This window comes from Dendrobates tinctorius, unplaced genomic scaffold (assembly GCF_039654945.1).
Source record: "Dendrobates tinctorius isolate UK_male_01 unplaced genomic scaffold, ASM3965494v1 ptg000044l, whole genome shotgun sequence".
NCBI classification, from domain to species: Eukaryota; Metazoa; Chordata; class Amphibia; order Anura; family Dendrobatidae; genus Dendrobates; species Dendrobates tinctorius.
The window spans coordinates 3550571-3694749 of NW_027361712.1; positions in this window are offsets into that span (position 1 = coordinate 3550571).

Here is a 144179-nt window from a genome sequence, read left to right on the forward strand (position 1 = left end):
AATTTTACCACTATCATAAAGTAGAATATGCCAGGAGAATCACTGGGATCTGTTGAAGCGTTCTACATTTATGACTCAAAGTGCCAGTGGTCAGAATTGTAAAAATTGGCCTGGTCAGGAAGATAAAAACAGGCTTTGGGGTGAAGGGGTTAAGGAAAAAAAATAATACACCTCCTATGTCATAACATATCTGAAAACTGTAACAAAAATAGGAACCTATACTGTGCAAAAACAACAAAAGTTGAAAAATTCAAAAACTGGATAAAAATCCTCAAATCATTTCAGTGTAAATATATAAATGATAGAAATTGACTGGAACAAGGAACAGAAAGTCAGAACTATTTTAATGAGTTCAATCTGTTTTACTGATTTACACCAGTCTGTATTTTGTAATCCTACACATAAATTAAGTAAGCGAAAATGATACAAACAGCTTTAGGTTCATGAACAGTGCTTACGGCCAGATGGCATTATGGCTTGCATACAAATCTTGCTATATTCATTAAACACTTCATGTGGTTTGTTTGTTTGTTTTCTGTTTTTTTGATCTTTAACTTTCTAAAATGTGATATGTAAATTTTGATTGTGAGTATGAAACAGTGTAAAAGTTTACACTGGCATCTGCTGGTCCATGAATTTTGATAAGCTTTAAAATGTGAATTGTTGTTAAGGAAAGGCGACATTTCCTCATTAGTTTCTTATATACAATATTCTAAAAAGTAAACACAGATTTCTTTTTTATGCTTATGACTTTATTATCTAATCAAAAGTCTGATTTATTTTTATACCTTAGCTGATTTTTTATTCTTTAAGCTATTAAAGTTTTACTATACATTATTACTCAGGACAGAATAAATGCAGAATATAACTCTTTTTGTGCTTATATATTTTTATTTTTAAATTATGATCATTGTTACAAAAGTTTAAAAGAACAATTAATGTTTTTCAAATTTTCGACAAAAACTGTGAATGAGCGTAAACTGAGCATTTTATACACTAGATAGATAGATCTAAGAAATTCCAGCACACTTAGACTTTGGATAATAAAAAGAGAAAGGAAGCTGTATGCTATTAAAATACATAATTTTATTGAAGTAAAACTTATTAAAAACAATTAAGAGACAAAATTGTAGTGGCAGCATGTGCAAAGTATGCCACTCACTGGTGGTAATTAGTGGTGGGTGAGCACTCGGGTGCTCGTTGCTCGGGTCGAACAAATTGGAGTACTTGGGTACTCGGACAGAACAACGAGCCCAATGTAAGTCTATTGGAGACCCGAGCATTTTTACTACGATCCCCTCCAGGGGGTCCTTTAAAGGTCTAAAAACATCTGAAAATGATGGAAACACTGATCAAATGACACGGGAACATCATGGGGATCAGCCCTGGAAGCATTCCTGACTCCTAGTTCACAGATTTAAACAATTTTTTCAGCGTTTCATGCCATTTTTACCGGTGCACCAAAAAACACACCAAAACGAAGCCATAACTGATTTTGCTGAGAAATATGTTAAGGTACATCCTTTCCAGGTTAATGACTTGTATATAAGGCAAAATAATTAACCCAAGACCAAAATGTTCCTCCCTCACTTGGTCTATGCTCAGACCCAGCATTTTTGAAGTGTTTTTTAACTTTAGCATTGCTTTCAACCAATACAAATGCATTCACTGGGAAATGTCATTTTAACATTTAAAAACCATAGCTGGCCATGTGTTGTGTGACACATAAGCAGACACATCATGTTTCATTTAAGGAGGACTCTTAAAGTCACAGAGCCTATTTTACAGGGGCATCAGGCAGCATTAATCTGCTTAAAGGGCCATTATTAAACAGTGGGTCCCCTAAACTGTTATTGCCTATGCAGTGAGAGGCTGGGCTGCCAATAATTATGACACACCACAAGGCCTGCCCTGCTGCCAAGTTATCTGCATCCCAATGTGCCTTTGAAACCACATACTGGATGGGCACAGGAAAATCCACTTCACATTATTCATTTTATTCTGTTTTCTTATGCATAGACTGCAAAGCCTGCCCTGCTACCAAGTCATATGCACCCCAATAACCCCAATCCCCCTTGGAAGAAAGATGTAGGAGGGCCTCTTAACCAAAAATGTCCCATTAAAAAGGAGCAGGTCTCCTACACTTGGAATGCTCATACACTAAATGTGTTGGCTGTCAAACATTTTCCCCTGTGGGGTACACTGCAACCATTTTCACACAAGTAGTTTCCGGCAAGCAAAAACACCCACCCTTGTTCTGAAGTCGACCCTGGCTGTAGCAGCATGGAACATGTTAAAGCAGGTGATCTACTGGCACAGGTTAATGAGACATGGAGGAAAGCCTGATTAAAAACTATGCCCAATGTAATGGAGCGGGATTCCTAGACCTTGAATGCCCATATACAAAGTGTATGGGCTGCTAAACATTCGCCCCTGGGGTTAGATATCAACATAGTGTTTCCTTTTTGTAGGTGCCCAATTTAAACTATGCCCAATTTAACCCCTTTCTGACATGTGACATACTATCCCGTCCACAGTACCTGGGCCCGTATGACTGGGGACGGAATAGTACATCACTGCGATCAGCGGTGCTCACGGGGGAGCGTTGCTGATCGCGGCCGGGTGTCAGCTGATTATCACAGCTGACACCCGGCACTATGTGCCAGGGGTTATCAAGGACCGCCCCTGGCACAATAACCCCTGCACACTGCGATCAAACATGGGCACAGGGATGAATCATGCAAGGAGGGGGCTCCTTGGTTGCTTCGCTGAGACCCTAGGAACAGCGCAATGTGATCCTCCCTGCAGGCCCCTGGATCCAATATGGCCACGGGGGCCTTCGGGGTCCTGCAGGGAGGCAGCTTTGTCAGTGCCTGCTGAGAGCAGGCACTGAGAAAGCCTCTGCTGTGCCTGTCAGATCGCTGATCTGACACACTGCTGTGCAAAGTGTCAGATCAGCGATCTGACACTTTATATTAGTGTCCCAGTGTGGGACAATATAATAAAGTAAAAGTATAAAGTAAAAAAAAAAAAGTGTAAAAATAATTATCAAAAAATTCCTAAAAAATAATAATAAAAAAATTCCCTAATAAATTCTTTATTTTTGTAAATTAAAGAAAACAATAAAAGTATACATATTTAGTATTCCGCGTCCTTAACTACCCACCCTATAAAACTGTCCCACTAGTTAACCTTTGGTGAACCCCTTAAAAAAAACCCCAATGCTTTATCATCATACCGCAGAATAAAAAGTACAATAACGCGCGATCAAAAATACGAATATAAAAAGCCATGGTACCGCTGAAAACGTCATCTTGTCCCGCAAAAAACGAGCCACAATACAGTGTCATCAGCGAAAAAATAAAAAAGTTATAGCTCGCAGAATAAAGCAATGCAAATTTTTTTTTTTATAGAAAATTATTTTTATTGTATAAAAGCGCCAAAACATAAAAAAAGATATAAATGAAATATCGCTGTAATCGTACTGACCCAAAGAATTAAACGGCTTTATCAATTTTACCACACACAGAACAGTGTAAATGCCCATGAAATGCTGGTTTTTGTTCAGCAAAAAAGCAATCAAAAAATGTCACGTGCCCGAAAATGGTACCAATCAAAACATTAACTCTTCCCACAAAAAAAAAGACCTCACATGACTCTGTGGGTCAAAATACGGAAAAATTATAGCTCTCAAAATGTGGTGATTAGTGTTGAGCATTCCGATACTGCAAGTATCGGGTATCGGCCGATATTAGCTGTATCGGAATTCCGATACTGACTTCCGATACTTTTTTCATATCGGATACCGGAATTGGAAGTTCCCATAGTGCTATGAGCCTGCTCGCTTTGATTCAGCCAATGGGAATCCTCAGAAGTGTGGGCACATCCTGTTAGGCATGTAGGCATGTTAACTAATGGCATGGCTGTGATTGGCTGCTGAAATGATGTCATGATGCACTATAAAAGCCACCGCCGCCGCAATTTCTTGTCACTCTGCTGTGAATTCAGTTAGGGACAGGCTGCTGTTGAAGACTGTGAGGGACAGTTAGAAATAGCGATTCTACCAAGCATATTGTGCTTTACCCAGGCTACATAAACCACCACTGTAGCTTTCTTTGCCCTAGCAGCAGTGTTCACAGCTGTCTGCAAGGGCTGTGTGAGTGCAGCTCACGCTGTGGAGTGGGTCCTGCAGCCACGTCTGGTTGTAGGCCACCCAGCGTGCATCACTGCTGCCTCATACATATTTTTATTTTTGAGCTGCTTATTTTCCATCAACTCTATCTAGTGTGCTTCCATCCACATCCATATACGTTGGTTGCAAACACTAGTAGTAGACAGCGGAGCCTATCTGCAGCCTTTCAGTGCTAGTGTCCACTTTGCTGCACTGTTCACGGCTGTCTGAGAGGTCTCTGACTGTGTGTGAGTGCAGCTCACGCTGAGGAGTGTGCCCTGCAGCTACGTCTGGTTGTAGGCCGCTCAGCGTGCGTCACTGCCTCACACATATTTTTCTTTGATTGCAGCTCATTTTTTCTTCTCCTATTACTGTGCATCCATCTGTATCCATCTACATTGGTTGGTTGCAAACACTATATAGGAGTAGATAGAGGAGCCTTTTTTCTGGCTTGTGCCCTTCAGCTGCAGCCAGATTAGTATTACCCAATTTTTTTGGAGCCTCATCTTTTGCATTGTAGGTTACCTGCCTGCATTGTAATAGCTCCAAAAAGTTGGTGATACTATCACTTTCAAATCTTTGTTCACATCCTTTTAGTTTTTTTTCACAAAAAAAAAAAAAAGTTCACCAAACACTACATTTGAAAGTTGTGTAGGCCACATTAGCTCCTATTAAAGTGTAGTCCACACACACACTTCATAAAATTAGTGTTTCTTATACCTGTAACCAGCTGTTCAGGAATAAGCACACTAAGGCCCCCCTTTGTATTTTTCTGCCTATCTTTCTCAGTCTAGCAAGATGAAGAAGGCAGGGAGTAAGGCACATGGGCATGGGCGTGGAGTTTCAGCAGGGAGAGGACGCGGGGATTCTGCAGGGAGAGGACGTGGGAATTCTGCAGGGAGTGGATGTGGGGATTCTGTGCCTGCTGCGGGCACCAGTGAGTCAGCATCCCCCAGTTTTAGCAGGCAACAGTCCTTTATGCGCAGCTTTGTAGGACCTCGCCGTACCCCACTGCTGCGGGAGGAACAAATTGAAGCCGTTGTCAGATGGATGGCAGCTAACGCATCGACTTCAATTACTTCCACAGCCTCTCAGGGCCAGAGCACCGAAGAGCAACCATCTGTCTCTTTACCACCTGCCAAAGTGCCCAGGCAGTCAGAGAGCCCTGGACAGGAGCCATCACAGTCTCTACTTCTGTTCTCTGAATCTGTTGGCTTGGAAAGAGGGGGCCAGCCAAGCAGCATTCCAGAATATGAAGAAGAGGGAGTATGCAGTGATGCACAACGTCTTTGTCCCTCTGAATCTGAAGAGGCGGGTGAGCCAGTGGCTATGGCCAGCACACCTCAGTTCGCATCAGATGATGACGAGACTCAGGTGCCACTTTCTGGTGCGTACGGTGCTGGCGAGACAACCCAGGAGAAGCAGGTGTTTGAAGAGGGGAGTGTAGATGATGAGGTCCTTGACCCATCATGGCGTGAGGAACAGGAAGGTGGTGGGAGCAGTTCTGAGGAAGAGATTCCCCGAACGGCCACAACAGGAGGGAGAGGGAGGGGGCAGACTTGGTTGCCTGTAGCCTCCGCTTCGGCACCCGGTAGGAGCATTCCTCTTTCAAAAGGCAAAACGGGCGCTCCCAAGACTTGCAGTGCGTGGTCCTTTTTTGACACAGTTGCAGATGACATTTGCTTTGTCAAATGCAAGCTGTGTCATCAGAAAGTCAAAAGAGGGAAAAAGGTCAGCAACCTCAATACCACAAATATGTGGAAACATGTGAGGACCAAGCACGAGGTGGAGTTACACAGACACACTGAAGACGTAGGCCAATGTACAGCACCACCTACCACCTCTTCAGCTCATGTTGGGGCCTCTTCCTCCAGCTCACACACAGCTGGTTCGGCTTCCTCACAGGATCGCCAAGGAAGAACCTCTGGCACTGTTGTCCGGAGACCCTGTCACATTCCACCCACAGCACCACGTTCCCATCCATCACAGCCATCGGTAGCACAGGCATGGGATAAAAGGCGGCCATACTCGGCAAACCATCCCCGAGCACAGGCTCTGAATGCTGGCATTGCCAAACTACTGGCACTTGAAATGCTCTCATTCAGGCTGGTGGAGACTGACACCTTCCGGGACTTCATGGCATTGGCAGTCCCACAATATACCGTGCCCAGCCGCTTTTATTTTAGCAGGCGAGGCGTCCCTGCCCTGCAGAAACATGTGGAGGGCAAAATAAAACATGCGCTACTAAATGCCGTCAGTAGCAAGGTCCACCTGACCACCGATGCATGGACCAGTAACCATGGACAGGGACAATACCTTTCCCTCACTGCCCATTGGGTCAATGTTATGGAGCCGGGTACAGATCTGGAGAGTGGCGCTGTACATGTTCTGCCAACCCCACGGATTGCAGGACTCCAGTCTGTACACATAGACTCCTCCTCCTACTCAAGTTCCTCAGAAACAGCGGAGCAGGAGCCTGTTATGACCGATATGAGCACAGTCATGGCCAAACGTCATCAGGCCGTACTCAAATTAATTTCTTTGGAGAATCGAAGCCACACAGCGCAGGAGCTCTGGAATGCCATCAAGCAGGAGAGCGACGTGTGGCTTGTGCCAGCGAATCTCCAGCCGGGCTTGGTAGTGTGTGACAATGGCCGAAATCTGGTGGCAGCTCTTGGCCTAGGCAACCTCACTCACATCCCATGTCTGGCACATGTGCTGAACTTGGTCGTGCAGAGCTTTCTGAGGGACTATCCGGATCTTGATGCACTGCTGCACAAGGTCCGCATAGAGTGCGCTCACTTGCGGCATTCCAGCACGGCAAGATTGCGCATTGCTGCTCTGCAGCGCCGATTACGCCTTCTGGAACATCGCATCATATGTGACCTACCCACCAGGTGGAATTCAACGTTACATATGTTGGAGCGGTTGTGTGAGCAGCAGGCAGCAGTCATGGAGTACCAGCTGCATCAGGCGCAAACAAGTCGCACTGTGCGCCGGTCAAACTTCAGCACCACTGAGTGGGCCTCTATGAAGGACATCTGCCTTGTTTTGCGTGCCTTCGATGATTCCATGCGGATGGCGAGTGCAGATGATGCACTAGTCAGCATGACTGTCCCCCTTATCTGCCTGCTTCAAAAAACACTGCAAGCACTAAGGGATGAGGTTTTGGAAGAGGTGGAGGATGAGGAGTCACAAATGCCATCTGCTTCTGGACAGTCTGCGCTACATGGTTCCTCACAAAGGCCTAGGCAGGGGACACTTTGTGAGGAGGATGAGGAGGAGTCGATGGAGGAGGAAGACATCTCTCCAGAGGAGGGAGGTACACAAAGCTCTAGTCAGTATGTACAGTGAGGGTGGGGTGATGCAGAGCAGGCAGAGATCACGCCTCAAGCAGGGGACAGCAGTTCTTTGGCAGTTGGGAGTCTGCAGCACATGGTTGATTTCATGCTGCAGTGCCTGAGAAACGACCGCCGCATCACCCACATTCTCTACACGACTGATTATTGGGTGTACACCCTCCTATATCCTCGCTACCGAGACAACTTACAAAGCCTCATACCAACGTTGGACTGGGAGCGTAAACTGCGGGAGTACCAAGACACACTGGTGCAGTCCATCATGTTTTCCATTACACCCGACAGCAGTGGCGCTAATGCTTTACAAAGCAGCTCTGTGCGTAGAGGCAGTGGAGGACACTCGGCACAAAGAGTGAGCAGAGGCAGCGCCTCAGCACAAGGCAAGACCACTATGGCCCAAATGTGGCAGTTTTGTGTGTCCGCCACAATTGTCTACACCGTCACAGACGGCTCCAGTCAGCAGGAGGCAACAGTTCCATCAGATGGTGACAGACTACATGTCTTGCCCTGTCAGTGTACTCCCAGATGGCTCTTCCCCCTTCAAGTTTTGGGTCTCTAAGCTGGATACATGGCCAGAGCTTAGCCAGTATGCATTGGAGGTGCTGGCTTGCCCTGCTGCCAGTGTATTATCGGAACGCGTCTTTAGTGCCGCAGGTGGTGTACTAACAGACCGTCGCACACGACTATCTTCCGATAATGTCGACCGGCTTACTTTTCTGAAAATGAACAAGGCCTGGATCTCACCAGAATTTGCCAGTCCTCTTCCCGACTAAATAATTGGTTGGCAACTGTATCCAGGTCTGCTGTTGTGTTCATGTTTCTACCACCTGAACTATAATCCCTGTGCTTCAACACAGCCAGTTGTCGCTCAGATGTGTCGTCTGCACAGAGAAAAACCCTAGCTCCAGTGTTAGTGGGGTTCAGTAATGCCAGCTGCTCCCTTGCTGTGTGGATGGCAAAGTCTCCTGCTCCATCCACATTCAAACCACTACTGATTTTTAACCGTGCTCCACTTAGGCCTCTGGCCCCACTGTCTCTAGTCTTTCCCCTGGCCTCCAACCATGCCAGTTACATCTCTGAAGTGGCGTCAGGACAATCCACACTTGTTCTTGTGTTACTGGGGCTCAGTCCCGTCAGTTGATTCCCTGATGTGTGTCCGGCAAGGTCTCCTGCTCTGTCCACATTCCCATTACTAGTATTGGGAATGAGGCAGAGCAGGCGACCTTGCTGGACACACATCAGGGGATCAACTGATGGGACTGAGCCCCAGTAACACAGGAACAAGTGTGGATTGTGCTGACGCCACTTCAGAGATGTAACTGGCGGGGTTGGAGGCCAGGGGTAATACTAGAGACAGTGGAGCCAGAGGCCTAAGTGGAGTACGGTTACAATCAGTAGTAGTCTACAACCTCTATAAAACCAGCTGCATGTTGGCCTCTGCCTGCGGCATGCTTCATCCTGTGCTCCAACAATGCCAGTTGGTGTTCAGAAGTGCCGTCTTCACAGAGAAAAACACACTAGCTCCTGTGTTAGTGGGGTTCAGTAATGCCAGCTGTTCCCCTGCTGTGTAGACGGCAAAGTATCCTGCTCCGTCCAGATGACAAAAACATCATGCCTCAGCCTGCTCCATGCCTCATCCTGTGCTCCAACAACGCCTGTTGGTGTTCAGAAGTGCCGTCGTCAGAGAGAAAAACACACTCGCTCCTGTGCTAGTGGGGTTCAGTAATGCCAGCTGTTCCCCTGCTGTGTAGACGGCAAAGTCTCCTGCTCCATCCAGATGCCAAAAACATCAGGCCTCAGCCTGCTCCATGCCTCATCCTGTGCTCCAACAACGCCTGTTGGTGTTCAGAAGTGCAGTCTTCACAGAGACAAACACACTCGCTTCTGTGTTAGTGGGGTTCAGTAATGCCAGCTGTTCCCCTACTGTGTAGACGGCAAAGTCTCCTGCTCCATCCAGATGCCAAAAACATTAGGCCTCAGCCTGCTCCATGCCTCATCCTGTGCTCCAACAACGCCTGTTGGTGTTCAGAAGTGCCGTCTTCACAGAGAAAAACACACTAGCTCCTGTGTTAGTGGGGTTCAGTAATGGCAGCTGTTCCCCTGCTGTGTGGATGGCAAAGTCTCCTGCTCCATCCACATTCAAACGACTACTGATTTTTAACCGTGCTCCACTTAGGCCTCTGGCTCCACTGTCTCTAGTCTTTCCCCTGGCCTCCAACCATGCCAGTTACATCTCTGAAGTGGCATCAGGACAATCCACACTTGTTCCTGTGTTACTGGGGCTCAGTCCCGTCAGTTGATTCCCTGATGTGTGTCCGGCAAGGTCTCCTGCTCTGTCCACATTCCCATTACTAGTATTGGGAATGAGGCAGAGCAGGCGACCTTGCCTGACACACATCAGGGGATCAACTGATTGGACTGAGCCCCAGTAACACAGGAACAAGTGTGGATTGTGCAGACGCCACTTCAGAGATGTAACTGGCGGGGTTGGAGGCCAGGGGTAATACTAGAGACAGTGGAGCTAGAGGCCTAAGTGGAGCACGGTTACAATCAGTAGTAGTCTACAACCTCTATAAAACCAGCTGCATGTTGGCCTCCGCCTGCGGCATGCTTCATCCTGTGCTCCAACAATGCCAGTTGGTGTTCAGAAGTGCCGTCTTCACAGAGAAAAACACACTAGCTCCTGTGTTAGTGGGGTTCAGTAATGCCAGCTGTTCCCCTGCTGTGTAGACGGCAAAGTATCCTGCTCCATCCAGATGACAAAAACATCATGCCTCAGCCTGCTCCATGCCTCATCCTGTGCTCCAACAACGCCTGTTGGTGTTCAGAAGTGCCGTCTTCACAGAGAAAAACACACTAGCTCCTGTGTTAGTGGGGTTCAGTAATGGCAGCTGTTCCCCTGCTGTGTGGATGGCAAAGTCTCCTACTCCATCCACATTCAAACCACTACTGATATTTAACCGTGCTCCACTTAGGCCTCTGGCTCACTGTCTCTAGTCTTTCCCCTGGCCTCCAACCCCGCCAGTTACATCTCTGAAGTGGCGTCAGGACAATCCACACTTGTTCCTGTGTTACTGGGGCTCAGTCCCATCAGTTGATCCCCAGATGTGTGTCCGGCAAGGTCTCCTGCTCTATCCACATTCCCATTACTAGTAGTGTGAATGAGGACTGAGCTGCAGACCATGCCAGACACACATCAGGGGATCAACTGACGTGACTGAGCCACAGTTACACAGGAACAAGTGTGGATTGTGCAGACGCCACTTCAGAGCTGTAACTGGCGGGGTTGGAGGCCAGGGGAAATACTAGAGACAGTGGAGCAAGAGGCCTAAGTGGAGCACGGTTACAATTAGTAGTAGTCTACAACCTCTATAACACCAGCTGCACGTTGGCCTCCGCCTGCGGCATGCTTCATCCTGTGCTCCAACAACGCCAGTTGGTGTTCAGAAGTGCCGTCTTCACAGAGAAAAACACACTCCTGTGTTAGTGGGGTTCAGTAATGCCAGCTGTTCCCCTGCTGTGTAGACGGCAAAGTCTCCTGCTCCATCCAGATGCCAAAAACATCAGGCCTCAGCCTGCTCCATGCCTCATCCTGTGCTCCAACAACGCCTGTTGGTGTTCAGAAGTGCCGTCTTCACAGAGAAAAACACACTCGCTCCTGTGTTAGTGGGGTTCAGTAATGCCAGCTGTTCCCCTGCTGTGTAGACCGCAATGTCTCCTGCTGCCTCCACATGCCAAAAACATCAGGCCTCAGCCTGCTCCATGCCTCATCCTGTGCTCCAACAACGCCTGTTGGTGTTCAGAAGTGCCGTCTTCACAGAGAAAAACACACTAGCTCCTGTGTTAGTGGGGTTCAGTAATGCCAGCTGTTCCCCTGCTGTGTAGATGGCAAAGTCTCCTGCTCCATCCAGATGCCAAAAACATCAGGCCTCAGCCTGCTCCATGCCTCATCCTGTGCTCCAACAATGCCTGTTGGTGTTCAGAAGTGCTGTCTTCACAGAGAAAAACACACTCGCTCCTGTGTTAGTGGGGTTCAGTAATGCCAGTTGTTCCCCTGCTGTGTAGATGGCAATGTCTCATGATCCATCCACATGCAAACTACTACAGATTTGTAACTGTACTACACTTAGGCCTCTGGATCCACGGTCTCTAGTTTTTCCCCTGGCCTCCAACCCCGCCAGTTCCTGCTCTGAAGTGGCGTCTGCACAACCCACACTTGTTCCTGCGTTACTGTGGCTCAGTCACGTTGATTCCCAGATGTGTGTATGACAAGGTCTCCTGCTCTGTCCACATTCCCATTACTAGAAGTGTGAATGAGGACTGAGCTGGAGACCATGCCAGACACACATCAGGGGATCAACTGACGTAACTGAGCCACAGTTACACAGGAACAAGTGTGGATTGTGCAGACGCCACTTCAGAGCTGTAACTGGCGGGGTTGGAGGCCAGGGGAAATACTAGAGACAGTGGAGCCGGAGGCCATAGTGGAGCAGGGTTACAATCAGTAGTAGTCTACAACCTCTAGAAAACCAGCTGCACGTTGGCCTCCGCCTGCTGCATGCTTCATCCTGGGCTACAACACAGCCAGTTGCAGCTTGGAAGTGCCGTCCGCACAGATTGAAACACTCGCTCCTGTGTCTGTGGGGTTCAGTAACGCCTGCTGTTCCCCTGCTGTGTGGATGGCAAAGTCTCCTGCTGCCTCCAAAATCACACTACATCGTATTTTTTCCTCGCTCCAAGTAGGCCTCAGCCTGTTTGGAGAATTGATCCTGGGCTACAACACAGCCAGTTGTAGCTTGGAAGTGCCATCCGCACAGATTGAAACACTCGCTCCTGTGTCTGTGGGGTTCAGTAACGCCTACTGTTCCCCTGCTGTCTGGATGGCAAAGTCTCCTGCTGCCTCCAAAATCACACTACACCGTATTTTCTTCTCGCTCCAAGTAGGCCTCAGCCTGCTCGGAGCATTGATCCTGGGCTACAACACAGTCAGTTGTAGCTTGGAAGTGCCGTCCGCACAGATTGAAACACTCGCTCCTGTGTCTTTGGGGTTCAGTAACGCCTGCTGTTCCCCTACTGTGTGGATGGCAAAGTCTCCTGCTGCCTCCAAAATCACACTACATCATATTTTCTCCTCGCTCCAAGTAGGCTTCAGCCTGCTCGAAGCATTGATTCTGGGCTACAACACAGCCAGTTGTAGCTTGGAAGTGCCGTCCACACAGATTGAAACACTCGCTCCTGTGTCTGTGGGGTTCAGTAACGCCTGCTGTTCCCCTGCTGTGTGGATGGCAAAGTCTCCTGCTGCCTCCAAAATCACTACATCGCATTTTCTCCTCACTCCAAGTAGGCCTCAGCCTGCTCGGAGCATTGATCCTGGGCTACAACACAGCCAGTTGTAGCTTGGAAGTGCCGTTCGCACAGATTGAAACACTCGCTCCTGTGTCTGTGGGGTTCAGTAATGCCTGCTGTTCCCCTGCTGTGTGGATGGCAAAGTCTCCTACTGCCTACACAGTCACACTACTACTGATTTTTAACCGTGCTCCACTTGGCCTCTGGCTCTACTGTCTCTAGTATTTCCCCTGGCCTCCAACCCCGCCACTCGCTGCTCTGAAGTGGCGTGTGCACAATCCACACTTGTACCTGTGTGACAGGAGCTCAGTCATGTCAGTTGATCCACTGATGTGTGTCTGGCAATGTCTCCCGCTCTGTCCCCATTCCCATTACTAGTAGTGGGAATGTGGACAGAGCAGGAGACCTTGCCGGATCAACTGACGTGACTGAGCCCCAGTCACACAGGAACAAGTGTGGATTGTGCACACGCCACTTCAAAGCAGCGACTTTCAGGGTTGGAGGCCAGGGCAAATACTAGAGACAGTAGAGCCAGAGGCCTAAGTGGAGCAAGGTTACAATCAGCAGTTGTGTACAAGCAATATAAAACTCGCACCAAGCAGGCCTCAGCCTGCTGCATGATTGACCCCTGGGCTCCAACATCACCAGTTGCAGCTCAGAAGTGTCTTTGGCATGGGTACTCCCTCCTTCCCATCCTGGTTCCAGCTCGCCTGCTGTTTCTGGGTAGTGTCAACGTCACTTTGCCACCAATACGTTGTCCTGTCGTGTTGCGGTCGGGTTAGCCGAGTCTATGGTGCCTGCAGTTTTGGTGCTTCCTATGTGGGCTGCAGGTTCTGGTGATAAAGGCTGGTTCCGTAGTGCCAATAGGACAAGCACCCCCTGTTGGACTGTGGGTTTCGGTAACTGCGTCCTGCTCACGGCCTTTCAACTTTTTGATTATGGATACCTTCTGCTACCCATCCGGGTTCCAGCACCGTCAGCTGGTTCTCGGCAGAGCCTTTGACCTAGGTGCCTCCTTCTTGGTATCCGAGTTCCAGCAACGTCTGCTGGTCCTTGGTAGTGCTTTGGAACACAGGTACCTCCTGCCTAGTAACCGTGTTCCAGCACCGTCAGCTGGTCCACGGTTGTGCCATTGGCTCTTGTTCCTTCTGCTGCCCCTCCGGGTTCCAGCACCGTCAGCTGGTCCTCGCTAGTTTCATTTGCTCTTGCAGCTTCTGCTACCCATCCGGGTTCCTGCACCGTCAGCTGGTTCTCGGCAGTGCCTTTGGCCTAGGTGCCTCCTTCTTGGTATCCGAGTTCCAGCAACGTCTGCTGGTCCTTGGTAGTGCTTTGGAGCACAGGTACCTCCTGCTTAATAACCGTGTTCCAGCACCGTCAGCTGGTCCACGGTTGTGCCATTGGCTCTTTTTCCTTCTGCTGCCACTCTGGGTTCCAGCAACGTCAGCTGGTTCTCGGTAGTTCCATTGAGTATTGTAGCTTCTGCTACCCATCCGGGTTCCAGCACCGTCAGCTGGTTCTCAGCAGAGCCTTTGGCCTAGGTGCCTCTTTCTCGGTATCCGAGTTCCAGCAACGTCTGCTGGTCCTTGGTAGTGCTTTGGAGCACAGGTACCTCCTGCCTAGTAACCGTGTTCCAGCACCGTCAGCTGGTCCACGGTTGTCCCATTGGCTCTTGTCCCTTCTGCTGCCCCTCCGGGTTCCAGCACCGTCAGCTGGTCCTCGCTAGCTTCATTTGCTCTTGCAGCTTCTGCTACCCATCCGGGTTCCTGCACCGTCAGCTGGTTCTTGGCAGTGCCTTTGGCCTAGGTGCCTCCTTCTTGGTATCCAAGTTCCAGCAGCGTCTGCTGGTCCTTGGTAGTGCTTTGGAGCACAGGTACCTCCTGCTTAGTAACCGTGTTCCAGCACCGTCAGCAAGTCCATGGTTGTGCCATTGGCTCTTGTTCATTCTGCTGCCCCTCCGGGTTCCAGTACCATCAGCTAGTTCTCGGCAGTTCCTCAGCCTTCTTGTACCTTCTGCTACTTTTCCAAGTTCAAGCTTGTGGAAATGGTTTTTGGTTCTCACTCTGGATCTCCCTGACAATGACCCTGAAGACGACGACCCTGAAGACCACACAGAAGAATACCTAAAAGATGACCCTAAAGAAGATGACCAAGAGGACAAAGAACAGGAAGACAACCACCAAGATGCAGAACAGCAAGAGACAGAAGACCAAGAAGCATAAAAACCAAAAGCAGAAGAACATTAAGCATAAGACTAAAAATCTGAGCAAATTATATTATCTTATTTATAAGCAGAAGAAGACTAAGCAGTGTATGGGGGTGAGTCCGTTCCTCCTAGTAACATGATAAAGCCTGTGTATATATAGGACGATAGGAACCAAACATGTGATTGAATGACAGACTTTATCATGTTACTAGTCAGAGGTCAGTTCACACCAGGCAGTCAGTATAGGGACCCATTCAATCTGAGATCACCTTGTCGTTGGTGAATGGGCTCACATCTTTTGGCCAAATTTTGTGCTAAGTATCTCATATGTTTTTCTAGATTACAAAAGCCATTATGCTATTCATATTTCACTTATTTCATATTTGATATGCCTTACAAAAGCCATTATGAAATGTATTACTAAAGCCATTTTGCTATTCGTATTTCACATATTTCATATTTGGTGTGCTACCATTTTCTAATTTAATATGTAAGTTGCCTTTTGGTATGCACCTATTCAGACTAGTTCTAGATGTGCCGTCAGTTTTTTCTATTACTTGATCTCAATTCCAGTCAATTCTGCGTTGAAAAAGTCAAACGGTGCTCCATCCCTTCCAGACTCTGCCATACGCCCAAACAGTGGTTTACCCCCACATATGGGGTATCAGCCTACTCAGGACATATTGCACAACATATTTTGTGGTCCAATTTCTCCTATTACCCATGGGAAAAAAAATTGGGGGCAAAAATATCGTTTTTGTGGAAAAAAATATGATCTTTTTATTTTTGAGGCTCTACGATAAAACCTTCTGTGAAGCACTTGGGGGTTCAAAGTTCTCACCACATATCTAGATAAGTTCCTTGGGGGGTCTAGTTTCCAAAATGGGGTCACTTGTGGGGGGTTTCCAAAGATTAGGCACATCAGGGGCTTTTCAAACGTGAGATTACACCCGCAGACCATTCCATCAAAGGTTGCATTCCAAAATGTCACTACTTCCCTTCCGAGTCCCGACGTGTGCCCATACAGTAGTTTTCTCCAACATATGGGGTATCAGGGTATCAACGTACTCAGGACAAATTGGACAACCACTTTTGGGATCCAATTTCTCCTGTTACTCTTGGAAAAATAAAATATTGGGGACTAAAAGATTATGTTTGTGGAAAAAATATGATTTTTTTATTATCACGGCAGGACGTTATAAACTTCTGTGAAGCACGTGGGGGTTCAAAAGTCTTACCACACATCTAGATAAGTTCCTTAGGGGGTATAGTTTCCAAAATGGGGTCACGTGTGGGGGGTTTCCACTGTTCAGGCACATCAGGGACTCTCCAAACGCAACATGGCACTAGATCTCAATTCCAGCCAATTTTGCGTCAAATGCGCTCCTTCCCTTCTGAGCTCTGCCATGTGCCCAAACAGTGTTTTACCCCCACATATGGGGTATCAGCGAACTCAGGCTAAATTGCACATTAACTTTTGGGGTCCTGTTTTCCTTGGGAAAATAAAAATTGGGGGGTGAACAGATCATTATTTTGGAGGAAAATATGATTTTGTAATTTTACGGCTGTACAGTATAAATTTCTGTGAAGCCCTTGGAGGTTCAAGTTCTCACCACACATCCAGATAAGTTCTTTGGGGGGTCTAGTTTCCAAAATGGTGTCATTTATGGGGGGGTATCCACTGTTTAGGCACATCAGGGGCTCTCCATATGCGATATGGCATCAAGCCAATTCTGCGTTGAAAAAGTCAAGCGGCGCTCATTCCTTTCCGAGCTCTGCCATGCGCCCAAACAGTGATTTTACCCTCACATATGGGGTATCAGTGTACTCAGGACAAATTGCCCAATAACTTTTGGGGTCTTGTTTCCCTTGGTAAAATAAAAATTGAGGGTGAAAAGATCATTTTTGTGGAAAAAATGATTTTAAAATTGTACGGCTGTACGTTATAAACTTCTGTGAAGCCCTTGGGGGTTCAAAATTCTCAACACATGTGTAGATAAGTAGTTTGGGGGGGGTCTAGTTTCCAAAATGGTGTCACTTGTGGGGGTTTTCCACTGTTTAGGCACATCGGGGCTCTCCAAATGTGACATTGCATCCGATCTCAATTCCAGCCAATTTTGCATTGAAAAAGTCAAACGGCGCTCCTTCCCTTCTGAGCTCTGCCACGTTCCGAAACAGTGGTTCCCTCCACATATCAGGTATCAGCAAACTCAGGACAAATTGCACAATAACTTTTGCAGTCCAATTTCTCCTGTTACCCTTGGTAAAATAAAAAGAATTGGACCTGAAGTAATTTTTTTGTGAAAAAAAGCTAAATGTTCATTTTTTTTAAACATTCAAAAAATTCCTGTGAAGCACCTGAAAGGTTAATAAACTTCTTGAATGTCGTTTTAAGTACTGTCAGGGGTGCAGTTTTTAGAATGGTGTCACTTTTGGGTATTTTCTTTCATATAGACCCCTCAAAGTGACTTCAAATGTGATGTGGTCCCTAAAAAAAATGGTGTTGTAAAAGTGAGAAATCGCTGGTCAAATTTTAACCCTTATAATTTCCTAACAAAAAAAAATTTGGCTCCAAAATTTTGCTGATGTAAAGTAAACATGTGGGAAATGTTAATTATTATGTTTTTTGTGTGCCATATCTCTGTGATTTAAGGGCATAAAAATTCAAAGCTGGAAAATTGCAAAATTTTCATAATTTTCGCTAAATTTCCATTTTTTTCACAAATAAACACAAGTTATATGAATTAAATTTTACCACTGTCATGAAGAACAATATGTCACAAGAAAATATTGTCAGAATCACCGAGATCGATGGAAGTGTTCCAGAGTTATTACCTCATAAAGGGACAGTGGTCAGAATTGTAAAAATTGGCCCGGTCATTAACGTTCAAACCACCCTTTGGGGTAAAGGGGTTAAGGGAGGCAATCTCCTAGACTTGGAATGCCCATACACTAAGTGTGTTGGCTGTCAAATATTTTCTCCTGCAGGGTACACCTCAACCATTTTCACAACAAATAGTTTCCGCCCAGCAAAAACACCCACCCTTGTTCTGAAGTCAGCCCTGGCTTTAACAGCATGGAACAAGTTAACCCTAGTGATCTAGTGGCGGCAGATGATGAGACGTGGAGGAAAGCCTGATTAAAAACTATGCCCAAAGTAATGGAGCAGGACTCCTAGACTTGGAATACACAAAATGTATGGGCTGCTAAACATTTGCCCCTGGGGGTAGATATCAACATAGTGTTTCCTTTTTTTTTAAGTGTGGGGCATCATAAACACCGTGCAAAACTGTAATGTGGTTTCATACACAGTTGCTGCTGTGAAGGTGCAGGTTTTTAGTAAAAATATGGTGGATGAATGGTTGGATGAAGTGATCTGCAAAAGGGGCATGGTGATGACAGAAATGTGAAAGTACATGATGATTAACAGCAGTGGCTATGGGAGGTATGAGATCTATGATACAGCCAACAATGATTTGTCGTTTAGCCACCATAAATTACCGTAATCGGTTTCAAGCCTGTCATAAGATCGGTGTACCAGATGCGTGTCTAAGACTCAGACTAAAAAATGCCCATCCAAAATATGTTGCCAAAAGACGCACGTATCTGTATAAAGGGTAAAGTGCAACATGTCCTTTTGATGCTGAATTAGAGAAAGCAGATCAGTGTTGGATGAAAACGAAACAAACTGATGTATGCTCGTGAAAAACTAAGTTTAAAAAGGAGTGCACCATCAGTAACTATAAACACACCCGAGCAACAAGATTCTTCCTCTTCACCCATAAATAGTAACAAAAATATACAAATGTCACAGTCTAAAATTAATTGTCTGAGCATAACCAACACTGTTAAAGGAATGCCACAAAACATAAATAGCCATGACCCTTTGAAAAACATGATTTCCTCTTTACAACATATGGACGATGATGGTATTGATGATGACTTAGAAATTTTATATACCCACACCAAGAAGATGAACATCACAGCTGCAAAAAATGTTTCAAAAAGGCAGTGAATGTCTTGAAAATCATTTTCTCTAGGTCAAAGTTTACCTCTTACTAAAGTGGTACCGAATGAGGCATACACAGCTCTATGGTGTACTCAGCATGAGATGCTTGACAGATGATGTATTCTGATTTGTCTATGTCCACTTTTCGAAAGCAAGCAGAAAAGAAGGCGTAGTGAAGATATTGCAAATTGTGCCAATACATCAGCTGGCCCAGGCCAAAGGTGTCGATGGAGAAAAGTAGGGGTCCTAGAACAGAGCCTTGGGTAACAATGAAAGACTGGTGTCGAGGTGAGGTGGTGGCGTGGTAGAGGGAGACAATGAATGTCCCCCTATCAGTCTTCTTGTTTTTTAAAGACTCTGCCGATATCCCCAAAAAGGACATTTGCTCCACTGGCATGGCCGCATCTACAGGGTTAGTAAAACTACCATGTCTTACCATCACCAGCATGATCAGGCACATGGTAGCAAAGCAACAGACTTTGTTGGTTGAACACCAGGCTCCATGAACAGAGTCTGCGGGTGATACCACTGCTTTTTCTGCTGTTGTGCATGCAAGACAATCCTCTGTCCACGGTACATGTGAAGATGCCTCCTGGCCTGCACCCGTTGTTGACCACAGTCAAATTGCACCATAGTCAGGCATGTCCATGTCCTTGTCCCAGCGTAGCCTTCAGTTGTCCATACCCTAGTCATTGGACCGTAAGCGGAAAGACGCAGCCAACAGCCCACAGGCCACAGTACTAAATTCACAAATTTGTGTTCTGCTTACGCTGGAAATGTTGCATTCTAGGCACTTGGGAAATGGACGCTTTCCACAAACTGATGGCGGTGACTATAACAAGGTACTCGGTCCCCACCCGGCACTATTTCTCCCGGTCTGCAGTCACGATATTAGACAAGCAAGCATGAGTCCCACAACATTACCCGTGCCATCAACAATGCAGGTACAGGGAAAGTGCACCTAACCACGGACACATGGACAAGTGATTGTGAGCAGGGACAGTATATCTTGCTGACAGCACACTGTGTTTGCGTAGAAAAAGTCATGACCTAGTCGGACATTGTGAGACCATGTCACAGATGTATGGAGGAGACAGGTTGTGGAAGGCTTTGTATGTCATATTTACGGTTTTGAACTGTAGCCTATGGTGTTATGAATGAGTCACCGTAGGAGGCAAAAACAGAAATGCTAGCTAAGTCCAGAAAACCAGAGAAGTTGGCAGCTATCGGATTGCAGACCCCTGAACCTATCAACACAACTAGCAGTAGCCGTGGGGGGTTCCTACGATGCCCTAGACCCCTTGATCACAGCCGGAGGACTATATAGCCTAAAGACAGAAAGGGAAATCTAAACTGCCCCAGAGCAGACCCCAAAGCAAAAGGCAGCCCCCAACATATAATGACGGTGAAGCAAGAAGAAAGAACACTAACACAGACAGAAAGATAGACTGAGCAAAGACGGGGCCCAAGCTATATAGATAGGAAAGGACAGGAAGGCTGCTGTCTGCAATCCTTGAAAAACCCTATGAAAATAAGAGCCAACAAACTGACAGTGAAAAAGGCCCTGAAGACGCTAGGCTTCAAAAAAGGCTATGTCAGTACTCAGGAATATTCTGAAGACAGAGCAACCGGCAAAAGGAGATTCAGCTCACCCCAGCAGGGAATTGCAGAATCCAGAAAAGCAAGGCAAACAAAAACAAAACACAAATGCTAACAGGCAAAGCAGAAAACTTAGCTTTAGAGGAGCAGGAATCAGACTGGTCTCCTAGATGTCCACAGAGAAATCACCCGCAGGGCAGAATGGTGTCGGCAGCCTTATATCCAGTCCGTGACTCCACTCAGCCAGTCATCATCATTAGGCTCAGGTGCCTGATAATCAGGCTCATTACCTTCCTTTACCAGAATAGGGAGTTCACCAGACCTCAGTGACGAAGGGGAAAATGAACTCACAACACTATGGGCAATAGGAAGAAAGTGAAGGGCATGGCAGAGAGGATAGGCTGTGGAATAATGGAGGGACAGTTGGATTTCTCTGGCAGCAGAGTTTTGGATAGTTTTAAGTAGTGCAACAGTGCTAGATAGGAGGGTACAGAGTATAAGGTTGCAATAATCGAGGCAGGAGATCATGAGGGCATGCACAAACGTTTTTTAACTTTCTTGTAATGTATGGACCCAGGGAATGTTTTTGAGTTGTAATGGACAGGAGGAGACAAGGGCTTTGATATGTAGTTTGAAAGAGAGGGCAGAGTCGAGGATCACCCCGAGGCCACGAACATGTGGCAATATTTGTCCCGGTGTGCCATCCCGGCATTACACAGGCACATGTCCCACAACATTACCTGTGCCCTCCATAATGCTGGTACTTGGAAAGTCCACTAACCACAAACACGTGGACAAGTGCTTGTGGTCATGGACCATTCATCTCACCGAGGGTACACAGGGATAATATAGTGGAATCAGGGACACACTCAGACCTTGGTATGGTGGCCGTCCTCACAAAACACAGAGTATTGGATGCCCTACATCAATCTGGGTTGCCCCCACAATGTACAGCTCCTGCTCCTCCCCCTCCTTCGCCTTCTCTTCAGCCTCCAGCTCCAAAAGGTAGCACATCAGTCACAAGCTGGAAGCACTGAAGCACTGCCTAATCAAAGCGGGAACAGGCTGTGCTGAAGCTAATATGCTTCTGTGAAAAATGCCACAATGCTGAAGAGTTGTGGACAGCTCTAAAACAGCAGGAATATTGGTGGATGAGACCGCTGAACCCACAGCCAAGCATGTTTGTGTGTGACAATGGGTGAAACCAGGTGGCACTCTTTGGCGAGGTGAGCTCACACTCATGCCATGACTGGCTCATGCACTTAACCAAATTGGTCAACATTTTTTGAAAAGCGACATGGAGCTGGCAGATCTGCTGGTAAAAATAAATCTAAATACTCATTTTAGAAAGTCAGTTACAGCTTCATCCACCCTTGCCATGATTCAGCAGCGCTTGCTGATTCTGGCTCACCGACTGGTGTGTGATGCCCCCAGGCCTTGGAACTCTACACTGCAGATGTAGGAAAGGATTTCTGAGCAGAAGAGAGCAGTTGATGACTAATCTTCCGGCACCAACAAGGTTGTTGGTATTCAGTTCTGTCTTCACACATAACATCTGAGGTGTGGACATGGATGTCTGACATGTGTGCCATCCTCCAAAACTTTGAGGAATCCACCAAGAGGGTGAGCATCAAGGACACCATAATTATCGTCTCCATCCTGCTTATCTGTGTTCTAATTTGAATATTGAGAGTTATTATACAGCGAAAACATATTTACAGTTTAACAGTTTCAAACACAACAGTCCTAAAAAACAATGATCACAATAATCCAATAATTAAACCCAAATAAAACAACCCTGCTTGTGGCAGCTTACGATCTACACTAAGTAACAATGAGAACAATAATTTAACCCAAACAAAACAATCCTGCTCATGACAACTTACAATCTAAAATGAGGTGGGGGAGATAAAAATTACAGTGGTGTATTTACAAGAAGGTATTTACAATGATGTTTGTACTATGATCTTACTGAGGTTCATTGTAAGTGTTGTAGGCCTGAGGACAAGGAGGAGGAGAACAGCATGGTCAGTCATCCCCTTGGTGATGACACAGAAGTCTTGCCTGTTATCAGTCTGGGATGCATTGGGTTGACTGTTGTGAGTTCATTTTCCCCTTCATTACTGAGGCCCGAGGAACTCCCTCTTCTGGTAAAGAAAGGTAGTGAGCCTGATTATCAAACACCTGAGGCTGATGATGATGACTGGCTGAGTGGAGTTACTGACTGGATATAAGGCTGCCGACGCCCTTCTGCCCTGCGGGTGATTTCTCTGTGGGATCCTTGGAGACCAGTCTGAATTCCTGCTCCTCTAAAGCTAAGTTTGCTGCTCGGCCTTTTGCTTTGGTGCTTTGACTTTGTTTTGCTTTGTTTTTCTGGATTTCTGCCATTCCCTGCTGGGGTGTGCTGAATTCATTTAGCTCTGTCTTCTGAAAATACCTGAGTGCTGATTTAGTTTTTGAAGCCTAGCTGCTTCAGGGCCTTTTTCATATCAGCTTGTTGGCTTATGTCTTTGATAGGGTTTTGGCAGATTGCAGACAGCAGCCTTCCTGTCCTTTCCTATCTAGGTAGTTTTGGGCCCCGTCTTTGCTCAAGTCTATCTTTCTGTCTGTGTTAGTATTTTCATCTTGCTTCACCGTCATTATATGTTGGGGGCTGCCTATTGCTTTGGGGTCTGCTCTGGGGCAGTTTAGATTTCCCCTTTCTTTCTTTAGGCCTATGTAATTCTCTGGCTGTGATCAAGGGGTCTAGGGCATCATAGGAACCCCCCACGGCTACTGCTAGTTGTGTTGATAGGTTCAGGGGTCTGCAATCTGATAGTTGCCAACTTCTCTGGTTTTCTGGACTTGGCTTGTATTTCTGCTTTTGCCTCCTACGGTGACTCATTCATAACAGAATCACCCGCCATACCGCAGATCCTAGGGTACTCTATAGCAGGAAAGAATTGTAAAGGAGATAAAAAAAAAAAAAAAAAGTGTTTATATTTTTTCCTCTATATCTCTGAGGCCGTAGGGGGAATTTTTTTTTCTCTCAATGGAGATAAAGCAATTGTCTGATCGTGTGGAGCAGCTCGCTGCGGAAGTGCGGGGAATTTCTGCCTACCTTGCTCATTCACATGCTGCTGAACCAAAGATTCCTACACCTGATGTATTTTTTGGGGATCGGTCTAAATTTTTGAATTTCAAAAATAATTGTAAATTATTTTTTGCCTTGAAGCCTAACTCGTCAGGGAGCTCCGCGCAGCAGGATAAATTGTCATCTCTTTGCTGCATGGCGATCCCCAGGATTGGGCGTTTTCTTTGAAACCAGATGATCCTATTCTGACTAATGTGAACGCATTCTTTCAAGCTTTGGGGTTGTTGTATGACGAACCTAATGCCATTGATCAGGCTGAAAAGACCCTGCTGGCATTAAGCCAGGGTCGTGATTCTGCAGAATTGTACCGTCAAAAATTCCGAAATTGGGCAGTACTTACTACCTGGAATGATAATGCCTTGGCTGCTCTCTTTCGGAAGGGGTTGTCAGAAGCCGTAAAAGATACTATGGTGGGATTTCCTGTTCCCTCTGGTCTTGACGATTCTATGTCATTAGCCATTCAGGTTGATTGGCGTTTGCGCGAATGCAAAGCTGCACGAGAGGTGTTGCCACCTGTTGAACAAATGTCTGAACCTATGCAATGTGATAGAGTTTTTTCCAGAGAGCAGCGTCAGGAGTTCAGAAGGCGTAATAAGTTGTGTTTTTTCTGTGGAGATGCCTCGCATATTATTTCTGTCTGTCCTAAACGAGAGAAACGCTTTGCACACACGTTTTCTGTTGGGGGTGTTCAACCTGTTTCTTCTGGCTATTACTCTGATCTGCTCCCTGTCCACATTTTCCGCCAAGGCTTTTGTGGATTCGGGAGCAGCCCTAAACCTAATGGACTTGGATTTTGCTAAACGTTGTGGATTTCCGATGACACCTCTGCAGACGCCTATTCCTTTGAGGGGGATTGATGCTACTCCTTTGGCTAAAAATAAACCCCAGTTTTGGACCCAGGTGGTAATGCGGGTCGCCCCAGACCATCAAGAAAATTGCAGATTTTTGGTGATGCATAATCTGCATGATACTATTTTTCTGGGGTTTCCCTGGTTACAGATTCATAATCCAGTTTTGGATTGGAAATCTGTGTCTGTGGTGAGTTGGGGTTGTCGGTGTGCCTTTAGTGAGGCTCCGGTGTTTTCCACCTCTCCTCAGTCGCATGATGTTCCTGATTATTTGGCGGACTTTTATGATGTATTTAGTGAGAATGAGTCTGCGTCTCTGCCTCCTCATAGGAGTTATGACTGTGCAATTGAACTGAGCCCGGGGTGTAAATTTCCCAAGGGTCGGCTCTTCAATTTATCTGTACCCGAGCACGAGGCTATGCGATCCTATATTAAGGAGGCGTTGGAGAAGGGTCATATTAGACCATCCTCGTCACCCTTAGGTGCCGGGTTTTTTTTTGTAACCAAAAAGGATGGATCATTAAGACCCTGTATTGATTATCGTGCCCTCAACAAAATTACTGTTAAATATCAGTATCCGTTACCCCTGATTTCTGATCTATTCTCCAGAGTTAAAGTTGCTTGCTGGTTTACCAAGCTTGACCTCAGGGGGGCGTATAATCTTATTCGAATTAAGCATGGGGATGAATGGAAGACGGCGTTTAATACTCCGGAGGGACATTTTGAGTACCTGGTGATGCCTTTTGGGCCCACTAATGCCCCTTCTGTCTTCCAGTGCTTCATGAACGATATTTTCCGAGATTTTGTCGATAAATTTTTGATTATCTATCTGGATGATATTTTGATCTTCTCCAAGGATTGGGATTCTCATGTGGAACATATTTGGACTGTGTTCCGGATCTTGAGGGAGAATTCCCTGTATGTCAAAGGATCTAAATGCCTTTTTGGAGTACAGAGGATTTCTTTTTTGGGATTTATTTTGTCCCCGTCAACTATTGAAATGGACCCGGCCAAGGTACAGGCCATTCACGATTGGGTTCAGGCCACTTCTTTGAAGGCCCTCCAGAAGTTTTTGGGTTTTGCTAATTTTTATCGGAAATTTATAGCAAAATTTTCTAGTATTGCCAAGCCATTAACTGATTTAACTAAGAAGGGTGCTGATTAGAGTTGAGCGACTTTTGCTTTTTTAGGGTCGCGTTTCGTTTCGTGAAACCCGACTTTTCCAAAAGTCGGGTCGAGCAAGATCGTCCGATTATAGGGAAAAGTCGGGGTCGTCCCGAAACACGAAACCCAATGTAAGTCAATGGGGAATAAAAGTCGGCAGTGAGAGGAGGACAGGAAACACACCTACAGTGCCCATTTGAATGCCAAAAGCATCAATTCTTCTTACTTAAGCTTGTCAACCTTAATTAACTTCATAATACAAGTTACGCACTGAAAAATGGGGGTTATTTGGCTAAATTTGTGGGGGGGGGAGGGCTGGCTGCAGGTTTTCATGTGCCCTGGGCGAAAGAGCGCCCCTTTAACACATACCACAACTCATCATGCTCCGATACGGCAGAGAAATAGCGGTATAGTACAATGAAAAATACCTCACTTTTTACATCTCATGACGAGGCCCATCTATTTCTCCATACAAAATCATTGGTCCCATATAATGTTTGAAACAGTATATGATGAGCTCCACATAATGCTACAGTATATGTTGGTCCCCATGGATGAAGCTCCACCGTCTTATGGGCCCAAATAATGCTCCAAACATAATGGGCCCCATTTCTACTGCTCTAGTGTATAATGGGCCCTGTAAATGCTGCTCCAGTGTCTGATGTCCACCTTTGGAATGTTCCAGTGTATGGTGGGCCCCATCTATCATTCTCCAGAGTATAGTGCTCCCCAAAAATTGCTGTCCCAACATAGAAAACAATCAAATAAGTCTCCTCACTAGGGAATCCCTGTACTTGTCTGGACAGGTGCTGTAGCTTGCTTAACAGCTCGCCAGCCGTTCTCACGCCCAGTATGGATTGCACGTGATTGCACAAAGGTTAGAAAGGGTACCGTATCCCTGGATAACATGTATGGATAGCGTACACATTCAAAATATATGTCTATACAGCATGAGGCCGGCTCAGACGGTGTTAGGCCCAGTATGGATTGCACGTCATTGCACAAAGGTTAGAAGGGGTACCGTATCCCCGGATAACATGTATGGATAGCGTACACATTCAAAATATATGTCTATACAGCATGAGGCAGGCTCAGATGGTGTTAGGCCCAGTATGGATTGCACGTCATTGCACAAAGGTTAGAAGGGGTACCGTATCCCCGGATAACATGTATGGATAGTGTACACATTCAAAATATATGTCTATACAGCATGAGGCAGGCTCAGACGGTGTTAGGCCCAGTATGGATTGCACGTCATTGCACAAAGGTTAGAAGGGGTACCGTATCCCCGGATAACATGTATGGATAGCGTACACATTCAAAATATATGTCTATACAGCATGAGGCAGGCTCAGACGGTGTTAGGCCCAGTATGGATTGCACGTCATTGCACAAAGGTTAGAAAGGGTACCGTATCCCTGGATAACATGTATGGATAGCGTACACATTCAAAATATATGTCTATACAGCATGAGGCAGGCTCAGACGGTGTTAGGCCCAGTATGGATTGCACGTCATTGCACAAAGGTTAGAAGGGGTACCGTATCCCCGGATAACATGTATGGATAGCGTACACATTCAAAATATATGTCTATACAGCATGAGGCAGGCTCAGACGGTGTTAGGCCCAGTATGGATTGCACGACATTGCACAAAGGTTAGAAAGGGTACCGTATCCCCGGATAACATGTATGGATAGCGTACACATTCAAAATATATGTCTATACAGCATGAGGCAGGCTCAGACGGTGTTAGGCCCAGTATGGATTGCACGTCATTGCACAAAGGTTAGAAGGGGTACCGTATCCCCGGATAACATGTATGGATAGCGTACACATTCAAAATATATGTCTATACAGCATGAGGCAGGCTCAGATGGTGTTAGGCCCAGTATGGATTGCACGTCATTGCACAAAGGTTAGAAGGGGTACCGTATCCCCGGATAACATGTATGGATAGTGTACACATTCAAAATATATGTCTATACAGCATGAGGCAGGCTCAGACGGTGTTAGGCCCAGTATGGATTGCACGTCATTGCACAAAGGTTAGAAGGGGTACCGTATCCCCGGATAACATGTATGGATAGCGTACACATTCAAAATATATGTCTATACAGCATGAGGCAGGCTCAGACGGTGTTAGGCCCAGTATGGATTGCACGTCATTGCACAAAGGTTAGAAAGGGTACCGTATCCCTGGATAACATGTATGGATAGCGTACACTTTCAAAATATATGTCTATACAGCATGAGGCAGGCTCAGACAGTGTTAGGCCCAGTATGGATTGCACGTCATTGCACAAAGGTTAGAAAGGGTACCGTATCCCTGGATAACATGTATGGATAGCGTACACATTCAAAATATATGTCTATACAGCATGAGGCAGGCTCAGACGGTGTTAGGCCCAGTATGGATTGCACGTCATTGCACAAAGGTTAGAAGGGGTACCGTATCCCCGGATAACATGTATGGATAGCGTACACATTCAAAATATATGTCTATACAGCATGAGACAGGCTCAGACGATGTTAGGCCCAGTATGGATTGCACGTCATTGCACAAAGGTTAGAAGGGGTACCGTATCCCCGGATAACAGGTATGGATAGCGTACACATTCAAAATATATGTCTATACAGCATGAGGCAGGCTCAGACGGTGTTAGGCCCAGTATGGATTGCACGTCATTGCACAAAGGTTAGAAGGGGTACCGTATCCCCGGATAACATGTATGGATAGCGTACACATTCAAAATATATGTCTATACAGCATGAGGCAGGCTCAGACGGTGTTAGGCCCAGTATGGATTGCACGTCATTGCACAAAGGTTAGAAGGGGTACCGTATCCCCGGATAACATGTATGGATAGTGTACACATTCAAAATATATGTCTATACAGCATGAGGCAGGCTCAGACGGTGTTAGGCCCAGTATGGATTGCACGTCATTGCACAAAGGTTAGAAGGGGTACCGTATCCCCGGATAACATGTATGGATAGCGTACACATTCAAAATATATGTCTATACAGCATGAGGCAGGCTCAGACGGTGTTAGGCCCAGTATGGATTGCACGTCATTGCACAAAGGTTAGAAAGGGTACCGTATCCCTGGATAACATGTATGGATAGCGTACACATTCAAAATATATGTCTATACAGCATGAGGCAGGCTCAGACGGTGTTAGGCCCAGTATGGATTGCACATCATTGCACAAAGGTTAGAAAGGGTACCTTATCCCTGGATAACATGTATGGATAGCGTACACATTCAAAATATATGTCTATACAGCATGAGGCAGGCTCAGACGGTGTTAGGCCCAGTATGGATTGCACGTCATTGCACAAAGGTTAGAAGGGGTACCGTATCCCCGGATAACATGTATGGATAGCGTACACATTCAAAATATATGTCTATACAGCATGAGGCAGGCTCAGACAGTGTTAGGCCCAGTATGGATTGCACGTCATTGCACAAAGGTTAGAAAGGGTACCGTATCCCCGGATAACATGTATGGATAGCGTACACATTCAAAATATATGTCTATACAGCATGAGGCAGGCTCAGACGGTGTTAGGCCCAGTATGGATTGCACATCATTGCACAAAGGTTAGAAGGGGTACCGTATCCCCGGATAACATGTATGGATAGCGTACACATTCAAAATATATGTCTCAGGAGGCAGGCTCAGACGGTGTCAGGCACAGTATGGATTTGACGGCCCAGATTACACAGCGGAGGAGCAGGGAGAGGTAAAGATTGCAAATGCTGGGGCCCTGGCCAAGCAAGGGGGGCCCACTCGTGGGCGTCGGTACTGGCACTGGGCCCCTCATAGTACAGCGGTGTGTCTGACGGCGGGTGTGCACCACCGCCGTCAGAGACACTTGATTGCACTATGAGGGACCCTGTGCCAGTGCCCGCGCCCAAGAGTCGGCCTACCCACCTGTCCAGGGCAACGGCACTCGCACGGTGTCATGTGCTAGGTGGTGACCCCGGCCATGGGGGGGGAGGCAGCACAGTTAGGGAGTTTTAGAAAGTGGCATATGTTGATGTTGGACATTCAACTGATGCAAAAGGCGAAATAGGTGAAGTACCAGGAAGAGGTGGACCAAAGCAAGCCATTTTTCTGTCACCCTATGTGTCATCAGGGGAAGGTGGAACAAAATCCTTGGAAACCCATGCGTGGTTCATTTTAATGAAGGTTAGATCATCCACATTTTGGGTTGACAGACGGGTCCTTTTTTCTGTCAGGATTGATCCAGCTGCACTGAAGACTCTTTCCGATAGCACACTTGCAGCTGGGCAAGCGAGCTCCTGTAAGGCATATTGGGCCAATTCAGGCCAGGTGTCCAGTTTAGCGGCCCAATAGTCAAAGGGGAATGACCTGTGTGGGAGAACATCGATATGGGAGGAAAAGTAGTTTGTAACCATAGTTGACAACTGCTGTCTCCTGTCACTTTCCATCGATGCAGTATTACCAGTTGTGTGAGCGGTATTTGAAAAATCAGTCCACAACATTGTCATGAAACCCCTGTCTCCAACGCCACTTCTGCTGTGTGCACCACGAACACCTCTGCTAAGCTGCCCCCGGCCCGTACGGCTCGTGTGAGAACCATCACCGCTGCTGTGTGCTGGGAATGCCTCAAGCAACCAATTTACCAGAGTTGCTTGTTTATTAGCCAATATTAGGTCAAGGTTCTCCTGTGGCATGATGTTTTGTAATTTGCCTTTATAGCGTGGATCCAGGATGCTGGCCAACCAGTAGTCGTCATCGTTCATCATTTTGGCAATGCGGGGGTCCCTTTTTAGGATCCGCAAGGCATAATCTGACATGTGGGCCAATGTTCCCGGTGTCAATGATACACTGCGAGTGCTGGGTGGAGGCGCACTTTCTGGCAAATCCACATCCCTCCAGTCACGCACAAACCCTGTACCAGACCTTGCCACGCCAACATTTTCACTTGCCCCACGAGATGCATCCTCCTCCCCTAAGTAATCATCCCCATCATCCTCCTCCTCCTCCTCCTCCTCTTCTTCCTCCACCTCGTCCAGGAGAGGTCCCTGAGCAGACAATGGCTGAATGTCATCAAGGATTCCCTCCTCCTCTTCCTCCTCATCAACATTGGCTGCAGACGCCTGCTCCTTAAGGTGCGTCTAAGTTTGCATGAGCAGACGCATAAGTGGGATGCTCATGCTTAGGATGGCGTCGTCTGCGTTTACCAGCCGTGTGCATTCCTCAAAAGACTGAAGGACTTTACAAAGGTCTTTCAGCTTCGACCACTGCACGCCTGTCAACTCCATGTCTGCTCTCAAAGTGCCTGGCCGTGTATCCTCCCACAAATGCATTATGGCCTGCCTCTGCTCGCACAGCCGCTCCACCATGTGCAGGGTGGAGTTCCACCTTGTTGCAATGTCGATAATGAGGCGGTGGTTGGGAAGGTGGAGCAATCGCTGCAGCTTCTGCATACGAACGGAGTGTACAGGCGACCGGCGGATGTGCGCGCACAGTCTTCGCACCTTCTGGAGCAGGGCTGTTAACTCCGGATAATTTTTGAGGAAGCACTGCACCACCAGGTTCAAGGTGTGAGCCAAGCAAGGTATGTGGCTGAGTTTTGAAAGGGCTATGGCTGCCACAAAATTACGGCCGTTATCACTAACTACCTTGCCTGCCTCAAGATGTACACTGCCCAGCCATGACTCAGTTTGTCGCTTCAAGTACTCGGCCAGCACCACGGCGGTGTGTCTGTCGCCCAAACACATCATCTGCAACACAGCCTGCTGACGCTTTCCACTAGCTGCTCGATAGGGGGACACATCGTGTGCAACAGTGGCAGCTGCAGATGGAGAGCTCGTACGACTGCGCTCTGTGGACGAGCTGTCGCTTCTGGAGGAGGAGGAGGAGGAGGGTCGAACGCCTACAGCCAACTGTTTCCTATACCGTGGGCTAGGCAGCACTGTCCCACCACCGCTGTCCCCTGTGGACCCTGCATCCACCACATTAACCCAGTGCGCAGTGATGGACACGTAACGGCCCTGGCCATGCCGACTGGACCATGCATCAGTTGTGAGGTGCACCTTTCCGCTCACTGACTGCTTGAGTGCATGGACAATGCGGTCTTTCACATGATGGTGGAGGGCTGGGATGGCTTTGCGAGAGAAGTGGCTACTGGGTAGGTCATAGCGTGGTACTGCATAGGCCATGAGTTCGCGGAAAGCTGTGCTTTCCACCAACCGAAAGGGCATCATCTCAAACGAGATTAGTTTGGCAATGTGGGCGTTCAAACCCAGTGTACGCGGATGAGAGACTGAGTACTTTCTTGACCTACTCATAGTGTCTGGGAGGGTGAGCTGGACTTGAGAGCTGCATATGGTGGAAGTACCGGTGGACAGGGCGGACTGAGAGAGGGTTGATGATGGTGATGGAGTTGGTGTTCTTTCTGATGGCCTAGAATCAGTCTTTCGTTGATATAACAGTGGGATTCCCTGACTGCTGTGGCCTTGCAACGACACCTCAACATTTGCTGCTGTGCTAACCGGTGGGCTTACAGTGGGGGAAACAATGTAGCGTTGCTGACTACCTTCGTTGTGATCAGTTGCACATGTGGCACTTGAAGTTTGGTGTTGTGTCCACGCTTGCAAGTGCATGCTGGTTAAATGTCTAAGCATGCAACTGGTATTCAAATTTTTCAGATTTTTCCCTCAGCTAAAGGTCTTTGCGCACTTCTTACAGATAACCTTGGCCTGATCATGAGGATTTTGTTCAAAAAACTGCCACACTGCACTCTTCCTACTTTGGCAGACATTTTGCGGCCTAGCACGCTGTGATCTTTTGACCCTCTGGACAAGCTGTCCAGCAACTCTTTTGATGTTTGGAACCTGTCTTTGGAGTGCTCCGGGCCTGCCAGATAACAGCTGTTGCGATGTCGATGTCTGCTGTGGATGCTCCTCATCTGAGCTATTGGAAGCAGCACCCTCTTCCCCCAATGGATGCCAATCTGGGTCAACAACTGGGTCATCCATCACCTCCTCTTCTATGTCATGTGCACCTTTCTCTGTGTCACCGTGTATGGTGGTATAGTGTGCGGGAAGGGGCACCTGAGTCTCATCAGTGTCAAAATCTGGCTCTGTACACTGCGAGGACAATGTAGTGCTCTGAGTGAATGTACCAGCAGAATCATCCATCAGCGGCTGTGCATCAGTGCACTCCATGTCAGATTCATGTTGGCCTGGGTAATTCACCATTTGACTTGATAATCCAGGCATGGTATGTGAAAACAGCTCCATGGAGTAATCAGTAGTATGGCCTGCGTCATCCTTCAATCTTGGTTGGGGTGAAGGACACAAGGAAAGGTGTGGTTCATGAACATGAGCCTCCAATGACGACTCAGTGCTTTTACTTTTTACAACTGAAGAAGAGGAGGCGATAGAGCTGGAGGCTGAGTCAGCAATGTAAGACAAAACTTTTTCCTGATGCTCTGCCTTTAAAAGCAGTTTGCCAACTCCTAGAAAACTAAGCGTTCGAGGCCTTATGTAGCCAGACGATGACGCAGGGTCAGCACCTCCTGCATTCGGTCCTATTTTGCTCTTGCCACTACCATCAGATCCACCACCAACACCATCATTACCAGCTGCCAACCCCCACCCAATTCCACGGCCTCTTCCACCAGCCTTCCTCATTTTTGGTAGAAATGTAGACAAAATCCAACAAACTATATAGTAATGTAAAACAAGGTACAAGGTGTCTATAGGACAGGGGAGTTTTAGAATTTCTGCACACACTTGTGGACAGTGGACACTTGTGGATTGTGTGCGGCCCACTGATATCTGAGCGCTATGTGACACACTCGATGGCACAGCTGCCTGTGACCAAAGTGACGAGAGGATAATGGAGATTTTGAATCTCTGCGTACACTTGTGGACAGTGGACACTTGTGGATTGTGTGCGGCCCACTGATATCTGAGCGCTATGTGACACGCTCGATGGCACAGCTGCCTGTGACCAAAGTGACGAGAGGATAATGGAGATTTTGAATCTCTGCGTACACTTGTGGACAGTGGACACTTGTGGATTGTGTGCGGCCCACTGATATCTGAGTGCTATGTGACACGCTCGATGGCACAGCTGCCTGTGACCAAAGTGACGAGAGGATAATGGAGATTTTGAATCTCTGCGTACACTTGTGGACAGTGGACACTTGTGGATTGTGTGCGGCCCACTGATATCTGAGCGCTATGTGACACGCTCGATGGCACAGCTGCCTGTGACCAAAGTGATGAGAGGATAATGGAGATTTTGAATCTCTGCGTACACTTTTGGACACTGGACACTTGTGGATTGTGTGCGGCCCACTGATATCTGAGCGCTATGTGACACGCTCGATGGCACAGCTGCCTGTGACCAAAGTGACGAGAGGATAATGGAGATTTTGAATCTCTGCGTACACTTTTGGACAGTGGACACTTGTGGATTGTGTGCGGCCCACTGATATCTGAGCGCTATGTGACACGCTCGATGGCACAGCTGCCTGTGACCAAAGTGACGAGAGGATAATGGAGATTTTGAATCTCTGCGTACACTTGTGGACAGTGGACACTTGTGGATTGTGTGCGGCCCACTGATATCTGAGCGCTATGTGACACGCTCGATGGCACAGCTGCCTGTGACCAAAGTGACGAGAGGATAATGGAGATTTTGAATCTCTGCGTACACTTTTGGACACTGGACACTTGTGGATTGTGTGCGGCCCACTGATATCTGAGCGCTATGTGACACGCTCGATGGCACAGTTGCCTGTGACCAAAGTGACGAGAGGATAATGGAGATTTTGAATCTCTGCGTACACTTTTGGACAGTGGACACTTGTGGATTGTGTGCGGCCCACTGATATCTGAGCACTATGTGACACGCTCGATGGCACAGCTGCCTGTGACCAAAGTGATGAGAGGATAATGGAGATTTTGAATCTCTGCGTACACTTGTGGACAGTGGACACTTGTGGATTGTGTGCGGCCCACTGATATCTGAGCGCTATGTGACACGCTCGATGGCACAGCTGCCTGTGACCAAAGTGACGAGAGGATAATGGAGATTTTGAATCTCTGCGTACACTTTTGGACACTGGACACTTGTGGATTGTGTGCGGCCCACTGATATCTGAGCGCTATGTGACACGCTCGATGGCACAGCTGCCTGTGACCAAAGTGACAAGAGGATAAGGGAGATTGGATTGCTTTTAAAAAAGCAGTTTGCGGAGCAGTGGGTAAACAGCAATGCCAGCGTGTCAGGAAGCCTTAAAAGGCAGCCCAACAACCAACACCACTGATACACCACAATATAGCCTCCCCTTGCACTGCACACACAGTGACTTGTGTGTTGTGCAGGCCAAATCGCTAGCAGCAGAAGCAGTTTTTTTGTCTTCTTCCCTGCCTAACGCTCTCCCTACAGAATCAGCAGCAACCTCTCCCTATACTAAGATCGGCAGAAGTAAGATGGCGGTCGGCGTGCACGCCCTTTTATACCCCCTGTGACGCCCACCAAAGCAAGCCAATCACTTGCATGCCCTTCTGAAAGATGGTGGTGACCCGTGCCTATGTCATCACGTTGCCCACAGTGTCCGTGGATCCTGATTGGCTGAAAAAGAGCGCAAAACAAACTTTTGAAACACGACTTTGGCGCGTAAGTCGCCGACCTCGTGGCCGACCTCATCCTAGGGTCGGGTTTCGTTTCATGAAACCCGACTTTGCCAAAAGTCGGCGACTTTTGAATTTTTTCGACCCGTTTCGCTCAACTCTAGTGCTGATGTGTTAAATTGGTCTCCGGAGGCTGTTTCTTCCTTTCAGGAGCTGAAGCGAAGATTCACCTCCGCCCCTGTTTTGCGGCAACCTGATGTCTCACTTCCATTCCAGGTAGAGGTGGATGCTTCTGAGATTGGTGCAGGAGCTGTTTTGTCCCAAAAGGATCCTGTAACATCTAAAATGAATCCCTGTGCTTTCTTTTCCCGAAAGTTCTCTCCATCTGAACGTAACTATGATGTGGGGAATCGGGAACTGTTGGCCATGAAATGGGCATTTGAGGAGTGGAGACATTGGTTGGAGGGAGCTAAGCATCAAGTCGTGGTCCTCACTGACCACAAGAATTTGATTTACCTAGAGTCGGCTAAGCGCTTGAACCCTAGACAGGCTAGGTGGGCCTTGTTTTTTACACGTTTTGATTTTGTGGTTTCTTTTCTTCCTGGAACAAAGAATGTCAAGGCAGACGCCCTCTCTAGGAGCTTCTTTGCTGATTCTCCTGTGGTGACCAAGCCTGCTACCATCTTAGGCGAAGGGGTAGTTCTTTCTGCCATCTCGCCCGATTTGAGACGTGCTCTGGAAGAGTTCCAGGAGGACAAACCTGAGCATTGTCCCAGTGGAAAGTTGTATGTTCCTGACCAGTGGAAGAAGAGAGTGATGTCTGAAGTTCATTGCTCTGCTTTGGCTGGTCATCTAGGTATTTTTGGTACTAGAGATCTGGTGAGTCGGTTTTTTTGGTGGCCCTCCTTGTCTCGTGATGTCAGGAATTTTGTGCAGTCCTGTGGGACTTGCTCCCGGTCTAAATCGTGTTCTCGCTCTAGTGGGTTGTTGATGCCTTTGCCTGTCCCCAAGAGGCCATGGACCCATATTTCAATGGATTTCATCTCTGATATGCCTGTCTCTCAGAGGATGACTGTTATTTGGGTGATTTGTGATAGGTTCTCTAAGATGGTTCATCTTGTACCACTCCCTAAGTTGCCGTCTTCCTCTGAGTTGGTGCCCCTGTTTTTACAACAGGTGGTTCGTTTGCACGGGATTCCTGAGAACATTGTATCTGACAGAGGAGTCCAGTTTGTGTCTAGATTTTGGAGAACTTTCTGTTCCAGGCTGGGAATTCAGTTGTCCTTCTCCTCTGCTTTTCACCCTCAGACCAATGGGCAGACGGAGAGAACAAACCAGACCTTGGAGTCATATTTGAGATGTTTTATTTCTGCTGATCAGGATAATTGGGTTTCATTTTTGCCCTTGGCCGAATTTGCTTTAAATAATAGAGCTATTTCTGCCACTTTGATGTCACCTTTTTTTTGTAACTTTGGGTTTCATCCTCGATTTTCTTCAGGGCAGGTGGAGCCCTCTGCCTGCCCAGGTGTTGACACTGTGGTGGAGAGAATGCACCAGATCTGGGACCAAGTGGTGGATAAGTTATCTCTCTCCCAGGAAAAGGCCCAGCAGTTTTCCAACCGACATAGGACCATTGGTCCCCAGTTTAAGGTTGGTGATAAGGTGTGGTTATCATCAAAAAATATTGCTATGAAGGTGCCTTCTCCTAAGTTTAAGCCTAGATTTATTGGACCTTACAAGATTGTGGAGATTATTAATCCGGTCTCTTTTCGTTTGGCTCTTCCTGTCACATTTAAAATCCATAATGTGTTCCATAAATCTTTGTTGAAGAGGTTTGTTGAACCTGTTGTTCCGGGGGTGGCACCTCCAGACCCTGTATTGGTTGAAGGTAACATGGAATATGAGGTAGAGAAAGTACTGGATTCCCGTCTGGCTAGACGGAGACTCCAGTATTTGGTTAAGTGGAAGGGTTATGGTCAGGAGGATAATTCCTGGGTCTCTGCCTCTGATATTCATGCCAAAAGATTGGTGCGTGCCTTTCATCGGGCTCACCCTGATCGCCCTGGTGGCGTAGTTGAGGGTTCGGTGACCCCTCCTCAAGGGGGAGGTACTGTTGTGAGTTCATTTTCCCCTTCATTACTGAGGCCCGAGGAACTCCCTCTTCTGGTAAAGAAAGGTAGTGAGCCTGATTATCAAACACCTGAGGCTGATGATGATGACTGGCTGAGTGGAGTTACTGACTGGATATAAGGCTGCCGATGCCCTTCTGCCCTGCGGGTGATTTCTCTGTGGGATCCTTGGAGACCAGTCTGAATTCCTGCTCCTCTAAAGCTAAGTTTGCTGCTCGGCCTTTTGCTTTGGTGCTTTGACTTTGTTTTGCTTTGTTTTTCTGGATTTCTGCCATTCCCTGCTGGGGTGTGCTGAATTCATTTAGCTCTGTCTTCTGAAAATACCTGAGTGCTGATTTAGTTTTTGAAGCCTAGCTGCTTCAGGGCCTTTTTCATATCAGCTTGTTGGCTTATGTCTTTGATAGGGTTTTGGCAGATTGCAGACAGCAGCCTTCCTGTCCTTTCCTATCTAGGTAGTTTTGGGCCCCGTCTTTGCTCAAGTCTATCTTTCTGTCTGTGTTAGTATTTTCATCTTGCTTCACCGTCATTATATGTTGGGGGCTGCCTATTGCTTTGGGGTCTGCTCTGGGGCAGTTTAGATTTCCCCTTTCTTTCTTTAGGCCTATGTAATTTTCCGGCTGTGATCGAGGGGTCTAGGGCATCGTAGGAACCCCCACGGCTACTGCTAGTTGTGTTGATAGGTTTAGGGGTCTGCAATCTGATAGTTGCCAACTTCTCTGGTTTTCTGGACTTGGCTTGTATTTCTGCTTTTGCCTCCTACGGTGACTCATTCATAACAGTTGACTTTATGTTACGCTGCCTTTCTGGTGACCCTCGCGCTCTGAAAATTTTGGATGACAGACAGGCAATACTGATTTGTGACACTTCTAGGCCCACGGTAATCGGAGAATTTATATCTCTTAGTCCTGAGGCAGACAGGGGTACTAAAATGTTGCAGCACCAGAGGGCCCTTATAGCTGAATTATTAATCAAATTACTATCTCAAACACTGGTGGCAGAGGACACAGTTTGTTGGCCAACCAAGGAGTACAGATGAGAGAGACACAACTCCAATACACAAGAGGCAGTGAAACAATGGCAAAGTTCTTGTAGAGTTTTAACAGACCCTCTCATCACCCTGACACAGAGGCGCAGGGTACTGTCACAAGGAATGCAATGTTTTGGAAAATGCTGAGGGAGTACCTTGCTGACTGTGCCAACATCCTCTGTCATTCCTCTGTGCCTTATAAATATTGGTTATTCAAGCTGAACATGTAGCATGAACTGGCTCTCTCTACTGCGCATGGACCCCCGTGACTTGCTATCGTGCTGCCCACTGTCGGTAAGATGTATAATATGTTTAGCTATATGATTTTCAGATGTGATGTGGGACAGGATTTAGCCTCAGTGACCATTTATCTGATCGAGGCTAGTGGTTAGCAGACTAGGGTATGAGATTCACCTGACAGCTGTGGAGTTTAACCATTGTGGTGGGATATATATTAGCGTCTGCTCATGTGACATTGATAATTGTCTTAGACCTGACCAACACAGTGGTGGTCAACAGAGATTGATATCACAGCCATAGAGTTTACACATTGTGGTTTGAAAATTATAAAAATTGGTCTATGTGTTATGTAATATCCTGTCATATATCATATTATCACAGCTATATATTTGATTCTATTATGGAGTTCTGACTATGGAAATGCTGTCTGTATGATATGTAATATCCTGTATTTCATTTTTGGAAGTCCCGGTGGGTTACACAGCGCCTTTTCCACTATTTGCGCAGGATGGTTCGGTTGCACATTGCTGAGCACTTTTTGTTGTTGATTCCTGTTTTTACTGCCTAATAAAGATTTATATATTATTATACTGGATCTGTGGTCGCATTTTGTGGTTTTTCCACCACCCTTATGTTTAGAATTATGTAACATGATTGGTGTGATTAATTATTTATACCTATTAGCTTCACAATATATTCATCTTTTTCTTCAAGGCTTTTGAATGTAATGTCTTGTAAGAGTTAAAGAAAATTGTTGAATTTTGTTTTACCTCAAATATGAAACTAAGTTGAACAGAGCAGGTCAGATATGACCTTGGTCAGATGGGACATCATTTGAAGTGTGACATCTTTTAAAGTGTTACATCAGAAATATACCAGATTGATAAGCCATGGTATATTCTCCTTCATGCTGCCATGTCCTGATCCATTTGCTTTCATCCACAGGTACGTCTGAACCCGCTTAATCCAGAATACACACTGCACCCCTGAACCCTCATGCATTTCTCTCCCTCTGTTTTTTAACTGGTATGTCTGAACCCACTTAATCCAGAATACCCACTGCACCCTTGAACCCCCATGCATTCCTCACCCTCTGTTTTTTAACTGGTACATCTGAACCTGCTTAATCCAGAATACCCAATGCACCCCTGAACCCCCATGCATTCCTCACCCTCTGTTTTTAACTGGTATGTCTGTACTCTGCTTTTCCCCCTGACTTTAATTCCATGTATCATACTTCAAATTTACTGTATGCACATTGATATGCCCATGCTCCTCATACCTAGTATTAACCTTCCATCTTATTCTGCCTCTTTCTCCAGCTTTGATGCTAGTCAAATGTCCTATTAACTGCAATCTGTTAATTGCTCCCTGCTGTGAACTGTCCTCCAGCCCCCTTCCCCTCCTCCCTCTCTCACTCACCTGGCTTCATTTCATGGACATTTGAATGGTATAAGTTGAACAGGGCAGGTCAGATATGACCTTGGCCAGATATGACATCATTTGCAGTGTGACATCTTTTAAAGTGTTACATCTGAAATATACCAGAAATAGTCCAGAAATTGGTCAGAAGGTAAGAATAACCACTGCTTTCTAATTTTAATTGCCTTTCTTTTCTTACCCTGCTCTTTAACCATGCTCACATTTGCCATCACCGGTTTTGCTCCACTAAACTTCACTCTCCTTCACTATCCCCAAACTCCTGCACCCTTGAACCAAATAACTATCTTCCCCTCTCACTTACCCCCACCTTGCTTCATCTGCAGACACACTCCTTAACCTCAGACTTCTCCTACTAAAATACAATACAAGACGATCACTCTCCCTCACCCACCTGCTTTCCCTTTCTCTGCTTCTTCTCACTGCTGGTGACATATCCCCCAATCCTGCCCCACCGCCTCATACATCCCACTATTCCTCACCCCTATCTTTCTCACACTAAGAGAAACTGCTGCAATCCATCACACTTAAAACCTGTGCCACTGACCCCCACCCTCCCGCACCCTCTCTCTGGAGCACTTTGGAATGCTCGCTCCATCTGCAACAAGCTCCATGTGATCCACAACCTCTTTACCTCCCGCAACCATTCCTTCCTGGCCCTCACTGACACCTGGCTGACACCCCCTGACATGGCCTCCCCGGCCCCACTGAGTTATGGCGGCCTCCACTTTACCCACACTCCTCGCCCTGGCAACAGACATGGTAGAGGAGTGGGTTTCCTCCTTTCTAAAAACTGTCCCTTCAACCATATCCAACCCCCACCCTCCCTTATCCTCCCTTCTTTCGAGGTTCACTCTGTCCGTATCTACTTTCCCTCTAATCTCCAAATGGCTGTCATATACCGGCCACCGGGCTCAGCCACTGCCTTCATCAACCAATTCTCCTCCACTTTCTCTCTGCTGACATCCCCACCATCATCATGGAGGACTTCAACATCCCCATTAACACCCACCAGCCAGCAGCCTCCAAACTCCTGTCACTTACCTCATCCTTTGGACTTACTCAGTGGTCCTCTACAGCCACTCACACAGATGGACATACATTAGACCTCATCTTCACCCGACTCTGTTCCCTACCCTATCTCACAACCTCTCCCTTCTCCCTATCTGACCACCATCTACTCATCTTTTCATCCTTGTCCTTCTCACCTGCCCCCCATGTCCAGCCACTAGCACATCCTCGTAGAAACCTCGCACACCTAGACATTCACAGACTCTCAGACTCTCTTCTACCTCTGTCCTCCATATCTTCACTCCACAACACGGACAGTGCCACCGCTTACTACAACTCCACCCTCACATCAGCCATAGACTCAGTTGCCCTCTCATGCATGGCAAAGTGCGACAAATCAATAGGCAACCCTGGCACAACAACCTCATCAAAAAAACTTCGACAAGCATCCAGTGTCACGGAGCGGCGTTGGAAGAAAACACTCCTGCCAGACGACTTCACTGCTTTCAAACAGTATATCTGCCGTTCGCATTACAGTCACATCTATACAGAGTCAGCGTGTGTGTGTGACACTCCGTAAATACATATACGGAGATTGTTAGTTACACAAAAAACGTATACAGCTGTACATTTCTGATACAGTTCCGTATATCTGCTTGTTGGATTATGGTCAAATACATACTGTGAGAGCGTCTGTGACTAACAAAATATATACGTAGATTTAATTTTTTTAATACATCTTACACAGGTGGAAGCTCCTCATACAGTACCATCTCTCTGCTGGTATTTTTGGTACATTTTCCCAAACATGAGGAAGTATGGTGGAAGAGGCCACGGACGTGGCCATGGGGGCGCAGCTGGTACTGATGGTGGTGGTGCATCGGCTGGTTCTGGCAAAAGCACAATAGCAGTTAAGGCAGAAGGTGTTGAACCTGCATCATCATCTGGCCCAAGAAGGCCTGTAAGGTTCCCTTTTCTTGGAGTAGGAAAACCGCTTTTAAAGCCGGAGCATCAGGAACAGATTTTGGGGTACATTGCCGAAACAGCCACCAGCTCTATTGCCTCCTCTTCTGAACGTTCCAAACCAGCAAGCACGGAGTCGTCAGTGCAGGGTTCTGGTCAGGAAAAACACCTTTCCTTGTGTCCTTCACCCCCACCAAAAGTTAAGGATGCGGCAGCCCACACTTCAGATTACTCTATGGAGCTCTTTTCACATACCATGCCTGGGTTATCCAGTCAAATCCTGAATTCCCCAGTCCAAGATGAATCTGACATGGATTGCACTGATGCACAGCCACTGCTAGATGATTCTGCTGGTACATTGACCCAGAGCACTACATTCCCCTCGCAGTCTATTGAGCCAGAATCTGACCCTGATGAAAATCAGGTGCCCCTTCCCGCATACTATACCACCTTACACGGTGACACAGAGGAAGGTGCAGATGTCTTTGAAGAGGAGGTGATGGATGACCCAGTTCTTGACCCGGATTGGCATCCATTGGGGGAGGAGGGTGGCGCTGGCAATAGTTCAGATAAGAAGAAGGATCCGCAGCAGGCATTGACATCACAGCAGCGGTTATCTGGCAGGCCCGTAGCTGTCCAAAAACGTGGACCAAAAATTAAAAGAGTTCCAGGACAGCTTGGCCAGACGGTCAACTTAGCACAGCGTGCAAGGCCAGAAAATGTATACCATAGTAGGAAGAGTGCAGTGTGGCACTTCTTTGTCCAAAATCCTACTGATGAGGGAAAGGTTACCTGTAAGAAGTGCGGAAGGACCTTTAGCCAAGGTAAACAACTCAGAAATTTGAATACGAGTTGCATGCTTAGACATTTAATCAACAAATCAACATGCACTTGCAAGCGTGGATGGACTACAAAACCTCAGGTAGCACATGTGCACCTGCTCCAACTAAAGGTAGCCAGCAATGCTCCATCGCTTCCCCCACTGTAAGACCATTGCCACCATTAAGCACACCACCAGCACTAAATGTGGAGGTGTCGTCGCAAGGCCAAAGCACTCAGGGAATCACAATGGTTTTGCAAACCAACACTGAATCTAGGCCATCACCACCAATACCATCACCAACCCCCTCTCACTCCATCCGGTCCACCGCTACTTCCCCCATATGCAGCTATCCAGTCCAGCTCACCCTACCAGACACTCTGAGTAGGACAAGAAAGTAGTCAGCCTCTCATCCACGTACACTGTGTTTGAACACCTACATTGCCAAACTAATCTCATTAGAGATGATGCCCTACCATTTGGTTGAAAGCAAAGCTTTCCGCGAGCTCATGGCCTACGCTGTCCCATGCTATGACCTACCCAGTTGGCACTTCTTTTCTCGAAAAGCCATCCCTGCCCTCCACCGGCATGTGAAAGACCGCATTGTCCATGCACTAAAACAATCAGTGAGTGGAAAGATGCACCTCACAACAGATGCATGGACCAGTAGGCATGACCAGGACCATTACATGTCCATCACTGCGCACTGGGTTATTGTGGTGGATGCAGACTCCACAGGGGACAGCGGCGGTGGAACAGTGCTGCCTAGCCCACGGTATAGGAAACAGTTGGCTGTAGGCTTTCGATCCTCTTCCTCCATCAGCGAAAGCTCATCCACAGACCGCAGTCGAACGAGCACTCCATCCGCAGCGGGCAGTGTTGCACACGAGGTGTCCCACTATCGAACAGCTAGTGGTAAGCGTCAGCAGGCTGTGTTAAAGATGATGTCTTTGGGTGACAACAGACACACCACGGCGGTAGTGGCCGACTACTTGCAGCGACAAACTGAGTCATGGCTGGGCAGTCTACATCTTGAGGCAGGCAAGGTAGTCAGTGATAACGGCCGTAATTTTGTGGCAGCCATAGCCCGTGAAAAACTCACACACATACCTTGCCTGGCTCAGACTTTGAACCTGGTGGTGCAGTGCTTCCTTAATGATTATCCGGCGTTAACATCCCTGCTACATAAGGTGCGAAGACTGTGCTCGCACATCCATCGCTCAAACGTCCACTCCACTCGTATGCAGAAGCTGCAGTGATTGCTCCACCTCCCCAAGCACCACCTAATCATAGACGTTGCAACAAGGTGGAACTCCACCCTGCACATGGTTGAGAGGCTGTGCAAACAGAGGCAGGCTGTAATGCATTTGTGGGAGGATACACGGGCAGGCAGCTTGAGGGAAGACATGGAATTGTCGGGTGTGCAGTGGTCAAAGCTGAAAGACCTCTGTAAAGTCCTTCAGTGTTTTGTGGAATGCACATGGCTGGTAAGCGCAGACGACGCCATCATAAGCATGAGCATCCCACTTATGCGTCTGCTCATGCAAACTTTGATGCACATTAAGGATCAGGCGTCTGCAGCAGAGGAGGAGGAGGAGGAAAGCCTTGATGACAGTCAGCCATTGTCTGGTCAGGGAACTGTCCTGGACGAGGTGGAGGAAGAAGAGGAAGAGGAGGAGGAGGAGGGGGATGATTATTTTGGGCAGGAGGATGCTTCTCAGGGGGCAAGAGAAAATGTTGGCATTCCAAGGGCAGGTACAGTGTTTGTGCGTGACTGCAGGGATGTGGATTTGCCAGAAAGTGCTCCTCCACCCAGCAGAGGCAGTGCAGCATTGACACCTGGAACATTGTCCACATGTGCAATTATGCCTTGCGGATCCTAAAAAGGGACCCCCTCATTGCCAAAATGATGAGGGATGACAACTACTGGCTGGCCAGCATCCTCAATCCACGCTACAAAGGCAAATTACACATCATGCCACAGGAGAACCTTGGTTTACAAACAAGCAACTCTGGTAAACCGTTCGTTTGAGGCTTACCCAGCACACAGCAGCGGTGCTGATTCTCCCACAAGCCGTAGTGGACACAATAGAAGAGGTGTTTGTGGTGCACACAGCCGAAGTGGTGTTGGAGACAGGGGTTTAATGACCATGTTGTGGAATGATTTCTCAAGTACCGCTCACACGACTGCTAATACTGCATCGATTAAAAATGACAGGAGACAGCAGTTGTCAACTATGGTTACAAACTACTTTTCCTCCCATATCGATGTTCTCCCTCACAGGTCATTCCCCTTTGACTATTGGGCCTCTAAACTGGAAACCTGGGCTGAATTGGCACAATATGCCTTACAGGAGCTCACTTGCCCTGCTGCTAGTGTGTTATCTGAAAGAGTCTTCAGTGCTGTAGGATCAATCCTGACCAAAAAAAGGACCCTTAAGGAACCTTCCTTAAAATGAACCATGCATGGGTTTCAAAGGATTTTGTTCCACCTTCCCCTGATGACAAATAAGTTGCCAGAAAACTGCCTCGCTTTTGTCCTCCTCTTCCTCAGACTTGCCCAATTCCGCCCTTTGCAGCAGGAATTTGCAACACATCACCATATGCCATTTTTTAAACCTCCCTAAGTGGGCTGCCCACCCCCCAATGGCTGGGGTCAACACCTGGCGCATCCGGGCGAGTGCCGTTGATCTGAACAGGTGGGTGGGACCACTGATGGCCTACGGCACTGGCACAGGGCCCCTCATAGTACAATACAGTGTCTCTGATGGTGGGGGGACCACTCGCCATCAGACACACCAGCATACTATGAGGGGCCCTGTGCCAGTACCGTTGACCACGAGTGTGCCCCCCCTGCTTGGTCATGGCCACAGCACTTGCAAGTTGCAATACTTACCTCTCCCTGCTCCACCGCTGTGTAGTCTGGGCACTTAAATCCTTCACAGGGACGGCCACTAGAAATTTGGTGTATTGATCGATGATGGTTAAGATGTAGCTATGGCCTGTCCTGCTGGCCTCTACCTTCAGATGATCAATGGCTACCATTTGTAATGGACATCAACTTACAAGCGGATGCAGTGGTGCTTTATGATCACCTTTCCCAGACGTGTGACATTCCTGCCACCATTTTTCAATGCCTCCTCTCATGCCAATCCAATAGAATTGCCTACGGCCTGTGGCTTCTGTCTTTTGCACTCCAAAATGACAAGACGACCAGACACATCATGATAAGCAGTGAGGACCATGTCTACATCTCTCCCTGTGGTCACAATTTTATGGAGATGAGTAACGGTGATGTGATCCACGCTACTGCGATAAAGCAATCCTTTCTTCACAAAGAGCCGTTTTCGCTGTCTCCACAGACACAGTAATTGAGGGTCTGCATCACCTCTGCAACATCTACCGGGAGGTTTTCCCTCGATGAGTACTCCAAAATTTCTGATAACACTCGACTTTCCGTCTGTACTTGTATCCATGTAGTTTCCAGTAGCGGAGAGTCTGGACTGGCTTACTGAGATAGAAATATATACGAAGATTTAAAAGTACCACAACACTGTAGACTGTTGTACGCTTCAACTACCTTTCCCTTTTTCTACTCTTTAAATTACGGTGTAATACATAGTGAGCCTGTGAGCGTCTGTGTCTGACTACGGAAGTATATACGGAAATTTACAATTACCCCTAGACTGGATACACCTGGTATGTGCTGATACAGTACCTTTGTTCAAAATTTTGTATTACGGTATCATCCATAGTGAGGGAGCGTGTGTGGTTTACGCCTTCTATATATACGGTGAATCGGAGATACCAATTTTTAACCTATACTCGATACAGCTTGTATCTTGTTATATAGTACCTTTGTTCGACATTTAGTATTACGGTCAAATCCATACTGAGTAAGCGACTGAGAGTGACTATGGGACTATGTATACAGAGATTCCAATTGTACCCTATAATATATATACTTGCTATCTTGTTATCCATTACCTTTTTTACAACATTTAGTATTATGGTCAAACCCAGACTGAGTGAGCGTCTGAGGGTGACTCCGGAAATACAGTATATACCGATATTTCAAATTTGGCCAACACTGTATACAGCTGTACGCTTCTGATACAGTAACCTTTTTAGCTATTTAGATTCTGGTGTAAACCATAATGAGCCTGTGAACGTCTGTCTGTTACTCCGGCAATATATTGGGAGCTTTAAAATTACCCCAACACTGTATACAGCTGTACGCTTGTGTTACATTACCCATTTGCAGCTTTATTCTTGTGTAATCCATACTGGGCCTGAGAGCGTTTGTGTCTGCCTCCTGAAATGTATACGGAGATTCAGAATGTTTACACTATAGTATATATACCTTGTATCTGGTGATACTGTACCCTTTTTCAATTTTTTATTTTATTGGGCAATCCATACTGAGCCTGTGAGCATCTGTGTATGACTCATAAAATATATATATGGAGATTTACTGTTATCCCTAGACTGTATAGAGCTTTACGCTTCTGATACAGTACCATATATCTGCTGGTATTTTGGGTCCATTTTCCAAAACTTGAGGAAGTATCATGGAAGAAGACGCGGGCGTGGGCGTGGGGAGCCACCTGGTACTGATGGTGGTGCATCTACAGGTAGTGCCAAAAACACAATAGCAGCTAAGGCAGGAGGTGTTGAGCCTGCGTCATGGTGTAGCTCTGGATGGCCTGTAAGGCTCCTTTTTCTGGGAGTAGGTAGATTGCTTTTAAAGCCAGAGCATCAGGAACTGTTTTTGGGTTACATTGCAGAAACAGCCTCCAGCTCTATCGCCTCCTCTTCTGAAGTTTAAAAAATGCAAGCACTGAGTCGTAAGTGCAGGCTTCTGGACAGGAGCAACCCCTTTCCTTGTGTCCTTCACCCACACCAAAAGTGAAGGATGCGGCAGCACACGCTTCAGAATTGGAAATAGGGCCCATTATATATGGAGCATTGTTAGGGCCCATCATACACTGGAGCATCATCAATGAGGCCCATCATATACTGGAGCATTATAAATGGGGCGGATCAGACACTGGAGCAGCATCTATGGGGCACATGATACACTGGAGCATTAGAAATGGGGCCAATTATATATGGAGCATTATTAGGGCCCATCATACACTGGAGCATCATCCATGAGGCCCATCATATACTGGAGCATTATGTGGAGCTCATCAATACTGCATGGAACATTGTGACCAATTATTCTGTATGGAGAAATATATGGGGCTCATTATTCTGTATGGCGCACAATGTGGTGGCCATAATACTGTATGGAGTAATATATTGTCTTTTTTTAGCTATTTTACAATTTAAAATAGATCAGTCATGTCATGTAAGCAGTCAAGTATTTGTCATTGCACTATACCTATATTTCTGTGCCGAAACCCGACTCAACCCTAAAAAAGTCAAAGTCGCTCATCTCTAGTCTCCACACTTATTCGTTCCTCACACAACCGCCTCCAAGATTTCTCCCGAATATCCCCTATCCTCTGGAATTCCATGCCTTAGCACATCCGATTATCCACCACCCTTGGATCCTTCAAACGGAACCTGAAAACTCATCTTTTCAGGAAAGCTTACAGCCTGCAATAACCATTCCGCCGCCTCACCACCGCCCGAGCCCCCACCTCAAAACCACCAGAGCTGCTGCACCTACGACCTCCTTTCTCTTCCCCACTATCCCATAGAATGAAAGTTCGCAATGGAATTAATGGTGCTATATAAATAAATAATAATAATAACTACTTGTCAATTGTCATCTTTACTATTCTCCATTCCATGTGCGGCTAACCACCTAATTGATGTTATTGAGTTTCTTTAGCAAGTAAACAACAGCTACACCAATACCACGTGCTTTTCCTATTAATTAGAGTTGAGCGACTTTTGGTTAATTAGGGTCGAGTTTCGTTTCGTGAAACCCGACTTTTCCAAAAGTCGGGTCGAGCAAGATCGTCCGATTATAGGGAAAAGTCGGGGTCGTCCCGAAACATGAAACCCAATGTAAGTCAATGGGGAATAAAAGTCGGTAGTGAGAGGAGGACAGGAAACACACCTACAGTGCCCATTTGAATGCCAAAAGCATCAATTCTTCTTACTTAAGCTCGTCAACCTTAATTAACTTCATAATACAAGTTACGCACTGAAAAATGGGGGTTATTTGGCTAAAGTTGTGGGGGGTAGGGCTGGCTCCAGGTTTTCATGTGCCCTGGGCAAAAGAGCGCCCCTTTAACACATACCACAACTCATCATGCTCCGATACGGCAGAGAAATAGCGGTATAGTACAATGAAAAATACTTCACTTTTTACATCTCATGACAAGGCCCATCTATTTCTCCATACAGAATCATTGGTCCCATATAATGTTTGAAACAGTATATGATGAGCTCCACATAATGCTACAGTATATGTTGGTCCCCATGGATGAAGCTCCACTGTCTTATGGGCCCAAATAATGCTCCAAACATAATGGGCCCCATTTCTAATACTCTAGTGTATAATGGGCCCTGTAAATGCTGCTCCAGTGTCTGATGTCCACCTTTGGAATGTTCCAGTGTATGGTGGGCCCCATCTATCATTCTCCAGAGTATAGTGCTCCCCAAAAATTGCTGTCCCAACATTGAAAACAATCAAATAAGTCTCCTCGCTAGGGAATCCCTGTACTAGTCTGGACTCCTCGTCGTCCCCATCTTCCATCTCACTGCACAGTATTTCAACCTTGCAAGTGCTGTGATCCTGAGCAAGCAGGGGGGGCCCACTCGTTGGCGACGGCACTGGCACAGGGCCCCTGATAGTACGGTGGTGTGTCTGATGGCGGGTGGGCCGAACCTGCACTTTCATCTGCAGCTTCCTCTTTGTCACCGTGTAAGATGGAACTGTATATGGGAAGGGTAACCTGAGTTTCATCAGGGTCAGATTCAGGCCGTGTAGCGTGCGAAGGGAATGTAGTGGTCTGGGTCAATGTACCAGCAGATTCATCGAGCAGTGGCTGGGCATCAGTGCACTTGTGTCGCCCCCAGGAGTACGGTCGCCACAGTGGCATTACCTTCCTCCTAGGGAGTGTGATGTCATGCTTGGGAGCAACGAAGGATCTCTCTAGCAGGTTAACTGATTGGGCGGCGTTATTCCCACGAGTCATGACCCTCCAAACAGCGTTCATGAAGGCAAAGTGTTTGTTTTACGTGGGCAGTATGGTTGCAAAGCTGAACCTTAAAGGAATGTCCAGAAGGGCACCACCAGGAGTGGAGCCTACGGTTTAATTCGACTCCACTTGGGAAACCTCAACCATGCCAGCTACAGAAAAGATGCACACATTGCAAGCTTAATTCCGTTAACGAACGAGACTCTGTCATGCCCCGCGGTCCGAGTCCGGCTTACTAGAGGGACACGTGAGGCTCTGACACATGAGATTGGCCAATAACTGGTGTGTCATGCCCTTACATGTCCGTGGCTGCATGTGCGCTACACTGAAAAGGCCAGCGTTTGTCGCTTACAGGTGCAGATAACTCGCTGAACAACGTTAGTGATGGGGATCTGTGATTACAATTATTACCCGCGAACGATGATTTCCCAGTAAGTGCAGGTCAACCGCAGTTCCGGAATTAGGCCCAATCGTCATTCCTGAAAAAATTAAAAACTTACGTGTGCAAACCACAGGTGCTGTAGCTTGCTTAACAGCTCGCCAGCCGTTCTCGCACCCAGTATGGATTACACGTGATTGCACAAAGGTGAGAAAGGGTACCGTATCCCCAGATAACATGTATGGATAGCGTACACATTCAAAATATATGTCTATACATCAGGAGGCAGGCTCAGACGGTGTTAGGCCCAGTATGGATTGCACGTGATTGCACAAAGGTTAGAAAGGGTACCGTATCCCCAGATAACATGTATGGATAGCGTACACATTCAAAATATATGTCTATACATCAGGAGGCAGGCTCAGATGGTGTCAGGCACAGTATGGATTTGACGGCCCAGATTACACAGCGGAGGAGCAGGGAGAGGTAAAGATTGCAAATGTTGGGGCCCTGCCCAAGCAAGGGGGGCCCACTCGTGGGCGTCGGTACTGGCACTGGGCCCCTCATAGTACAGCGGTGTGTCTGACGGCGGGTGTGCACCACCACCGTCAGAGACACTTGATTGCACTATGAGGGACCCTGTGCCAGTGCCCGCGCCCAAGAGTCGGCCTACCCACCTGTCCAGGGCAACGGCACTCGCACGGTGTCGTGCGCTAGGTGGTGACCCCGGCCATGGGGGGGGGGAGGCAGCACAGTTAGGGAGTTTTAGAAAGTGGCATATGTTGATGTTGGACATTCAGCTGATGCAAAAGGCGAAATAGGTGAAGTCCCAGGAAGAGGTGGACCAAAGCAAGCCATTTTTCTGTCACCCTATGTGTCATCAGGGGAAGGTGGGACAAAATCCTTGGAAACCCATGCATGAAACATGGAAACAGATGGGTCCTTTTTTCTGTCAGGATTGATCCAGCTGCACTGAAGACTCTTTCCGATAGCACACTTGCAGCTGGGCAAGCGAGCTCCTGTAAGGCATATTGGGCCAATTCAGGCCAGGTGTCCAGTTTAGCGGCCCAATAGTCAAAGGGGAATGACCTGTGTGGGAGAACATCGATATGGGAGGAAAAGTAGTTTGTAACCATAGTTGACAACTGCTGTCTCCTGTCACTTTCCATCGATGCAGTATTACCATTTGTGTGAGCGGTATTTGAAAAATCAGTCCACAACATTGTCATGAAACCCCTGTCTCCAACGCCACTTCTGCTGTGTGCACCACGAACACCTCTGCCAAGCTGCCCCCGGCCCGTACGGCTCGTGTGAGAACCATCACCGCTGCTGTGTGCTGGGAATGCCTCAAGCAACCGATTTACCAGAGTTGCTTGTTTATTAGCCAATATTAGGTCAAGGTTCTCCTGTGGCATGATGTTTTGTAATTTGCCTTTATAGCGTGGATCCAGGATGCTGGCCAACCAGTAGTCGTCATCGTTCATCATTTTGGCAATGCGGGGGTCCCTTTTTAGGATCCACAAGGTATAATCTGACATGTGGGCCAATGTTCCCGGTGTCAATGATGCACTGCGAGTGCTGGTTGGAGGAGCACTTTCTGGCAAATCCACATCCCTCCAGTCACGCACAAACCCTGTACTAGACCTTGCCATGCCAACATTTTCACTTGCCCCACGAGATGCATCCTCCTCCCCTAAGTAATCATCCCCATCATCATCCTCCTCCTCCTCTTCTTCCTCCACCTCGTCCAGGAGAGGTCCCTGAGCAGACAATGGCTGAATGTCATCAAGGATTCCCTCCTCCTCTTCCTCCTCATCAACATTGGCTGCAGACGCCTGCTCCTTAAGGTGCGTCAAAGTTTGCATGAGCAGACGCATAAGTGGGATGCTCATGCTTAGGATGGCGTCATCTGCACTTACCAGCCGTGTGCATTCCTCAAAACACTGAAGGACTTTACAGAGGTCTTTCAGCTTCGACCACTGCACACCTGTCAACTCCATGTCTGCTCTCAAAGTGCCTGGCCGTGTATCCTCCCACAAATGCATTATGGCCTGCCTCTGCTCGCACAGCCGCTCCACCATGTGCAGGGTGGAGTTCCACCTTGTTGCAATGTCGATAATGAGGCGGTGGTTGGGAAGGTGGAGCAATCGCTGCAGCTTCTGCATACGAACGGAGTGTACAGGCGACCGGCGGATGTGCGCGCACAGTCTTCGCACCTTCTGGAGCAGGGCTGTTAACTCCGGATAATTTTTGGGGAAGCACTGCACCACCAGGTTCAAGGTGTGAGCCAAGCAAGGTATGTGGCTGAGTTTTGAAAGGGCTATGGCTGCCACAAAATTACGGCCGTAATCACTAACTACCTTGCCTGCCTCAAGATGTACACTGCCCAGCCATGACTCAGTTTGTCGCTTCAAGTACTCGGCCAGCACCTCGGCGGTGTGTCTGTTGCCCAAACACATCATCTGCAACACAGCCTGCTGACGCTTTCCACTAGCTGCTCGATAGGGGGACACATCGTGTGCAACAGTGGCAGCTGCAGATGGAGTGCTCGTACGACTGCGCTCTGTGGACGAGCTTTCGCTTCTGGAGGAGGAGGAGGAGGAGGGTCGAACGCCTACAGCCAACTGTTTCCTATACCGTGGGCTAGGCAGCACTGTCCCACCACCGCTGTCCCCTGTGGACCCTGCACCACCACATTAACCCAGTGCGCAGTGATGGACACGTAACGGCCCTGGCCATGCCGACTGGACCATGCATCAGTTGTGAGGTGCACCTTTCCGCTCACTGACTGCTTGAGTGCATGGACAATGCGGTCTTTCACATGATGGTGGAGGGCTGGGATGGCTTTGCGAGAGAATAAGTGGCGACTGGGTAGGTCATAGCGTGGTACTGCATAGGCCATGAGTTCGCGGAAAGCTGCGCTTTCCACCAACCGAAAGGGCATCATCTCAAACGAGATTAGTTTGGCAATGTGGGCGTTCAAACCCAGTGTACGCGGATGAGAGACTGAGTACTTTCTTGACCTACTCATAGTGTCTGGGAGGGTGAGCTGGACTTGAGAGCTGCATATGGTGGAAGTAGCGGTGGACAGGGCGGACAGAGAGAGGGTTGATGATGGTGATGGAGTTGTTGTTCTTTCCGATGGCCTAGAATCAGTCTTTCGTTGATATAACAGTGGGATTCCCTGACTGCTGTGGCATTGCAACGACATCTCAACATTTGCTGCTGTGCTAACCGGTGGGCTTACAGTGGGGGAAACAATGTAGCGTTGCTGACTACCTTCGTTGTGATCAGTTGCACATGTGGCACTTGAGGTTTGGTGTTGTGTTCACGCTTGCAAGTGCATGCTGGTTAAATGTCTAAGCATGCAACTGGTATTCAAATTTTTCAGATTTTTCCCTCGGCTAAAGGTCTTTGCGCACTTCTTACAGATAACCTTGGCCTGATCATGAGGATTTTGTTAAAAAAAGTGCCACACTGCACTCTTCCTACTTTGGCAGACATTTTGCGGCCTAGCACGCTGTGATCTTTTGACCCTCTGGACAAGCTGTCCAGCAACTCTTTTGATGTTTGGAACCTGTCTTTGGAGTGCTCCGGGCCTGCCAGATAACAGCTGTTGCGATGTCGATGTCTGCTGTGGATGCTCCTCATCTGAGCTATTGGAAGCAGCACCCTCTTCACCCAATGGATGCCAATCTGGGTCAACAACTGGGTCATCCATCACCTCCTCTTCTATGTCATGTGCACCTTCCTCTGTGTCACCGTGTATGGTGGTATAGTGTGCGGGAAGGGGCACCTGAGTCTCATCAGGGTCAGAATCTGGCTCTGTACACTGCAAGGACAATGTAGTGCTCTGAGTGAATGTACCAGCAGAATCATCCATCAGCGGCTGTGGATCAGTGCACTCCATGTCAGATTCATCTTGGCCTGGGTAATTCACCATTTCACTTGATAATCCAGGCATGGTATGTGAAAACAGCTCCATGGAGTAATCAGTAGTATGGCCTGCGTCATCCTTCAATCTTGGTTGGGGTGAAGGACACAAGGAAAGGTGTGGTTCATGAACATGAGCCTCCAATGACGACTCAGTGCTTTTACTTTTTACAACTGAAGAAGAGGAGGCGATAGAGCTGGAGGCTGAGTCAGCAATGTAAGACAAAACTTTTTCCTGATGCTCTGGCTTTAAAAGCGGTTTGCCAACTCCTAGAAAACTAAGCGTTCAAGGCCTTATGTAGCCAGACGATGACGCAGGCTCAACACCTCCAGCATTCGGTCCTATTTTGCTCTTGCCACTACCATCAGATCCACCACCATCACCATCATTACCAGCTGCCAACCCCCACCCAATTCCACGGCCTCTTCCACCAGCCTTCCTCATTTTTGGTAGAAATGTAGACAAAATCCAACAAACTATATAGTAATGTAAAACAAGGTACAAGGTGTCTATAGGACAGGGGAGATTTTGAATTTCTGCAGACACTTGTGGACACTGGACACTTTTGGATTGTGTGAGGCCCACTGAGTATCTGAGCGCTCTGTCACAGGCTCGATGGCAGAGCTGTGACCAAAGTGACTAGAGGATAAGGGAGATTTTTAATTTCTGCACACACTTGTGGACACTGGACACTTATGGATTGTGTGAGGCCCACTGAGTATCTGAGCGCTCTGTCACAGGCTCGATGGCAGAGCTGTGACCAAAGTGACTAGAGGATAAGGGAGATTTTGAATTTTTGCACACACTTGTGGACACTGGACACTTATGGATTGTGTGAGGCCCACTGAGTATCTGAGCGCTCTGTCACAGGCTCGATGGCAGAGCTGTGACCAAAGTGACTAGAGGATAAGGGAGATTTTTAATTTCTGCACACACTTGTGGACACTGGACACTTATGGATTGTGTGAGGCCCACTGAGTATCTGAGCGCTCTGTCACAGGCTCGATGGCAGAGCTGTGACCAAAGTGACTAGAGGATAAGGGAGATTTTTAATTTCTGCACACACTTGTGGACACTGGACACTTATGGATTGTGTGAGGCCCACTGAGTATCTGAGCGCTCTGTCACAGGCTCGATGGCAGAGCTGTGACCAAAGTGACTAGAGGATAAGGGAGATTTTTAATTTCTGCAGACACTTGTGGACACTGGACACTTATGGATTGTGTGAGGCCCACTGAGTATCTGAGCGCTATGTCACAGGCTCGATGGCAGAGCTGTGACCAAAGTGACTAGAGGATAAGGGAGATTTTTAATTTCTGCACACACTTGTGGACACTGGACACTTATGGATTGTGTGAGGCCCACTGAGTATCTGAGCGCTATGTCACAGGCAGAATTTGGCTAGTGTATCACAAACTACAAGGTGTATGTAGAATTGGGCAGAATTGGAATCTCCCTAGAGTGCAGGTCTGTAAGAACGGAACATGTCCTCGACTTATTCTCACAGAGTGACTCACTGATAGCTTCACTGTGGCTGTGATAACAGCCGTTACACGGTACTGTGTGAGGAGCGTACACCGCTGTATGGTGTGAAAAAATGCACGCTCAGTACCTCAGCAGGACGAAAAAAAAAAAATTGTGATTGCTTTTAAAAAAGCAGTTTGCGGAGCAGTGGGTAAACAGCAATGCAGGAATGTCAGGAAGCCTTAGAAGGCAGCCCAACAACCAACACCACTGATACACCACTATATAGCCTCCCCTTGCACTGCACAGTGACTGGTGTGTTGTACAGGCAAAATCGCTAGCAGCAGAAGCAGTTTTTGGTGTCTTCTTCCCTGCCTAACGCTCTCCCTACAAAATCCGCAGCAGCAGCAGCTCTCCCTATTCTGAGATCAGCATGAGTGACATGGCGGTCGTCGTGCACGCCCTTTTATACCCCCTGTGACGCCCCCCAAAGCAAGCCAATCACTTGCATGCCCTTCTGAAAGATGGTGGTGACCCGTGCCTATGTCATCACGTTTCCCACAGTGTCCGTGGATCCTGATTGGCTGAAAAAGAGCGCAAAACAAACTTTGGCGCGTAAGTCGCCGACCTCGTGGCCGACCTCATCCTAGGGTCGGGTTTCGTTTCATGAAACCCGACTTTGCCAAAAGTTGGCGACTTTTGAATTTTTTCGACCCGTTTCGCTCAACTCTACTATAAGTAGAGGTGAGATTAGGGACCTACATAACATCTGGGGACTGTAGTCAACATGACACTGTGCCAACATCCACTGGGGTATAGCTACCAATTTGACATTATTCAGCTGGGCACATACTGAGTTGTCATAAAAAAAATCCTTCAATAACATGTTGTCACGATCCATTTTTGGATCTGTGTCAGAGACTAGACTCTCTTATATAAACCTTTTTCCTTTCTGGCCCTCGGGGGTTAATATGTGTTTTTGCCCCCGGTGGCCGCTGGTGTTACTACAAGTTTAGTGAGTCTGCTGCTGGATTTTTCCCCCCTCGGTGGCCGCTGGTGTTACTACATGTTTAGTCAGTCAGCAGGTGTGACCACTTCCCCCTTCCTATAAAGGGTCATCAGGTGCTGCAACTCACTGTTGGTGATAGTATTCATTTGGAGACCAACCAAGCTGAACTCAGGAGCAGGCTGTGTTGCAGTGGAGCTCCAGCTATCCCCTTGTTCTGGTACCTTACTCTGCTGCTCAAAGCATTAGCAGCAGAGAGAAGCTAAGTCTTGTTTTTTAGTTTATTTTACACTTAGGTGTCTGTTGTTTCTTTCCTAGTGTGTTATTTGGTGCAGCACACGTGTTCCCTGTCTCACCTCCTGGGGAGGGGGTTGGGGGTTTAGCTCAGGGCTAAACAGAAGATAGGGACAGGTCGGGGACTTGGGCCTCACTACCATCATGTGTACCCCCAAGTTAAGGAGAGTCAGGGCCCCCCTTAGCCTGAGGGCCAGTTCAGGGGCCCAGGTTCCATGTCTCCTGTTTTCCCCCTACTGCCCCATGACACATGTTTGATGTATTGTCTCTAGGAAACACCCATATAGTTTGATTATTAGTATTATTATTTAGCTATTTATATAGCACCATTAATTTCATGGTGCGGTACATGACAAGGGGTTACATACAAAGGAATAAATATCATTTAAACCAAAAAATTACAATGACAGACTGTTACAGAGGGAGAGGACCTTGCCCTCGAGGACTTTCATTCTGTGGGAGAATGGGAAAGAGACAGAAGGTGATGGGTGCGGCAAATCAAGAGGTAGAGAGGCGGGTGCGCCCGGATACCACGGGCAACGTGGACCCTGAGATGGAAGCAGCGGCTGGAGTCGAGAGCATGGTGGAGGCGGCGAGCGTGGGACCAGCGGGAGCGGTAAGCGTGACACCCGCATTGACCTGTGCTTTCAGGAGCGCTCCCGAGAGGCCGCTAGAGAGAGGAGATTTCCTCGTTTCCTCCCGGCTACCCGTTGTCCGCCCCGCACCCGACCTGTGACAGCGTCTGCAGTCACTGCACCGGAACCTATGCAAGTGGATGGACTCAAGCCGGTGGAGCAGCGCCGGAGAGAGAGGGTCGCACAGGGCCTCTGCTTCTATTGTGGGAATGCATCCCACTTCCTGCGTTCCTGTCCAGTACGGCCAGGAAATTCCTCCGCCTAGGACAGGTATGAGAGGCCTCCCTAGGTACCTGTGACTCCTCTCTACCCTTGACTCTTTCCGTCCTTTTGCACCTAGGTTCTAAACGTTTTTCTGAGTGGGCCTATGTAGATTCTGGGGCGGCCGGAAACTCTCTTCAGCTCGAGTCGGTTAGGAGACTTCGGATCCCTGTCAGATCCCTGGAGACCCCTCGGCAGATTGTGTCAGTCGACGGCCAACCCCTGCGGGAATCTGTTACTCTGGTCACCGAAGAGGTGGAACTTCAGATTGGATCCTTACACCGGGAGAAGATAGTCTTCTATGTGCTGCATTCATTATCCCATACCATTCTTTTGGGCCTTCCTTGGCTAAGAACACACGAGCCTACCCTAGACTGGCGCTCCGATGACGTTCTGCGTTGGGGCCAGTCTTGCCAAAGTAAGTGTTTGCTCACCGTCCTGCCTAAGAATTCCTCGCGTTCAACGTTGGCATTTACCTTCCGCTTATTGGGCCTTTTTGGACGTCTTTGACAAGAAGGAGGCAGAGAGCCTACCTTCGCATCGCCCATATGATTGCCCCATCGACCTTGTCCCCGGCTCCACTCTGCCCCGAGGTCGGATCTCTCCGCTGTCACCCTCCGAGACCCAGGCCATGACCGAATATGTTCAAGAGAATCTGGCCAGAGGCTTTATTCGCAAGTCATCCTCACCCGCAGGGGCCGGGTTCTTTTTCGTCAAGAAGAAGGATGGGTCCCTTCGCCCCTGCATTGACTACAGAGGTCTCAACGATATCACCATTAAAAACAAATATCCCCTTCCTCTCATCCCAGAGCTATTTGACCGTCTACGGGGAGCATGGATCTTCACAAAATTAGATCTTCGGGGGGCCTATAATCTGATCCGTATCTGCTCTGGTGATGAATGGAAGACCGCTTTCAACACCCGTGACGGCCACTATGAGTACCTGGTTATGCCCTTCAGCTTGTTCAATGCCCCCGCAGTATTCCAGGAGTTTGTCAATTACATATTCCGAGATCTACTCTACTCCTGCGTAGTGGTATACTTGGATGACATCCTGGTGTTTTCCCCGGATCTGCCTACGCACAGAAAAGACATCCGCCAAGTCTTACTACGTCTGAGAAAGCATCGTCTTTATGCCAAGCTTGAAAAATGCACCTTCGAACAGTCATCCCTGCCGTTCTTGGGTTACATCATTTCCGATTCTGACTTGCACATGGACCCGGGAAAAGTGTCTGCCGTACTCAACTGGCCACATCCCCAGGGAATTAAGGCGATCCAGCGGTTCCTGGGATTCGCCAATTATTACCGACAGTTGATTCCACACTTTTCCTCTTTGACCGCTCCTATCTCCGCTTTGATCCTAAAGGGAGCCAACCCTCACATCTGGTCTCCTGAAGCCGAGAACGCCTTCCAAACCCTGAGGCAAGCCTTTGCTACAGCTCCCGTACTCCACCGTCCTGAAGCTAACTAGCCATTCACCCTTGAGGTAGACGCCTCCGCCACCGGAGCCGGTGCAGTCCTCTCTCAGAGATCCTCCTCTGGACGGCTGTTCGCCTGCGGCTTCTTCTCTAAAACATTCTCCCCCTCGGAGAGAAACTATGCCATCGGTGACAGAGAGCTGCTCGCCATCAGATTAGCCTTGGAGGAGTGGCGGTATCTTCTGGAAGGAGCTGTACATCCGCTCCAGATCTACACCAACCACAAGAACCTAGCATATATCAAGTCAGCACAAAGGCTTAACCCCCGGCAGGCCAGGTGGTCGCTGTTCTTTACCTGGTTCGATTTCGAGCTTCATTTCCGTCCTGGCGATAAGAACCTCAAAGCGGATGCCTTATCCCGGTCCTTTCTGGTCACCGATAATGAGGAGAAAGCATCGCACAAAGTGGAGCCTAGAAAGGTCATCGTGGTCGTTGCTGTTAATCTGACTTCCATACCTCTCGGTAAGACTTTTGTTCGAGTCAATGACAGGAAGCGAGTTCTACACTGGGGCCATGCCTCTAAGCTGGCAGGCCATGTTGGTCTCAAGAAAATTCTTTCCCTCATCTCTCATTTTTATTGGTGGCCTTTTCTCCCTCAAGATGTCCGAAGCTTTATCGCCTCCTGCCCATCTTGTGCCAAGAACATAGTCCCTCGGCACCAACCCTCTGGTCTCTTGCACCCACTTCCGGTTCCCTCGGCCCCGTGGAAGCATATTGCGATGGACTTTATTACTGATCTGCCTCGGTCTTCGGGTCACACAGTCATTTTTGTGGTCGTGGATCGCTTCTCCAAGATGGCCCATTTCATCTGTCTGCCCGGATTACCTTCTGCCCCCGAGCTGGTGAGAATTTTTATCTCTCATGTTTTTCGGATTCACGGCTTCCCCAAGCACATTGTCTCGGACAGTTCACCTCGCGGTTCTGGAGAGCCCTATGCAAGCTGATGGAAGTAATGTTGGACTTTTCCTTCACCTATCATCCTCAAACTAACGGTCAAGCGGAACGTACAAATCAAATTCTTGTAACGTATCTCCGACATTTTTCCAACGCCCACCAGAACGATTGGTCCAGCTTGCTCCCTTGGGCCGAATTCGACTATAACAACCATACCAGCGAATCCTCCTCCAAGTCACCCTTCTTTATTGTCTACGGGCAACATCCTGGTGTACCTCTGCCGGTACCCCCGGTCTCGGGTGTGCCAGCGGCCGATCTTCTGACCGAGGAGTTCTCCAGGGTTTGGCAGGAGACCAAAACCGCACTTGAACGAGCACGTGACAGGTTCAAGAGACATACCGATAAGAGATGCCTGGACTCCCCGTTGTATCACCCTTGGGATAAAGTATGGCTATCCTCAAAATTTGTCCATCTCAAGGTCCCCTCGTATAAACTGGGCCCCCGGTACATCGGACCTTTTGAGGTCTTAGCTCGGATCAATGATGTTACCTACAAGTTAAAACTCCCCGCCTCGCTATGGATTCCTAATTCCTTCCACGTTTCCCTCTTGAAACCGGTCGTATTTAACCAGTTCCAACCTTCTACTGGCCGCTCACCTTCACCCGTTTCCGCACAGGATGTCTTTGAAGTTAAGGACATTCTTGCTATGAAAAGATCTAGAGGTAAAACCCTCTTCTTAATTGATTGGAAAGGTTTTGGCCCAGAGGAGAGATCTTGGGAACCCCGTGAGAAAATTCAGGCCCCTCAAATGCTAGCAAAGTTCCTTTCCGGTCTCAAGAAGAGGCAGCGTAAGAAGGGGGGTACTGTCACGCTTAATGCCGCCACGCATCCCGCTCCCGCTGCCTCCTCCGTTGTCGCAGTCATGGCTCCTGCAGCCTCTGCCTCCACTCGTGTGCCCGTGACCCCCTGGCGCGCTCGCCGCTCCCGGCGCGCATCCGCCTGCTCCCCTGCTTCCTGTCCCGCGGTCAGCCTCGGTGCTCCATTGGGTGCACATGCGCACCTCGCACCATAGACTGCACCACAGGCTGGACCGCTCTATCTCACGTGACCCTGGAGGACCCTGACCCGGAAGTCCTGCTACACTCCCTATATAAGGTAGCTTTGCCCCTGATCGCTGCCTGACTATCAATTGTGTCCCACGACTGATTTTGGGTCCACATTCTCCTGCGTATTCCCTGCCTAGCGCCCTGCTTTGTGCCTATAGCCTGTCTTGTCTCTCCTGGTGACCTCCTTTGTCTTTCCTTCCAGAGTCTGCCGTTTCCAGTCCGTTCCTGCCTGCTCCTGTGTCTCCTGCCCTCTCCTCCTTCCTGTCCTGTAGCAGTCTCTCTTGTGATTGCCAGTCTCCCCTGTCCGTCTTCCAGCCCGGTGTTCGTCTGACTCCTCTTCCAGCTGTCCCCAGGTATCAGCTTCCACGGCGATAGTCTCCTCCAGGCCTGCCCCTAATGCTCCCTGTATAGGGGGTGGTACACCTGGCCACCTCGCCCGGGGGCAGGTTTGTCGTCGTGGTCCTGTGGGTTCACCCTTGGAGTCTACCTAGCCTCACAGACAGCACCCGGCAACAATAGGAGATTTCAACTATTGGTTCATTTTGATCACTGTGATAAACCCTATCACAGTAATCATAATAAAAAAATAGTAAATCAAACTCCCTTTTATCATCCCCTAAGTTCGTAAAAATAATAAAATAAAAAAAATGTGTTTACAGCTAGGGTAAGGGTTTTGGTTGGGGTTATAGTTGGGGTTATAGCTAGGGTTAGGGTTGGGCTAGGGTTAAAGTTTTGTTTGGGGTTCTATCTGGGGTTACATCTAGGGATAGACTTGGGCTAGGGTTAGGGTTGGGGCTAGGGTTAGGGATATATTTGGAGTTATAGCTAGGGTTAGGGTTGGGCTAGGGTTAGGGTTATGGTTGGGGTTATAGCTAGGGTTAGGGTTGGGCTAGGGTCAGGGTTAGGGTTGTGTTGGAGTTAAGGTTGTGGTGTTGGAGTTAGGGTTGTGGTTTGGGTTATGGTTAGGGTTGGGATTAGGGGTGAGTTGGGGTTAAGGTTAGGACTGTGTTAGGGTTGGAGTTGGAATTGGGGGTTTTCACTGTTTAGGCACATCAGGGATCTCCAAATGTGACATGGCGCCGGTCATTGATTACAGTCAGATTTTGTTAGGGACAGCGGAACGCACTAAATATAAAATAATAGAAAGTGCGTTCGCTGCCCGGGGTCCACCGTGCAGGAGGTGTTAATCTGCTGCTAGGTAATGGCAGACCTGCTATATGGCGGTATATCGCACACGGGTTGAACGTCACCCGGTGTGCACTGGGCGTACTCTGTTAGTTTCACAGAGGCGCCTAAGGCATTACCATAAATGCTGAGCCTGTTGGACTCACAGGTTTCAGAGAAGTGCACGCACGATATAAGGTCACAGGAGCTGGGCCCTAGGCAGAGGGTCAGAGTCCATCTAGATCTACCGTGCGTGCGGCGTCGCAACTGCGGACGCCAAGAGAAACTGCAGACAGCAGCGCAGCGAGAGACACAGCTGCTATTCGACAATGCCCAAGAGGGGGCGCACTGTCGGACGCTAGCACTGTGGAGGATGCTTATTGTGGCTATAGCTTGCCACTGACTGGCGCTGACTCTAAACATAAGTCCCTATACACACTCATAATATCAGAGGGAGGGGATCTTAATGAGTCATTTGCACGTTCATGCATCCATCATCATTCCCACAGTAGCAACTAGAGACAATACTAGCGCATGGCAAAGCTTCCAGATCCCTGAGATGGACCAATCAGATCTGGAAAAGGACCTGGACATATGACTCCCGATCTCCAATAGGATATCGTCTTGTGAGCATGCTCAGTGGAGTGACAGAAGGACTTAGCCTCTGGAGCAATTTGCTGCTGAGCAGCCTGAATTGCTATTGCTGACCCAAAGATGGCAGCAACAGGCAGACCCACAGAACAGGTCTGGGCAGAGCGTCTGGGACACTGGGACTGCTGAGCAAACTCCTCTGTGGTCAATAGATAATGGGAGACCGCAGAATGTGAGGCTCTGGATTCCTGTTCAGCTACTGCAGGAACCTGACACCTAACAGTTTTGGGTTCAAACAGTCAAATGGTGCTCCCTCTCTTCTGAGCCCTGCCATGCGCCCAAACAGTGGCTTTCCCACACATACGCTGTATTGTTGTACTCAGGAGGAATTGCACAACAAATTTTGTGGTCCATTATTCACCTGATACCCTTGTGAAAATAAAAAAGTTTGGTTTCAAAGTAAATTCTTTGTGAAGAAAGTTAAATGTTCATTTTTTCCTTTCACATTGCTTTAGTTCTCGTGAAGCACCTGAAGGGTTAATAAACTTCTTGAATGTGGTTTTGCACACCTTGATGGGTGCAATTTTTAGAATGGTGGCACTTTTGGGTATTTTATTTTATATGGACCTCCCTAAACTCACTTCAAATATGAGGTGGTCCCTAAAAAAATGGTTTTGTAAATTTTGTTGGAAAAATGAGAAATCGCTTGTCAACTTTTAACCCTTATAACGTCCTAACAAAAAAAATATGTTTCCAAAATTGGGCTGATGTAAAGTAGACATGTGGGAAATGTTATTTAACTATTTGTTTATATGATTCTCTTATTTAATTGCAAAATTTTAAAAATTTTTGTCAAATTTTCATTTTTTTCATAAATAAACTCAAGTCATATCAAAGAAATTTTACGAAAAACATGAAGTACAATATGTCACGAAAAAACAGTCTCAGAATCACTGGGATCCATTGAAGCGTTGCAGAGCTATAACCTCATAAAGTGACAGTGGTCAGAATTGTAAAAATTGGCATGGGCATTAAGTACCAAATTGGCTCTGTCACTAAGGCGTTAAATATTGCCTTTGCAGGGCTTTTAGATTGGTGAAATGCACCTTTGCAATCCTTTGGACAAAATAGAGAGTCCTCATGAGTGCCATACAATTGAGAGGCAAATGTTAATTTCATGCATGGGGACTTGCCCTGGTAGGCAAAGGCAGGGACGCATTTCAATCCAAGCTCACTGTTTTACTCATAGTGAAATCAGAAAACAAACACAGTCTTACTTCAGACAAATCAAAAGTCCAGCTTGTTTCCATAGCAAAGGTTCAAGTATAATAGAAAAAATTGGAGTCCGGCTCAACAGGACTGAATTTTCCTTTTCTTTTTCAAAACAAATTATAACGCATACAGAAGAAAAATGTACATGGTCGACATGACCCAGTCAACGTGTTTCGACTGCACTAAGCAGGCTTACTCAAAAGAAGTTTACACCGGTGATGTGCTGCTGAGAACAAAGATTTTTGTTCCGGCATAAACAATCCAATCACTCGATTAATATACAGCATTTTGCTTGTTTAGTATAATACACCCCATAGTCCCCCATATATTATAATGTGCACCACAGTCCTCCATATTGAAAAATGCACACTCCATAGTCCTCCATATAATATGTGCCCCATAGTACTCCATATAGTATAATACACTCCCCATAGTCCTCCATATAGTATAATACACTCCCCATAGTCCTCCATATAGTATAAAACACTCCCCATAGCCATCCATATAGTATAATACACTCCCTATAGTCCTTCATATAGCATAATATACTCCTCATAGTCCTCCATATATTTAAATACACTCAGTCCTTCATATATTAAAATACACTGCTCAGTCCTCCACATAGTATAATACACTCCCCATAGTGCTTCATATAGTATAATGCACCGCCATAGTCATCTATGTGGTACAATTCAATTCCCATAGTATAATGCACCCCATAGTTCTTCATATAGTATAATGTATTCTCTATAGTCGTCGACACAGTATAATGCATCCACCCCAGAGTATAATGCAGCCACCCCACAGAATATAATGTAGCCCTGCCATACAATATAATGTAACCCCCATAGAACATAACGCAGCCCCTTCATAGAATATATGGTAGCCCCTTCATAGAGAATAATGCAGCCCCATATAGAATATAATGCAGCCCCTCCATAGAATATAATGCAGCCCCCTTATATAGTATAATGCAGCCTCCATAGAATATAGTCTAACCCCCTCATAGAGTATAATGATGCCCCCATACAATATAATGTAGCCCCCATAGAATACAATGTAGCCCCCTCAGAGTACGATGTGATCACCCCTCATAGAATATAATAAATATAATACATCCCCCCATAGAATATAATGTAGCCCCCATAGAATATAATGTAGCCACCCCCCAGTCCCCATAGAATATAATGTAGCTCCCCCCAGTCCCCATAGAATATAATTAAATAGAGAAAAGCACAGTAAAACAAATGTATAAAAATACTCTGCTGTAAAAAAGTAACAGTAAATAGCAAGTGTTAGTAAAAAGATAACAAAACAGGGTATTTGGTTGATACGTTTTTTGCAAAAAATGTATACTAAGCCGCTCTACCAAATGTCAAGGTAACCCCGTCAGAGCAGTCCTAACCGATGTTTTTAAAAACCTGATCATGTGTATAGTACCTATATGAACAGGATTCAGACAGGTAATGTCCAATGTGTAGAAGATGGCTTTTATGTGCATGGCCCACAAGGGAGGGGTGGAATCCTCTCTAATCTTGCAGAGACAAGAAACCAATTGAATAACAAACACATAGGCCATGCACACAGTGAAATACATTGGTTAGGGAAGGCTCTGATGGGGTTACCTTGACGTTTGGTAGAGTGGATTAGCATACATTTTGTTGCAAAAAATGAATCAACCAAACACCCTATTTTGTTATTTTTTTACTAGCACTTGCTATTTACTGTTACTTTTTTAACAAAAAGTAGAATAACATGCAAGCAAAAAGACAGATATAAATAAGCATCCTAATAATAACAATAATAATAATAATAAGCATGGTACCGCTGAAAACGTCATCTTGTCCCGCAAAAAACAAGCCCATAATGCTCCAACTAGAGTTGAGCTAAACGGGTCGGTCAAATTCATAAGTCGCCGACTTTCGCTGAAGTCAGGTTTCACGCAACGAAACCCGACCATAGCGTGAGGTCGGCCATGAGGTCGGCGACCAGAGCACCAAAGTCACGTTTCAAATGATGCTTCTAGCGCGCTTTTTCAGCCAATGATGGAGGACGCACACTGTGGGCAACACAATGACATGGGCAGCGGTCACCATCATCTTTGAGATGGGCATGCAAGTGATTGGCTTGCTTTGTGTGGCGTCACAGGGGGTATAAAAGGGCGTGCACGCCGACTGCCATCTTACTTCTGCCGATCTTAGCATAGGGAGAGCTGCTGATTCTGTAGGGAGAGCGTTAGGCAGGGAAGAAGAACAAAAAAACTGCTTCTGCTGTTAGCGATTTCCACTGTACAACACAACACTTTGTGTGCAGTGACAGGGGAGGCTCTATTTTTGTGCATCAGCTCTGTTGGTTATTAGGCTGCCTTATAAGGCTCCCTGATAGCTGCATTGCTGTTTGCACACTGCTGTGCAAACTGCTTTTTTAAAAGCAAAAATACTTTTCTTCCTCTTTTCTGCACAGTTACCAAACGTTCATTTTTCCACACTTTTGTGTGCAGCAGTCCTGCTTATTAGGCTGCCTGCTGCCATATTTGGACTGAGAGCATCATTGTCAGCCTCCTAAAATCTCTAGGGAGATTTAAATTCTCCCCAATACTATATACACCTTGTACCTTGTCATACACCAGCCTATTTCAGCCTGTTAAATTGAGGTGCAATCTATAGTGGGCCTGAGATCATTGTTCAGCCTCCTAAAATCTCTAGGGAGATTAAAAATTCTCCTCAATACTATATACACCTTGTACGTTGTCATACACCAGCCAATTTCAGCCTGTTAAATTGAAGTGTAATCTATAGTGGGCCTGAGATAATAGTTCAGCCTCCTAAAATCTCTAGGGAGATTCAAATTCTCCACAATACTATATACACCTTGTACTTTGTCATACACCATCCAATTTCAGCCTGTTAAATTGAGGTGTAATCTATAGTGGGCCTTAGATAATAGTTCAGCCTCCTAAAATCTCTAGGAAGATTCAAATTCTCCACAATACTATATACACCTTGTACCTTGTTTTACAGTACCATATAGCTGGTGGTATTTTGGGTACATTTTCCCAAAAATGAGGAAGTATGGTGGAAGAGGCCGTGAACGTGGGCGGGGGTTGCCAGCTGGTACTGATGGTGGTGGTGGTGGTGTTGCATCTGCTGGTAGTGGCAAAAGCACAATAGCACCTAAGGCAGGAGGTGTTGAGCCTGCATCATCGTCTGGCTCCACAAGGCCTCGAAGGCTCCCTTTTCTGGGAGTAGGTAAACCGCTTTTTAAAGCCGGAGCTTCAGTAACAAGTATTGGCTTAGATTGCTGACACAGCCTCCAGCTCTATCGCCTCCTCTTCTGAAGTTTCAAAAAATAAAATCACTGAGTCATCAGTGGAGGCTCCTTGTCAGTAACAATACCTTTCCTTGTGTCCTTCACCCCTACCAAAAGTGAAGGATGCGGCAGGCCACACTACAGATTACTCCATGGAGCTCTTTCACATACCATGCCTGAGTTATCAAGCCAAATCGTGTATTCACCAGTCCAAGATGAATCTGACATGGAGTGCACTGATGCACAGCCACTACTAGATTTTTCTGCTGGTACATTCACTCAGAGCACTACATTGTCCTCGCAGTGTACTAAGCCAGAATTTGACCCTGATGAAACTCAGGTGCCCCTTCCCGCATACTATACCACCTTACACGATGACTCAGAGGAAGGTGCATATGACATTGAAGAGGATGTAATGGAGGACCCAGTTGTTGACCAAGATTGGCATCCATTGGGGGAAGAGGGTGCCGCTGCCAATAGCTCAGAAGAGGAGGAGGAGGATCCGCAGCAGGCATCGACATCGCAACAGCTGTTATTTGGCAGGCCCATAGCAGTCCAAAAATGGGTTACAAAAGCCAAAAGAGTTGCAGGACAGCTTGGCCAGATGGTCAAATTAGCACAGCGCGCAAGGCCTCAAAATGTCTTCCATAGTAGGAAGAGTGCAGTGTGGCACTTTTTTGAACAAAATCCTAATGATCAGGCAAAGGTTATCTGTAAGAAGTGCGCAAAGACCTTTAGCTGAGGGAAAAATCTGAGAAATTTGAATACCAGTTGCATGCTTAGACATTTAACCACCATGCACTTGCAAGCGTGGACGGACAACCAAACCTCACGTACCACATGTGCACCTGCTCTGAATGAAGGTAGTCGGCAACGCTACATCGCTTACCCACTGTAAGCCCACCGGTTAGCACACCACCAGCAGCAAATGTTGAGGTGTCGTCGCAAGGCCAAAGCAGTCATGGAATCACAATGTTATTGCTACAAAAGACAGAATCTAGGCCATCAGCAAGACCACCAACACCATCACCATCACCAAGTCCAGCTCACCCTACCAGAGACTCTGAGTAGGACAAGAAAGTACTCATCCTCTCATCCGCGTACACTGTGTTTGAACGCCCACATTGCCAAACTAATCTCGCTAGAGATGATGCCCTAACGGTTGGTTGAAAGCTAAGCTTTCCGCGAGCTCATGGCCTACGCAGTACCACGCTATGACCTACCCAGTCGGCACTTCTTTTCTCGAAAAGCCATCCCAGCCCTCCACCTGCATGTGAAAGACTGCATTGTCCATGTACTCAAGCAATCAGTGAGTGGAAAGGTGCACCTCACAACTGATGCATGGTCCAGTAGGCACGGCCAGGGCCGTTACGTGTCCATCACTGCGCACTGGGTTAATGTGGGGGATGCAGGGTCCACAGGGGACAGTGGCGGTGGGACAGTGCTGCCTAGCCCACAGTATAGGAAACAGTTGGCTGTAGGCGTTCGACCCTCCTCCTCCTCCTCCAGAAGTGAAAGCTCGTCCACAGAGTGCAGTCGCACGAACACTCCATCTGCAGCTGCCAGTGTTGCACATGAGGTGTCCCACTATCCAACAGCTAGTGGTAAGCATCAGCAGGCTGTGTTGAAGATGATGTGTTTGGGCAACAACAGACACACCGGGGAGGTACTGGCCGACTACTTGCAGTGACAAACTGAGTCATGGCTGGGCAGTCTACATCTTGAGGCAGGCAAGGTAGTTAGTGATAACGGGCGGAATTTTGTGGCAATTTTGTTTCAAAACTCAGACACATACCTTGCCTGGTTCACACCTTGAACCTGGTGGTGCAGTGCTTCCTCAATAATTATCCGTAGTTAACAGCCCTGCTCCATAAGGAGCGAAGACTGTGCTCGCACATCCGCCGGTCGCCTGCACACTCCAGTCATATGCAGAAGCTGCAGCGGTTGCTCCACCTTCCCAAGCACTGCCTAATTATCAAACGTTGCAACAAGGTGGAACTCCACCCTGCACATGGTTGAGAGGCTGTGCGAACAGAGGCAGGCTGTAATGCATTTGTGGGAGGATACACGGGCAGGCAGTTTGAGGGCAGACATGGAGTTTTCTGATGTGCAGTGGTCGAAGCTGAAAGACCTCTGTAAAGTCCTTCAGTGTTTTGAGGAATGCACACGGCTGGTAAGCACTGATGATGCCATCATAAGCATGAGCATCCCACTTATGCGTCTGCTCATGCAAACTTTGATGCACATTAAGTAGCAGGCATCTGCAGCCGAGGAGGAAGAGGAAGAGGAGGAGGGAAGCCTTGATGACAGTCAGCCATTGTCTGCTCAGGGAACTCTCCTGGACGAGGTGGAGGAAGAAGAGGAAGAGGAGGAGGATGATGGGGATGATTATTTAGGGCAGGAGGATGCTTCTCAGGGGGCAAGAGAAAATGTTGGCGTGGCAAGGTCAGGTACGGTATTTGTGCGTGACTGGAGGGATGTGGATTTGCCAGAAAGTGCTCCTCCACCCTGCACTCGCAGTGCATCTTTGACACCTGCAACATTGGCCCACATGTGTGATTATGCCTTGAAGATCCTAAAAAGGACCTACTGGTTGGCCAGCATCCTGGATCCACGCTATAAAGGCAAATTCCAAAACATCATGCCACAGGAGAACCTAGAGCTAATATTGGCTAACAAACAAGCAACTCTGGTTAACTGTTTGTTTGAGGCATTCCCAGCACACAGCAGCGGTGATGGTTCTCATACCAGCCATAGGGGGCAACATGCAAGAGGTGTTCGTGGTGCACACATCCGAAGTGGCGTTGGAGACAGGGGTTTCATGACCATGTTTTGGACGGATTTTTCAAGTACCGCTCACACAACTGGTAATACTGCATCGATTGAAAGCGACAGGAGACAGCAGTTGTCAACTATGATTACAAACTACTTCTCCTCCCATATCGATGTTCTCCCTCACAGGTCATTCCCTTTGACTATTGGGCCTGTAAACTGGACACCTGGCCTGAATTGGCACAATATGCCTTACAGGAGCTCGCTTGCCCTGCTGCTAGCGTGCTATCCGAAAGAGTCTTCAGTGCTGCTGGATCAATCCTGACAGAAAAAAGGCCCCGTCTGTCGACCCAAAATGTTGATGATCTAACCTTCATTAAAATGAACCATGCATGGGTTTCAAAGGATTTTGTCCCACCTTACCCTGCTGAGACATTTTTTGCCAGAAAAATGGCTCGCTTTTGTCTTCCTCTTCCTCGGACTTCTCCAATTCCTCCATTTGCAGCTGCTGAATGTCCAACATCAACATATGCCATTTTTTCAACCTCCCTAACTGGGCTGCCTCCCCCCCAGGGCTTGGGTCACCACCTGTCGCACGCACCCGTGAGAGTGCCGTTGCCCTGGACAGGGGGTGGGCCCACTCTTGGGCGACGGCACTGGCACAGGGTCCTTCATAGTACAATCAAGTGTTTCTGATGGTGGGGGTGCACACCCGCCGTCAGACACACCGGCGTACTATGAGGGGCCCTGTGCCAGTACCGCCGCCCATGAGTGGGCCCCCCCTGCTTGCTCAGGGCCGCAGCACTTGCAATACTTACCTCTCCCTGCTCCACCTCTGTGTAGTCTGGGCTGTTAAATCCTTCACTGGGACTGCCACTACAAATTTGGTGAACTGATAGATGATGGTTAAGACATAGCTATGCCCTGTCCTGCTGGGCTCTATCTTCAGATGATCAATGGCTTCCATTTGTTATGGACGTCGACTCACAATGAGATGCAGTGGTGGTTTATCATCAGCTTGCACAGTTTTCCTACTCACAGACCTGTGACATTCCTGCCCACATTTTTAAATGTGTCATCTCATGCCAATCCAATAGAATTGCCTACGGCCTGTGGCTTCTGTCTTTTGCACTCCAAAGTTACCTGACAGATCATGATAGGCAGTGAGGACCATGTCTACATCTCTCCCTGTGATCACAATTTGATGGAGATGAGAAACGGTGATGGGATCCACGGTACTGCGATACAGCAACCCTTTCTTCACAAAGAACTATTTTCGCTGTCTCCACAGACAAAGTAATTGAGGGTCAGCATCGCCTCTGAGAATTCTCCTGGGAGTTCTTCCCGTGATTAGTAATTCCAAAATTTCTGCAATCACTCGACTTTCCGTCTGCACTTGTATCCATCTCATTTCCTCTTGCGGAGAGTCTTGAATGTCTTACTGAGACTGAAATATATATGAAGATTTAAAAATACCCAAACAGTGTATACTGGTTTACGCTTCAGATACTTTACCCTTTTTCTACTTTTTAGATTCTTGTCTAATCCATACTGAGGCTGTGAGTGTCTTTGTCGGACTCCGGAAATATACACAGAGATTTTTAATGTTTAAACTATGCTATATATACCTGTTATCCAGTGATATTGTACCCTTTCTCAACTTTCTACAATCTTGTAGAATCCATACTGGGCCTGAGACCGTCTGAGTCTGCCTCCTGATATATACACATAGATTTTTAATGTGTAAACTATGCTATATATACCTGGTATCCGGTGATACTGTACCCTTTCTCAACTTTCTACAATCTTGTCGAATCCCTACTGGGCCTGAGACCGTCTGAGTATGCCTCCTGATTAGAGATGAGCGGTGTTCGAGTCGAACTGTTCGCCAAGTTCAAATTCGAGCTGTTTTGGGAGGTGTTCGAGCCGTTCGCCGTACTCGAACACTTTGCTTAAAATTCAGCTGTTCGAGGTTCCGTATGAGAACGGTTCATTCACCAAAAGCATAACTTTATTTTCACATTAATAATGGTTTTCAATGTTAATAGACAGTTTCATGGCATAGTAGCGGTGTGTGGTAGCCAGCGGTGTAGTACACCTGTCAAGGAGCTACACCGTGTGTGTTTCTAATAATGTTTTACCGCATCTTGTCCAGAAAATCCTTTTGGGACTTGTAGCACTGTCTGCTACTCAGCAGAGGAGCCCACCCGTGAACCAGCTATGCCGCCTGTTTATGAAAGAACCAGTTTTTTACTGCATTTAGCCCAGTTAATACTTTGGGCCTAGTAACTGTGTCTGCTACTCAGCAGAGGAGCCCACCCGTGAACCAAGCTGTGCTGCCTGTTTATGTAAGAACCATTTTTTAACTCCATTTAGCCCAGTGAATACTTTGGGCCTAGTCCCTGTGTCTACTGCTCAGCAGAGGAGCCCACCCATGAACCTAGCTATGCTGCCTGTTTATGTAAGCACTGTCTGCTACTCAGCAGAGTGCTACTCAGCAGAGTTGCCCACCCGTGAACCAAGCTATACCGCCTGTTTATGTAAGAACTGTGTGCTACTTAGCAGAGGAGCCCAGCTGTTAAGCAAGCTACAGCTCCTGTGGTTTGGACACTTAATTTTTGCACATTCTTTCTGGAATGCTGGTTAGACCTAATTCCGGAATTCCGGTTGACCTGCACTTACTGGGAAATCCTCATTTGTGGGGAAGAATTGGAATCCCAGATCCCCATCACTAATGGGGTTCAGCGGGTTATTGGCATCTGTAAGCGACACACGCTGGCTCTTTCAGTGTAGCGCGCGTGCAGCCCCGGACATGTAAGGGCATGATAGACCTGTTATTACTCGATCTCGCGTGCCAGAGCCTCGCATGTCCCTCTAGTAAGCTGGACGCGAAAAACGGCCATGCACCACCACCCACAGAATCGAGAAAGCTTGCAATCTGTCCATCCTTTCCGTGGCTGGCATGGTTGAGGTTGCCCGTGTGGAGTCCAATTAAGCCGCAGGCTCCACTCCTTGTGGTGGTGCCCTTCTGGACATTCCTTTAAAGTGCAGCTTTGCAACCATACTGCCCCCATAAATCAAACACTTTGCCTTCATGGATGCTGTTCGGAGGGTCTTGGGAATAATGCCGCCCGATCGGCAGTTGGTATAATTTATGGTGGGAAGTTTGACGGTATATGGTCGTCTTCGATTTTCGAATTTTTTTTGTATTTTAGATTTTTATTCCAGCCTTTATTGACTTTATAAGGGCATGACATGCCTATATCTGTGTCTCCTCCTCCTCCTTTTACTCCTCCACCTCTTTTCTATATGTAGTTGCCCTTTTCCATATGTGATTTGTGTCTTCTGAGCATTTTGTGTGCTTTGGGACACCTTTTAAGGTGTTTTGTATGTGTTTTCTATGTGTTTGTATGTGTTTGCGTTTGCCTGCCATTGTTTTCAAAGGGGTTCGACGGTGTTCGTCGAACGTTCAACGAACATTCGGCGAACTTGCCTCCTGTTCAACGAACCGAACCGAACTCGAACACCAGCGGAGTAGCTCAACACTACTACTGATATATAGACGTACATTTTTAATGTTTAAACTATGCTATATACCTGGTATTCTTGTGATACTGTACCCTTTCTGCAAGAAAGTCCTCCTCCACCCACCACTCTAAGTGTATTATTGACACCTGGAACATTGTCCCACATGTGTGATTATTTCTTGCGGATCTTCTTTTTATATTGTGGTGTGATCCATCCTGAGCATGTGAGAGTCTGTGGGTTACTCCTGCAATTTATATGTAGATTTAAAAATTACCCCAACACTGTATACAGCTCTACGCTTGTGATACATTACCCATTTACTGCTTTTTATATTCGGGTCTAATCCAAAATGACCAAGTGAGAGTCTGTTTCTGACTCTGGAAATAAATACTGAGATTGACAATGACCCCTACACTGCATACAGCTGTACGCTTCAGATCCATTACCGTTTTATGGCTTTTTATATTGTGTTGTAATCCATACTGAGCCTGAGAGCGTCTGTGTTTGCCTCCTGAAATATATACGGAGATTTAGAATGTTTGAACTATACTATATGTTATGAGATCATTTTCTGCTCCACCAGTTGAGAGTTCCCCTTCCGTTCTCCCTCTGGTGGTGACGGGAGGTGGTGAGGTTTTTTTGAGTGGTAGTGATCTGCCACCTGGTGAGGAAGATAGTGATTGGATCTCTGGAGTATCAGACTGGATATAAGACAGCCGACGCCCTATCCTGTTGCTGGTGATTCAGTCTGTTTCTCAGGTCTAGGACTCAGCTCTGTTCCAGTCTTCTAAAGATAAGTTTGTTTTTTGCTAAGCCCGGCTGGGCTGTGCTGAATTTCCACTCTTATTTGCCAAATTGCCTTTTTTTTGTCCCTTATTAGATTGACCTCTTTTTGCTCTGTCTCAGAATATTTCAGAGTGCTGATATAGTGGGAGAAGTCTAGTGACTTCAGGGTTAATTTTGCTATCAGTCGTGTTGGACATTTTGTAGGGTTTTTGGCAGACTGCAGACAGTGTCTTTCCTTTCCTGTCCTTTCTAGTTAGTCTGGCCCCATCATTTGCTCAGCCTATTTAACTGCCTTTGTTTGTGTTTTCATCTTTTTTCACCGTCAATACATGTGGGGGGCTGTCTCTCCTTTGTGGTATGCTCTGGGGCAGTTAGTTTTCCCCTTTTCCTGCTTTAGGCTTATTTAGTTTCTCCAGTTGTGACGAGGCATCTAGGACCACTGTAGGAATGCTCCACGACTGCTGCTAGTTGTGTGTTAGGATCAGGGGTCTGCAGTCTGCAAAGTTACCAACCTCTTTGGTTTTCTGAGACTTAGCTTGTGTTGTTTTTTATTTCCTCCTCGGCTACCCATTCATAACAACTATATATACCTGCTATCTGATGATACTGTACCCTTTTTCTACTTTTCATATTCTTGTCTAATCCATACTGAGCCTGTGAGCGTCTCTGTGTGACTCATAAAATATATACAGAGATTTACAATTATCCTTTGACTGTATACAGCTGTACGCTTCTGATACAGTACCATATATCTGATGTTATTTTGGGTACATTTTCTCCAAAATTTGGAAGTATGGTGGAAGAGGCTGCGGACGTGGGCGTGGGGGGGCCAACTGGTACTGATGGTGGTGGTGCATCTGCTGGTAGTGGCAAAAGCACAAAGCAGCTAAGGCAGGAGGTGTTGAGCCTGTATCATGGTCTGGCTCCGGAAGGCCTGGAAGGCTACCTTTTCTTGGAGTAGGTTAACCGCTTTTAAAGCCAGAGCATCAGGAACTGGATTTGGCTTACATTGCCGAAACAGACTCCTTAAAATATGCCCTCTTCTTCTGAAGATTCAAAAAAATGCAAGCACTGAGTCGTCAAGTGCTGGCTCCTGGTCAGGAAGAACCCCTTTCCTTGTGTCCTTCACCCTCACCAAAAGTGAATGATGCAGCAGGCCACACTTCACATTAGTCAATGTAGCTCTTTCTCACATACCATGCCTGGGTTATCAAGTCAAATCGTGAACTCCCCAGTCCAAGATGAATCTGACATGGAGTGTGGGTGGCCAGCCAGGGCAGTGGGGTTAATCGGTGTCTCAGAGGGATGTGTCACGGTGGTGGTGACCCGGTCTGTGGCCCTGGGCGTCCATGCGAAGGGGTGAATAACATTTATAGGTGAATGATACGTGACACCACCTGTGGTTTCTGATCAAACTGACCAGCGCTGCAGTGTTGCTTCTCTGGAACAGATGTTGTGGTGCAGCTAAGATGTAGAAGCCCTGCACATGTAGGGCCGTAGTCGCAGGGCAGATGAAAGAGTTGGTAGATGGTGTGCAGTGCATGATGTAGCAGAGCCGTGCGCCAGGCGCAGGAGAAAGATGACAGACACAGTTGTGCAGTTCCTTTACCTGTACTTGGTAAGTGCCATCCAGGAACCAGAGTACAGATGGAGAAGGAGTTGGTCAGCCTGGAAGCAAATTAGGAATTCTCTCTCTGCAGATAGGTAGTGTGGCCTCCATTCTAGAGCTTATCTGAGGTACTCGCAGTACTGAGTTCACTGAAGTTCCCCCTGTTGACTCTCTTTTGGAACATTCTCGTATGGCAGGCAGCCGTAACCTTTTCCTTCTGGCTCACACACGTCGCTGCTGGGGCCTCCGCTGCTACTTCCTCCGGTTTCAGCTGCAGGACCGTCAGTGTTCCTACAAACTCGGAGACCAGAATCTGGACCATGCGCTCCAGCTAGGAGTGAGTCTTAACTCTGCTCATCCTCCAGCTCCCCTTCTCACATCCACACACCCTTCCCTTCACAGACTGCCCTAACTTCCCTCCTCCCGACCACAGAGAGCAGCTCCTCAGCAGTCAGGTTCAGAGCTCTCCCTGCTGGCCTGGAGTGGGAACTGTGTTGTGTGTTGGTTTAACTGCTAGAGAGATCCTTCGTTGCTCCCAAGCATGACATCACACTCCCTAGGAGGAAGGTAATGCCACTGTGGTGACCGTACTCCTGGGGGCGCTACAAGTGCACTGATGCCCAGCCACTGCTAGATGATTCTGCTGGTACATTGACTCAGACCACTACATTCCCCTCACACTCTACACAGCCAGAATCTGACCCTGATCAAACTCAGGTTCCCCTTCCCGCATACTATACCACCTTACACGGTGACAAAGAGGAAGGTGCAGATGAAAGTGCAGGTTCCTTGATCAGGTGGGGGGGCATACTCAAGTACTCAAGGGTGAGGGCACTGGCACAGGGCCCCTCATAGTACGTAAAAGTGTCTCTGCCAGTGGGAGGTCCCACCCGCCGTCAGACACACCGCCGTACTATGAGGGGCCCTGTGTCAGTGCCATCACCAACGAGTGGGCCCCCCCTGCTTGCTCAGGATCACAGCACTTGCAAAGTTAAAATACTTACGTCTCCCTGCTCCACCGCCGTGATGTCTTTCCTGACAGTGACATTCTTGTCAGAGAGCGCAATGACATTGCGTCTCTACGCCCTCTGCCTAAACAGTCCAAGTGCAGAGAGATGAAAGATGGGGACGAGGAGGAGTCCAGAGTACAGGGATTCCCTAGCGAGGAGACTTATTTAATTGTTTTAAAGGTTGGGAGCAATTTTTGGGGAGCATTATACTCTGGAGAATGATATATGGGGCCCACCATACACTGGAGCATTCCAAAGGTGGACATCAGACACTGGAGCAGCATTTACAGGGCCCATTATACACTGGGGCATTCGAAATGGGGCCCATTATATATGGAGCATTATTTGGGCCCATAAGACACTGGAGCATCATCCATGGAGCCCATCAAATACTGGAGCACTGTAAATGGGGCAAATTATATATGGAGCATTATTTGGACCAATCGTACACTAGAGCATCATCCGTGAGGCCCACCATATGCTGGAGCTTTCCAAATGGGGGACATCAGACACTGGAGCAGCATCTACAGGGCCCATTACACACTGGAGCATTAGATATGGGGTCCGTTATATATTGAGCATTATTTGGACCCATAAGACAGTGGAGCTTCATCCATGGGGACCAACATTATGTGGCGCTCATCATATACTGTATCGAACATTATATGGGACCAATGATTCTGTATGGATAAATATATGGGCCTCATTACTCTGTATGGCGCACTATGCGATGGCCATAATACTGCATGGAGTAATATACTGTCCGTTTTTGGAGCTATTTGAGAATTTAAAATGGATATCAGTCATGTGATGTAAGAAGTGAAGTATTTTTCATTGTACTATACCGCTATTTCTCTGCCGTATCAGAGGATCATGAACTGTGGAATGTGTTAAAGGAGCCCAGTGACACTCTTTGGCCCTGGGCCCACGAAAATCAGGAGCCAGCCCTACCCCCCCACAACTTTAGCCAAATAACCCCCTGTTTTCAATGCCTAACTAATATTATAAAGTAAATTAAGGTTGACAAGCTTAAGTAATAAGAATTGATGTTTTTGGCATTAAAATGGGCACTGTAGGTGTGTTTCCTGTCCTCCACTCACTGCCGACTTTTCTTCCCCATTGACTTGCATTGGGTTTCGTGTTTCAGTCTGCCTTCGACTTTTCATGATAATCGGCCGATTGCGTTCGACCCGACTTTTACGAAAGTCGGGTTTCATAAAACCCGACTCTACCCGAAAAAAGGTAAAGTCGCTCATCTCTAGCTCCAACAACAGAAACACAAAAAAGTTATAGCTCTCAGAATAAAGCTATTCAAAAATAATTATTTTTTATATAAAATAGTTTTTAGTGTATAAAAGCACCAAAACATAAAAAAGATATAAATTAGGTATTGCTGTAATTGTACTGACCCGAAGAATAAAACTGCTTTATCAATTTTACCACACGCAGAATGGTATAAACACCCCCCCAAAAGAAATTCATGAATTGCTGTTTTTTGTTCATTCTGCCTCCCAAAAATCAGTATAAAAAGCGATAAAAAATTGCATGTGCCCGAAAATGGTACTAATAAAAACGTCAACTCGTCCCACAAAAATCAAGACCTCACATGACTCTGTGGGCCAAAATATGGAAAAATTATAGCTCTCAAAATACTGTGATGCAAAAACTATTTTTTGTAATAAAAAGCAACCAAACAGAAAAACCGGCTATAACGCCTCATTCACACATCCTGATATGTCCAGTACCATCCGGTACCGGAGATGTCAGTGACCGTGTGTGTAATACTTGGCATGTGTGTGCCGCATCACTACCACAAGGACGGGCATCAGGGAAGAAGCATTAATAATAAATGTTATTTCTATAGCGCCGACATATTCCGCAGCACTTTACATTTCAGAGGTGACTTGTACAGACAATTTACATTACAGCATAACAATAATCACATAGATCATAACAGATACCAAGAGGAATGAGGGCCCTGCTCGCAAGCTTACAATCTATGAGGAAAAAAGGGGAGACACGAAAGGTGGGTGGTAACAGTTGCCCTGATTGTATGGACCAGCCATAATGTTAAGTGTGTAACAGTACAGATGCAGAGGGCTAATGGATGCATAAAGAATGTGGGAACATGATGCGGGGAACCTGGTTATGGTAAAAAAACTTTTGGCTGTGCCACATAGGGATAGATTAGGTTAATGTGTTGAGGCGGTAGGCCAGTCTGAATAAATGAGTTTTCAGGGAACGCTTAAAATTGTGGGGATTGGGGACTAATCGTATTGACCTGGGAAGTGCATTCCAAAGAATTGGTGCAGCACGTGTATAGTCTTGAAGACGGGAGTGGGAGGCTCCGATTATTGAAGATGCTAACCTCAGGTCATCAGCAGAATGGAGGGCGCGGGTAGGATGGTATACTGAAACAAGGGAGGAGATGTAGGGTGGTGCTGAGCCATAAAGAGCTTTGTGGATGAGGGTAATAAGTTTATACTGGATTCTGAAGTGGATGGGTAGCCAGTGTAATGACTGGCACAAGGTAGAGGCATCGGTTTAACGATTAGCGAGGAATATGATCCTGGCAGCAGCATTCAAGACAGATTGGAGGGGGGGAGAGTTTGGTAAGAGGGAGACCAATTAGAAGGGAGTTACAATAGTCGAGGCGAGAATGAATAAGAGAAACAGTCAGAGTTTTTGCAGAGTCAAAAGTAAGAAAAGGTCAAATTCTAGAAATGTTCTTGAGGTGCAGATAACAAGAGCGAGCCAGTGATCGAAGGTGGGGGACAAAGGAAAGCTCGGAGTCAAGTATGACCCCAAGACAGCGGGCATGTTGCTGGGGAGTAATAGTAGAACCACACACGGAAATGGCAATGTCGGGTATAGGTACATAAGTAGCGGGAGGAAACACAAGGAGTTCAGTCTTTGACAGGTTCAGTTTCAGATATAGTGAGGACATGATGTTAGACACAGCGTTTAGACAATTGCCGGTGTTTTCTAGAAAGGCTGGCGTGATGTCAGGAGAAGAAGCATATAATTGGGTGTCGTCAGCATAGAGATGGTACTGGAAACCAAATCTACTGATTGTTTGACCAATAGGGGCAGTATACAAAGAGAAGAGGAGGGGGCCTAGGACTGATCTTTGAGGAACCCCAACAGTAAGGGGAAGACGAGAGGAGGAGGAGCCAGCAAAAGATACAGTAAAGGAGCGGTCAGACAGATAGGAGGAGAACCAGGAGAGAACGGTGTCCTTGAGGCCAATGGAACGGAGCATAGTGAGGAGGAGCTGATGATCCACAGTGTCGAATGCTGCAGAGAGATCCAAGAGAATTTGCATGGAGTAATGACCATTTGATTTAGCTGTTAGTAGACCATTGAAGACTTTAGTGAGGCCAGATTCAGTAGAGTGTAAAGAGCAGAAACCAGATTGGAGAGGGTCGAGAAGAGAGTTTTCTGAGAGATAGCGGATAAGACAGGAGTGGACCAGGCGTTCCAGGAGTTTAGAGATGAAGGGAAGATTAGAAACAGGTCTATAGTTAGCGGCACACTTTTGGTCGAGGGATGGTTTTTTAAGTAGTGGATGTATGATGGCATGCTTAAATGAGGTGGGAAAGATACCAGAAGAGAGAGAGAGGTTAAATATTTTAGTTAGGTGTGGGGTGGCAGCAGGGGAAAGGGGCTGGAGTAGATGTGACGGAAATGGGTCACTGGTGCAAGTGGTTGGGCGAGAAGATGCAAGGAGCCTGCTTACTTCTTCTTCTGTGACTGGTTCAATATCAGAGAGTGAGCTAGATGCAGTGGGGGAGGGAGGACAGTGCATGGTAGAGGTGATTGGGAGATAATTTCCTGTCGGATCTGGTCAATTTTTTCTTTGAAGTAATTGGCCAGATCGTCAGCTCGAAGCTCCGTGGTTGGGGCCTGTACACTTGGGTTGAGTAGAGAATGAAAGGTGTCAAAGAGACATTTAGGGTTATTGGACAGTGAAGTGATGAGGGTGTTGAAATAGGTTTGTTTTGAGAGGTGAAGGGCAGTGTTGTATGTTCGAAGCATAAGCTTATAATGGATGAAATCTTCGGGTAGGTTGGATTTTCTCCACAGACGTTCGGCGCACCTGCAGGAAACATGTTTGCAGGGTGTGCCAGGGTTGTCGCCATCTGTGTTGTGGTGTTCTATGTATAGAAGGAGCAAATTCATCCAGGGCACTTTGAAGTGTTTCATTTTAATGCTTCAATGCAGAATCAGGACATGGAAGAGAGGAGATAGGGGCCAATGAAGACTGCAAGTTCTTCATAAGTTTCTGGGTGTTAATGGCCTGTATGTTTCTATAAATATGGACAGTGGGGGTGACCTGAGCAGCCTGGCAGTTCTTGAAAGAGAATGAAAGAAGGTTGTGGTCAGAGAGCGGGAGAGGGGAGTTTGCAAAATCATCCACTGCACAAAGCCAAGAGAAGACCAAGTCGAGGGAGTTTCTCTCTTCATGCTTTGGAGAAATAGTAAGCTGCAAAAGGCCAAATGAGGAGGTTAGAGATAAAAGGTTACAGTACGCGCTGTTCCCTGGCGCCGTGTGCTGAACACGGCTCTCATCATTCTTATTCTTATTCGCCGTGCAATGCTCCTCTGGGAAATTTTATATGCAAATTGCCTCTTCAAAGAGAGAAAGAGGACTTGAACTCTATAGCACCATGAATAAGCCTCGGTGAATAATCCTCCTTACCTTGACAAGCCAGAGCTGGTATGTCACTTTCCACAAGGAGAAACCTTACCCCTTAGACCTCAGTCCAGAGCCTCTCACCTAGCCAAATCAATTCTCATACTGTGCACTGACGAGTGTCAATAGCCCGAAACACCGTGTCTGCAAATTGAGATTTTGATTTGGCTTTTATCCTAAGTCATATTGCAAGACTCGTTAAAGGGTCGATTGTGACTTGTAGGATCGCTACTACCAACAGGTGGCGCTATAGAGTTCAAGTCCTCTTTCTCTCTCTGAAGAGGCAATTTGCATATAAAATTTCCCAGAGGAGCATTGCACAGTGAATAAGCCTCCTTACCTTTACAAGCCAGAGCTTGTATGTCACTCTCCACAAGGAGAAACCTTACCTCATAATGGGAGAGTGGTCAGAATTGTAAAAATTAGCCTGGTAATTAACAAGTAAACCACCCTTGGGGATAAAGGGGTTAATAAATGAAAAGTGGGCACCTTCTGTTATAGGGGAACTCAAGTTACTTGAACTGTCAAAGGGGCACACAGGGCATTATTACTTTCTAGGTTTCTAGATAGTAAAATGTGGCACTGTTTTCTAGGGCACTTGCACATGGCATTACTATATTCTAGAGGTTTGCTTTAGAATTTAGAGGGCACACAGAACCACACAGTAGATGCAGTAATAGGGACACATACGACAGAAGCTGCTCAGCATTGGGGTATCAGCAGAATAAGGAGTTTGGGAATAGTCCCATTGGGGACAGTGCTGAAAATATAAAATTTGAAAAGTGTCTTTGTTGTAATCACTGCAGCCGAGTCGTGACTGGAAAAATTTGTCATTTCGGTCTTGGCCAGATGGAAAAGACTTGAAAAGTGAATGATTCCATCAGAAAGAACATCCTATGTAAGTCACTATCTGTAACTGTACTGTGATCTCTTATATCTTCCATAGGACTTGTATCTAACGCTGACCATATGGCGGTAACATCCATGTTGGTCATTGTATAGAGATTATTTTCAGCAACAGCGCGGTCATCACTGATAGGGTGCATCACTCGGTTGTAATCAATGTTACCTGGTTAGGGACCCACTCCAAAGTTTTGCCCCCCTGAACCAAAACCTTAGCAATGCCTATGGCTCAGTGTATTATTAAGTTGATTCCCAAGGTCATTAGTTTGAATCAAGGAACAGCCATAAAGACGATTACCCAAGAAAAGAGAAACAGCATCATCCAGGTCATTGGTAGCAGTCTCTTGGTCAAGAAAATTGCCAAAGTGTATTATGTGAGTGCCATGACATTTAGAAGACTATGAAAGGAAGTACGTCCATTCATTTACAAGCCAAAAGGTGGACATCCAGGCAAAATATAGGAGTTAACAAGTTAGTTCATCCCAAGGTCTATCAGTTCTGGCTCAACAAACAAGGTAATGGAGGTGGTTCGTTTTCTTCATAATAGTGAAATCACAGCCGTCAATGTAAGCACCAAGCGATGCACATTACAAGAGTCTGGAATGGTGGCCTTAAAAAGGTGAAGAAGCTTCAACTTTAATATTGTCATAAGAAGCGTAGGTTCTAGTTTGCAAACAAGTACAAAAAGTGGATATTTAAAGAGTTGAAATGGGAATTTGGAACGATGACACAAAAGTCAATAAACTAGGCTCTGATATGTGCAAATGGGTCTGAAAGAAATGTGGAAAAGGGGGCTAACACATTGAGAAATTGAAGGAAATGTCAAGTTTGGTGGCGTAATCCTGATGATATGGTGCTGTTTCACAGCCAAAGGCATTGAATACTTAAAGAGGATCGATAGTGGTCTCAATGCTGAGCTATATGTGAGTATCCTACAAGATGCGCTACTTTGTACACTTAAGTACTATGGGTATGAAAAGGATGACATAGTGTTCCAACAAGACCACAACAAAAAGCATATATCAAGGTTTGTGAAGAAATGGTTCAATGACAATAAAGTAACGGTGCTGGAATGGCCCACACAATGCCCAGACCTCAACGGAATCAAATACTTGTGGGTAGAATTGAAGAAAAAAATGTCTACATACCCAAGTGAGTCGACCAGCATGCACCAACTTTGGGAATGTGTAGAAGAGACCTAAGATCAAATTTCAGTTGTCACATGTTTGAATCGGATCAAAAGCATGACCAGAAGGATTCAGGCAGTGTTGAAAGTCAAACGTGGATTTACAAAATACTAAAAAAATAAAAAATGAAATTAAGAACTTTAGGAGCAAAACATTAACAATGCAGTCACATGACAGTAATCTGCATAACTAACCATATGCTAAATAGTTTCAAGTCAAATTAATGTATGAGATATCCAAGATGATTGTCTATAAAATGACGGCAGTCTCAAGTTCAAATCATAAGTGGATAATGAAATATGGAGCCTGAAAGTCAAAAGTTCAAAACATTGTTCTTCACTTTAAATCTGCTGTGCTCCAGCAACTTCTCTTGCGTGCAACTGTTATGCTGAACTTGTAATCCTTCTGCAGTAAGTATAAGGGTTGTCATTTACATCTCACTCAGGAGCAGCCTGTTCTGGACTACTCTTGTGTGAGATGTAATGACACCATGCTCTGATCTCACTGCAGAGTGATTACAAATTGAGCAGATATTAATGTGAAACTGGACAAATAAAATAAACGGTCAGTGGAGCGCTAGGAACACAAGGATAGGGTTGTTTTTCTTTAGCCCGCAACACATTTCGATGGTAACACCATCTTCACCAGGTGGCAGTGACTGCCACCTGATGAAGTCGGTGTTACCATTGAAACGTGTTGTGGGCTAAAGAAAAACAACCCTGTCCTTGTGTTCCTAGCACTCCACTGACTGTTTATTTTATTTGTCCATTTCACTATCCTCCGTCGGAGGCATACGGCTGGAGCTGCGGTGGATCACCTACTCATATTTAACCCAGATAGAACGCTTTCATGGTGCTCCCCAGTGACCTCAACCCTATCTGGCTTTTATTAATGTGAAACTGACACTTTAAGCTCTCATCTCTGCAAAGGCAGTGTGATGTGACAGTGCATCAGAGCTGATAGTACCTTGAGAGGCTGGAGAGCTGATAGAAGGGTTTGTAATGTGGTACAGCTAAACTCAGTTGCATTTTCTTTCTTCCCACACTGACTCATGCAGAATTTCAGACCAGGATATCATGGCTTTCTGTCAGTATATGTCTCACACACTGACAATTCTACTCTAAACTATGGTGGAAGCATGTTTATCTTTCCATTAATTGTTGTTGCCTGCTTATGATTGGTTAATGTCATACAGGAAAAAGAAGAAGTGAAAACTGTTTGACCTTCTTGGAAAATTGGCAACTAGAGTTTCTAAAATAACATGAGTTATGTGTAAATTTACAAATTATTTACTTCACTTATATTACATATATAAATCACTCTTTACTTGACATAGGAATTTTAAGATCACAGCTAGACTCCACTTTATCTGTGCTCTAGTCACTGCCATAATTGGATTCTGCCACATTAGATACAAATTGTAGCCTTGATTTCTCTTCACCTTTGTCACAGTTCTACAATTTTCATGTCCTTGTTACCTGCTATCCTATTGATTCTCGCAGTCCAGAAATATCTTTACTACTGGAATTTCAGGACACACAGTTTATTACTCACCACAAGTTAAAACTTTGTGACAAAGATGTTAACAATATAAAACTTAAAGAAGGTGAACTTTTTGTGTAAGCAATGAACATATGGTTGAATAAAACAGTTATTCCTTTTAAAAATTTATATTTTTGAAGCTTTAACCATTCTATAAATCAGAAAGCCATCCAACATGCAGTACTAACAAATAGTATTCCACAATGATGTCCAGAGATTATCATCAGAACCACCACACCCTATTACCAATGGGGTAGGCAGTTTAATTTCTTACTCTTAGAAATACACTATATGCAATATACAAGTCCAAATTCATAGAAACCTTTGAAATCTATTTTACAGTTTACATATAGACATAGTCTATCTCTGTTTTTCATTTGTGATCAGAGCAATCATTGCAAAACACTGAAACTGACTGTCACTGTCAGATGTAAAAGCATCCTGTCAGGACTGAGATGAGTGATGTGCCATATATTCCTTAACACCCTCCGCTTTCTCCCCACTAATACACTTGCCAGAGGCTTATTGTGACCTGCATTTATCAGTACTGCCCGGATGCCTGATGCCAGTGGTAGTGCTTCTATCGGCTCTCATATTCTTAGCCGTGTTATGCTTTTTTTCTTTTACACTTCTCTGTCTATTGACATTTTTACTTTTTCTTTTATCATACATTTATAGGTGAAATATTTATGGTGGTGATATTGGACTAACAGAACAAGTGTGCAAAAACAGATATGCACACAGTTAAATGTCTACATTTTTCAAACATTTTAATTTACATTTTTTTTTACAAAATTCAACCGTTTTACCAAGAATGATGTGAAAAGACTTGCTAGATAGGTACACGACCGAAAAGCCAGTGTGGCACCCCAGGAGTCCGGTTGCCATAGTGGCATTGCCTCCCTCACAGGGAGTAATGTCATGCCTGGAAGCAAGGAGGGGTCCCCTTACCAGGTGTCTGTAGGAGAGAAGTCGAGCAGAACCTGGGGAGTGGAGCTGTGCTTAAACTCGCCTCAGAGCTGAGCAGTAGGAACCGGATACCAGAGTCCATGGTTGCACGGGTACTGAAGTCCCAGCAGCTAAATCCAGAGGGCAGGGGACTGCATGTCTCCTGGCCCGATCTAATACCCAGCGGCACAGCAGCATACCAGAGCCTGGAGCCGACACAAAGGAGCGGCACCTGTGATAGGCTCGAGCTGCCTGCCATGCGGGCAATGGTTTGTTTTTAAAAACAGAGAGAGACAGTTAGCAACAGGAGGATGAACAACTGTTAAGCAGCAGGGAAAAAGGGAGGACACCGCGGAAGGAAGGGCTCAGTACCTACCTGGCCAGGTGTATCCAAAATTGCGTCCAGGCTGCCCGGATCTCCATTATGATCTGTTACCAGTGCCCTGGCCTGTAATATCAACCATCAAGTAATGGAAAAGAAAACTATGGCCCTTGTGTCCTCCAGTGATCTCTTGGGCCCTGAGTCCTGCACCACAAGGTACACAAAGCCTGACATAAACATAACCGGTAGCCCTGGGACCTTGCTCCACCTGTGGGGAGCAGAACCATCCCAGCTGTTTCATCATCAGCCCCAGCGGTCTACTTTAGCAGCATTTTCCATCTGTTGCGGAACACCACAGTTGGCGTCACGTTAAATCCCATATACATATTCTTCATTTTATGGCACAGGCAGGGCCATGGAGTCGGGTCACGGCCCCATGACTTCCCCAAAGAACTGTCTGAACTTGTTCAGAGTACCCCAGGGCCCTCGTGGGCGTGTCACCAGCACATGCAACAGAGTTTTAGGTGTATCATGTAGCAGATCTCAGAAAGCTAACCTCTCCTAAACCAATGATTTCTGTGTACATTGTCTATTGACTGTCAGCTGCTAATCACAGGAATGGGTGTGTTGGGACTAGGTCTCACATGCTGCTTTAACTGCTTTAGTCCAAGCAGTGATAATATACTAGTGAAACCATCATTGTATCTAAACACCAGCATACAGTCTAATAATTGACACAGTGAATTCAGTGTTTTAACCCCCTATCTCATGCTGTCTGCAGATTACATAGCAAAAATCTGCTGACAGATTAACTTTAACAGAGAAGCCTGAAATAAACAATAGGTCATTTTCTGATGACACATTAACTTAAAAACCAAAAAGTAAAAAACTATAACATATCAACCTAAGACACAAGAGTATGACCTTCGATAAGCTCCAGCAGTATGTGAATAGTGAAAGTATACAGAAATAATTATTTAAAATGGATAAATATAGTTAACGGTTGTTAAATAGTATGCATTTGAAACTAATATACTTAGATAAAATAAGTGCAGTTTTCTAGTATTATTTTAACTAGAGGAATTATTCATGTTGTATGGTAGGAACATTATTGTTGGCTAACTAGAAGCAAGTTAAGACGCTGCAAGATGTTCTGCGGAAGGTCTGCTTGTAGCTTCCGGCAGCTGAATCCAGCAAGTACACTGTGCTTTAAAGAGGATAATAAAGAAAGATAATGTTTCCTTCTGGAAGAAATGATTCAAGAGGAGGGCTTCTTTAATAGTATACTAATGAAAATGCACAATGATGTCCTATGGGGGAACATTCTGGTAATAATTAAGCTAGACTCCACTGTTAGCACTGACCATTGGAATATTGTGCAGGAGGAAGAAAGAAAGACCATAACATAGAGCCTTAGGAAAGATTCCTTGGGAACTGTTTATTGTATATTTTCCTTTATAATGCTTTATTTTTTAAAAATTGTGCTTCTTTATCTACTATAAGTAACCTCACAAACCACTATTGCACATCTCCTGTTCCATGGTTTTATTTGCGCGATGCACTTTAATCTTTTAGACACATTGCCATCAACTCCTGGAATATTTCTGTTTGCATAGGCGGATTGTAAAGAGGGCAAACTGGACTACCGCCCAGAGCCAATCACCAGATAGCCCTCATCATAATGTTTTGTGCCCCACCATTGTGCCCCACCATTTGCGGCACACATATACGGGCAGAGAGCTTTGCTGGCACTGCGCTGCTGACTATGCAGAATGGCAGAGCAGCTCCAGGGGAGATCCGTCGCTTTTGCTGTGACATGCCAGTGCGATGATGTAATCAATTTTCACCAGCTGTATGTGCTAGCCAGACTAGAAGTGGAGTTTTGAGGACCTGAGCAGAGACTCGGGGGAATGGGTGTGAGGTGAGCATGTCTTTTCTTTTTATTAATATGTGTATAGGATGTGTGGACTCACACTAACTTCGGGAGGCTACGTGCGGGCTCACACTGTATTGAGGAGGCTATATGGGGTTCATACTGCATATAGGAGACTAGATGAGGGCTCATAAAGTATATAGGAGGCTATATGGGGCTCATACTATATATGGAAGGCTATGTGTGGGCTCACACTGTATACAGGAGGCTTTGTATGGGCTCATATAGTATATAGGATTCTATATGGGGCTCATGCGGCATATAGGAGGCTATGTGTGGCTTATGTGATATATAGAAGGCTATGTGGAGGCTAATACTGTATATAGGAGGCTATGTATAGCTTATGCTGTGTAAAAGAGGCTATGTGGGGGCTCATACTGCATATAGTAGACTATGTGGGGTGTCATACTGTGTATAGGAGGTTATGTGGGGGCTCATACTGCATATAGGTAGCTATGTGGGGGCTCATACTATATGTAACAGGCTGTGTGTGGATTCATACTGTATGTATGGGGCTGTATGGAGGCTCATATTGCATGTAGAGGGCTATGTGGGGTCATGTTGCCTGGGCCTGTAAGCTGTTATCTTTCTTGCATTATGATTGTAAAAAGAGATAACAACACAACAATTTAATGGGATGAGGAAAAATCATGTCACAAATAAATGTTTGAAATCACTATAGTAAAAAAGCACATCCCTAGCTCACATTACGGACAGTGTAGGACACACTGCACATCTTCTAGAAAAACCACAAGACAAAACGCAATGAAAAAGTCCAGGAAATTAGTATTATATCGAGAGGTAAACAAACTTTATTAAATAAACCAAGCAGGAAGCACATGGGATAAAAAAGTGACAAACTGAATCCGCATGCAAAAGGCGGTAGGATAGTAAAAGGTACCAAAATATAAATCTTTCAATTAAGTCCCAATTGTAAGCGGGGCCCTATACATATGGTAAGCATATATCACATGTCCCGAGAATATATAAAGTGCATAGCGTAATAACAGGACTAACTTTCACAATTGCCAGCATATACTTTAATTGCAAACACATGAACAGTCACCCAAAATGGAGAGACATACCAGGGGTGTAGATAGAGGCACCACGCTGTCCAACTCCCACCCCAACACGCGTTTCGGAGATTTCCTTCTTCAGGAGGCTTGTTGTGATGTCTGTGCTATGGCTATTTATAGATGCCGCTGTATAATTGCCATGGTCACTCCCCCATCTCCTTGCCGCCATGCCAGCCGCCGCTGACACACACACGGGGCCCCATGAGGTCAGACGCCAGACATCGGGAGGAATTGAGAGAGATGGAACCTAGACCAAGCCGTGCATGCGCAGAGAATAACAGGCATGCGGCGGCCATATTGGATAGGGGCTAGAGTGAGGGAAAGCATACCAATGTGTTCTAATAGGTGGAAAAGCGGACAAATTATAAAATGAAAGTTAAAGCATACAGTATAAACATAATAATTAATATATACAATATATATATATATATATATATATATATATATATATATATATATATATATATATATATTGTGAGGTGCCAAGGGGAGAGGTACTAGAAAACAGGTATATTTCTCCCTGGTTCATTTCATATGTCTCCCTGTACTGATGATGATGCCAGTTAATTTCACTGTAATCCAGTCCTGGTTTCCTTAGTGATCAGCATGGGAAGGATTGGTAGTTCCCCCTCCGCTAATTCAATCCAGGTTTTGGTTTCCTGACTGGTCCAGCTGATATAATCAGGAGGAGCTGGGAGCTCTCAGTCTATCTCGTCTGCTGAGCTGGGAGCTGACACAGTAAGATTACATGGACTTCTTTGCTGTTATATAGGTTTATTTTGTAGTTAGCCTGCTATTGTTAGTTAGTGGCCAGACGGCCTTAGATGTTTTATTTCATGTTTGGCATGTGTAACATTGAATAACAAGTGTGCACAATAAATATGCCGTGTCAATATCCATGTGGAACTTGCTAGTCTGCTGTAGTGACTCCATAGCCACACGCTTGTGCCAAAGCAAAGATCCCAGCTGAGCTATCTATTCCCACAAATGGTGTTTCGAATGCAGGCAACTGTGGCTGCTGGACTGTGACTGCAGAGAAAACGCTGTGCATGTCCTGGCTGAAAGCTTCTGCGCTTTTGAAGAGCCAAGAGTCCAGTAATATGGAGGAACTAGTGAAGCAGTTATTGCAAGCAAATGTGCAACAACAGCAGACTAATGCTTGCTTCCAGAAGGCTCTGGAGCAGCAACACCAGATGCAGCAAGAGCAGTTGGAGGCAATAAAACAGGCCTTGGTTCGGCAACCCCAAGATGAGGGAGACCGTGCACAAAGCGTTACTAGTGCGCAGAAAGCCGTACAAAAGACTTTGCTTAAAATGACCGCAGACGATGATGTGGAAGCATACCTCACCGTGTTCGAACGTATTGCAGAACGTGAGCACTTACCGCTGGACAGATGGGCTGAGGTAGTTGCTCCGTTTCTGAGCGGAGACCCACAAAAGGCCTATTACGATCTGAGTGGAGCGGATGCTATGGACTATATCAAACTCAAAGGCGAAATCCTGGCAAGGCTGGGAGTAAACACGTATGTACGGGCACAGAGGGTGCATTTATGGACTTTTGTGGAGCATCAGCCAGCTCGCTCACAAATGCATGATCTCATCCATCTAGTAAAAAAATGGCTGCAACCAGAGGCTTTGACGTCCGCACAGATGGTGGAGCGTGTTGTTCTAGACAAGTACCTGCGGTCCTTACCCGCTAAGATCCAGAGGTGGGTTGGACAGGGTGACCCAACTACCGCTGACCAGTTGGTGAATATGGTCGAATGCTACAATGCTTCTGAAAGCCTACTCCAAGGGACGTTAGCACCCCACTTGCTCCGCAAGAAAGCGCTGGAGAGTCCTGCGAAACCTACTTCATCTTCAAAAGAAGAGAACATCACAATGAAGGGTGGCAGACCTACAAAGGACTATGGAGGTGGTACGGGCTCACAGCAAGCCAGCAGACCTCGTCTGAGATCTCCATCGAGGAGGCAAGGGCCTATACAATGTTGGCGGTGTCGCTGGCTTGGCCATGTAGCAGCTAACTGCCCAATGACTACAGAGCCAATGGACTGTAATGCTATGAGGCGTCTTTCGTTATATGTGCAGTCAGTCTGTGTGCCGGAGACCCTCACGGGAAATGAACAACACGTGTGCCACGTCGAGGTTGACGGTTATAGTGTGAATGCCATCTTGGATTCCGGCAGTCAAGTAACTTTGGTACATGCCAGTTTGGTGGACTCTAGCGCCCTAACAAACTTAACCGTGGGAATTAGTTGCATCCATGGGGATACTAAGAACTACCCCACTGCCTGGGTTACTCTTGCCACACCAGTAGGGACCAAAAGACTTCAGGCGGCAGTCATAAACTCTATGGGACATAGTGTAATCCTGGGGAGAGACTTTCCCTTATTTTGGGACTTGTGGAAATTCAAAAGTGGCATGAACCCTCTAGTTGATGACGGTACTCTGGAGCTAGCCCCTGAACCATTACAGCAAGACGACGGAGAACCCATCGCACAGGAAGTACCAGGATCTGTGGACTCTCCTCTGGCTGTGTATGCAGGCGAGGCAGACGAGCTAGAGGATGTTTTAGAAATGCCTGATCTTGAGCTTGCCCGTGGTAAGTTCGGGACCGCTCAGCACCAGGATCCTACTCTAGCAAGGGCGTGGGAAAACGTAAATGTCTCCGAGGGAAGACCATTGTACCCAGGGGCTCAAACTGAGTTCCCACACATAGCGGTGCAGCAGGATATGCTGTATCACATAGACAAGGTGCTAGGAGTGGTGGTAGAACAACTAGTGGTACCTAAGTCCTTTCGCCAGGTAGTTTTGGAGTTGGCACATAAACATCCCTTGGGAGGACACCTGGCGGTAGAAAAGACAAAACACCGCATTCTGCAACGTTTCTTTTGGCCGGGTCTAGTGGGAGACGTGACCCAGTACTGTCAGTCATGTCCTACGTGTCAATTGACCGCACCTATGTCACATTTTAGAAGCCCCTTAGTGCCCTTACCAATAACAGAGGTGCCCTTTGAGAGGATAGCAATGGATATAGTCGGACCGTTAGTTAAATCTGCCAGGGGTCATCAGTACATTTTGGTAGTATTGGATTATGCCACTCGTTATCCTGAAGCAGTGCCCATGCGGAATGCAAATGCGAAATCAATTTCAAAGGAGCTGGTTAATATGTTTTCCCCCACCGGCATTCCGAAAGAGATACTTACGGATCAAGGGACCCCCTTTATGTCTCGTATACTTAAGGATTTATGTAAACTACTAAAAATCTCCCATTTGCGTACCTCAGTATATCACCCTCAGACTGACGGTTTGGTGGAGCGCTTTAACAAAACCCTAAAGGGAATGTTGAAATGGGTGGTGGATAAGGACGGTAGAGATTGGGATGCCCTACTACCATACCTCCTGTTCACTATACGTGAGGTACCCCAATCCTCCACAGGCTTTTCACCTTTTGAGTTGGTTTATAAGCGGTGTCCTAGAGGCCTGTTAGATATTGCCAAGGAGACTTGGGAACAAGAGGTGACTCCTTATCGCAGTGTAATTGAACACATAACACTTATGCAGGACCGAATTGCAGCAGTTATGCCAATAGTTAATGAGTGTTTAGAGCGCGCACAACATGCCCAAAGCACGGTATACAACCGAGCGGCTAAAACACGAGTCTTTCAACCCGGAGACAGGGTGTTGGTATTGGTACCTACCGTAGAAAATAAATTTCTTGCGAAATGGCAGGGACCATACGAAGTGCTGGAACGAATAGGTGAAGTAAATTATAAGATACACCAACCAGACAAGAGAAAGCCTGAACAAATATACTACATAAACTTGCTTAAGGCCTGGCGGGACAGGGAGAGTCTGGTGGCAGGAGCTGCCCTTGAGGATGGGCCTCGAGGGGCACCACCTTCTAAGGTAAAGGACCCCCAGGTAGCTCTGCCAGAAGTGGGTATTGCAGACACGCTATCCGAAAGCCAAAAACGAGAGACCAGGAAGTTCATACAGAGGAACGCAGATGTTTTCTCGGACCTTCCTGGCCGGACTCACCTAATTAAACACGACATTGTTACTGATCCACAGGTGCTGGTACGGCTAAAACCATATCGAATTCCGGAGGCTCGGAGACAAGCCATTGCCCATGAAGTGAAGAAGATGTTAGAGCTCGGGGTCATTGAGGAGTCCCGGAGTGATTGGGCTAGCCCTATCGTACTGGTGCCCAAACCCGATGGGACTATCCGATTTTGTAACGATTTTCGGAAAGTAAATGAAGTATCGAAATTCGATGCCTACCCGATGCCAAGAGTCGATGAACTGATAGAGAGACTGGGTTCGGCCAGGTACATATCCACTATTGACTTAACAAAAGGTTATTGGCAGATTCCCCTCACGGAATCAGCCAAAGAGAAAACTGCCTTTGTTACGCCCCAGGGATTATTCCAGTACCGAGATATGCCATTTGGGTTGCATGGTGCCGCAGCCACCTTCCAACGTCTAATGGATATTGTCCTAAAACCCCATGGCCAGTATGCGTCCGCATACTTGGACGACATCATTATCTTTAGCAATGACTGGGACACGCATTTGTCAAAAGTACAAGCCGTCTTAGACTCCCTAAAAACAGCTGGGTTGACTGCCAATCCCAAGAAATGTACGTTGGGATTGGAAGAGGCTCGCTATCTGGGATATAGCATAGGGAGAGGAGTCGTGAAGCCTCAAGCCAATAAAGTGGACGCTATTCAATATTGGCCACGACCGGTAACCAAAAAACAGGTTGGAGCTTTTTTAGGGATCGTTGGTTATTATAGGCGGTTCATCAAACATTTTGCGACCATCGCAGCTCCTCTCACAGATCTTACTAAGGGGTCGAAATCTGTCACAATAAAGTGGAACGCAGAAGCAGAGGAGGCCTTTCAACGATTGAAAACAGTCCTCTGTGACCATCCAGTGTTGGTTGCACCAGACTTTAAATGGGAGTTTATTGTCCAAACGGACGCCTCTGGGGTGGGCCTCGGCGCGGTTTTGTCTCAAAAAGTAAATGGCGAGGAACACCCAGTGGCCTATCTAAGCAGAAAGCTTACGAGAGCAGAAAAGAACTACAGTGTAGTTGAGCAGGAAGCCCTGGCTGTGAAATGGGCCCTGTGCACCTTGCGCTATTATTTACTAGGTCACCAGTTTAGGCTAGTGACGGACCATTCGCCCCTAATGTGGATGTCCCGGGCAAAAGAGGGCAATGCGCGGGTGACACGCTGGTTCTTAGCATTACAAGGGTTTAAATTTTCCGTTGAGCACAGGGCGGGCACAGCGCACAGAAATGCAGATGCGTTGTCTAGAACGCACTGCTTGGTGACTCATCGTGTCCGACCCCACGGGCTCGAACAGAGGAGAGGGGTGTGTGAGGTGCCAAGGGGAGAGGTACTAGAAAACAGGTATATTTCTCCCCGGTTCATTTCATATGTCTCCCTGTACTGATGATGAAGCCAGTTAATTTCACTGTAATCCAGTCCTGGTTTCCTTTGTGATCAGCATGGGAAGGATTGGTAGTTCCCCCTCCACTAATTCAATCCAGGTTTTGGTTTCCTGACTGGTCCAGCTGATATTATCAGGAGGAGCTGGGAGCTCTCTGTCTATCTCGTCTGCTGAGCTGGGAGCTGACACAGTAAGATTACATGGACTTCTTTGCTGTTATATAGGTTTATTTGGTAGTTAGCCTGCTATTGATAGTTAGTGGCCAGACGGCCTTAGATGTTTTATTTCATGTTTGGCATGTGTAACATTGAATAACAAGTGTGCACAATAAATATGCCGTGTCAATATTCATGTGGAACTTGCTAGTCTGCTGTAGTGACTCCATAGCCACACGCTTATGCCAAAGCAAAGATCCCAGCTGAGCTATCTATTCCCACAATATATATATATATATATATATATATATATATATATATATATATACTATAATACATTGTATAAACAGTATATGTACCATAAGTAACCAAGCGCGGAGAGGAGGATATTTTTGGAGAAGATTGGAACATATGCACAAAACTAAGAGCAGAAATAACGCTCCAATCTAATAGGAGAAGATATATGTATTACTTATAATCACCCAAAGATTTGTCCAGATTTTTAGACAAATACATCAAATATACAAAAACATCATATAAATAATAATAGTATTTAATAAATACATTTGTATAGCACTACATGGACAGCTGTTGTGGAGCAGATATTAATTCATATATATAGAGATGAAGAACTTCATATAGGTTAGAGTTAATAGACGAAAGTCCATATCTCCACTTCATAAAGGAATAAGATGACAGTAAATTTCAAAGACTCCAAAACGCCAACCATCACGGAGAAAAGCAGTAAGTAGTCACTGAAAAAGTATGTGATTAAAATATAGATAAAACCAAAACGAACAAAAGCAATTCAGAAACAGTCCCACTAACAGATGATGCAACAGACGAGTGATCAAAGAAAGGGAGCAAATGAGACACACTCATTTAGGCCTTGAGGTTGTGTGGTCTTAAGTAGCCAGATCCACCTTGCCACGAGTCTACCAAGCCTTTTGGATAGTCCAACACATCTGATGTCAATCCTCAGGGCATCAATGCCACATACTTTCAGTAGAGTACCATCACTGTAATGAAAATTTTTAAAATGGCGTGGTATTGTCTTAAGGGTGGAAGTGTCCATATGGCCGATCGCCGCCTGAATCCACAATACGTGTTCTGTTGTGAATTCCCTTGCTTGGATTTCTGAGCCGAAGCTCCCTCTGCTCCCTCTGGTGGTTACTGAGGGTAGTGGAGCTGGCCAGGTTGATGGAAGTTCCCCACCTGATGATGATAATTGGGAACCTGGGATTACTGGCTGGGAGCATATAATTTAGCTGGCTGCTCTTGAAGGTTGCTGGTGATTTTCCTCCTTGTGCATTTGGAGTTCTTTTGTCCCCTGCCTGATCTGCATGGTTCAGTTAAGTGATTCTTTTGCTAATCCTTTGCTTCTAATTTGGTTGTGCCTTTTTTTGCTTTCTGCTTTGTTGCTAGGGTTCAGCGTACTCCCTGCTGGGGGCAGCGCTGGGCCCTGCTCTATATGTTACAGCTTGTGTCAGTTTGTTCAGTCCCCTGTTATGTTAGTATCTTTTGCTTTGCTTCCAGCTTATACCAGAGTGCTGATCTAGCGGGGGTGAGGTTGTGTGGCCCCAGGTTTTTTGTATATCAGAAGAGTTGGATTTTTTTAGGGTTTTGTGCGTGATTGCAGACAGTGTCTTTTCTCCTGTCCTGTCTAGACAGCTTGGGCCCCACCGTTTGCTCAGTCTATTTTCTGCCTGTGTTTGTGTCTCATCTTGTCTCACCGACAGTATTTGTTTGGGAGCTGTCTATTCCTTTGGGGATCTGCTCCGGGGCAGTTTAGATTTCACCTTTCTGACTTCTGGCTTAATTAGTTCTCTGGCTGTGACGAATCGTCTAGGGCATCGTAGGAACCCTTCTCGGCTACTGCTAGTTGTGTTGATAGGATCAGGGGTCTGCAGCCATCCTCCTCAGTGACCAATTCATAACAGTGCTCTCTTATTCAAACTTTTAACTGACTTGTTGTCAGTCCAACATAGATTAAGCCACATGGGCAAGTGGCGTAATAAACTACGTATCTTATTGTACACGTGATGTGTTGTCTAATCCTGTATGATTTAGTACCATTCTAATTGGTAAAAAAATCTCATCGAACAACATTGGGACAGGTGACGCATCGGCCACATGGAACACAACCACCCCTGGCAGTGAAATCATCCAAAAATGTAGATGGTTTTTGACCGGTATAATGACTCGAAACCAGATGGTCTCTCAATTTTTTAGCTCATCTGAAAGACATTGATGGCCTTTCGGTAATAAATTTACTAATGATGGAATCAACCCTAAGGATGGGCCATGCTTTTCGCCAAATTGCATGTACCCTATTTGACAGAGAGTTAAATGTTGTAAAAAACCTCACCTTTTGATCCTTATTAGCTGTAACCATTGATTTGGATCTATATAATAGATCTTGTCGAGAGGCATGCTTAGCCCTGTTAAATGCCCTCTTGATTGATCTGCGGCTATACCCGCATGCCAAAAATCGCTGGCGAAGTTCCTCTGCCCTATATAAAAAGTTTACATCCGTAGAGCAAATACGGAGCAGCCGGAGAAATTGCCCAACTGGAACTGATCGAATCATGTGATCAGGATGCCCGGAAGAGGCATGGAGCAGTGAGTTGGTAGTGGTTGCCTTCCTAAAAATGTCAGTTTGCAGCATACCAGCAGAGTCCCTCCTAATGGTAACATCTAGAAAATCCAATGAATCACCACTATACACTGCGTGCAGAATTATTAGGCAAGTTGTATTTGAGAGGATTCTTTTTATTATTGAACAACAACTATGCTCTCAATCAACCCAAAAGACTCATAAATATCAAAGCTTAATATTTTTTGAAGTTGGAGTGGGTTTTTTTTAGATTTGGTTATCTTAACTATTTGTTAGGCGTTGGATTTCTGCGTTTACTCCGCAGGGATCCAGACCCTCACATTCTGCAGTCTCCTGCTGTTTATCTACTGCAGAGGAGATTGCAGAGGAGATTACAGAGGAGATTGCCTTGCAGCAAATTTCTCCTGAGGCTAAGTCCTTCTGTCCTCCTACTGAGCATGCTCATGGGACGATCTCCCATTGGAGATCGGGAGTCATGTGCTCAGGTCCCGCTCCAGATCTCATTGGTCCATCTCAGAGATCTGGAGGCTTGCGGAAGGTCCCGGCTGCTATAAAAGGCGCGCATGGCTGTTCCGCCATGCTCTAGTATAGACTTACTTGCTACTGTGTGTATGAGGACGGATGTATGATTCTGGTTAATGACTCATTATAAAACCCCTTCCCTCTGATATTACGTATGTGGTTAGGGACGGAGTTAGAATCAGCGCCAGCGCTCCTCTGCTGCAGCATCCACAGCTGCTAGCGTCCGACATTGCACTTGCGCCTTAGCCTTGCCGTTTAGCGGCAGTGTCCATGCCGCGCTGCAGTAGCAGCCCCTTTGCGTCCGCAATTGTGATGCTCCGCACATGGTAGGTCTAGACGGACGTAGTGCCGCTTTCTGGGGCTACTCCTGTGACCTGATACCGTGTGTGCATTTTTTACTGAGTACTGTGACCTCAACAGGCTCAGTCTTTTGTGTTTGTACTTATTTGGCATCTCTGTGAATTAACTGAGATTGCTCTGCGCACCTGGGTGAAGTTTAACCCTGAGCGCATTTCCGACATATTGTTCCTGCCACCACTTAGCAGCGGTTATATCACCTACTGCACGGTGGACCCCGAGCGGCGAACGCACTTTATTATTATTTTTATTTAGTGCATTCCCGCCGTTCCTAACATTATACCAGTGCCAAGGTCTGGCTAGTGATGTCAGAACAGCAGCAACTGTTACAGTGTATTCGGCAGCTTGAGGGCCGGTTGGCCACTCTTGAGAGGACTCTCTCAGCTGCACAATCCACCGAAGCTGCTGTAAAGGCAATCACAGACACGGTCTCCTATATGTCCACATCCTCCCTCCCGTATGTCCACGTCCTCCCTCGCCCCGACAGTTACCCGCCTCCCGTTGCCCGATAAATTTTCTGGCGATGGCGCCTCCAGTAGGCGTTTCATCAGCCAGTGATTTATTCAGCTGGAGCTACTGGCTGCGCGATTCCCTACAGAGCGGGCCAAGGTGGGGTTTATTGTTTCCCTTCTGTCGGGCTAGGCGTTGGAGTGGGCTGCGCCATTATGGGAATGTGGTGACCCAGAGGTTCGGACTGCTGCTCAGTTTCTAACAGCTATTAAGCAGGTCTTCCTCGGTCCACGGGTCACGCACGACACCTCTCTTCAGCTTCTTGCTTTGACTCAGGGTTCTCTCTCGGTTAGTCAGTATGCCATCCGTTTTTGGACACTGGCTTCCGAGCAGGAGTGGTCCGATAAAGCCCTCATCCCTGTGTTTTGGAGAGTTTTGGCAGAGCATGTTAAAGATGCTCTCTCTACCAGAGAGGTTCCTGCAAGTTTGGAAGAGCTGATTGCCATTTCTACCCGCATTGACCTCCGTTCTTTGGAGCCTGGTATGGAGCGTGCTCAATCCAAACGGAAGGTTACCTCGGCTCCCAATTTTTTTGAGCCTCTGGAACTACCCGAGCCAGAGGTTCCACCCCCAGAACACATGGAGGTGTCTTGCGCCATTCTTCAGGTGCGTCCGGCACAAGACTCCAGCTGCGGTTATATTTTGTCAACACGCTGTTTCTCAGAACAACAGTGCCCCGCAACGGCCAAATTCTGTGCCGCCGGGCAAGACCCTTGTTCCTCCCCGCCTTCGGCCGAAAGTTCTCACGTGGGCACACGCTTCCAGGAAGGGTGGTCACTGTGGCTTTATGCAGACCACAAAACTCCTGGCTGGGTCTTACTGGTGGCCGCACAGGGCTCGGGATGTTAAAAGATAAATTCGGGCCTGCACCTTCTGTGCTCGGAATAGCCTCCTTAAATGAAGGGTGGAGACGCCTGCCGACACACGGTGGCGTTCCACTTTAACTTCCGCTCCGGTTGTCTCCCACAGGTCCCTTCTCAAACCTGGCGATCTTGCTGCCCCTGATGCCTTCCATTTGTCCCGGGCCTCCCTGTCACCTACCGGGACATCAGACTTGCCTTCGGACGAGTCTGAGGCCTATCTCTCTGATGGGCACAAGTTGATGGATCAGAAGGCTCAGGGAGGAGGGGGCCCTAGGAGGGGGGTAATGTTAGGCGTCAGATTTCTGCGTTTACTCTGCAGGGATCCAGACCCTCACATTCTGCAGTCTCCTGCTGTTTATCTACTGCAGAGGAGATTGCAGAGGAGATTGCCTTGCAGCAAATCTCTCCTGAGGCAAAGTCCTTCTGTACCCCTACTGAGCATGCTCATGGGACGATCTCCCATTGGAGATCAGGAGTCATGTGCTCAGGTCCCGCTCCAGATCTCATTGGTCCATCTCAGAGATCTGGAGGCTTGTGGAAGGTCCCGGCTGCTATAAAAGGCGCGCATGGCTGTTCCGCCATGCTCTAGTATAGACTTACTTGCTGCTGTGTGTATGAGGACGGATGTATGATTCTGGTGAATGACTCATTATATAACCCCTTCCCTCTGATATTACGTATGTGGTTAGGGACTGAGTTAGAATCAGTGCCAGCGCTCCTCTGCTGCAACATCCACAGCTGCTAGCATCTGACATTGCGCTTGCGCCTTAGCCTTGTCGTTTAGCGGCAGTGTCCACACCACGCTGCAGTAGCAGCCCCTTTGCATCCGCAGTTGCAACGCTTCACGCACGTTAGGTCTAGACAGATGTAGTGCCGCCGTCTGGGGCTACTCCTGTGACCTGATACCATGTGTGCATTTTTACTGAGTACTGTGACCTCAATAGGCTCAGTCTTTTGTGTTTTTACTTATTTGGCATCTCTGTGAATTAACTGCGATTGCTTTGCGCACCTTGATGAAGTTTAACCCTGTGCGCATTTCCACCATATTGCTCCTGCCACCACTTAGCAGCAGGTATATCACCTACTGCACGGTGGACCCCGAGCGGCGAACGCACTTTATTATTATTTTTATTTACTGTGTTCCGCCGTTCCTAACACTATTACTGTGCAGAATTATTAGGCAACTTAATAAAAACCAAATATATACCCATCTCACTTGTTTATTTTCGCCAGATAAACCAATATAACAACACAAAATTTAGAAATAAACATTTCTGACATTCAAAAACAACAACAAAAATCAGTGAGCAATATAGCCACCTTTCTTTGCGATGACACTCAAAAGCCTTACATCCATAGATTCTGTTAGTTACTTGATCTGTTTATGATCAACATTGCATGCAGCAGCCACCACAGCCTCCCAGACAATGTTCCGAGAAGTGTACTGTTTTCCCTCCTTGTAGATCTCACATTTTATGAGGGACCACAGGTTCTCTATGGGGCTCAGATCAGGTGAACAAGGGGGCCATGTCATTATTTTTTCTTCTTTTAGACCTTTACTGGCCAGCCACGCTGTGGAGTATTTGGATGCATGTGATGGAGCATTGTCCTGCATGAAAATCATGTTTTTCTTGAACGATACCGACTTCTTCCTGTACCACTGCTTGAAGAAGGTGTCTTCCAGAAACTGGCAGTAGGTCTGGGAGTTGAACTTCACTCCATCCTCAACCCGAAAAGGTCCCACAAGTTCATCTTTGATGATACCAGTCCATACCAGTACCCCACCTCCACCTTGCTGGCATCTGAGTCGGAGAGGAGCTCTCTGCCCTTTACTGATCCATCCATCTGGCCCATCAAGAGTCACTCTCATTTCATCAGTCCATAAAACCTTATAAAAATCAGTATTAAGATATTTCTTGGCCCAGTCTTGACGTTTTATCTTATGTTTCTTGTTCAAAGGTGGTCATTTTTCAGCCTTCCTTACCTTGACCATGTCCCTGAGTATGGCACACCTTGTGCTTTTTGATACTCCAGTAACGATGTAGCTCTGAAATGTGGCAAAACTGGTGGCAAATGGCATCTTGGCAGCTTGACGCTTGATTTTCCTCAATTCATGGGCTGTTATTTTGCGCCTTTTTTTATCAACACGCTTCTTGCGACCCTGTTGGCTATTTGCCATGAAACGCTTGATTATTCGGTGATCACACTTCAAAAGTTTGGCAATTTCAAGACTGCTGCATCCCTCTGCAAGACATCTCACAATTTTTGACTTTTCAGAGTCCGTCAAATCTTTCTTCTGACTAGAGTTGAGCGATACCGTCCGATACTTCAAAGTATCGTATCGGATGGTATCGGCCGATCTTTAAAAAAAGTATCGGTATCGCCGATTCCGATACCGGAAGTCCCATTCAAGTCTATGGGACTTCCGGTATCGGAATAAGAAAAACCCTTTCCTGCCCTTGTACAGCCTCTCTGGGGTCTGTACGGGCCTTTCGGGGGGCTGTGCCGGCCTGCCAGGGGGTCTGTGCAGGCTCCGGTGGTCTGTGCCGGCCTGCCGGGGGGCTGTGCAGGCTCCGGTGGGCTGTGCCGGCCTGCCGGGGGGCTGTGCCGGCCTGCCGGGGGGCTGTGCAGGCTCCGGGGGGCTGTGCAGGCTTCGGGGGTCTGTGCAGGCATCGTCCGATGGGACTACAAGTCCCATCGGGCGATGCCTGCTACCATGACAGTGATTGACACATTAGCCAATGATGGGACAGTAATAGTCCTATCATCCGGCTAATGTGTTGAATGTAAAAAAAAAAAAAAAAAAAAAAAAAATTACATGCTACATACATACAACATGCATACTACATACATGCTACATTCATACTACATAAATACTACATGCAACATACATACTACATATATACTACATACATACTACATGCATGCTACATACATACTGCATGCTACATACATACCACATATATACTACATACATACTACATACATACTACATGCATGCTACATGCATGCTACATACATAACACATATATACTACATGCATGCTACATACATAGTACATGCTACATGCATGCTACATACATACTACATGCTACATATATACTACATGCATTCTACATACATACTACATGCTACATACTACATATATACTACATGCATGCTACATACATACTACATGCTACATACATACTACATATATACTACATGCATGCTACATACATACTACATGCTACATACATACTACATATATACTACATGCATGCTACATACATACTACATGCTACATACATACTACGTATATACTACATGCATGCTACATACATACTACATGCTACATACATACCACATACATACTACATACATGCTACATGCTACATATATACTACATATATACTACATGCATGCTACATACATACTACATGCTACATACATGTGTGGGAAATTCCCACACAGCAATGGCATAAAGTGAGACTAGGGACTTTTTTTTTTTAAGTGGCGGAGGAATACAGTGCGGAAGGATACCTACCTTCCGTCATTGGATTCCTGCAGCCCGTAGAGAACGGCAGCATCATCTGATGCTGCAGTTCTCTACCCAAGATCGTCGTGGGACACACTCGTGGACTGCTTCGGATCGTGGGTGAGTATTTTTGTGGTTTGTTATGTTAATATTTATTCCGGAAAAGACAATGGCTTCGGGGAACAATGTGACAAGTATTGGTAAGTATGTTACTCTATGTTATATGTACTGTATGTCTATGTATGTATTGTATGAATGTATTGTATGTATGTAGTATATATGTGGTATGTATGTAGCATGTAGTATGTATGTAGTATGTATGTAGCATGCATGTAGCATGCAGTATGTATGTAGCATGTATGTAGCATGTATGTAGTATGTATGTAGTATATATGTAGTATGTATGTAGCATGCATGTAGTATGTATGTAGTATTTTTTTTTTTTTTAACATTTAACACATTAGCTGGATGATGGGACTACTACTGTCCCATCATTGGCTAATGTGTCAATCACTGTCATGGTAGCAGGCATCGCCAGATGGGACTTGTAGTCCCATCGGACGATGCTTGCACAGACCCCCGGACATCAGCACAGCCCCCCGGCAGGCCGGCACAGCCCCCCGGCAGGCCGGTACAGACCCCCACATGGTGCACAGACCACCGGCAGGCCGGCACAGCCCCCCGGCAGGCCGGTACAGACCCCCACAGGGTGCACAGACCCCCGGCAGGCCGGCACAGCCCCCCGGCAGGCCGGTACAGACCCCGGGCAGTCCACACAGCCCCCCGGCAGGCCGGCACAGACCCCCAGAAGGCCCGAAATGACGGCGCATCATGATGCGCACACACCGCGCATCATGATGACGTCAGGCTGTCAATCAACTTTGAACTTCCGATTCCGATGCCGACTTCCGATATTGAAAAAATATCGGAAGTCGGTATCGGAATTCCGATACAGCAAGTATCGGCCGATACCCGATACTTGCGGTATCGGAATGCTCAACACTACTTCTGACCCATTTTGCCAAAGGAAAGGAAGTTGCCTAGTAATTATGCACACCTTATATAGGGTGTTGATGTCATTAGACCACACCCCTCCTCATTACAGAGATGCAAATCACCTGATTTACATAATTGGCAGCTGGCTTTCAAGCCTGTACTGCTTGCAGTAGGACAACATGTATAAAAAGGATGATGTGATCAAAATACTCATTTGCCTAATAATTCTGCACACAGTGTATACAAAAGTCAAATGGATAGTGAGGTCATTGTCATTCAAGATGGAGATAAGCTGCTCAAGGTCGGTGGGTGTGCCATGCCAGATGAAGAAGATATCGTCAATGTACCACATCCATAGGGGGACACGGCACATTGACACCCTCTCGTCTGACAGAAAGAGGTCCCTCTCCCTCAGACCCAAGCAAAGATTAGCATATGAGGGCGCAAAGGCCGCCCCCATTGCTCTCCCCTGGGGCTGCAGGTAGAAGCACCCCTTAAACACAAAAAAGTAGTGGGTGAGGGTGAACTCTAGTAGTTCCAGCAGAAGGTCCCTCAGGCCCATAGATAGAGATGATGTGTCAAGAAGATATCTCACAGCATTCAAACCATCTCTATGTCTTATGCTAGTGTAGAGGGATTCCACATCTGCTGAAACTAGTAGAGTGTCACCCTCAAGGCACAATCCATCAACCCTACACAGCAAATCACTTGTATCCCTAAGAAAGGAAGGGAGGCTAGAGACCAGAGGCTGAAGATCATAGTCGATCCACCTTTTGATGTTCTCCAGAAAGTTCCCTCTGCCAGAGACAATCGGTCTTCCAGGTGGCACAGAGGAATTTTTATGAATCTTAGGAAGAAGGTACAGAGTCGAGATTGTAGGTTCAGGAACCACCAGTGCAATTGACAATTCTTTGGTGATAATGCCAACCTGTAAGGCTCATTTTAAAATAGTATCCAATTGGGAACAGTATGTAGAGAGAGGATTGTAAGTAAGTTTCCTATAACAAGTAGTATTGCTTAACTGTCGGAATACTTCTCCCTCATACATATTTATTGGCCACAGGACAACATTACCACCCTTGTTGGCTGGTTTTATAATAACACCAGGAATATCCTGAAGAAATCTCAACCTGTCCCTTTCTTCCTGTGTCAAATTATCATTGTAAATGAATTTCGGGATCTTATATAATTCCTCCGTAAACACCTGTACAAATAGGTGTATGTTGGCACAAGATGATAATGGAGGGAACTTACCGGAGTGCGGGCGGATCGAGGGAGGGATCTTACCTCCTTTGTAGATATTCTCAGATGCCAATTCCTCCAGTATCTTCAATGCCTCCTGTTCCTCCTCTGTAGGGAACAAGTAATGGAGATCATTATTGAAAAAATGTCTCTTAAATAAAAATGACCTTGCAAGTAAATGCAAATCTTTAATAGTGTCGAATAGATTAAAACCAGATGCAGGTGAAAAAGAGAGACCTCTACTGAGCAGCTGCAAGTCAACATTAGAGATCCTATGTTGTCTCAAATTAATCACCTTATTATCTTGGTTGGCAGCCGAAAACACTGTGCTCCATTTATATGGGTGATAGGAATGATCACGAAGTCATGTACTTTCACTAGTTGCAGTAGTTGCTGTAGACGCAGAAGAAAGATCAGACTGTCCACTCAAGAATGAGATGGAGATAGTGGATGAAGCCTTTTGTAGGTTAAAGTTATTAGAACTCTTTCTCCACAGATATACCCTTTTGGACTGATAACCTTTAAGATCCCTGTTGTATTTGATAAGCTGTGTATCTTGGATCTTCTTAACCATTATATCTGTGGACTTATCAAGTTCTGCTTCAAATTTTTGCATTTTATCTACTGGACATCCAGAGCGTAACTCTGCTTGTGTTGTGTCAATAAAACCATATAGATTGCTAATGATGGTAGTGTTATGATCAATCAAAAGATGCATTAACGTAGTAGAGCAAATGTTACATGACTTCTCCCATTTATTAATGAATAATTCATCATCAATAGGAAACGATGGGATAACTTTAACTCTAAGTCCCCTGGGGATCATATTGTTATTTTTATACTTCTCAAGAAATAATCTGTTCCACCATAACCTGGATTGCTTATCAAGCATGGATTTAATGGTGGAAAACTTTTCATCCCATCCTGAATCACCCAGCTGCTGCACATCAATGGGATGAGGAAAAATCATGTCACAAATAAATGTTTGAAATCACTATAGTAAAAAAGCACATCCCTAGCTCACATTATGGACAGTGTAGGACACATTGCACATCTACAAGAAAAACCACAAGACAAAATGCAATGAAAAAGTCCAGGAAATTAGTATTATATCAAGAGGTAAGCAAACTTTACTAAATAAACCAAGCAGGAAGCACATGGGATAAAAAGTGACAAACTGAATAAGCATGCAAAAGGCGGTAGGACAGTAAAAGGTATCAAAATATAAATCTTTCAATTAAGTCCCAATTGTAAGAGAGGCCCTATTAATATGGTAAGCATATATCACATGCCCTGAGAAAATATAAAGTGCATAGCGTAATAATAGGACTAACTTTCACAATTGCCAGCATATACATTAATTGCAAACACATGAACAGGCACAAAAAAGGGAGAGACATACCAAGGGTGTAGATAGAGGCACCACGCTGTCCACCGCCCACCCCAACACGCGTTTCGGAGATTTCCTTCCTCTGGGGGCGTGTCGTAATGTCCACACAATGACTATTTATAGATGCCGCTGTATAATTGCATCCGCAGACAGGATAGACCATGGTCGCGCCCCCCATCTCCTCGCCACCATGCCAGCCGCCGCTGACACACACACGGGGCCCCATGAGGTCAGATGCCGGACATCGGGCAGAGTGAGAGAGACGGAACCTAGACCAAGCCACGCATGCGCAGAGAATAACAGGCATGAGGCGGCAATATTGGATAAGGGCTAGAGTGAGGGAAAGCATACCAATGTGTTCTAATAGGTGGAAAAGCATGCAAATTAGAAAATAAAAGTTAAAGCATACAGTATAAACATAATAATTAATATATACAATATATCTAGAATATAATACATCGTATATATACACCCTAAGTGACCATGCGCAGAGAGGAGGACATTTTTGGAGAAGATTGGAACATATGCACAAAACTAAGAGCAGAAATAACGCTCCATTCTAACAGGAGAAGATATATGTATTACTTATAGTCACCCAAAGATTTGTCCAGATTTGTATACAAATACATCAAATATACCAAAACATCGTATAAATAATAATAGTATTTCATAAATACATTTGTATAGCACTACATGGACAGCTGTTGTGGAGCAGATATTAATTCATATATATATATATAGAGAGAGAGATGAAGAACTTATGGTCTCCTTTTCTTGTCCTGATTGAAGAAATTCCCTGATGAATCCCTAAATGACCAAAAGATGGGGGAAACATGTCAGAGAAGATGCCATTATACAAAGTACACAACTGTTCAGGCCACATACAAGTGCCTTGCGAAAGTATTCGGCTCCCTTGAACTTTTCAGCTGTAGACATCTGCAGTTCATCCAGAGTGATCATGGGCCTCTTGGCTGCATCTCTGATCAGTCTTCTCCTTGTTTGAGATTAAAGTTTAGAGGGACGGCCGAGTCTTGGTAGATTGGCAGTGGTATAATACTCCTTCCATTTCAATATGATCGCTTGCACAGTGCTCCTTGGGATGTTTAATGTTTTGGAATTCATTTTGTATCCAAATCCAGATTAAACTTCAAACAAAACCCTGAGACTATCACAGAGCAGGTGCATTTATACGGAGACTTGATTACACACAGGTGGATTATATTTATCATCATTAGTTATTTAGGACAACATTGGATCATTCAGAGATCCACAATGAACTTCTCGAGTGAGTTTGCTGCACTGAAAGTAAAGCAGCCAAATAATATTGCACGCCCCACTTTTCAGTTTTTGAATTTCCACAAAATTTTAAAATAACCGATACATTTCGTTCTACTTCACAATTGTGTCCCACTTGTTGATTCTTCACTAAAAATTTACATTTGGTATCTTTAGGTTTGAAGCATGATATGTGGGAAAAGGTTGAAAAGTTCCAGGGAGCCGAATACTTTCGCGAATCACTGTATGTATCTCTCTCTCTATATAATATATATATATATAATAGTTAATATCGATAGAAATTTGACTATGTGATATATGAATGTTTTGTGGTTTACTTGTACTGTCACTTAACTGGCCATTTATGATCTGAAGGGATATTATATGCTTGACAAGGACATCATATATGTTTCTTCTTGGACTTTAAGATTTTTATCTGGTTAAATTGTTGAAAAATAATGATGATACCCCTCAGCCCATTAGTATCTATATTGTATTGTATATATTTACATATGTTCATAACATATCTGATCATCTATAGAGGATTCCAATTGGACAACAATAGGGCTATATAGGGTCAGTGGACGAGGAGCGGGGGCATCACACTGTTTCAACTTAGGGTGCGAACCTCCGCTGTCAGGAAGCGAATTGTGACGAGCATAACTAGTCCCTATCTCCCCTCATTTCTGCTCTTATTTGTTAAAAACAGTTTTATTCTGTTCAAATGTGTGTGCAGTTATGTCTTTATGTATTGGGTTTTTGAACTAACTAAATAAAGAGATACGTTTTAAGGATTTTTTGTTATAGTTTACATGTATGAGGGCCCCATAAGTTGATTGCTTTGATTGTTGATTGAAGGGGCTCTGTGGGTGCTCATATTGTATGTAGGGGGCTATGTGGTGGGGAATACTGTATATAGGAGAATGTCCGAATACTTATTTCTGCTCAATATTAAGTCACACAATTATTAATAATTATTTTTTATTTATATTATATTAATTTTAGCCTATTGATTTAGCCTCCACAATACTCATGGTCTGTCATGTGGCCCCTTGGGAAAATTAACCTCCCACCCCTGCTCTATTTTGTATAGTGCTATGTTATGTATAGTGCCATACATAAGGGAAAAGTTTGTATGTGTACAGATATGCCCCAGAGCACCTGTGTGTTATACACATGATGTATCACATGATCTATCAGGGGAGGTCATGTGACAAGTCACGTGATACAATAGGTACCTTGGGTGAGGAGGAGGCCTATGGCTTCTAAACTGTCTGGGGCCTTGGCTATTCTTAATCAACCCCTGTCTGGCAAGACTTTTTGAATTAAATAAGCACTCCCATCCCATCAAAGTTTTCATCCTCTTAATATATTGCTTTCACCATATTATATAACAGTATGTACTTACAGTGACATGTAAAAGTTTGGGAAGCCCTGGTCAAAATTACTGTTATTTTGAACAGTTAAGCAAGTTGAAGATGAAATGATCTCTAAAAGGCCTAAAGTTAAAGATTTCACATTTCATTTTTACTTTAGGCAAAAAAAGTGTGCTGTCTTTTTTTACATTTTAAAAATTACAAAAAGGTTGAGTAGAATCCCACTGCTGCCACCATAATGTGGAGACACGGGGGTCAGCAAGTGCCCTGGTCCACTAGCTGAAACCGCATGGACCAAGGATCATTCCACCGAATGCCCACTCTCCTATTGCTGCATGGGTAATACTACTTAGTAGAGTTGAGCGAAACGGGTCGTAAATTTCAAAAGTCGCCGACTTTTGGCAAAGTCGGGTTTCATGAAACGAAACCCAACCCTAGGATGAGGTCGGCCACTTAAGCGCCAAAGTCACGTTTCAAAAGTTTGTTTTGCGCTCTTTTTCAGCCAATCAGGATCCACGGACACTGTGGGCAACGTGATGACATAGGCAGGGGTCATCACCATCTTTCAGAAGGGCATGCAAGTGATTGGCTTGCTTTGGTGGGCATCACAGGGGGTATAAAAGGGCGTGCACGCCGACCGCCATGTTACTCATGCTGATCTCAGAATAGGGAGAGCTGCTGCTGCTGCTGCTGATTTTGTAGGGTGAGCGTTAGGCAGGGAAGAAGACACCAAAAACTGCTTCTGCTGCTAGCGATTTTGCCTGTACAACACACCAGTCACTGTGTGTGCAGTGCAAGTGGAAGCTATATTTTGCTGGATCAGCGGTGCTGGTTGTTAGGCTGCCTTCTAAGGCTTCCTGATGGCTGCATTGCTGTTTACCCACTGCTCTGCAAACTGCTTTTTTAATAGCAATCCCAATTTTTTTTTTGTCCTGGTGAGGTACTGAGCGTGCATTTTTTCACACCATACAGCGGTGCACACTCCTCACACAGTACCGTGTAACGGCTGTTATCACAACCACAGTGAAGCTATCTGTGTGTCACTCTGTAAGGATAAGTCGAGGACATGTTCCGTTCTTACAGACCTGCACCTTCTAGTTTTGTCTAGCTTTCAAACAGTTAAATATATTTGCTGATTGATCACATTCAAAACTATAGAGAGACAGCGTGTTATGATTGAGTCACCGTAGGAGGCAAAAACAGAAATGCTAGCTAAGTCCAGAAAACCAGAGAGGTTGGCAGCTATCGGATTGCAGACCCCTGATCCTATCCACAACAAATAACTGTAGCCGTGGGGGGTTCCTACGATGCCCTAGACCCCTCGATCACAGCCGGAGAATTAAATAGGCCTAAAGAAAGAAAGGGAAAATCTAAACTGCCCCAGAGCAGACCCCAAAGCAATAGTCAGCCCCCAACATATAATGACGGTGAAGCAAGATGAAAACACTAACACAGATAGAAAGATAGACTGAGCAAAGACGGGGCCCAAGCTAACTAGATAGGAAAGGACAGGAAGGCTGTTGTCTGCAATCCATGAAAAACCCTATGAAAATAAGAGCCAACAGACTGACAGTCAAAAAGGCCCTGAAGACGCTAGGCTTCAAAAAAGCTATGTCAGTACTCAGGAATATTCTGAAGACAGAGCAACCGGCAAAAGGAGATTCAGCTCACCCCAGCAGGGAATGGCAGAATCCAGAAAAGCAAGGAAAACAAAAACAAAACACAAATGCTAACAGGCAAAGCAGAAAACTTAGCTTTAGAGGAGCAGGAAACAGACTGGTGTCCTAGAAGTCCACAGAGAAATCACCCGCAGGGCAGAAGGGCGTCGGCAGCCTTATATTCAGTCCGTGACTCCACTCAGCCAGTCATCCTCATTAGGCTCAGGTGCCTGATAATCAGGCTCATTACCTTCCTTTACCAGAATAGGGAGTTCACCAGACCTCAGTGACGAAGGGGAAAATGAACTCACAACAGTATCTCCCCCTTGAGGAGGGGTCACCGAACCCTCAACCACGCCACCAGGGCGATCAGGGTGAGCCCGATGAAAGGCACGCACCAATCTTTTGGCATGAATATCAGAGGCAGAGACCCAGTAATTATCCTCCTGACCATAACCCTTCCACTTAACCAAATACTGGAGTCTCCGTCTAGCCAGACGGGAATCCAGTATTTTCTCCACCTCATATTCCATGTTACCTTCAACCAATACAGGGTCTGGAGGTGCCACCCCAGGAACAACTGGTTCAACAAACCTCTTCAACAAGGACTTATGGAACACATTATGGATTTTAAATGTGACAGGAAGAGCCAAACGAAAAGAGACCGGATTAATAATCTCCAAAATCTTGTAAGGTCCAATAAATCTAGGCTTAAACTTAGGAGAAGCCACCTTCATAGCAATATTTTTTGATGATAACCACACCTTATCACCAACCTTAAACTGGGGACCAATGGTCCTATGTCGATTGGAAAACCGCTGGGCCTTTTCCTGGGAGAGAGATAACTTATCCACCACTTGGTCCCAGATCTGGTGCATTCTCTCCACCACAGTGTCAACACCTGGGCAGGCAGAAGGCTCCACCTGCCCTGAAGAAAATCGAGGATGAAACCCGAAGTTACAAAAAAAAGGTGACATCAAAGTGGCAGAACTAGCTCTATTATTTAAAGCAAATTCGGCCAAGGGCAAAAATGAAACCCAATCATCCTGATCAGCGGAAATAAAACATCTCAAATATGACTCCAAGGTCTGGTTTGTTCTCTCTGTCTGCCCATTGGTCTGAGGGTGAAAAGCAGAGAAGGACAACTGAATTCCCAGCTTGGAACAGAAGGTCCTCCAAAATCTAGACACAAACTGAACTCCTCTGTCAGATACAATGTTCTCAGGAATCCCGTGTAAGCGAACCACCTGTTGCAAAAACAGGGGCACCAACTCAGAGGAAGATGGCAACTTAGGGAGTGGTACAAGATGAACCATCTTAGAGAACCTATCACAAATCACCCAAATAACAGTCATTCTTTGAGAGACCGGCATATCAGAGATTAAATCCATTGAAATATGGGTCCATGGCCTCCTGGGGACCGGCAAAGGCATCAACAACCCACTAGAGCGAGAACAAGATTTAGACCGGGAGCAAGTCCCACAGGACTGCACAAAATTCCTGACATCATGAGACAAGGTGGGCCACCAAAAAGAGCGACTCACCAGATCTGTAGTACCAAAAATACCTGGATAACCAGCCAATGCAGAGCAATGAACTTCAGACATCACTCTCTTCTTCCACTGGTCAGGAACATACAACTTTCCACTGGGACAACGCTCAGGTTTGTCCTCCTGGAACTCTTGCAGAGCAAGTCTCAAATCGGGTGAGATGGCAGAAAGAACTACCCCTTCGCCTAAGATGGTAGCAGGCTTGGTCACCACAGGAGAATCAGCAAAGAAACTCCTAGAGAGGGCGTCTGCCTTGACATTCTTAGTTCCAGGAAGAAAAGAGACCACAAAATCAAAACGTGTAAAAAAACAAGGCCCACCTAGCCTGTCTAGGGTTCAAGCGTTTAGCCGACTCTAGGTAAATCAAATTCTTGTGGTCAGTGAGGACCACAACTTGATGTTTAGCTCCCTCCAACCAATGTCTCCACTCCTCAAATGCCCATTTCATGGCCAACAGTTCCCGACTCCCCACATCATAGTTACGTTCAGATGGAGAGAACTTTCGGGAAAAGAAAGCACAGGGATTCATTTTAGTTGTTACAGGATCCTTTTGGGACAAAACAGCTCCTGCACCAATCTCGGAAGCATCCACCTCTACCTGGAACGGGAGTGAGACATCAGGTTGCCGCAAAACCGGGGCGGAGGTAAATCTTCGCTTCAGCTCCTGAAAGGAAGCAACAGCCTCCGGAGACCAATTCAACACATCAGCACCCTTCTTAGTCAGATCAGTCAATGGCTTGGCAATACTAGAAAATTTTGCTATAAATTTCCGATAAAAATTAGCAAAACCCAAAAACTTCTGGAGGGCCTTCAAAGAAGTGGGCTGAACCCAATCGTAAATGGCCTGTACCTTGGCCGGGTCCATTTCAATAGTTGACGGAGACAAAATAAATCCCAAAAATGAAATCCTCTGTACTCCAAAAAGGCATTTCGATCCTTTGACATACAGGGAATTCTCCCTCAAGATCCGGAACACAGTCCGAAAATGTTCCACATGAGAATCCCAATCCTTGGAGAAGATCAAAATATCATCCAGATAGATAATCAAAAATTTATCGACAAAGTCTCGGAAAATATCGTTCATGAAGCACTGGAAGACAGAAGAGGCATTAGTGTGCCCAAAAGGCATCACCAGGTACTCAAAATGTCCCTCCGGAGTATTAAACGCCGTCTTCCATTCATCCCCCTGCTTAATGCGGATAAGATTATATGCCCCCCTGAGGTCAAGCTTGGTAAACCAGCAAGCACCTCTAACTCTAGAGAATAGATCCGAAATCAGGGGTAACGGATACTGATATTTAATAGTAATTTTATTGAGGGCACGATAATCAATACAAGGCCTTAAAGAACCATCTTTTTTGGCCACAAAAAAAAAACGGCACCTAAGGGTGAAGAGGATGGTCTAATATGACCCTTCTCCAACGCCTCCTTAATATAGGACCGCATAGCCTCGTGCTCGGGTACAGATAAATTGAAGAGCCGACCCTTGGGAAATTTACACCCCGGGCTTAGTTCAATTGCACAGTCATAACTCCTATGAGGAGGCAAGGACGCAGACCCATTCTCACTAAATACATCATAAAAGTCCACCAAATAGTCAGGAACATCATGCGACTGAGGACAGGTGGAAAAAACCGGAGCCTCACTAAAGGCACACCGACAACCCCAACTCACCACAGACACAGATTTCCAATCCAACACTGGATTATGAATTTGCAACCAGGGAAACCCCAGAACAACGGCATCATGCAGACCATGCAACACCAAAAATCTGCAATTTTCCTGATGGTCTGGGGCGACCCGCATGACCACCTGGGTCAAAAACTCAGGTTTATTTTTAGCCAAAGGAGTAGCATCAATCCCCCTCAAAGGGATAGGCGTCTGCAGAGGTGTCATCGGAAATCCCCAACGTTTAGCAAAATCCAAGTCCATTAGGTTTAGTGCTGCTCCCAAATCCACAAAAGCCTTGGCAGTAAATGTGAACAGGGAGCAGATCAGAGTAATTGCCAGAAGAAACTTAGGTTGAACACCACCAACAAAAAACGTGTGTGCAAAGCGTGTCTCTCGTTTAGGACAAACAGAAATAATATGCGAGGCATCTCCACAGAAAAAACACAGCTTATTACGCCTTCTGAACTCCTGACATTGCGCCTTAGACAAAACTCTATCACATTGCATAGGTTCAGACGTCTGTTCAAACGGTGGCAACACCTCTCATGCAATCCTGCGTTCACGTTAACGCCGATCAACCTGAATGGCTAATGACATAGAATCGTCCAGACCAGAGGGAACAGGAAATCCCACCATAGTATCTTTTACGGCTTCTGACAAACCCTTCCGAAAGAGAGCAGCCAAGGCATTATCATTCCAGGTAGTAAGGACCGCCCACTTTCGGAACTTTTGACAGTACAACTCTGCAGAATCCCGACCCTGGTTCAATGCCAACAGGGTCTTTTCAGCCTGATCACTAGCATTAGGTTCGTCATACAACAACCCCAAAGCTTGAAAGAATGCGTTCACATTAGTCAGAATAGGATCATCTGGTTTCAAAGAAAACGCCCAATCCTGGGGATCGCCACGCAGCAAAGAGATGACAATTTTAACCTACAATTATCGAACTTTTCGGATTTTGGCGCGCACGGCGCACCGTCAGAAGTGCGCAGCGCAGGTCAAAGCGCAACTAGCGCACGGCCTGCGCATGATCTGCGCACCCTATGCTAAAGATAGGGTGCGCCGATCGCAGGCGCCGCTGTCCGCTAGGAGGCGGCGCTACAAGCAAGGGGCGGGCACGCCGGGCAGAGAGCTGGCTCGGGGGCGGAGCTACCCCCGGCCGTGCGTGCGCTTAAAAAGCGCTAATGTGAAACCGGCCATAGAAAGATAGACTGAGCAAAGACGGGGCCAAAGCTAACTAGATAGGAAAGGACAGGAAGGCTGCTGTCTGCAATCCGTGAAAAACCCTATGAAAATAAGAGCCAACAGACTGACAGTGAAAAAGGCCCTGAAGACGCTTGGCTTCAAAAAAGCTATGTCAGTACTCAGGAATATTCTGAAGACAGAGCAACCGGCAAAAGGAGATTCAGCTCACCCCAGCAGGGAATGGCAGAATCCAGAAAAGCAAGGAAAACAAAAACAAAACACAAATGCTAACAGGCAAAGCAGAAAACTTAGCTTTAGAGGAGCAGGAAACAGACTGGTGTCCTAGAAGTTCACAGAGAAATCACCCGCAGGGCAGAAGGGCGTCGGCAGCCTTATATCCAGTCCGTGACTCCACTCAGCCAGTCATCCTCATTAGGCTCAGGTGCCTGATAATCAGGCTCATTACCTTCCTTTACCAGAATAGGGAGTTCACCAGACCTCAGTGACGAAGGGGAAAATGAACTCACAACACAGCGTGTGTCAGTCCGTATACTTAAAAACACGGAGCTGAGACGTCTGCCTGCGGTCTGGGCTGCAGCCGGACAACACCCCGAGAAACACTGAAACCCTTTACCCCTATACAGGGATCTGGATTTATAGCAGAGCCCAGGAGGTGCTGTCTGAATAGGAGCAAAGACCAGAGCAGGACGGTCGCCAGAAAGGTGTTCCAACACAGGACACAAAGGTAATGATATCTGAGACTAAACCAGTCAGGCAGAAATGGTATAAGCACGGTAGACAGAAGCAAAGACAGATACCAGGTCGAAGCCAGAGTCATAAACCAGGAGAGTCGCAGAGGTACCGAATCGTTAGACAGAAGCAGAGTCAGAATCCAGGCCGAAGTCAGTGTCATAAACCAGGAGAGTCGCAGAGGTACAGAATCGTTAGGCAGAAGAAGAGTCAGAATCCAGGCCGAAGTCAGTGTCATAAACCAGGAGAGTCGCAGAGGTACAGAATCGTTAGGCAGAAGAAGGGTCAGAAGTCCAGGCAAAAGTCAGAGTCAGTCAACAGTAATTCACACAGTAACACGCAGGGGAACCAAGAATATATCCGGCGGCCTGCAAGAGCAGTCCCAAGGTATTTGAGGGATCAGGTCATCCCTTACAGGCCCGTGGCCTGATGATGTCATCCGGACCGCCCCCAGGACCAGGCTGGATGGTAATGCACCAGCCCCTTCATGACTGACCGAGGAGCGAAGCCTGCGTCCAGCGGACGCCTGCGCAGGAGCCTCATGACTATCCCCGCCACCACTCGGGGTTGAAGCACAACGCCTCCCAGAGACCAAGGCCGAGACTGCAGGCCACGGGTCAGACGGTGATAGGACAGTCCGGCGCCTCCTAGTGGCCGAGGCCGGAACAGCAGGCCCTGAGTCTGGCGGTGCCGTGACAGTACCCCCCCCTCTAAGAGGGGCCTCCGGACCCTCAAAACCCGGTTTGTCAGGGTGGAGGAGGTGAAACCTGCTAATCAACCGCTTTGCACGAATGTCACTAGCGGGGACCCAGGACCTCTCCTCTGGGCCGTAGCCCTTCCAATGCACCAAATATTGTACCGAGTTTCTCACTAGACGGGAATCAAATATGCCCTGGACCTCGTACTCCAAGGCGCCCTTGACCAAAACTGGAGGAGGAGGGGACCGGATGGGATGAATTGGGGAGCGGTATACCTTGAGGAGGGACTTATGAAAAACGTTAGGAATTTTAAAAGACTGCGGGAGCTTTAACCGAAACGCTACTGGGTTAATTACCTCTAATATTTCATATGGGCCGATGAACCTGGGACCCAGTTTGGCCGACGGTACCTTAAGTTTGATGTTTCTTGTAGAGAGCCAAACCTTGTCACCAACTCCCAGGTGCGGCCCCTGGGATCGTCGTCTATTGGCTGCCGAAGTCTGTCTAATTTGAGCCCCTTTTAAATTAGAGTTTACTTCAGACCAAATAGTCTTTAGACGATGTATATTTTGCTCAACCCCTGGGATTTCCAACATCTTGGCCGAAAATGATCCAAAGCGCGGATGTAGTCCGAGGTTACAGAAGAAGGGGGTGGTTTTGATGGAGTCTTGGTATCTATTATTGAGAGCGAACTCTGCCAATGGCAAATGTTCCACCCAATCTGACTGATGTGCTGAGACATAGCAGCGGAGGTATTGCTCCAGCATTTGGTTGGCACGCTCAGTTTGACCATTCGTCTCGGGATGGTATGCCGAGGAAAAAGACAACTCAACACCAATACGTCTACAGAACGCCCTCCAGAACTTCGAGACGAACTGGGTACCCCTGTCGGATACGATATTTGCCGGAACGCCGTGCAAACGTACAACGTGAAGAACAAACAACTTACTTAAGGTTTCAGAGTTGGGTAAGCCGGACAGGGGAACAAAGTGAGACTGTTTACTGAACCTGTCCACCACCACCCAAATACAAGTTTTCCCCTCGGAGGGTGGCAGGTCTGTAATGAAGTCCATGGAGATGTGGGTCCATGGACTTTCAGGGGTGGGCAAGGGCTGAATCCAGCCGGCAGGACGGTTATGGGGGGGACTTGGCGCGGGCACAGACTTCACACGCTGAGACGTACTCCTTACAGTCCTTGGCCACCGTTGGCCACCAAAAGTTCCTGGTTACCAGCCTAGTGGTATTATTGAGACCAGGGTGGCCAGCCAGGACGGAGTCGTGAGATTCTTTTAACACTCGTAAGCGAAAGGTAGCTGGGACGAATAATTTTTTGGGGGGCGTAGTGTCAGGAACTTGTTCTGATGACCTACGGATCTCCTCCAGAAGGTCCAGAGATACTGCCGACACGACAATGCCATTAGCCAATATGGGAGCTGGTTCATTGTCCTCGGTGTGTGTGACAAAAGCTGCGGGAGAGGGCATCTGCCCTCACATTTTTGGTTCCGGGGCGAAAGGTGATTAAAAAAATCGAACCTGGAGAAAAACAAGGCCCACCTGGCCTGCCTAGGGTTTAGTCTTTTAGCCGACTCTAGGTAGGTTAGGTTTTTGTGATCGGTAATAACAGTAACTTTGTGTTTGGCGCCTTCGAGGAAGTGGCGCCATTCCTCGAAGGCCCACTTAATTGCCAATAATTCTTGGTTGCCGATGTCATAGTTTCTCTCCGTGGCAGAGAATTTGCGGGAGAAAAAGGCACATGGACGAAGCTGAGTGAGGGATGCAGAGCCTTGTGAGAGCACTGCTCCCACTCCGACTTCGGAGGCATCTACTTCCACAATAAACGGGTGGTCCAAGTTTGGTTGAATCAACACCGGGTTGGCCACGAAGCACTCTTTTAGTGTGGAAAAAGCCCTGGTTGCCTCAGGATTCCAATTAGTCACGTCCGCCCCTTTCCGGGTAAGATCTGTGAGTGGCTTGGCAATCTCTGAGAATCCCCTGATGAATTTGCGATAATAATTCGCAAATCCCAAAAATCGCTGGAGTGCTTTCAGCGATTTGGGTTGTACCCAATCCTTAATGGGTTGAATCTTGGCGGGATCCATGCGGAAACCCTTGCCTGAGACCATGTATCCTAAGAACTGCACCTCTTCGGCAAAAAAAACACATTTTTCAAATTTCGCGAACAAAGAGTTTTCGCGCAGTCTTTGCAGTACTGAACGGACGTGTTGAGCATGAGTCACAGGGTCAGCAGAATAAATCAAAATGTCGTCCAGATATACGACGACATACACCCCACAAATATCTCTGAAAATATCATTGACGAAGTGCTGGAATACTGCAGGAGCGTTACTGAGTCCGAAGGGCATTACCAGGTACTCAAAATGGCCAAGGGGTGTATTAAAGGCCGTTTTCCATTCGTCCCCATCTCTTATGCGGACCAGGTTATATGCCCCCCGGATGTCAAGCTTAGTAAACCAGCGAGCTCCCAGTAACTGATTAAACAGTTCAGGAATGAGTGGCAGCGGGTATTGATTTTTTACGGTTATGGCGTTCAGCTCACGGTAGTCAATGCATGGTCTGAGTCCACCATCTTTTTTCTCTACAAAGAAAAACCCAGCTCCTACAGGTGAGGTGGAAGGTCTAATGAAGCCTTTTCGAAGGCTGTCTGCTATGTATTCCTTCATAGCTACACGCTCAGGACCAGAGAGGTTGAATATTCTCCCCTTAGGGAGATGGGCACCAGGGACCAATTCAATAGGACAATCGTATTCTCTGTGAGGAGGTAGTTTCTCCGACTCCACTATAGAGAAAACATCTTCATAATCCCTAAACGCATATGGAATAGAAGGTGTTTTAATTTTAATCTGGTTTACTGAAAAAGACATACAGTTACTCTGACACCATGGACTCCAGCGCACAACGTCACCTATGCGCCAGTCAATAACTGGATTATGTTGGTGCAACCATGGCATGCCTAACACAACTGGATCTGATAAATTGTATATAACAAAAAATGACATTTGTTCGTTATGTAATGTCCCCACTGACATAGAAATTTCGGCAGTAACGAATTCCACGCCTCCTTGGAATATAGATGTACCATTAATCGCAGTAGTCTGAATAGGCGCTTTAAGCCTTGACAGAGGTACACCAAGGCTCTTAGCAAATAAAAAATCCATAAGGTTGACGGCAGCACCACAATCCACATAAGCCTTCACACACAGACGTTTCTTAGCAAAAGAAAGGGAAACTGGTAACAACAGTTTGGCCGCATTTGCGGGCAATACCTGACCCCCAGCGCTGTCCAGGGGGTGATGGTCCAGGAATGTGGATTTCCAACAGCCAGCATTTTCCTTGAAGCTTCCAGGCTGCAGCATGCTTGAGCCTGAGAGTGACTTCCCAGGCTGTGCAATGTAACAGGTGTTTGGGCCAAGAATCAGCTCAATCAGGAGGAAGGAAAAAAAAAGGTGAGGAAAACTGCTTTTATCTGTGTTAAGTATAGACACAAAAAGCCGTTTTATTTTTTGGGCCGGATATAATGAGACGTCTGCCTGCGGTCTGGGCTGCAGCCGGACAACACCCCGAGAAACACTGAAACCCTTTACCCCTATACAGGGATCTGGATTTATAGCAGAGCCCAGGAGGTGCTGTCTGAATAGGAGCAAAGACCAGAGCAGGACGGTCGCCAGAAAGGTGTTCCAACACAGGACACAAAGGTAATGATATCTGAGACTAAACCAGTCAGGCAGAAATGGTATAAGCACGGTAGACAGAAGCAAAGACAGATACCAGGTCGAAGCCAGAGTCATAAACCAGGAGAGTCGCAGAGGTACCGAATCGTTAGACAGAAGCAGAGTCAGAATCCAGGCCGAAGTCAGTGTCATAAACCAGGAGAGTCGCAGAGGTACAGAATCGTTAGGCAGAAGAAGAGTCAGAATCCAGGCCGAAGTCAGTGTCATAAACCAGGAGAGTCGCAGAGGTACAGAATCGTTAGGCAGAAGAAGGGTCAGAAGTCCAGGCAAAAGTCAGAGTCAGTCAACAGTAATTCACACAGTAACACGCAGGGGAACCAAGAATATATCCGGCGGCCTGCAAGAGCAGTCCCAAGGTATTTGAGGGATCAGGTCATCCCTTACAGGCCCGTGGCCTGATGATGTCATCCGGACCGCCCCCAGGACCAGGCTGGATGGTAATGCACCAGCCCCTTCATGACTGACCGAGGAGCGAAGCCTGCGTCCAGCGGACGCCTGCGCAGGAGCCTCATGACTATCCCCGCCACCACTCGGGGTTGAAGCACAACGCCTCCCAGAGACCAAGGCCGAGACTGCAGGCCACGGGTCAGACGGTGATAGGACAGTCCGGCGCCTCCTAGTGGTCGAGGCCGGAACAGCAGGCCCTGAGTCTGACGGTGATGTGATAGTCCGGCGCCTCCTACTGGCCGAGGCCGGAACAGCAGGCCCTGAGTCTGACGGTGATGTGATAGTCCGGCACCTCCTACTGGCCGAGGCCGGGACAGCAGGCCCTGAGTCTGGCGGTGCCGTGACAGGAGCTTGACAATTTTACGTACACCGGAAAGCCGTGTACGTGCACGCTCCTCTCTCAGTACCGTGTAACGGCTGTTATCACGGCCACAGTGAAGCGATCTGTGTGTCGCTCTTTAAGGATAAGTCGAGGACATGTTCCAATCTTAAGACCTGAACCTTCTAGTTTTGTCTAGTTTTCAAACAGTTAAATATATTTGCTGTTTGATCACATTCAAAACTATAGAGAGACAGCGTGTGTCAGTCCGTATACTTAAAAAACACGGAGCTTGACAATTTTACGTACACCGGACAGCTGTGTACGTGCACGCTCCTCTCTTAGTACCGTGTAACGGCTGTTATCACGGCCACAGTGAAGCTATCTGTGTGTCGCTCTGTAAGGATAAGTCGAGGACTTGTTCCGTTCTTACAGACCTACACTCTAGGGAGATTCCTATTCTGCCCAATTCTACTGTATATACACCTTGTAGTTTGTCATACACTAGCCAATTTCTGCCTGTGACATAGCGCTGTGATATTCAGTGGGCCTCACACAATCCAAAAGTGTCCAGTGTCCACAAGTGTGTGCAGAAATTCAAAATCTCCGTTATCCTCTAGTGACATTTTTCACACCTGCGACATCAAGCCTGTGACATAGCGCTGTGATATTCAGTGGGCCTCACACAATCCAAAAGTGTCCAGTGTCCACAAGTGTGTGCAGAAATTCAAAATCTCCGTTATCCTCTAGTGACATTTTTCACACCTGCGACATTGAGCCTGTGACATAGCGCTGTGATATTCAGTGGGCCTCACACAATCCAAAAGTGTCCAGTGTCCACAAGTGTGTGCAGAAATTCAAAATCTCCATTATCCTCTAGTGACATTTTTCACACCTGCGACTCGAGCCTGTGACATAGCGCTGTGATATTCAGTGGGCCTCACACAATCCAAAAGTGTCCAGTGTCCACAAGTGTGTGCAGAAATTCAAAATCTCCGTTATCCTCTAGTGACATTTTTCACACCTGCGACATTGAGCCTGTGACATAGCGCTGTGATATTCAGTGGGCCTCACACAATCCAAAAGTGTCCAGTGTCCACAAGTGTGTGCAGAAATTCAAAATCTCCATTATCCTCTAGTGACATTTTTCACACCTGCGACTCGAGCCTGTGACATAGCGCTGTGATATTCAGTGGGCCTCACACAATCCAAAAGTGTCCAGTGTCCACAAGTGTGTGCAGAAATTCAAAATCTCCGTTATCCTCTAGTGACATTTTTCACACCTGCGACATCGAGCCTGTGACATAGCACTGTGATATTCAGTGGGCCTCACACAATCCAAAAGTGTCCAGTGTCCACAAGTGTGTGCAGAAATTCAAAATCTCCCCTGTCTTATAGACACCTTGTACCTTGTTTTACATTACTATATAGTTTGTTGGATTTTGTCTACATTTCTACCAAAAATGAGGAAGGCTGGTGGAAGAGGCCGTGGAATTGGGAAGGGGTTGGCAGCTGGTAATGATGGTGTTGGTGGTGGATCTGATGGTAGTGGCAAAAGCAAAATAGGACCGAATGCAGGAGGTGTTGAGCCTGCGTCATCGTCTGGCTCCACAAGGCCTCTAAGGCTTAGTTTTCTAGGAGTTGGCAAACCGCTTTTAAAGCCAGAGCTTCAGGAAAAAGTTTTGTCTTACATTGCTGACTCAGCCTCCAGCTCCATCGCCTCCTCTTCTGAAGTTGTAAAAAATAAAAGCACTGAGTCGTCATTGGAGGCTCATGTTCATGAACCACACCTTTCCTTGTGTCCTTCACCCCAACCAAGATTGAAGGAAGACACAGGCCATACTACTGATTACTCCATGGAGCTGTTTTCACATACCATGCCTGGATTATCAAGTGAAATGGTGAATTACCCAGGCCAAGATGAATCTGACATGGAGTGCACTGATGCACAGCCACTGATAGATGATTAATAATAATAATAATAATAATAATAATAATTTTTATTTATATAGCGCCAACATATTCCGCAGCACTTTACAATTAAGCGGGGACATGTACAGACAATAAATTCAATACAAGTTAAGACAATTCAAACAATAACATTAGGAGTGAGGTCCCTGCTCGCAAGCTTACAATCTACAAGGAAATGGGGGGACACAGTAGGTGAGAAATGCTTGTTAATTCAGGTCTGGCAATTATAATAGGGATTTTCATATAAAGCTGCATGATCCGGTCATCAGCCCGTGTGTTTAAGTGCAATAGACAAGTATCAAGTGCAGTTATCATGTGCATGAAGGGTGTGGAGACAGATGAATAGTAGGGTGCAGATTCAGAATAATATTTGGAAGGAGGGAACAGGGCAAAGTTAGCTTGCTGAGTAGTTGATGTGATAGGCTTCTTTGAAGAGATGGGTTTTCAAAGCGCGCTTGAATAGGTCAGGGCTAGGTATCAGTCTGATCGTCTGGGGAAGTGCATTCCAGAGAGCTGGAGCAGCACGAGAGAAGTCTTGGAGACGGAGGTGCGAGGTTCGGATTACGGGGGATGTTAGTCTTAGGTCATTTGTAGAACGGAGGGCACGTGTAGGGCGATAGAAAGAGATGAGAGAGGAGATATAAGGCGGTGCAGAACAGTGGAGAGCTTTGTGGGTGAGAGAGATGAGTTTATACTGGACCCTGTAGCGAATAGGTAGCCAGTGTAATGACTGATGATTCTGCTGGTACATTCACTCAGAGCACTACATTATCCTCGCAGTGTACAGAGCCAGATTCTGACCCTGATGAGACTCAGGTGCCCCTTCCCGCACACTATACCGCCATATACGGTGACACAGAGGAAGGTGCACATGACATTGAAGAGGAGGTGATGGATGACCCAGTTGTTGACCCAGATTGGCAGCCATTGGGGGAAGAGGGTGCTGCTTCCAATAGCTCAGATGAGGAGCATCCACAGCAGACATCGACATCGCAACAGCTGTTATCTGGCAGGCCGGGAGCACTCCAAAGACAGGTTCCAAAAATCAATAGAGTTGCTGGACAGCTTGTCCAGAGGGTCAAAATATCACAGCTTGCTAGGCCGCAAAATGTCTGCCAAAGTAGGAAGAGTACAGTGTGGCACTTTTTTGAACAAAATCCTCATGATCAGGCCAAGGTTATCTGTAAGAAGTGCGCAAAGACCTTTAGCCGAGGGAAAAATCTGAAAAATTTGAATACCAGTTGCATGCTTAGACATTTAACCAGCATGCACTTGCAAGCGTGGACACAACACCAAATCTCAAGTACCACATGTGCAACTGATCACAAAGAAGGTAGTCAGCAACGCTACATTGTTTCCCCCACTGTAAGCCCACCGGTTAGCAAAGCAGCAAATGTTGAGGTGTCGTTGCAAGGCCGCAGCAGTGAGGGAATCCCACTGTTATATCAACGAAAGACTGAATCTAGGCCATCAGAAAGAACACCAACTCCATAACCATCATCAACCCTCTCTCAGTCCGCCCTGTCCACCGCTACTTCCACCATATGCAGCTCTCAAGTCCAGCTCACCCTCCCAGACACTATGAGTAGGTCAAGAAAGTACTCAGTCTCTCATCCGCGTACACTGGGTTTGAACGCCCACATTGCCAAACTAATCTCATTTGAGATGATGCCCAATCGGTTGGTGGAAAGCGCAGCTTTCCGCGAACTCATGGCCTATGCAGTACCACGCTATGACCTACCCAGTCGCCACTTCTTCTCTCGCAAAGCCATCTCAGCCATCCACCATCATGTGAAAGACCGCATTGTCCATGCACTCAAGCAGTCAGTGAGTGGAAAGGTGCACCTCACAACTGATGCATGGTCCAGTCGGCATGGCCAGGGCCGTTACGTGTCCATCACTGCGCACTGGGTTAATGTGGTGGATGCAGGGTCCACAGGGGACAGCGGTGGTGGGACAGTGCTGCCTAGCCCACGGTATAGGAAACAGTTGGCTGTAGGCGTTCGACCCTCCTCCACCTCCTCCAGAAGCGAAAGCTCGTCCACAGAGCGCAGTTGTACGAGCACTCCATCTGCAGCTGCCACTGTTGCACACGAGGTGTCCCCCTATCGAGCAGCTAGTGGAAAGCGTCAGCAGGCTGTGTTGCAGATGATGTGTTTGGGCGACAGACACACAGCCGAGGTGCTGGCCGAGTACTTTCAGCGACAAACTGAGTCATGGCTGGGCAGTGTACATCTTGAGGCAGGCAAGGTAGTTAGTGATAACGGCCGTAATTTTGTGGGAGCCACAGCCCTTTCAAAACTCAGACACATACCTTGCTTGGCTCACACCTTGAACCTGGTGGTGCAGTGCTTCCTCAATAATTATTCGGAGTTAACAGCCCTGCTCCAGAAGGTGCGAAGACTGTGCTCGCACATCCGCCGGTCACCTGTACACTCCATTCGTATGCAGAAGCTGCAGCGATTGCTCCACCTTCCCAACCACCGCCTCATTATCGACATTGCAACAATGTGGAACTCCACTCTTCACATGGTTGAGCGGCTGTGCGAACAGAGGCAGGCCATAATGCATTTGTGGGAGGATACACGACCAGGCACTTTGAGAGCAGACATGGAGTTGACAGGTGTGCAGTGGTCGAAGCTGAATGACCTCTGTAAAGTCCTTCAGTGTTTTGAGGAATGCACACGGCTGGTAAGCGCAGACGACGCCATCCTAAGCATGAGCATCCCACTTATGCGTCTGCTCATGCAAACTGTGACGCACCTTAAGGAGCAGGCTTCTGCAGCCAATGTTGACAAGGAGGAAGAGGTGGAGGGAATCGTTGATGACATTCAGCCATTGTCTGCTCAGGGACCTCTCCTGGACGAGGTGGAGGAAGAAGAGAAGGAGGAGGATGATGATGGGGATGATTACTTAGGGGAGGAGGATGCATCTCGTGGGGCGAGTGAAAATGTTGACGTGGCAAGGTCTGGTACAGGGTTTGTGCGTGACTGGAGGGATGTGGATTTGCCAGAAAGTGCTCCTCCACCCAGCACTCGTAGTGCATCATTGACACCGGGAACATTGGCCCACATGTCAGATTATGCCTTGCAGATCCTAAAAAGGGACCCACGCATTGCCAAAATGATGAACGATGACTAGTGTTGAGCATTCCGATACTGCAAGTATCGGGTATCGGCCGATATTAGCGGTATCGGAATTCCGATACTGACTTCCGATACTTTTGTCATATCGGATACCGGAATCGGAAGTTCCCATCATGCTATGAGCCTGCTTGCTTTGATTAAGCCAATGGGAATCCTCCGAAGTGTGGGCACATCCTGTTAGGCATGTAGGCATGTTAACTATTGGCATGGCTGTGATTGGCTGCCGAAATGATGTCATGATGCACTATAAAAGCCACCGCAGCCGCCATTTCTGGTTCACTCTGCTGTGAATTCAGTTAGGGACAGGCTGCTGTAGAAGACTGTGAGGGACAGTTAGAAATAGCGATTCCACCAAACTTCTAGTGCTTTAGCCTTCTTTGCCCTAGCAGCAGTGTTCACAGCTGTCTGCAAGGGCTGTGTGAGTGCAGCTCACGCTGTGGAGTGGGTCCTGCAGCCACGTCAGGCTGTAGGCCACCCAGTGTGATCACTGCTGCCTCATATATCTTTTAATTTTTGAGCTGCATTTTTTACATAATTTCAATCTAGTGTGCTTCCATCCGTATCCATATACGTTGGTTGCAAACACTAGTAGTAGACAGCGGAGCCTTTCTGCAGCCTTTCAGTGCTAGTGTCCACTTTGCTGCACTGTTCACGGCTGTCTGAGAGGTCTCTGACTGTGTGTGAGTGCAGCTCACGCTGAGTAGTGTGTCCTGCAGCTACGTCTGGTTGTAGGACGCTCAGCGTGCGTCAGTGCCTCACACATATTTGTATTTGAGTGCAGCTCATTTTTTCTTCTATTAGTGTGCATCCATCCGTCTCCATCTACGGTGGTTGCAAACACTATATAGGAGTACACAGCGGAGCCTTTCTGCAGCCTGTCAGTGCCAGTGCCCACTTAGCTGCACTGTTCACGGCTGTCTGAGAGGTCTCTGACTGTGTGTGAGTGCAGCTCACGCTGAGTAGAGTGTCCTGCAGCTACGTCTGGTTGTAGGACGCTCAACGTGCGTCACTGCCTCACACATATTTGTCTTTGAGTGCTACTCATTTTTTCTTCTCCTATTAGTGTGCATCCATCCGTATCCATCAACATTGGTTGGTTGCAAACACTATATAGGAGTAGATAGAGGAGCCTTTTTTTCTGGCTCATCTTTTGCATTGTAGGTTACCTGCCTGCATTGTAATAGCTCCAAAAAGTTGGTGATACTATCAGTTTCAATTCTTTGTTCACATACTTTGAGTTTGTTTCCAACAAAGAAACCACAAAAAAAGTTCACCAAACACTACATTTGGAACTTGTGTAGGCCACATCAGCTCCTATTAAAGTGTAGTCCACACACACACACTTCATAAAATTAGTGTTTCTTGTACCTGTAACCAGCTGTTCAGGAATAAGCACACTAAGGCCCCCCTTTGTACTTTTCTGCCTATCTTAAGCAGTCTGGCAAGATGAAGAAGGCAGGGAGTAAGGCGCGTGGGCGTGGAGCTTCAGCAGGGAGAGGACGTGGGGATTCTGCAGGGAGAGGACGTGGGGATTCTGCAGGTAGAGGACGTGGGGATTCTGGGCCTGCTGCGGGCACCAGTTGATCAGCATCCCCCAGTTTTAGCAGGCAACAGTCCTTTATGCGCAGCTTTGTAGGACCTCAACGCACCCCACTGCTGCGGGAGGAACAAATTGAAGCCGTTGTCGGATGGATGGCAGCTAACGCATCGACTTCAATTACTTCCGCATCCTCTCAGGACCAGAGCACCGAAGAGCAACCATCTGTCTCTTCACCACCTGCCAAAGTGCCCAGGCAGTCAGAGAGACATGGACAGGAGCCATCACAGTCTCTACTTCTGTTCTCGGAATCTGTTGGCTTGGAAAGAGGGGGCCAGCCAAGCAGCATTCCTGAATGTGAAGAAGAGGGAGTATGCAGTGATGCGCAACTTCTTTGTCCCTCTGAATCTGAAGAGGCGAGTGGGCCAGTGCCTATGGTCAGCACACCTCGGTACGCATCAGATGATGACGAGACTCAGTTGCCACTTTCTGTTGCGTACGGTGCTGGCGAGACAACCCCGGAGAAGCAGCTGTTTGAAGAGGGGAGGGAAGATGATGAGGTCCTTGACCCATCATGGCGTGAGGAACAGGAAGGTGGTGGGAGCAGCTCGGAGGAAGAGATTCCCCTACCGGCCAAAACAGGAGGCAGAGGGAGGGGGAAGACTTGGTTGCCTGTACCCTCCACTTTGGCACCCGTTAGGAGCATTCCTCATTCCAAAGGCAAAACGGGCGCTCCCAAGACTTGCAGTGCGTGGTCCTTTTTTGACACAGTTGCAGATGACATTTGCTTTGTCAAATGCAAGCTGTGTCATCAGAAAGTCAAAAGAGGGAGAAATGTCAGCAACCTCAATACCACAAATATGTGGAAACATGTGCGCACCAAGCACGAGTTGGAGTTGCAGAGACACCCTGAAGACGTAGGCCAACGCACAGCACCACCTACCACCTCTTCAGTTCTTGTTGGGGCCTCTTCCTCCAGCTCACACACTGCTGGTTCGGCTTCCTCACAGGATCGCCAAGGAAGAACCTCTGCCACTGGTGTCCGGAGACCCTGTCAGATTCCACCCATAGCAGCACGTTCCCATCCATCACAGCCATCGGTAGCACAGGCATGGGATAAAAGGCGCCCTTACTCGGCAAACCATCCCCGAGCACAGTCTCTGAATGCTGGCATTGCCAAACTTCTGGCAGTTGAAATGCTGTCATTCAGGCTGGTGGACACTGACACCTTCCGGGACTTAATGGCATTGGCAGTCCCCCAATACAACGTGCCCAGCCGCTTTTATTTCAGCAGGCGAGCCGTCCCTGCCCTGCAGAAACATGTTGAGGGCAAAATAAAACATGCGCTACTAAACGCCGTTAGTAGCAAGGTCCACCTGACCACCGATGCGTGGACCAGTAACCATGGACAGGGACGATACCTTTCCCTCACTGCCCACTGGGTCAATGTTGTGGAGCCGGGTACAGATCTGGAGAGTGGCGCTGTACGTGTTCTTCCAACGCCACGGATTGCAGGACTCCACTCTGTACACATAGACTCCTCCTCCTACTCAAGTTCCTCAGAAACAGCAGAGCAGGAGCATGTTACGACCGATATGAGCACAGCCGTGGCCAAACGTCAACAGGCTGTACTCAAATTAATTTCTTTGGGGAATCGAAGCCACACAGCGCAGGAGCTCTGGAATGCTATCAAGCAGGAGAGCGATGTGTGGTTTGGGCCAGCGAATCTCCAGCCGGGCTTGGTAGTGTGTGACAATGGCCGAAATCTGGTGGCAGCTCCTGGCCTAGGCAACCTCACACACATCCCATGTCTGGCACATGTGCTTAACTTGGTCGTGCAGAGCTTTCTGAGGGACTATCCGGATCTTGATGCACTGTTGCACAAGGTCCGCATAGAGTGCGCTCACTTGCGGCGTTCCAGCACGGCAAGATCGCGCCTCGCTGCTCTGCAGCGATGATTTGGCCTTCCGGAACATCGCATCATATGTGACCTACCCACCCGGTGGAATTCAACGCTACATATGTTGGAGCGGTTGTGTGAGCAGCAGGCAGCAGTCATGGAGTACCAGCTGCATCAGGCGCAAACAAGTCGCACTGTGCGCCGTTCACACTTCAGCACCATTGAGTGGGCCTCTATGAAGGACATCTGCCTCGTTTTGCGTGCCTTCGATGAATCCACGCGGATGGCGAGTGCAGATGATGCACTAGTCAGCATGACTGTCCCCCTTATCTGCCTGCTTCAACAAACACTGCAAGCACTAAGGGATGAGGTTTCGGAAGAGGTGGAGGATGAGGAGTCCCAAATGCCATCTGCTTCTGGACAGTCTGCGCTAGGTGTTTCCTCACAAAGGCCTAGGCAGGGGACACTTTGTGAGGAGGATGAGGAGGAGTCGATGGAGGAGGAAGACATCTCTCCAGAGGAGGGAGGTACACAAACCTCTACTCAGTATGTACAGCGAGGGTGGGGTGATGCAGAGCAGGCCGAGGTCACGCCTCAAACAGGGGACAGCGGTTCTTTGGCAGTTGGGAGTCTGCAGCACATGGTTGATTTCATGCTGCAGTGCCTGAGAAACGACCGCCGCATCGCCCACATTCTCGTCTCGGCTGATTATTAGGTGTACACCCTCCTAGATCCTCGCTACCGGGACAGCGTACAAAGGCTCATACCAACGTTGAACCGGGAGCGTAAACTGCGGGAGTACAAAGAGTCACTGGTGCAGTCCATAATGTTTTCTATTCCACCCGACAGCATTGTTGCTAGTGCTTTACAAAGCAGCTCTGTGTGTCGAGGCAGTGGAGGAAACTCTGCACAAAGAGGGAGCAGAGGCAGCGCCGCAGCACAAGGCAAGACCACTATGGCCCAAATGTGGCAAAGTTTTGTGTGTCCACCACAATTGTCTACACCATCAGCGACGCCTCGAGTCAGCAGGAGGCAACGCTTCCGTCAGATGGTGTCAGACTACATGTCTTGCCCTGTTGCTGTACTCCCAGATGGCTCTTCCCCCTTCAAGTTTTGGGTCTCTAAGCTGGATACATGGCCAGAGCTTAGCCAGTATGCATTGGAGGTGCTGGCTTGCCCTGCTGCCAGTGTATTATCGGAACGCGTCTTTAGTGCCGCAGGTGGTGTACTAACAGACCGTCGCACGCGACTATCTTCCGATAATGTTGACCGGCTGACTTTTCTGAAAATGAACAAGGCCTGGATCTCCAAAGACTTTGCCATTCCTCTTACAGACTAAATTAGTGGTTGGCAACTGTATCCAGGTCTGCTGGTGTGTTCATTTTTCTACCACCTGAACTATAATCCCTGTGCTTCAACACAGCCAGTTGTCGCTCAGATGTGTCGTCTGCACAGAGAAACACACTAGCTCCTGTGTTAGTGGGGTTCAGTAACGCCAGCTGATCCCCTGCTGTGTGGATGGCAAAGTCACCAGCTCCATCAACATTCAAACCACTACTGATTTTTAACCGTGCCCAACTTAGGTCTCTGGCTCCACTGTCTCTACTATTTCCCCTGGCCTCCAACCCCTCCATCTACATCTCTGAAGTGGCGTCAGCACAATCTACACTTGTTCCTGTGTTCCTGTGGCTCAGTCCCATCAGTTTATCCCCTGATGTGTGTCCAGCAAGGTCTCCTGCTCTGTCCACATTCCTATAACCAGTAGTGGGAATGAGGACAGAGCTGGCGAACTTGCCGGACAAACATCAGGGGATCAACTGACGGGACAAAGCACCAGTAACACAGGAACAAGTGTAGATTGTGCTGACGCCACTTCAGAGATGTAGCTGGTGGGGTTGGAGGCCAGGGTAAATAGTAGAGACAGTGGAGCCAGAGGCCTAAGTGGAGCATGGTTAGAATCAGTAGTAGTCAACAACCTCCATAAAAACCGCTGCCCATTGGCCTCTGCATGCGACATGCGTAATCCTGGGCTCCAACAGCGTCAGTTGGTGTTCAGAAGTGTCGTCTCCACAGAGCCAAACACATTCGTTCAAGTGTTAGTGGGGTTCAGCACTGCCAGCTGTTCCCCTGCTGTGGAGATGGCAAGTCTCCTGCTGCCTACACCTGCCAAAATCCAGTAGGCCCCAGCCTGCTCCACGCCTAATCCTGGGCTCCAACAGCGTCAGTTGGCGTTCAGAAGTGTCGTCTCCACAGAGCCAAACACATTTGTACAAGTGTTAGTGGGTTTCAGCACTGCCAGCTGTTCCCCTGCTGTGGAGATGGCAAGTCTACTGCTGCCTTCACCTGCCAAAAGCAACAGGCCCCAGCCTGCTCCTCGCCTAATCCTGGGCTCCAACAGCGTCAGTTGGTGTTCAGAAGTGTCGTCTCCACAGAGCCAAACACATTCGTTCAAGTGTTAGTGGGGTTCAGCACTGCCAGCTGTTCCCCTTCTGTGGAAATGGCAAGTCTCCTGCTGCCTACACCTGCCAAAATCCAGTAGGCCCCAGCCTGCTCCACGCCTAATCCTGGGCTCCAACAGCGTCAGTTGGTGTTCAGAAGTGTCGTCTCCACAGAGCCAAACACATTTGTACAAGTGTTAGTGGGTTTCAGCACTGCCAGCTGTTCCCCTGCTGTGGAGATGGCAAGTCTACTGCTGCCTTCACCTGCCAAAAGCAACAGGCCCCAGCCTGCTCCTCGCCTAATCCTGGGCTCCAACAGCGTCAGTTGGTGTTCAGAAGTGTCATCTCCACAGAGCCAAACACATTCGTTCAAGTGTTAGTGGGGTTCAGCACTGCCAGCTGTTCCCCTGCTGTGGAGATGGCAAGTCTCCTGCTGCCTACACCTGCCAAAATCCAGTAGGCCCCAGCCTGTTCCACGCCTAATCCTGGGCTCCAACAGCGTCAGTTGGCGTTCAGAAGTGTCGTCTCCACAGAGCCAAACACATTTGTACAAGTGTTAGTGGGTTTCAGCACTGCCAGCTGTTCCCCTGCTGTGGAGATGGCAAGTCTACTGCTGCCTTCACCTGCCAAAAGCAACAGGCCCCAGCCTGCTCCTCGCCTAATCCTGGGCTCCAACAGCGTCAGTTGGTGTTCAGAAGTGTCGTCTCCACAGAGCCAAACACATTCGTTCAAGTGTTAGTGGGGTTCAGCACTGCCAGCTGTTCCCCTGCTGTGGAGATGGCAAGTCTCCTGCTGCCTACACAGTCCTACTACTACTGATTTTTAACCGTGCTCCACTTAGGCCTGTGGCTTCACTGATTTTCGTATTTTCCCTGTCCTCCAACCCCGCCAGTTACAGCTCCGAAGTGGCGTCTGCACAATCCACACTTGTTCCTGTGTTCCAGGTGTTCAGTCCGGTCAGTTAATCCCCTGATGTGTGTCCGGCAATGCCGCCTGCTCTGTCCACATTCCCATAACCAGTAGTGGGAATGAGGACAGAGCTGGCGAACTTGCCGGACAAACATCAGGGGATCAACTGACGGGACAGAGCACCAGTAACACAGGAACAAGTGTAGATTGTGCTGACGCCACTTCAGAGATGTAGCTGGTGGGGTTGGAGGCCAGGGTAAATAGTAGAGACAGTGGAGCCAGAGGCCTAAGTGGAGCATGGTTAGAATCAGTAGTAGTCAACAACCTCCATAAAAACCGCTGCCCATTGGCCTCTGCATGCGACATGCGTAATCCTGGGCTCCAACAGCGTCAGTTGGTGTTCAGAAGTGTCGTCTCCACAGAGCCAAACACATTTGTACAAGTGTTAGTGGGTTTCAGCACTGCCAGCTGTTCCCCTGCTGTGGAGATGGCAAGTCTACTGCTGCCTTCACCTGCCAAAAGCAACACACACTGCCGGACACACATCAGGGGATTAACTGACCGGATTGAACACCTGGAACACAGGAACAAATGTGGATTGTGCAGACGCCACTTCGGAGCTGTAACTGGCAGGGTTGGAGGACAGGGGAAATACGAAAATCAGTGAAGCCACAGGCCTAAGTGGAGCACGGTTAAAATTAGTAGAAGTCTACAACCGATCTTAAAATTTCTTCAATGCAGCCTCAGCCTACACCCTCCTATTTCCTGGGCTTCAACACAGCCAGTTGTAGCTCGGAAGTGCCGTCCACAGGGAAAGAGACACTTGCTCCCGTGTCTCAGTGGCGTTCAGTAACGCTAGCTGATCCCCTGCTGTGTGGATGGCAGTCTCTCCTGCTGTCTCCACATTCCAAAGACAGTAGGCCTCTGCCTACACCCTCCTATTTCCTGGGCTTCAACACAGCCAGTTGTAGCTCGGAAGTGCCGTCCACACGGAAAGAGACACTTGCTCCCGTGTCTCAGTGGGGTTCAGTAACGTCAGCTGTTCCCCTGCTGTGTGGATGGCAGTCTCTCCTGCTGTCTCCACATTCCAAAGACAGTAGGCCTCTGCCTACACCCTCCTATTTCCTGGGCTTCAACACAGCCAGTTGTAGCTCGGAAGTGCCGTCCACACGGAAAGAGACACTTGCTCCCGTGTCTCAGTGGGGTTCAGTAACGTCAGCTGTTCCCCTGCTGTGTGGATGGCAGTCTCTCCTGCTGTCTCCGCATTCCAAAGACAGTAGGCCTCTGCCTACACCCTCCTATTTCCTGGGCTTCAACACAGCCAGTTGTAGCTCGGAAGTGCCGTCCACACGGAAAGAGACACTTGCTCCCGTGTCTCAGTGGGGTTCAGTAACGTCAGCTGTTCCCCTGCTGTGTGGATGGCAGTCTCTCCTGCTGTCTCTGCATTCCAAAGACAGTAGGCCTCTGCCTACACCCTCCTATTTCCTGGGCTTCAACACAGCCAGTTGTAGCTCGGAAGTGCCGTCCACACGGAAAGAGACACTTGCTCCCGTGTCTCAGTGGGGTTCAGTAACGTCAGCTGTTCCCCTGCTGTGTGGATGGCAGTCTCTCCTGCTGTCTCCACATTCCAAAGACAGTAGGCCTCTGCCTACACCCTCCTATTTCCTGGGCTTCAACACAGCCAGTTGTAGCTCGGAAGTGCCGTCCACACGGAAAGAGACACTTGCTCCCGTGTCTCAGTGGGGTTCAGTAACGCTAGCTGATCCCCTGCTGGGTGGATGGCAGTCTCTCCTGCTGTCTCCGCATTCCAAAGACAGTAGGCCTCTGCCTACACCCTCCTATTTCCTGGGCTTCAACACAGCCAATTGTAGCTCGGAAGTGCCGTCCACATGGAAAGAGACACTTGCTCCCGTGTCTCAGTTGGGTTCAGTAACGTCAGCTGTTCCCCTGCTGTGTGGATGGCAGTCTCTCCTGCTGTCTCCGCATTCCAAAGACAGTAGGCCTCTGCCTACACCCTCCTATTTCCTGGGCTTCAACACAGCCAGTTGTAGCTCGGAAGTGCCGTCCACACGGAAAGAGACACTTGCTCCCGTGTCTCAGTGGGGTTCAGTAACGTCAGCTGTTCCCCTGCTGTGTGGATGGCAGTCTCTCCTGCTGTCTCCGCATTCCAAAGACAGTAGGCCTCTGCCTACACCCTCCTATTTCCTGGGCTTCAACACAGCCAGTTGTAGCTCGGAAGTGCCGTCCACACGGAAAGAGACACTTGCTCCCGTGTCTCAGTGGGGTTCAGTAACGTCAGCTGTTCCCCTGCTGTGTGGATGGCAGTCTCTCCTGCTGTCTCCGCATTCCAAAGACAGTAGGCCTCTGCCTACACTCTCATATTTCCTGGGCTTCAACACAGCCAGTTGTAGCTCGGAAGTGCCATCCACACGGAAAGAGACACTTGCTCCCGTGTCTCAGTTGGGTTCAGTAACGTCAGCTGTTCCCCTGCTGTGTGGATGGCAGTCTCTCCTGCTGTCTCCGCATTCCAAAGACAGTAGGCCTCTGCCTACACCCTCCTATTTCCTGGGCTTCAACACAGCCAGTTGTAGCTCGGAAGTGCCGTCCACACGGAAAGAGACACTTGCTCCCGTGTCTCAGTGGGGTTCAGTAACGTCAGCTGTTCCCCTGCTGTGTGGATGGCAGTCTCTCCTGCTGTCTCCGCATTCCAAAGACAGTAGGCCTCTGCCTACACCCTCCTATTTCCTGGGCTTCAACACAGCCAGTTGTAGCTCGGAAGTGCCGTCCACACGGAAAGAGACACTTGCTCCCGTGTCTCAGTGGGGTTCAGTACCGTCAGCTGTTCCCCTGCTGTGTGGATGGCAGTCTCTCCTGCTGTCTCCGCATTCCAAAGACAGTAGGCCTCTGCCTACACTCTCATATTTCCTGGGCTTCAACACAGCCAGTTGTAGCTCGGAAGTGCCATCCACACGGAAAGAGACACTTGCTCCCGTGTCTCAGTGGGGTTCAGTAACGCTAGCTGATCCCCTGCTGTGTGGATGGCAGTCTCTCCTGCTGTCTCCGCATTCCAAAGACAGTAGGCCTCTGCCTACACCCTCCTATTTCCTGGGCTTCAACACAGCCAGTTGTAGCTCGGAAGTGCCGTCCACACGGAAAGAGACACTTGCTCCCGTGTCTCAGTGGGGTTCAGTAACGCTAGCTGATCCCCTGCTGTGTGGATGGCAGTCTCTCCTGCTGTCTCCGCATTCCAAAGACAGTAGGCCTCTGCCTACACCCTCCTATTTCCTGGGCTTCAACACAGCCAGTTGTAGCTCGGAAGTGCCGTCCACACGGAAAGAGACACTTGCTCCCGTGTCTCAGTGGGGTTCAGTAACGTCAGCTGTTCCCCTGCTGTGTGGATGGCAGTCTCTCCTGCTGTCTCTGCATTCCAAAGACAGTAGGCCTCTGCCTACACCCTCCTATTTCCTGGGCTTCAACACAGCCAGTTGTAGCTCGGAAGTGCCGTCCACACGGAAAGAGACACTTGCTCCCGTGTCTCAGTGGGGTTCAGTAACGTCAGCTGTTCCCCTGCTGTGTGGATGGCAGTCTCTCCTGCTGTCTCCACATTCCAAAGACAGTAGGCCTCTGCCTACACCCTCCTATTTCCTGGGCTTCAACACAGCCAGTTGTAGCTCGGAAGTGCCGTCCACACGGAAAGAGACACTTGCTCCCGTGTCTCAGTGGGGTTCAGTAACGCTAGCTGATCCCCTGCTGGGTGGATGGCAGTCTCTCCTGCTGTCTCCGCATTCCAAAGACAGTAGGCCTCTGCCTACACCCTCCTATTTCCTGGGCTTCAACACAGCCAATTGTAGCTCGGAAGTGCCGTCCACATGGAAAGAGACACTTGCTCCCGTGTCTCAGTTGGGTTCAGTAACGTCAGCTGTTCCCCTGCTGTGTGGATGGCAGTCTCTCCTGCTGTCTCCGCATTCCAAAGACAGTAGGCCTCTGCCTACACCCTCCTATTTCCTGGGCTTCAACACAGCCAGTTGTAGCTCGGAAGTGCCGTCCACACGGAAAGAGACACTTGCTCCCGTGTCTCAGTGGGGTTCAGTAACGTCAGCTGTTCCCCTGCTGTGTGGATGGCAGTCTCTCCTGCTGTCTCCGCATTCCAAAGACAGTAGGCCTCTGCCTACACCCTCCTATTTCCTGGGCTTCAACACAGCCAGTTGTAGCTCGGAAGTGCCGTCCACACGGAAAGAGACACTTGCTCCCGTGTCTCAGTGGGGTTCAGTAACGTCAGCTGTTCCCCTGCTGTGTGGATGGCAGTCTCTCCTGCTGTCTCCGCATTCCAAAGACAGTAGGCCTCTGCCTACACTCTCATATTTCCTGGGCTTCAACACAGCCAGTTGTAGCTCGGAAGTGCCATCCACACGGAAAGAGACACTTGCTCCCGTGTCTCAGTGGGGTTCAGTAACGCTAGCTGATCCCCTGCTGTGTGGATGGCAGTCTCTCCTGCTGTCTCCGCATTCCAAAGACAGTAGGCCTCTGCCTACACCCTCCTATTTCCTGGGCTTCAACACAGCCAGTTGTAGCTCGGAAGTGCCGTCCACACGGAAAGAGACACTTGCTCCCGTGTCTCAGTGGGGTTCAGTAACGCTAGCTGATCCCCTGCTGTGTGGATGGCAGTCTCTCCTGCTGTCTCCGCATTCCAAAGACAGTAGGCCTCTGCCTACACCCTCCTATTTCCTGGGCTTCAACACAGCCAGTTGTAGCTCGGAAGTGCCGTCCACACGGAAAGAGACACTTGCTCCCGTGTCTCAGTGGGGTTCAGTAACGCTAGCTGATCCCCTGCTGTGTGGATGGCAGTCTCTCCTGCTGTCTCCGCATTCCAAAGACAGTAGGCCTCTGCCTACACCCTCCTATTTCCTGGGCTTCAACACAGCCAGTTGTAGCTCGGAAGTGCCGTCCACACGGAAAGAGACACTTGCTCCCGTGTCTCAGTGGGGTTCAGTAACACTAGCTGATCCCCTGCTGTGTGGATGGCAAAGTCTCCTGCTGCCTACACAGTCCTACTACTACTGATTTTCAACCGTGCTCCAATTAGGCCTGTGGCTCCACTGTCTCTCGTATTTCCCCTGTCCTCCAACCCTGCCAGTTACAGCTCCGAAGTGGCGTCTGCACAATCCACACTTGTTCCTGTGTTCCAGGTGTTCAGTCCGGTCAGTTAATTCCCTGATGTGTGTCCATAACTAGTTATGGGAATGTGGACACAGCAGGCGACATTGCCGGACACACATCAGGGGATTAACTGACCGGACTGAACACCTGGAACACAGGAACAAGTGTGGATTGTGCAGACGCCACTTCGGAGCTGTAACTAGTTATGGGAATGTGGACACAGCAGGCGACATTGCCGGACACACATCAGGGGATTAACTGACCGGACTGAACACCTGGAACACAGGAACAAGTGTGGATTGTGCAGACGCCACTTCGAAGCTGTAACTGGTGGGGTTGGAGGACAGGGGAAATACGAAAATCAGTGAAGCCACAGGCCTAAGTGGAGCACGGCTAAAATTAGTAGAAGTCTACAACCGATCTTAAAATTTCTTCAATGCAGCCTCAGCCTGCTCCGTGCTTGTCCCTGGGCTTCAACACAGCCAGTTGTTGCTCGGAAGTGCCGTCTTCACAGAGTAAAACACTAGCTCCTGTGTTTGTGGGGTTCAGTAACGTCAGCTGTTCCCCTGCTGTTTTGATGGCAATCTGTCCTGCTGCCTCCCAATTGACAGCACATCAGGCCTCAGCCTGCTAAGTGCTTGTCCCTGGGCTCCAACATCGCCAGTTGCTGCTCATAACTGACTTTGGCACGGGTACTCCCTCCTGCCCAGCTTGGTTCCAGCCCTGCCTGCTGTTTCCGGGAAGTGTCAATGTCAGTTTGCCACCCCAAGTTGCCATGTCGTGTTGCGGTTGGGTTAGCCGAGGCTAGGGTGCCAGCAGTTTAGGTGCTTCCTATGTGGACTGCGGGTTCTGGTAAGAAAGGCTTGTTCCGTAGTGCCAGTAGGACAAGCACCCCCTGTAGGACTGTGTGATTCGGTAACTGCGGCCAGCTTGCGGCATGCCAACTTTGCTTTTCAGGGGTAACTTCAGCTGCCCCTCCGGGTTCCAGCACCGTCAGCTGGTTCTCGGCAGAGCCTTTGGCCTAGGTGCCTCCATCTCGGTATCCGAGTTCCGGCAACGTCTGCTGGTCCTTGGTAGTGCTTTGTAGCACAGGTACCTCCTGCTTAGTAACCGGGTTCCAGCACCGTCAGCTGGTTCTCGGTTGTGCCATTGGCTCTTATTCCTTCTGCTGCCCCTCTGGGTGCCAGCACTGTCAGCTGGTCCTCGCTATTTCCATTTGCTCTTGCAGCTTATGCTACCCATCCGGGTTCCAGCACCGTCAGCTGGTTCTCGGCAGAGCCTTTGGCCTAGGTGCCTCCATCTCGGTATCCGAGTTCCGGCAACGTCTGCTGGTCCTTGGTAGTGCTTTGTAGCACAGGTACCTCCTGCTTAGTAACCTGGTTCCAGCACCGTCAGCTGGTCCTCGGTAGTGCCATTGGCTCTTGTTCCTTCTGCTGCCCCTCCGGGTGCCAGTACCGTCAGCTGGTTCAAGAGGAAAAGAACAGGAAGACAACCACCAAGATGCAGAACAACAAGAGAGAGAAGACAAAGAAGCATAAAAAAACAAAGCAGAAGAACATTAAGCATAAGACTAATACTCTGAGCAAATGATATTATCTTATTTATAAGCAGAAGAAGACTAAGCAGTGTATGGGGGTGAGTCCGTTCCTCCTCGTGGTGCCCCTGGAAAAGACCTGCTGCTGCAGGCCAAACTGAACGCGGACAAATCCTGTTGTAAATCTTTTGTGACAGGCAGAACGGAAGGTGTAAACTTCTAACTTTTCTAGATAACAACTACAGGAATGCCTGACACAAATAAGAATATGATGAAGAAGAATAGGAAGAAGATGAAGAAGTTGAATATGTAGAATAATAATTGTTGAATAAGAAGAATATGAAGAATGTAAGAAAAGGAAGAAGAAGAAGAATGTAAAAAAAGGAAGTAGAAGAATTTAAAAAAAGGAAGAAGAAGAAGAAGAATGTAAAAAAAGGAATAAGAAAAAGAATGTAAAAAAAGGAAGTAGAAGAATGTAAAAAAAGGAAGAAGAAGAAAAAGAATGTAAAAAAAGGAATAAGAAGAAGAAGAAGGTAAAAAAAGGAATAAGAAGAAGAAGAAGGTAAAAAAAGGAAGAAGAATAAGAAAGAAGAAGAAAGAAGAAAGAAGAAGAAGACATACATGTCTGGCAAAATATAAATGAGGCTAACATAGTCAATATCTTTGCAACTCCTAACGTCTTTAAAAAAAAAGTTTAATTCCTGCTATTCCATTTGATTGGGCTAAACCTCTATGGCTTTAATGTCTCCTCCACCTCCCACAATACATTCTACATTATTCTTAGTTGTTTTTCTTCATGTAGAATTAACCTACAAGGAAAGAAAGGGTTTTTTTTAATTCCAATATTTTGGCCCCATTGACTTGCATTGGTTCCCGGTATCGGAATCGGCGATACCTATACTTTTTTTTAAGATCGGCCGATCCATTCCGATCCGATATTTTCAAGTATCGTCTGGTATCGCTCAACTCTAACGATGACAACTACTGGTTGGCCAGCATCCTGGATCCACGCTATAAAGGCAAATTACAAAACATCATGCCACAGGAGAACCTTGACCTAACATTGGCTACTAAACAAGCAACTCTGGTTAACCGGTTGGTTGAGGCATTCCCAGCACACAGCAGCGGTGATGGTTCTCACACGAGCCGTACGGGCCGGGGGCAGCTTGGCAGAGGTGTTCGTGGTGCACACAGCAGAAGTGGCGTTGGAGACAGGGGTTTCATGACAATGTTGTGGACTGATTTTTCATGGACCGCTCACACAACTGGTAATACTGCATCGATGGTAAGTGACAGGAGACAGCAGTTGTCAACTATGGTTAACAACTACTTTTCCTCCCATATCGATGTTCTCCCGCACAGGTCATTCCCCTTTGACTATTGGGCCACTAAACTGGATGCCTGGCCTGAATTGGCACAATATGCCTTACAGGAGCTCGCTTGCCCAGCTGCAAGTGTGCTATCGGAAAGAGTCTTCAGTGCAGCTGGATCAATCCTGACAGAAAAAAGGACCCGTCTGTCAACCCAAAATGTGGATGATCTAACCTTCATTGAAATGAACCATGCATGGGTTTCCAAGGATTTTGTCCCACCTTCCCTTGATGACACATAGGTTGCCAGAAAAATGGCTTGCTTTGGTCCTCCTCCTATTCCGCGAACTTGACCTATTTCGCCTTTTGCAGCAGCTGAATGACCCACATCTACATATGCCACTTTGTAAACCTCCCTAAGTGGGCGGCCCCCCCCATGGCCGGGGTCACCACCTAGCGCACAAAACCGTGCAAGTGCCGTTGCCCTGGACAGGTGGGTAGGCCGACTCTTGGGCGCGGGCACTGGCATAGGGTCCCTCATAGTGCAATCAAGTGTCTCTGACAGTGGTGGTGCACACCCGCCGTCAGACACACCGCCGTACTATGAGGGGCCCAGTACCACTACCGACGCCCACGAGTGCGCCCCCCTTGCTTGGGCAGGGCCCCAGCATTTGCAATGTTTCCCTCTCCCTGCTCCTCCACTGTGTAGTCTGGGCTGTCAAATCCTTCACTGGGACTGCCACTACAAATTGATTGAACTGAAAGATGATGGTTAAGATGTAGCTATGCCCTGTCCTGCTGGCCGGGCTCTAGCTCCAGATGATCAGTGGCTTCCATTTCTTATGGACGTTGACTCACAGTTACATGCAGTGGTGGGTTATCATCAGCTTTCACAGTTTTCCTACTCACAAACGTGTGACATTCCGGCGCACATTTCAAAATGTGCCCTCTCATGCCAATCAAATAGAATCGCCTACGGCCTGTGGCTTCTGTCTTTTGCACTCCAAAGTTACGTGACAGATCATGATAGCCAGTGAGCACCATGTTTACATCGCTCCCTGTGATAAAAATTGGTGGAATTGATGGAATCAACGGAAGTGCGATACAGCAAGACTTTATTCACAAAAAATGTTTTCACTGTCTCAACACACAAATTAATTGAGGGTCAGCATCGCCTATGAGAATTGTGATGGAAGTTTTTCCCATGAATAATAATTCCTATATTTCTGCAATCAATAGCCTTTATGTCACTAATTGTATGCATCTCATTTCCTATTGCGGAGAGGCTGGACTGTATTACTGAGACAGAAATATATATGAAGATTTAAAAATAACACCAAAAGTATATAGTTGTGTACGCCTCAAATGCATTTCCTTTTTTCCACTTTTTAGATTGCTGTGTAATCCATACTGAGAACACGGAGATTTTACATGTTTAAACTATGCTATATATACCTGCTATCCAGTGATAAAGTGCCCTTTCTCAACTTTGTACAATCTGGTCAAATCCATACTGGGCCTGAGAACATCTGAGTCTGCCTCCTGATCTATAGACATATATTTTTAATGTGTAAACTAGGCTACATATATACGTGTTATCCGGTGAAACTGTACCCTTTATC